Source organism: Lethenteron reissneri, chromosome 15 (assembly GCF_015708825.2).
Source record: "Lethenteron reissneri isolate LAM-NWPU_2019-01 chromosome 15, ASM1570882v1, whole genome shotgun sequence".
NCBI lineage: Eukaryota > Metazoa > Chordata > Hyperoartia > Petromyzontiformes > Petromyzontidae > Lethenteron > Lethenteron reissneri.
Genome location: NC_083793.1, coordinates 667,612 through 810,186, shown reverse-complemented (window position 1 = coordinate 810,186; position 142,575 = coordinate 667,612). Strand labels below are relative to the sequence as shown.

The 142,575-nt window shown below is 52.5% G+C and overlaps 5 protein-coding genes and 1 long non-coding RNA gene across 13 annotated transcripts; 3 read left to right on the top strand and 3 right to left on the bottom strand.

Annotated features, from left to right (window-relative positions):
• The first annotated feature begins 26,927 nt into the window (after positions 1–26,927).
• Positions 26,928–59,902, top strand: LOC133342567 (protein FAM107B-like). Of its 2 annotated transcripts, none has more exons than XM_061551750.1 (4): positions 26,928–27,075; positions 49,825–50,019; positions 52,607–52,757; positions 54,979–59,902. In XM_061551750.1, the coding sequence occupies exons 2-4, from the start codon at positions 49,832–49,834 to the stop codon at positions 55,099–55,101; spliced, it is 462 nt and encodes a 153-aa protein (XP_061407734.1). In that variant the 5' UTR covers positions 26,928–27,075; positions 49,825–49,831; the 3' UTR covers positions 55,102–59,902. The 2 variants fall into 2 exon arrangements, with proteins under 2 accessions (XP_061407734.1, XP_061407735.1); XM_061551751.1 differs by having other exon boundaries at positions 26,930–27,079.
• Positions 59,903–62,678: 2,776 nt separating this feature from the next.
• On the bottom strand, positions 62,679–69,669 carry MANF (mesencephalic astrocyte derived neurotrophic factor). The gene is made up of 4 exons (XM_061551749.1): positions 69,353–69,669; positions 65,849–65,976; positions 64,788–64,929; positions 62,679–64,107 (listed from the first exon to the last, which is right to left on the bottom strand). The coding sequence occupies exons 1-4, from the start codon at positions 69,444–69,446 to the stop codon at positions 63,929–63,931; spliced, it is 543 nt and encodes a 180-aa protein (XP_061407733.1). The 5' UTR covers positions 69,447–69,669; the 3' UTR covers positions 62,679–63,928.
• Positions 69,670–71,142: 1,473 nt separating this feature from the next.
• On the bottom strand, positions 71,143–90,462 carry DMTF1 (cyclin D binding myb like transcription factor 1). 5 transcript variants are annotated; one of them, XM_061551746.1, is made up of 18 exons: positions 89,923–90,356; positions 87,730–87,824; positions 87,528–87,632; positions 86,956–87,054; positions 82,150–82,280; positions 81,049–81,121; positions 80,532–80,608; positions 79,588–79,745; positions 79,187–79,219; positions 78,509–78,618; positions 77,434–77,662; positions 76,607–76,758; positions 75,391–75,594; positions 75,079–75,146; positions 73,746–73,985; positions 72,683–73,090; positions 72,057–72,204; positions 71,143–71,648 (listed from the first exon to the last, which is right to left on the bottom strand). In XM_061551746.1, the coding sequence occupies exons 2-18, from the start codon at positions 87,812–87,814 to the stop codon at positions 71,548–71,550; spliced, it is 2,421 nt and encodes an 806-aa protein (XP_061407730.1). In that variant the 5' UTR covers positions 87,815–87,824; positions 89,923–90,356; the 3' UTR covers positions 71,143–71,547. The 5 variants fall into 5 exon arrangements, with proteins under 5 accessions (XP_061407730.1, XP_061407731.1, XP_061407732.1 ...); XM_061551747.1 differs by lacking the exons at positions 87,730–87,824; positions 89,923–90,356 and adding an exon at positions 90,409–90,462; XM_061551748.1 differs by lacking the exon at positions 87,730–87,824.
• Positions 71,832–72,799, top strand: LOC133342565 (uncharacterized). Its single transcript, XR_009755164.1, has 3 exons — positions 71,832–72,210; positions 72,345–72,453; positions 72,557–72,799. It is a non-coding gene; the product is annotated as an uncharacterized LOC133342565 (long non-coding RNA).
• A 1,794-nt stretch (positions 90,463–92,256) lies between the features above and the next one.
• Positions 92,257–101,693, bottom strand: SLC25A26 (solute carrier family 25 member 26). Of its 3 annotated transcripts, XM_061551742.1 has the most exons (11): positions 101,637–101,686; positions 100,977–101,077; positions 99,772–99,928; positions 98,933–99,024; positions 98,294–98,395; positions 97,460–97,507; positions 96,685–96,729; positions 96,003–96,072; positions 94,626–94,690; positions 93,988–94,061; positions 92,257–93,297 (listed from the first exon to the last, which is right to left on the bottom strand). In XM_061551742.1, the coding sequence occupies exons 2-11, from the start codon at positions 101,007–101,009 to the stop codon at positions 93,189–93,191; spliced, it is 795 nt and encodes a 264-aa protein (XP_061407726.1). In that variant the 5' UTR covers positions 101,010–101,077; positions 101,637–101,686; the 3' UTR covers positions 92,257–93,188. The 3 variants fall into 3 exon arrangements, with proteins under 3 accessions (XP_061407726.1, XP_061407725.1, XP_061407727.1); XM_061551741.1 differs by having other exon boundaries at positions 100,977–101,693; XM_061551743.1 differs by lacking the exon at positions 98,933–99,024 and having other exon boundaries at positions 96,003–96,067; positions 100,977–101,693.
• Positions 101,694–102,150: 457 nt separating this feature from the next.
• Positions 102,151–131,120, top strand: CRBN (cereblon). Its single transcript, XM_061551740.1, has 11 exons — positions 102,151–102,360; positions 104,081–104,220; positions 106,023–106,225; positions 113,112–113,273; positions 114,935–115,085; positions 115,633–115,695; positions 116,212–116,296; positions 116,879–116,994; positions 117,206–117,267; positions 122,149–122,280; positions 129,924–131,120. Exons 1-11 carry the CDS (start codon positions 102,300–102,302, stop codon positions 130,165–130,167), a joined length of 1,419 nt encoding a protein of 472 aa, XP_061407724.1. The 5' UTR covers positions 102,151–102,299; the 3' UTR covers positions 130,168–131,120.
• Positions 131,121–142,575: the final 11,455 nt, after the last annotated feature.

The following is a 142,575-nucleotide window of genomic DNA, read 5'->3' as shown; positions in this document are numbered from 1 at the left end:
TTGTCAGAAACACACTACACCCAGAAGCCGGACAATCATAAAGGGTTTGTACATTGTATAGGATGGCTACAAAAACGACACCTCCTTGAAGAATATCGGTCACACGCAAGAGCAGCAAGACAAATATAAATTCAATTTTTTTTTTAAAAATACGTTTCATGAAACGGTACTAGAAAAGAACAGGTTTTATTTCTAACCGACATGTGGTGATCTTCACCAACCCGTACTGACCAGCATGGTGAAGTATGGTCAATCTCGCCTCCACAACTAACACGGCACGGGGGGGGGGGGGGGGGGGGGGGGGGACACACCTTCACCCCCCAGCGCACCGACAAAGAGGCCTCGACAACTTCACGCACCGAGTGACTTCTCCAATCCCATGCAGTGATGGTGGCGTCGAGTGAGCGGCCAGCCCCGTGCCGAGAGCAGATCAGGGGCGCTGTGCACACCGCGCGACGACTTCTCGGGCCGGCACCACCACCGCCACCGCCACCACCGCCACCACCGCCACCGCCACCACCGCCACCACCGCCACCGCCACCACCGCCACCGCCGCCACCGCCACCACCGCCACCGCCGCCACCGCCACCACCGCCACCGCCGCCACCGCCACCACCGCCACCACCGCCACCGCCACCACCGCCACCACCGCCACCGCCACCACCGCCACCACCGCCACCGCCACCACCGCCACCGCCGCCACCGCCACCACCGCCACCGCCGCCACCGCCACCACCGCCACCACCGCCACCGCCACCACCGCCACCACCGCCACCGCCACCACCGCCACCACCGCCACCGCCACCACCGCCACCGCCGCCGCACCAACGCCGAGACCGCTCGCGCGCTCGGCACCACCGAGTGGGGCGGCAGGCGGAGCGAGCGGCTTCTGCCGCTATTGTCTCACCTGGCTGCAGCCAGCCAGACTGGTCCGTGCACCTGCGACTGGCAGGACTGTACGCACGAGGTGGTGGAGGGGGTGGAGGGGGGGGGGTTGGAGGAGGGGCATTGTTGCCACCGCTGCTCATTGAGGTGCACGGCCCCGCAGCCAGGCGAGGTAACGTTTTCAAGGGTGAGACGATCGGGGCTGAAACAATGCCCGGCGTGCCCATGAAGGTTGCTGCTTCGTCGCCGTCTGCCCGCCCAGTTGTGTCCCCAGTGCGCTCCCGGCGTCATCCCCTCGAGACGGGAGACGTTCCCCACGAGACGTTCCCCTCGAGAAATCTCGCAGCGAGCAGTGGGGACATTCCAACCTCGCGCCAGAGAGCCGCTCCCGCGTGGTGACGTCACAGGGGGACTTGTCAAGAGGCCACGTGGCCCGAGTCACGGGGAGCGTGCGGGCAGCACGCGGCGGTCGCCAGCGATTGTGTCAACAAGCTCAAGACGGTCGCAAGTAGCGCTGCCGAACATGAATCTGTGATGAGGATGTTGGCTAATGATCCTCCTGCAAAGCGCATAAAACGCACGGTGTTTATTTAGTCCTCCTAGCGGGTGTGATGAGCAAATTGTTCCCCCCCCCCCACCACCAATTTTGCCCCGATTGTGCTGTCTGCAACGTGTCACAAACCCGCAATCCTCTCGAACGCTCGCTTCACAGAGCGGTGCGCCACTTTGTGTTAGAGAACAGCCCACAGAAGTTGATATCACAGAGCCACCCCTGAGAAGTGAATTCTGGCCCACGCAGTTACAGGGCAGCACTTTCCCACCCGCGCTCTACATTTGAGAGTCATCATGTTCGTCGCGTGACAGTGAACTGGAATTTCGCCAAATTTGGCGCAAAACCAAATTTAGAGTGATGTCATTGCCGATTCGGTTCAGAACATCAACTGACTGCACTTCAGAACCCGGTTTAATCCACAGGATTCGAACCCAGCATCCAAGGTGTGCCAGCTTAGTGCCCTGACCCGGCCACCTAACCCAACAAGCGCGTTGATGATGTATTCGCCGTGCGGCCACGAGTAACAGTGTTGAGACCAACAACAACTGAGTTGAACCCTGGATCTCAGCAGCACTGGCTCAAGACGTCTGTGCCATTTACGAGGAAATATCCGCAGCGTCTTCCGTGCGGCGGCGTCGTCTCCGTGGTTGTCGCAGCGCGGCCGGGAGCGGTCCCCACTGTCGTGGGGCAGGAGAGAGAAGCCAGGGCTGCTCCTTCGACGGATTTTCAAATCGGCAGGACCCCTCCTGTCTGGCACTCAGCGAGGCTCTACTTGGGCAAAGAAACAGCGGAGATTTTAATCCCCAAATATCATCACCACGGGCGGGAGTGGCGATCGCCCCGAGCGCCGGGTGCGGTCCAACTTCCAGCTGTTGGGAGCCGACTCCCTGCCCAGAATAACCCAGCACGGCCCCCCACCCCACCATCGGGTGCAGCCCCCCCCCCCCCCCCGCCCAGCCCAGCATAGACGCCGCAACCAAAACAACCGCCCTGGGCCCCGCGAAGCTCTCGTTCCCAGGCTGCCTGTGGCGGCTACGGCGGCACGCGCCTCCGGGGAAAACGCTCCCAACTCTGTTCATCATCGGCAGTTTGCAGGCCACTTCCGGCGGTCAAATCGTTTTGTCTTGCTCTTATCGACCGTATCCAGCGAGTGGGGCGGGGTGGGAGCGCAGCCGCTGGCGCACTGCGCTACAAACCCGGCGACGTGAGTTCGATCGCTGACCGAGGCTGACACCGGTGGCAGCGAACCTCGATTCCAGAGGCTTTGGAAGTGCAGTTGGTGGATCGGGCAGGGTGGCACAAGCTGTCAACTGGGCTCTGAGGTCACCGTGAGATGGCAGTGTAGCAAGTGGCTCCCTGCACCACCTGTGCTTCCTATTGAGCGTCATCTCCACTTTTGTGTTGGTTTCTCCAGGAACTGAAAAACCAGCGATACAAAACCTGTTCACGGCCAAATATCCCAAAGCAAAAATCTCCTTATAAAGCGTTTTCAGACTCACCGAGTCTTTACATAAATCAAGGAAAACCTACGTGGTATTTATTGACTTCGCTGTGCTATTCTCGAAGTCGTGTCATGGAACGTTCTGCTGGCGCTGCCTCAGTCGGGCAGGGCCTCACGGCACGTTGGGAGACGGTCCAAAGTCGATGACGCAACACGGCAGCATCTGGAGTCACTTCCATCGGCCCCTCTCGACAAAACCGAGACAAAGCTCCTCGATGCTCCTTGCCCAGCGGTCCGCGACGTACCCTCAACTCACGACGGATGCTTGGCCAGGTTTCAATCCTGGCCATTGCCTCTTTCGTTGGTGTCTCTCCACTGGCACCCAGATTCCACCCTCGGATGGCAAGGGGCAGTTTCGTCATCGGATAACTATTGTTGACTTCCCACAAAGGGTGCTATTTTGTCGACCCCGACCCACAGAGCCAGCCGGCCGCTGCATCCTCACTGTGTTCCGAAATTCTCGCATAATCAACTGCAACGGGTGGAATGGTCACGCTATTCAGTGATTCTAGGAACGGTGATTTACTAATTTCTCAGTATTCTGTAAAAAAAAATATTCTCCGGACTAATATTAGTGTTTGAATTCTTTAGCATATGTCGCTACTAAAGTAAGTTAGTTGTTCTTTTTTTACAGAAGCTCACTACTGAGTGAGTTTGCACATCACGAGTCCCACCCGTGATTTTGGCAGAGAATTACTAAAGCATGCCGACTGCTGTCAAATGCACCTCAAAGACCGTGTACACCACAGTGCACAAGAGTTATCAACTGCGCTCCAGTGAATAGCCCAAGTTAAAAGGTTTTAAATATTAATTTTAAATCGCACAACACCAGTGGAAATTGGTGGCTCAATGTGGCCCGAGGTTGACTCAGCCTGAGATGAGTAGCCGGCACGAGTTGGTCGATACCCACGACGGGGAAACAGGCGGCGGTGCGATGACCGCACTGGTTCGTGTGCGAGGCTGGCGACAATAAGAGATGCTCGCTAACATCACTGTCCCACCCGCTGTACGGCTTCGGAGGGAATCGTGGTCTTGGTGTAAGACGGAGCTTTGGTGCAGTGGTCCAATGCGTTTGTGCAGTTTGATGTTTAAATTTGTGCTCATATTAATGTCATCGTTTTGCCGGAATATTCTCTAAATCCTCGCCAATATTAAAACAAAAACTCACAATAACCTATCACGTTGGCATTTTACTGCGTCAAAAAAGCGGATAACTCTTCTTGCTCCGTTTACATGCGGATTGTGAGAAGAGCGTGAAAATGACAGATGTATCTTATTTCCCATTGCAGAGCAACGAGTGCTGTCCTACCACGAGCAATAACAATGATTCATCATCGTAATCATCGTGATCTGACTGACGCAGTTGTCGCTGAGAGGGACTGCAGTGAAACGGCGGCCTGGCGTGCACCACTGCTCCCGTGACAGCTCCCTCTGCAGACAGACATGCGTTCCCACCCACAGCCGTGCGTGTGTGTGCGCGCGTGTGAGCGTGTGTGCGTGCGTGCGCGCGTTTGCGCGTGTGTGTGCGTGTGTGTGCGCGTGTGCGCGCGTGTGCGCGTGTGCGAGTGTGTGCGTGTGTGCGTGTGTGTGCGCGTAGCACATGTGTGGAGCGGTAGTCTAGCGGTTAGCGCGCGGCACTAGTTCGATTAACACTGACGGCCAATACCCGTGACGATTATCTGAACCGGTTCTGGGCCTCCCCTCGATCGACTCAGACTCAATATCAGTACCTGGTACCCTGTGTAAACATCGCAACTAGGGAGACAAAGGCGGCCTGGCGTGGTGCTGCCCATCCACCTCCCTCGCGTGCCGTGCCAGCTTTCATTGGTGGCACTCGCTAACAGCACTTGCCCCGGCGGTCTGGTAAGGCTACACGGAAGACCTTTGTCTCCGTAGCACGTGTGTCATCACTTGAATAACCCGCGATGAGACTCGGGCCTCGTGGCACTGCAGGAGACGACGACTCTCCCCACCGAGAGTCCTTCCGACTCTTCCTCGGAGTGGAAGACGGCAGAAGCCTCCGCGTGGCCCCGCTCCGTTGTCGCATGAGACGTCACGACGAATCCCTCCGACGCGGCGACCGAACATCGATTGTCGATCTCCCGGTGTCTGGAGCAACAACAGCAACACGAACCGACCACCGCGACGGACTCACAGCGCCGCTGCTGAGCAGTCGGCACGGCGAGGCGTGGACCGCTAACGCACTCGCAAAGTCCTCCGTGGGACTTCGTTTGGCTCCACCAGTAGTCGACTTTATGAATGAATCATAAGAATCCTAAAAAATTAGAATGATGATGAAAGTATAATTGTATATTGACTAGCCATTATTTCAACAGAATATTTAAAACAGCGTTGGTGGCACCATGAATGTGCAATGGAAATCCACATTACCATGGCTCGAACCAGTTTGCTATTAGGACAACTGTATTTTAAATATATTTTTCCCAAAAAATTTCCGATTATCCTATCGGTGTCATGTCAAGAGAAAAAGTCACCGTTCGGATCTCTCTCAGAGCAGAGCGATCCCTCGTGTTCGAGAAGAGCCCACGGAAGTGGACATCGCATAACGACCTCTGAGATCCTTCGAAGTTTGTTCAACACAGTAGAGGGCAGCACCTTCCCACCCACTCTGCCATTTGAGAGAAATGATCGATGCATGACAGTCACACTGATATTTCATTCTCAGAGACGGGATTCAGCCACATTAGGTGCAGGACTACATTGAACGTGATTTCTTTTGTGCAAACTTTTGATGAGCAGCCTGAGACCATGAACTCACCGCCTTGAGAACCCGATTTGATCACAGTCAGTGGCTGCAAACCGGATTTGAACCCCGCTCCTCAGCGCTGCCGAGTCAGCGCTCTGTCGGCCGGGTCTCCCTGGCCACCCCGAACCCGACCGGTGTTGAGGTTCCACAGAGTGGTGCTGATTTTATCGATCCCAGCACGAGAATGGACCGAGTTGATTTAAACTCGCGACGATCTGACTGAACGCCGCGCCACAGAGCCGGCTTCCTGGCGTAGCGCACCGGTGAGCCACGGTGCACCCATTCACCGATTCCAATCGACCCTTACGCTCACCATGCCGCACACGCACCGTGTACGTAATCATCCCATTCGTATCCATGTCAACGCCCCATAAGCAATGGGTTCGCATGAGCCTCGAGCTGCCACTAGAGGCCGCTGGGTTCACACCAAGAGAACAAAAAGGAATTGCAGCCCCGAATCAAGGCCATTCATCGAATTGCAAGAAGGGGCGAATCGTTCCCTATCGTTTATAGCCCTGAACCAGCGGTGTTGGAAGTCAATCACATCAATATTTTTTAACAAAACTGCTATGGCTATTGATCGTCATCGCTGTCGTCATCGTCACATTCTAAAACAACGACAGGCCAGTGTATACACGGCGAGGTTGATGTTAACAATGATGATCGTTCAGTGACCATTTGCCATCATGAATAACAACGATGATGAACTTGAACTTCTTCCACACCAGTACGTAGCCAACCGTGCTAATCAGAGGATAAAGATAATGACATTGATGACGTTGATTTTGATGTTCATGATGATCATGAAAATTCTTGCATTCCATAGGAATGTTTAGGGGCTAAAAGGCCAATGTTGAGGTTTGACTATCATGACAAGAGAGGGTTTCAGGAGAGAGTTTATGCCGTTTTGATATTCGTCCTTTGAAGGAGCGCAGACTCCAGTGGTTTACCATGAGGTCCAAGGAGAAAATGACAACATTGAGGGTGATAATGATGACAGTGATCATGGTGACATTCATGAACAATTATGATGACAGTGACGGGCATGATGATGATGATGATGACAAGGACGATGATGTTTGAATGAGTCAACCGTGAGCTGGGTCTGAAGTCATGAGCTCACAGTCATGAGCTCACAGTCATGAGCTCACAGTCATGAGCTCACAGTCATGAGCTCACAGTCATGAGCTCACAGTCATGAGCTCACAGTCATGAGCTCACAGTCATGAGCTCACAGTCATGAGCTCACAGTCATGAGCTCACAGTCATGAGCTCACAGTCATGAGCTCACAGTCATGAGCTCACAGCCATGAGCTCACAGCCATGAGCTCACTGTCATGAGCTCACAGTCATGAGCTCACAGTCATGAGCTCACAGCCATGAGCTCACAGCCATGAGCTCACAGCCATGAGCTCACAGTCATGAGCTCACAGTCATGAGCTCACAGTCATGAGCTCACAGCCATGAGCTCACAGCCATGAGCTCACAGCCATGAGCTCACAGCCATGAGCTCACAGCCATGAGCTCACAGCCATGAGCTCACAGCCATGAGCTCACAGCCATGAGCTCACAGCCATGAGCTCACAGCCATGAGCTCACAGCCATGAGCTCACAGCCATGAGCTCACAGCCATGAGCTCACAGCCATGAGCTCACAGCCATGAGCTCACAGCCATGAGCTCACAGCCATGAGCTCACAGCATGAGCTCACAGCCATGAGCTCACAGTCCATGAGCTCACAGTCCATGAGCTCACAGTCATGAGCTCACAGCCATGAGCTCACAGCCATGAGCTCACAGCCATGAGCTCACAGCCATGAGCTCACAGCCATGAGCTCACAGCCATGAGCTCACAGCCATGAGCTCACAGCCATGAGCTCACAGCCATGAGCTCACAGCCATGAGCTCACAGCCATGAGCTCACAGCCATGAGCTCACAGCCATGAGCTCACAGCCATGAGCTCACAGCCATGAGCTCACAGCCATGAGCTCACAGCCATGAGCTCACAAGTCCATGAGCTCACAGCCATGAGCTCACAGCCATGAGCTCACAGCCATGAGCTCACAGCCATGAGCTCACAGCATGAGCTCACAGCCATGAGCTCACAGCCATGAGCTCACAGCCATGAGCTCACAGCCATGAGCTCACAGCCATGAGCTCACAGCCATGAGCTCACAGCCATGAGCTCACAGCCATGAGCTCACAGCCATGAGCTCACAGCCATGAGCTCACAGCCATGAGCTCACAGCCATGAGCTCACAGCCATGAGCTCACAGCCATGAGCTCACAGCCATGAGCTCACAGCCATGAGCTCACAGCCATGAGCTCACAGCCATGAGCTCACAGCCATGAGCTCACAGCCATGAGCTCACAGCCATGAGCTCACAGCCATGAGCTCACAGCCATGAGCTCACAGCCATGAGCTCACAGCCATGAGCTCACAGCCATGAGCTCACAGCCATGAGCTCACAGCCATGAGCTCACAGCCATGAGCTCACAGCCATGAGCTCACAGCCATGAGCTCACAGCCATGAGCTCACAGCCATGAGCTCACAGCCATGAGCTCACAGCCATGAGCTCACAGCCATGAGCTCACAGCCATGAGCTCACAGCCATGAGCTCACAGCCATGAGCTCACAGCCATGAGCTCACAGCCATGAGCTCACAGCCATGAGCTCACAGCCATGAGCTCACAGCCATGAGCTCACAGCCATGAGCTCACAGCCATGAGCTCACAGCCATGAGCTCACAGCCATGAGCTCACAGCCATGAGCTCACAGCCATGAGCTCACAGCCATGAGCTCACAGCCATGAGCTCACAGCCATGAGCTCACAGCCATGAGCTCACAGCCATGAGCTCACAGCCATGAGCTCACAGCCATGAGCTCACAGTCATGAGCTCACAGCATGAGCTCACAGTCATGAGCTCACAGTCATGAGCTCACAGTCATGAGCTCACAGTCATGAGCTCACAGCCATGAGCTCACAGCCATGAGCTCACAGCCATGAGCTCACAGTCATGAGCTCACAGTCATGAGCTCACAGTCATGAGCTCACAGTCATGAGCTCACAGTCATGAGCTCACAGTCATGAGCTCACAGCCATGAGCTCACAGCCATGAGCTCACAGTCATGAGCTCACAGTCATGAGCTCACAGTCATGAGCTCACAGTCATGAGCTCACAGCATGAGCTCACAGCCATGAGCTCACAGCCATGAGCTCACAGTCATGAGCTCACAGTCATGAGCTCACAGCCATGAGCTCACAGCCATGAGCTCACAGCCATGAGCTCACAGTCATGAGCTCACAGTCATGAGCTCACAGCCATGAGCTCACAGCCATGAGCTCACAGCCATGAGCTCACAGTCATGAGCTCACAGTCATGAGCTCACAGCCATGAGCTCACAGCCATGAGCTCACAGTCATGAGCTCACAGTCATGAGCTCACAGTCATGAGCTCACAGCCATGAGCTCACAGCCATGAGCTCACAGCCATGAGCTCACAGCCATGAGCTCACAGCCATGAGCTCACAGCCATGAGCTCACAGCCATGAGCTCACAGCCATGAGCTCACAGCCATGAGCTCACAGCCATGAGCTCACTCAAGCTCACAGCCATGAGCTCACAGCCATGAGCTCACAGTCATGAGCTCACAGCCATGAGCTCACAGCCATGAGCTCACAGTCATGAGCTCACAGCCATGAGCTCACAGCCATGAGCTCACAGCCATGAGCTCACAGTCATGAGCTCACAGCCATGAGCTCACAGCCATGAGCTCACAGCCATGAGCTCACAGCCATGAGCTCACAGTCATGAGCTCACAGCCATGAGCTCACAGTCATGAGCTCACAGTCATGAGCTCACAGCCATGAGCTCACAGTCATGAGCTCACAGCCATGAGCTCACAGCCATGAGCTCACAGCCATGAGCTCACAGCCATGAGCTCACAGCCATGAGCTCACAGTCATGAGCTCACAGCCATGAGCTCACAGCCATGAGCTCACAGCCATGAGCTCACAGTCATGAGCTCACAGTCATGAGCTCACAGCCATGAGCTCACAGTCATGAGCTCACAGCCATGAGCTCACAGCCATGAGCTCACAGCCATGAGCTCACAGCCATGAGCTCACAGCCATGAGCTCACAGCCATGAGCTCACAGCCATGAGCTCACAGCCATGAGCTCACAGCCATGAGCTCACAGCCATGAGCTCACAGCCATGGGCTCACAGTCATGGGCTCACAGCCATGGGCTCACAGTCATGAGCTCACAGCCATGAGCTCACAGCCATGAGCTCACAGCCATGAGCTCACAGTCATGAGCTCACAGCCATGAGCTCACAGCCATGAGCTCACAGTCATGAGCTCACAGCCATGAGCTCACAGTCATGAGCTCACAGCCATGAGCTCACAGTCATGAGCTCACAGCCATGAGCTCACAGCCATGAGCTCACAGCCATGAGCTCACAGCCATGAGCTCACAGTCATGAGCTCACAGTCATGAGCTCACAGCCATGAGCTCACAGTCATGAGCTCACAGTCATGAGCTCACAGCCATGAGCTCACAGTCATGAGCTCACAGTCATGAGCTCACAGCCATGAGCTCACAGCCATGAGCTCACAGCCATGAGCTCACAGCCATGAGCTCACAGCCATGAGCTCACAGCCATGAGCTCACAGCCATGAGCTCACAGCCATGAGCTCACAGCCATGAGCTCACAGTCATGAGCTCACAGCCATGAGCTCACAGTCATGAGCTCACAGCCATGAGCTCACAGCCATGAGCTCACAGCCATGAGCTCACAGCCATGAGCTCACAGCCATGAGCTCACAGCCATGAGCTCACAGCCATGAGCTCACAGCCATGAGCTCACAGCCATGAGCTCACAGCCATGGGCTCACAGCCATGGGCTCACAGCCATGGGCTCACAGCCATGAGCTCACAGCCATGGGCTCACAGCCATGGGCTCACAGCCATGGGCTCACAGCCATGGGCTCACAGCCATGAGCTCACAGCCATGAGCTCACAGTCATGAGCTCACAGCCATGAGCTCACAGCCATGAGCTCACAGTCATGAGCTCACAGCCATGAGCTCACAGTCATGAGCTCACAGCCATGAGCTCACAGTCATGAGCTCACAGCCATGAGCTCACAGCCATGAGCTCACAGCCATGAGCTCACAGCCATGAGCTCACAGCCATGAGCTCACAGTCATGAGCTCACAGTCATGAGCTCACAGCCATGAGCTCACAGCCATGAGCTCACAGCCATGAGCTCACAGCCATGAGCTCACAGCCATGAGCTCACAGCCATGAGCTCACAGTCATGAGCTCACAGCCATGAGCTCACAGTCATGAGCTCACAGTCATGAGCTCACAGCCATGAGCTCACAGCCATGAGCTCACAGCCATGAGCTCACAGCCATGAGCTCACAGCCATGAGCTCACAGCCATGGGCTCACAGCCATGGGCTCACAGTCATGGGCTCACAGCCATGGGCTCACAGCCATGGGCTCACAGCCATGGGCTCACAGCCATGGGCTCACAGCCATGAGCTCACAGCCATGAGCTCACAGCCATGAGCTCACAGCCATGAGCTCACAGCCATGAGCTCACAGCCATGAGCTCACAGCCATGAGCTCACAGCCATGGGCTCACAGCCATGGGCTCACAGCCATGGGCTCACAGCCATGGGCTCACAGCCATGGGCTCACAGCCATGGGCTCACAGCCATGGGCTCACAGCCATGGGCTCACAGCCATGGGCTCACAGCCATGGGCTCACAGCCATGGGCTCACAGCCATGAGCTCACAGCCATGAGCTCACAGCCATGAGCTCACAGCCATGAGCTCACAGCCATGAGCTCACAGCCATGAGCTCACAGCCATGAGCTCACAGCCATGAGCTCACAGCCATGAGCTCACAGCCATGAGCTCACAGCCATGAGCTCACAGCCATGAGCTCACAGTCATGAGCTCACAGCCATGAGCTCACAGCCATGAGCTCACAGTCATGAGCTCACAGTCATGAGCTCACAGTCATGAGCTCACAGCCATGAGCTCACAGCCATGAGCTCACAGCCATGAGCTCACAGCCATGAGCTCACAGTCATGAGCTCACAGTCATGAGCTCACAGTCATGAGCTCACAGTCATGAGCTCACAGTCATGAGCTCACAGCCATGAGCTCACAGTCATGAGCTCACAGTCATGAGCTCACAGTCATGAGCTCACAGCCATGAGCTCACAGCCATGAGCTCACAGTCATGAGCTCACAGTCATGAGCTCACAGCCATGAGCTCACAGTCATGAGCTCACAGCCATGAGCTCACAGTCATGAGCTCACAGTCATGAGCTCACAGCCATGAGCTCACAGCCATGAGCTCACAGCATGAGCTCACAGTCATGAGCTCACAGTCATGAGCTCACAGCCATGAGCTCACAGCCATGAGCTCACAGTCATGAGCTCACAGTCATGAGCTCACAGCCATGAGCTCACAGCCATGAGCTCACAGCCATGAGCTCACAGCCATGAGCTCACAGCCATGAGCTCACAGCCATGAGCTCACAGCCATGAGCTCACAGCCATGAGCTCACAGCATGAGCTCACAGCCATGAGCTCACAGCAGCATGAGCTCACAGCCATGAGCTCACAGCCATGAGCTCACAGCCATGAGCTCACAGTCATGAGCTCACAGCCATGAGCTCACAGCCATGAGCTCACAGTCATGAGCTCACAGCCATGAGCTCACAGCCATGAGCTCACAGCCATGAGCTCACAGTCATGAGCTCACAGCCATGAGCTCACAGCCATGAGCTCACAGCCATGAGCTCACAGCCATGAGCTCACAGTCATGAGCTCACAGCCATGAGCTCACAGTCATGAGCTCACAGTCATGAGCTCACAGCCATGAGCTCACAGCCATGAGCTCACAGCCATGAGCTCACAGTCATGAGCTCACAGCCATGAGCTCACAGTCATGAGCTCACAGCCATGAGCTCACAGCCATGAGCTCACAGCCATGAGCTCACAGCCATGAGCTCACAGCCATGAGCTCACAGCCATGGGCTCACAGCCATGGGCTCACAGCCATGAGCTCACAGCCATGGGCTCACAGCCATGGGCTCACAGCCATGGGCTCACAGCCATGAGCTCACAGCCATGAGCTCACAGCCATGAGCTCACAGCCATGAGCTCACAGCCATGAGCTCACAGCCATGAGCTCACAGTCATGAGCTCACAGCCATGAGCTCACAGCCATGAGCTCACAGCCATGAGCTCACAGCCATGAGCTCACAGCCATGAGCTCACAGCCATGAGCTCACAGCCATGAGCTCACAGCCATGAGCTCACAGTCATGAGCTCACAGCCATGAGCTCACAGCCATGAGCTCACAGCCATGAGCTCACAGCCATGAGCTCACAGCCATGAGCTCACAGCCATGAGCTCACAGCCATGAGCTCACAGCCATGAGCTCACAGCCATGAGCTCACAGCCATGGGCTCACAGCCATGGGCTCACAGCCATGGGCTCACAGCCATGGGCTCACAGCCATGAGCTCACAGCCATGAGCTCACAGCCATGAGCTCACAGCCATGGGCTCACAGCCATGGGCTCACAGCCATGGGCTCACAGCCATGGGCTCACAGCCATGGGCTCACAGCCATGGGCTCACAGCCATGGGCTCACAGCCATGAGCTCACAGCCATGAGCTCACAGCCATGAGCTCACAGCCATGAGCTCACTGCGCTGCCACGGGAACTTCCCCACGTGTTGTCAAGATCCGTGTCTCTCATTAGACGTGCTTATTCACAGGGAGGGTCCGGGGGAAATCGCATTTAGAGTTAATTGGTCGTTGACATAATTTAGGGCGTTTAAACTGTAACAGGGAAAAATATATATAATAATAGTTTGAAAAGAAAAACATTGTGTCAACATTGTACGTTGTAGAAATGTCTTGAGTAGATGTACAAACAATGAATCTGCTCTAGCAAGTCCTGCGGTCTCATTTGCCTTACTGTACTAAACCGTGATGTAAATTCAGTGGTTATGATGTTTTATTTTGGGCTAGACCAGGGGGGGTCGGCAACCTGCGGCTCTGGAGCCGCATGCAAGCGGCTCTTCAAGGATGCTTCGTGACGTCAATTACTAACGACTGTCTCGTATCCATGCGCATTGCGGCTCTTGGAATATTAGATTTCTTACCGAATTCGAAAAACAACGCTCTTCTTGTTATTTTGGTTTCCGACCCCTGAGTTAGATCGAGAAGGTAATTTTGTTTCTTCATATTTTGCTCGGTTGACATCATTACTCCACTATTGCTGATACACCAAATCAATTGGCGTATTTGACCATGCCATGGCAACTTGATTTGATTGTCTCTGTCGGGCGGTGGAGGGCTACAGTTAAACAAATTGACCTTATACCTACACGGAGATCTAACCCAATAGACACGAATTGTGAATCATAATATCGGTCGTGAGAGCCTGCGTATAAAATGAAATGCCACGTCACCATGACTAGGATCAGACTCTCCTGGGAAATCCACCGCAACAGCCTACAAAGTGGATGGGCTGAGTTGAACCGCAGATGGCATTTGAACTTGTGACCTTCTGACGGTCACGTGTGCTGACCGCAGTGCAAACTGGCCGGATGGATAAATGAAAGGTTTTTAGTAAATTCAATAAATTAGCCGCAGAGATTGTCCTGCGGAGACAAACCCCACCTCCCCCCGTTCCCTACCATAGGAACAGCCACGAGCGGGAAAACACTTTAACATTTCACTTGTTATCGTGCACTGTCGTACTATATGTTTAAAGTTTTGCTGGCTGGCCGGTGCACAGGTGGGGAAGTGTGTGATGGTGACTTCGCCGGCGCACATCTGAGTCGTCACCCGCGTCCCACAGTGCTGGGTGACAGCTAAATGATCAGAATATGTATTCATACTGGAGGAATCCGATGAGCTATAAAGCTCTTTTTTCACAGATGTCCAAAAGAGGGACACGCCTGAGACGATGCGCACCGTGCAGCGATGGAACCAGCTCGTGCGCAGGAGCTTGATGGGTCGTTGCATTGTCAGACGGTGAGAAATGGCGACGGCTACGGGAGGTTTTCATCCAGCAGTGGATGGACCATGGTGACAATGATGGCCTAAACCTGTCTCCACTGTGCCCTCTCGACGGCTGTGACACAGCCATTATGGATTCCTTCACCTACCCAGCCACCTTGTCTTTGATTCATTTCTCAGCCGCAGTGGCTTTATAATTCCATAGCTTCTAGCCATCGTAAAACTAAACAAAATTTTAATTTAAAAGTAACCTAAACGTGAAATGCTCCAACAAAAAGGTCAACTCGTGTTTTAAAATCTACTTTAAAATGTCAGCATTCCTCTATTTCAGCTACCAGGAGAATTTGAGGCAGTTTGTTGACACGCTGCGCTACGAACCCAGTGACCCGAGTTCGATTTCCGCTCACAGTCAACGCCAGTTTCGATTAGCTGAACCGGTCCTGGGCCTCCCCTAAGTGGAGTCAGCCTCAAATGAGTACCTGGTGTGGTGTGTAAACATCGCCACTGGGGAGCCAAGGTCTGCCGGCGTGGTGCTGGCCAGCCCACCCCCTCGTGTGCCGGCCTTGACACGTGCTCGCTAACAGAACTTGCCCCAAGAGTCTGTCAAGGCTACACGGGGGATCTTTGTGTACTACGTGTGTTTGAGCATGCGGGCCAGTGTCACGTTACCAAACAGAGGCTCGCTCGTGTAACCTGCAGATCTTGCCGCTGCCTTTATCTGCCCGAACAGACACAGTTTGCTCCGACTCACGAGGATTTGCTCACAAAGACGTAAAACGAAACTCGACACATTCGTCAATAACGCTGCAAGTGAAACGCACTCTACCTCTCAGGTCTCTCTATGTGCTATGAAGAAGGGCCATTCCCGGAACGACGCTTCATACAATGTGGTATTCATCGCAGGCCACGCAGTGTTATTGTCGAATGTGCCGAGTTTTTTTTTGGGCCACAGAGATTCGGGGGATTTTGCGTATGAACGTTAATTTCGCTTTCTTTGAAATGTCAGCCACAATTGTGCGTTTGCTTTTTTATACTTCCTCTTCGCCGCCGTTGGAAAAAAAATCACAAAGAGACATTGGACAGAAATGTACTCGCACCCTCTAAGCGGAATAAACAAAAACCACAGCGAGTCTGTGCAAGCGGCGATGGGGAAGCTGCGAAGGGAGATGTCAAGCCGAGACGTTTTCTTCTGACGCTGCTTGATGGCGGCCCCGTGGCACCCAGCAGGGCGGGCATGCAGCAGAAGGTCAAGAGTTCAGTACCTGCCACGGGGGCGTGGCGGGTCCCTCGGCCGACTCAATGCCACAGCGTTCTGACTGCTGTTGCAGTGCGGTGTTCGAGCCCATACTCAAAGTGTGTGGCTAAGCGCATCAAATCCAGCGTCAGATGTTGGTATCGTTGAGCAGAGTGATCACATGGTACTGTATTATAATCAATGTGTTACTGCTAAAGGAGAAAAGCTGCAATACCTTTCGTCTATGAGCATACACTATTTTTGTTTTATATCTGACAGCTATTGATACACGATATTGCAATCCTTGTGACCTGATGGACACGGCTCATCATCATCAAATCAAATGTCTGCGTCGGCCCTCACGCCACTGAGCCACTGGTAACATTGCAATCCCATCGCGCTGTTCGTGAGCAGCACTGCTGGAGGATGGGTGGAAGCTATTCATGTATTGCAGTTCCTGTGCGCTGTTTGTATACAGCATGATGATCCCTCTGTGCTATTTGAATATTACAATCTGGGTAAATTATTAGAACTTCACAATCCGTGTCATATTCTGTACCTTCACCATCCCTGTACCTTCACCATCCCTGTACCATCACCATCCCTGCACCATCACCATCCCTGCACCACCACCATCCCTGCACCATCACCATCCCTGTACCATCACCATCCCTGCACCATCACCATCCCTGCACCACCACCATCCCTGTACCATCACCATCCCTGTACCATCACCATCCCTGTACCATCACCATCCCTGTACCATCACCATCCCTGTACCATCACCATCCCTGTACCATCACCATCCCTGCACCATCACCATCCCTGTACCATCACCATCCCTGTACCATCACCATCCCTGTACCATCACCATCCCTGTACCACCACCATCCCTGTACCATCACCATCCCTGTACCATCACCATCCCTGCACCATCACCATCCCTGTACCATCACCATCCCTGTACTATCGCAATCGCTGAACTTGGTCGGCTAAACAAGAACAAAAACCCGCCACTCGCCACGGGGTGCCAGGCTGGGTGCACCGCGAGCGCCGTGGTGGTGGTGGATTCGCGGCGCGGGTTCACGGCGGGGAGACGAGGAACCCCGCGCTCCACCACCTCCACCACCACCACCACCACTACCACCTCCACCACCACCACCACCTGCACCACCACGACCTCCACCACCACCACATCCACCACCACCACCTCCACCACCACCACCTGCACCACCACCACCACCTCCACCACCACCACCTCCACCACCACCACCTGCACCACCACGACCTCCACCACCACCACATCCACCACCACCACCTCCACCACCACCACCTGCACCACCACCACCTCCACCACCACCACCTCCACCACCACCACCACCACCACCTCCACCACCACCACCTCCACCACCACCACCTCCACCACCACGACCTCCACCACCACCACCTCCACCACCACGACCTCCACCACCACCACATCCACCACCACCACCACCTCCACCAACTCCACCACCACCACCTCCACCACCACGACCTCCACCACCACCACATCCACCACCACCTCCACCACCACCACCTGCACCACCACCACCTCCACCACCACCACCACCTCCACCACGACCTCCACCACCACCTCCACCACCACCACCTCCACCACCACCACCTGCACCACCACCACCTACACCACCACCACCTCCACCACCACCACCACCTCCACCACCACCACCTCCACCACCACCACCACCACCTCCACCACCACCACCTCCACCACCACCACCTCCACCACCACCACCACGACCTCCACCACCACCACCTCCACCACCACGACCTCCACCACCACCACATCCACCACCACCACCACCTCCACCAACTCCACCACCACCACCTCCACCACCACGACCTCCACCACCACCACATCCACCACCACCACCACCACCTCCACCACCACCACCTCCACCACCACGACCTCCACCACCACCACCTCCACCACCACCACCTCCACCTCCACCACCACCACAGCGACATCGCGCACGCCACTCACGGCTGACAGCGATGCGAGTCGTGGAGGGGGGGCGGGGTCACGGTGTCTGTGAGCTGACTCCGCTAAACAAAGTTCCAGGCTCTCTGATCAAGTTGCGGGCTGCAGCCACCACCCGTGCGTTGATTTGAGCTTCCTTGACATTTGTGTCGCGGGCGATGTGGTCTCGGCCCCGTCACAGATAGAAACACATTCGGTTTGCCAATTACTCCAAGCCTCGCTCCGCGTCAAGTACTACCGTGTGCACGTACATACCCGGGGCGTGGGGTGTCGCCCTGCTTCTTGACGGGTCGCAGCAGCAAACCGCATCTCGGAGGTGGCCGGTTCGACCTCTCGGCGCGGCAGTCGAGACGAGGGTGCAAGTGTATCACCCCCCCCCCCCACCCCCTGCAGCCCCTCGCTGCCTGTGGCCACCCAGCAGCAGTGTGAAGAGGCTCAGCCACAGTCGCTCTCTGGGCAGGCCACGTGGTGGGGTAAAGTGTGGGTACAGTGCAAACAGCTCTACCAAAATGTCGTGACAGGGCCTCTCCCACTCGAGGCAGAGGAAGGTCGTTCTGAAGCGCCCTCTAGTGGAGGCCCCTTCCATTGCAAGGGCTGCGCCTTTAACCACGTGGTAGTGCTGGTGGTGGTGAACACACGGGGTTGGTGGTGGTGATGAACACACGTGGTGGTGGTGAACACACGTGGTAGTGGTGGTGATGAACACACGTGGCGGTGGTGAACACACGTGGTGGTGGTGGTGAACACGCGTGGTGGTGGTGGTGATGAACACACGTGGTGGTGGTGGTGAACACACGTGGTGGTGGTGATGAGCACTCGTGGTGGTGGTGATGAGCACGCGTGGTGGTGGTGGTGAACACGCGTGGTGGTGGTGAACACGCGTGGTGGTGGTGGTGAACACACGTGGTGGTGGTGGTGGTGAACACACGTGGTAGTGGTGGTGGTGAACACGCGTGGTGGTGGTGGTGAACACGCGTGGTGGTGGTGAACAGATCTTCCCGTGGCACGGACGAGCGCCGTCCGGCGTCCGCCACGGGTTTATTGGCCAGATCATGAACTTCGCATTTAAAGTCGAAGCGTGGAGTTCAAGAGGTCATCAAATCCCGGTGTCGTTGATGCCACCACGCATCTCGTCATCGTTTGTGTCTTCTCCCAGATCTCGCCACTCTTGCACAGCCAAATACCGACTCTTTGCGAGCCACCCTTACTATGATTATCCACCATTTGTCTTTAAATATGCTGGGCAACTGACCCCAGGTGCCAGCACAGTGCTCGTCTCGTTAGCCTGCTCTGACCGCTAACTCTCCGTCTCGTCTTCTTGGGTCTTCCCCTCGGGTCGCTAGAACCTCTGGGCACCACTCCGATGACGGTATCGGTCACCTGCCCGCCTCCATCCTGCCTGCACACGTGTGCGTCCCAACTCATCACAACATCCTCTTGCACGACGTTGTATTCTGAGCCTCCCAAGTTGCTTACCCCGTCCTGCAACGGAATTGCCATCGTTCTCCGCCGTGCATCCACATTCAAAAGCCAGTAGCTTATTTCCCCCCGTTGCTTTTGTAGGATCAACTGACGTTGCTTTATAGTCCGGCCGGTTTCCATTATGCGGTCGTGCGTGCGCTCGACTCCTGCTCGGAAACGAAAGTAAAACGAAGGTCCAAGCGGTTGAAACGCCGCAGGTCACGGCCCGTCTGTGTTCGGTGCCGGTGCGCACTGCCTGATTTGCAATTCAAGCAGCGGCGTTGCGTGAGCAGACGACGACGACGACCCCCGGGTGACAGTGATACACAAAGCACCGCGCCTGCCGCAGTGACCCCGTGACCCTGTAAACGGTGCCATGTGATGTGGATGCTGCTCCGCTAAGTGAACTAACAGCGCTTGGCCCCCGCAGGATCTGGGGGGGGGGTCTACTTACTTAGAAATGTATCACGGATAGCACGTAAAAAAATGACAATTAAATTCGATGTATTGAACATGTAATGAGAAAACAAGAGACTGAATGTCAAGTTTTGACTGCGAAAATTATAGGTAGAAAAAGCCGGGGGAAACAGCGAATTAAATTACATCGGCAATTTAAATAATTGGACACAATTTGTAGGATTATATTTGCAGCAAAGTTGTTGAGTAAATATCATGGGCAGAGCTGAATGGAAGGAGGACCATGATCCCAGATGTCTTTGAGAAAGGACGTGGCACCCCAAGAGGCACACATTTATATTGACACAACAACAAGCGAGGAGTGTTCAGAGAGTCTGTAGTACACATTCCACTGCAGCGGTGTGGTAACTCCACATAATGGATTACCTCTATTACGCACAAACTACCAAGACAGCTTGTAACTATTTTGTATAATGTTGTTGTACTGCACTGAACAGCTCATATGTGTTCTTGCCGATAACACCAGCGGGTAAAACCCAGGCGCGTTTGTGTCACAGGCCATACACTGCCGATGAAACTCACGAAAGTCGAAACTGTTCCAGGTTTTTCTTTGTTGAAGCAAATTCTGTTGGACAACATTGGTCCAAAAGACCCATTGGTCTTAATTTTTTACACTTTTCTGTTTATTTATGAGAAGTTTATCAATGAACTCTGATCGCAATTCATTATTATGATCTATATTTTACGTGTTTTACATTATAACTGCACAACTCGTCAAAGTTGCATTGAAAGTTTCTTAAAATTAATTTAATAAAGATTCTTAATTTCACTTCGAGGTGTAGATGTTATTTTCAATAGACGTTCACATATTTGACCTTTTCACATATCCGCCCATACCTGCCGTCGCCGGCCAATCGGATCGGCAATGTTGTCCGGTTAATACAAATACTCACCTAGTGACTTACGTGATGTTGACTAAACGCACGCCGCCTGCGCTGCCCGCAGCGTGTTAATCCGTGATCCCGCTACTGTACCGCCTCGACGTGGCGCCTGCAGGCGGGGAGCGCAAGGTCGCCGCTCGTTGCAGAGGTTGGCGGTTCGGACTCGGCGGCCCCCCTGGTTATTACTGCGGTGCTGAGTGTGAACCACGACAATGGCAATACGCGCCGTCTGCTGCAGACCCCCCCCACTCACGGCATTCGCTAGAGTAGTTGGCCATTGTGTGCCGGCGTCAAATTTGCCCCACTTGACAACATTACCCGCAAGGTTACTCGATCGCGATCACACACACACCCGGAGCAGCAAGCATCGGACCCCTACTGGCAGACCGATGTCCCAGATTACTCTCGCAATTGAGAATCATCCTGGCCTCCCCACTACCAGGATATCTTTGGAATCCAAAGAGCTTTATAGCTCATTGGATTCCTCCAGTATAAATATATTCTGATTATGATTGTGAGTTCTCGCCCGGTTACACAAAATACAACTTAGAGCGTGAGACGTGTCTGTCTGAGTGCATGCTTACACATTTCTCAGTGTTATGCAGCGAACATTAACATATTCACTAAAGGATCGCATTCCTACAGCGGTATTAACAAAAGGGCTCCCCTGGCATGAGTACAATACACGATGTTCGCTTACAGAGACAAACATCCCCTCTGTGGGTTTAGTCTTGCAGTGGAGCGGCAAAGGTACCAGCACCTACCACCTGGCCACCTTTATCTCCCCAAAACTCTTACATACACGCACACGCAGCACCACCAGGTTCCTATTCAAGGGTGAGCCTACGTGGGGAAGGCCCGCAATGGGGTCAGATGCTATTGATGTTGTGCATGGCCAGGAATCGAACCTCGGCTGCCGGGGTGGATGAACCGCCGTGACACTGCCGCACCACTATACCTGCACACGAAATGGAGAAGCTGCCGCAGTGGTGTCATTGTCGGCACACCACTAGACTTGCAATCCATAAGTCACCGGTTCGATTTCTCAGTGGAGCAGTTGAAACAACGAGCGAGGTTCTTAAATCCCCTGCCCCACCGCCTCTGTCAACTCAAAAGTATCAACAACAACAAAAACCACAGCGAGGATATCGGCAGGCCGCATATGGTGGGACAAAGTGTGGGTATCTCCAACCTATTCCACAACTCTGGCCAGCGTGGAAGAGTAAACCAATACCCTCTAGAGCTCCCTAGAGTGGAAGCCCTTTCACAAGCAGTGGCACCATGCAGCAATTGCAGGGCTTTACCTCGGCTCTGCAAACAAACAGGCGCTGGGTCTTAGCATCCCCCTTGCAAGTGAGATGTGGGCATTGATTGTACAGAGGGGTTGGGTGACCGCATTTTCTATAGGTACATTCTGAAACCCACTTGCTGGACTGCTTCTCAAGCAGGCACACCAGTCAGGAGTCAACTTGGGTTAAGTACTAGATTGCGGGACACCCACTTATCAGTGGTCGTCCCATGGACATGCTGGCCCTCACCATGGGAACGTGTAATTTCCACCACTGGCTTAAGATCGCTTTCGGAGGTAAGCGACACACCAAGTTTATTTGAGCAAGGAGACACTTTGGCCTTTGAGTGATCCAGTTATTCTGCTATCACTGCTCAATGATTTAAAATAGCCATTAAGATTACTTTATTATTAATGTTATGTATTGCTTTGATGAGACAAGCCTTAAGGATGCCTTATTTATGAATCACTTTAAACACCTCCCCGTATGTTCAGTGGTATAGTCCATCCGTATGTGGCTTTTACCACTCAGCCTTACTGTGGCTTCTTTTCCATGCCTTTGTTTCCCATCCTGCGGTGGTGAATTCCATCCATATGACTTAAATTGGCGAGCCTTTAAAAATACCTTCGTGATAACAATCACCCCTCTATAACCCCCATTTACATGTTTTAAGTGCAACATTTAAATCGTTTATACTTCAGAGCTCTTCACGCACAGAATAGCGTGTGAATTAAAACTAGCGACTAACCAACTAAGTGGCCTCGCGTGCCGAAAGGGCGATTTGTAAGAATCGTTCACAAAGTCAAACAGTCTCACCACTCCAGCGAGCGTCAAGGAGCGCGCAGGCTGAATAAGCGGAGAGTGAATGTCACGTTCCCATGGCGGTGACCAGTTTATCCGTAGGACAGCCGCTGTTGACGTCCCGCCAATCTGTACTGCACGTGCATTGAGAACACGAGACGAGGATGATGATGTTGGTTAAGATTAACGTTTACAGTAAGCGTTGTATTTTTTGGGGGTGTTTGGCTCCCAATGATTTTCCAATCGTGTTGCCGGCGTTGCGCCACAAGGGCAAGACATTTCCATTCGGAAATCTCACAGCGAGCAGCGTAGACTCAAAATAAACAAGGACCCCCTTCCATTTTTTGTCTTTCCACATAAAACAAAAGTTAATACATTTTTAGACAACCCACCGCGGCCTTCCGGGAGTGCATCTTTATCAGCGGCATTGGTAGGAGCAAAACGCTGGCCCCGTTTCACCACTCACCACCTCGTTGGCAGAAATGGGTCCTTGCCTCTAGGGAAGGACCGTTTTTGTAAGAAATGGGTCCTAGTTTGAGACTGAGCTAAATTAAACTAAAACATAAACAACCGTGACGCATCACTGTGCGGAGAATGCCGCTGACACGATCGAGGCTGTGGCGCATCTTCTCCGCGGTAGAAACATCCCAGAACGGCTTGGCAAGTGACTGGAGGCGGCCTCTCTGTTCACTTGATGTGGCCCACATTTGTTGGAGGACCTCTGCGGCAACACAAATATAAATACTAATTAAGCGCCAATCTACATTTAATGTCACGTATTTTTTTCGCGTGTTTTTTTCATGTGTTCGGTCATTGGCGACTGGGCTGAGGCCGTCAACTGAGTCGGCCGTGATCGGGTTCAGTCACGGCTGCCTGCAACCCCAGGTGCAAGCCCACGACCTCCAGCGGCGCCCGTCAAGCGACCCTGTCGTGCCAGCATCAGCGCCCAGAGCCAGCCGGTTACCTCCAGACGGAGCTTGGGTCGCCCTAATTGTGTCGCTGGTGGAGGTAGGAGGGTGGTAATGTGTGCGTGGGTAACGCAGCAAGTGGAGCCGTGGCTGGATGCAGCAGGGGTTATCGGTTTCTCTGGTGTACCCGCCGCCGCCGCCGCCACGGTGACATTTTGTGCGAGGACAACCCAGGATGAAGGAGGGATTGGAAGAATATGTGGGAGACCTTTTCCCAGCGGTGGGAGAGTTACCCGCTGGTAGCGACGGAATTGTGTAGATATGTAGTATACACGCCTTTGCCAATCCACTGCTGGATGAAGGCCTCCCCACGGGATCGTTTCACCGTGCTTTATCATGCTGCTCGGTGTGGGTTGGTGAAGAGAATGCCCCAGAACCAGTTCAAATAAACACTCAACACTGATGTTAGCCGTGCACGGGAATTTGTTCTTAAGAGCAATTCGCTAATCGTTGTGCCACCGCTCCGCCCCATTAATTAAGTATACAGGAGGTTAAAAATAACTCGCAGTGGAGACTACGCTGACATCAAACACAAATCGACCGCCACAACCTGCACTCGGATTTCCCAAATCCTATCTTTAATTCTGCCTTCGACATTATCTTACTTCGACGCATTACTTGTTTCTAGACCGGTTATCACCTCCTCTTTCAACGCAGAGGGAGATTCGCTGGGCCAGGTTCATCTCTAAAGCATACAATACATTTAAAACTCATTGAGTAAGAATTTATTTTCGTTTAGTTTGTTGTCCTTCCCACCGCACCTCTGGTTAGCACGGTTGGCTACGTACGGTGCGAAAGAAGTTCAACATACACACGACCCTGTCCCTTTCCTATCCGCGGGGTTTGTTCAGGACCCAACACCTCAACAGGGTAGATGCCCCACGACACCAAAGTTGACTGTACCAGGGAGAAAACAAACAACTCACTTCGTACTACTCTATGGTTCTTCGGGTAAAGTCATGTGGAAATAAAATAAAATAAATAATAATAGAATACGACGTTTCGATTGCAACACAAGCATCCGTCATCAGGTAAGAATGAATGGATGCAATAACAACACAGAGAGTCGGCTAACACAACAGTCAACGCCCTACCTGGTTGATTCCGTTCCTCCAAAGATTGCTAAGTTTGAGAGAGATACAAAACACAGACATGGAGACACACAGACAGACACACAAGCAGAGAGAGACACACACATGTGCCTAACTCTACGTGACTTTACCAAAAGAACCAAACCATATAGTAATCCCTGCAGTCACGAAAGCTTGAAATCTAGTTTGAACTCACTTAGTCTTCCCTCTGAATTTCCCAAACACCTGGGATCCGTGCATTGCTTCAGACGTGCGCACTGGCGTGCCTCCTCCGCCATCGACGTCACAATTTGATGCCGAGCTGTCCCATCCTTTACGATAACTCCAGATTGCATTTGACATCGTACAACTCAGCAGTAGAACTGTTGAGCCTTGTTGTGACAGCCCTCTCGCTGGTTCAGCAGTTCCCCTTCTGGATTATTATTATTATTCGCCAGAGGACGATCGCTTGTGTTGCGATCGAAACGTCGTGATCTTTTATTATTATTATTTTTTCTACCTACGTGACTTTACCAAAAGAACCAAAGAGTATGGATTCCTGCAGTCACGAAAGCTTCAAATCAAGATCGTACCACCCCTTATCTGTTTACACATTCGTACAATAGTCACGCTGTATCTGTTTAATGTTTCAGTAACTTCATGTTGTAATCGTGGCCACGATCACTCTAAAGATATTCTGCCCGTGGCAACCCCCGACCTGGATTGGAACTGACGACAAACGCAGAGATGAGTGCTCCTGATCGTCACCTCACCTCTACGCATCGCCACGCACGCGCACCGCGCCATTACTCATCCCCGTGCAAGATCCCACGGCCATGAGCTTTGCTGACACGACACATTTACATTCCTGCCATCCTCAATACGCCACTGGATGGAGGCCTTTCAACGCCATAGCAGTGGTCCGGGTGGGTATTTTGTTTTGCCATACTTCCCCACGCTGGTCAGTGCGGGTTGGCGAAGGGGGTGGTGGGCTGGACCAGTTCTGAAACCACCGCTCACTCACGTTAGCCGCGCATGGGAATTGAACTCGGGTCACCGGGTTCAGAGCCCAGCGTGATAACCACTCTACCACTACTCCACCCTTCATCATCATTAGCTATGGTCAAGCCACTGCTAGATTAAGGCTGCACCCTGATTGACATATATACTGGTAGGAACATCCTGGTACTGGTAGGAACCCACTGGTTCCACCAGCCCACAGGGGATTATTATGTCCGTCCGGCCGTCGTGCATCCAAAAATGGGAGGGGTGGGGCTGGGTGGAGAGGGGAGGGTGGGGAGGGACTGGGTGGGGAGGGGCTGGGTGGGGAGGGGAGGGTGGGGAAGGGCTGGGTGGGGAGGGGCTGGGTGGGGAGGGTGGGGAGGGTGGGGAGGGGCTGGGTAGGGAGGGTGGGGCTGGGTGGGGGGTGGGAGGGGTGGGGCTGGGTGGGGAAGGGCTGGTCACCCCGTGGTGCCCTTATAAAACTCAACGTTTAACCTACTCACGCCGGCTTGTGCCCACCCTCACAGTCGGGCATATTTGCGGAATACACCACGCCGCCGTTGACCCTGGCCATTGACCGAGCAACCCAACGTTTCTACCAGCTTCCTCCGCAGGAATGTGTTATTTTTTCATAATTTTTTCCAAACGCTGGCTTACAAAAAAAAAATCATGACATAGATTAGGGGCAATGGATTGTTCCTTCCGATTACGAGCGACAAATCCCCCCCCTCCTCCTCCCCATTTCCCAGCAATGATCGAGGCCATCCAATCACCTCCCCCAACACAACAACAATGGTCCAGCCCATATCACATCGCCCCACCCCCATTGGGGGGGAAGCTCAACACGGGGGGAGGAGGTTGAACAACGTCACGTGGAGGAGAGCAGCCAATGGGAGGCGTGAGAAGGCGGCGATATAAAGGGCGGCGCGAGTGAATGAGCGGAGGGATTGAGAGTGGCGAGTGGAGCGAGGAGCTGAGCTGCTGCTGCTGCTACTGCAGCAACCACCACGACCACCGCCACCACGACTGATCCCACAAAGACCACCGCAGTCACCCACCGCCAGCCTGTCAACCTCCTCTACAAGGCGAGTGAGTGCTCGGGGTTGTGGATGTTTAAAAATAATATGAATGAGCTTTGCTGCTGTGCAACCTTTTAGATCGAATACAATATAAACACCTCGCTTCCGAGACGTTTCACAACAACGAATCTCATTTCATTCAAATGCTTTATTCACGCTGATTTTAATCTGATCATTTTTCTTTCATGCGAAACAAGCTACAGGACGCATCGTGGCAACACACTTAGAGGTTTAGCAAACAACATTACATTGTGCTTGTGTTTGGATGTGTTTATTTTTAATATATTATACAAAGCGTCGTCTTCGGTCATGTAATTGTCGGTGAGCGTTGCGTTTCCAAAAGACCCCCCCCCCCCCCGTCTGTCCGTCTGTGTGTGGGGGGGGGGTATCGATTAGCGCCACGCTGCGCTACGAACCCGGCCACCCGAGTTCGATTCCCATCCACGGCCTCTCCTGGCCAACAGCGGTGACGATTATTTGAACCGGTTCCTGGGCCTCCTCCCCTAGGTCGACTCGGCCTCAAATGAGTAGCTGGCGCGGTGCGTTAACACATCGCCACTGGGAAGACAAAGGCGGCCGGGCGTGGTGCTGGCCACCCACCCCCTCGTGCGCCGTGCCGGCCTTCATAGGTGCTCGCTAACAGCACTTGCCCCTCCAGTCTGTTACAGGCTACACGGGCCAGCTTTGTAGTTTGTTGTGCCTCGTACCCAGAGCGGAGAGTGGTAGGTGCGGTGTTAATGGGTAGCGGTGTTAGTGGGTAGCGGTGTTAATGGGTAGCGGTGTCAATGGGTAGCGGTGTTAATGGGTAGCGGTGTCAGTGGGTAGCGGTGTCAGTGGGTAGCGGTGTTAGTGGGTAGCGGTGTTAATGGGTAGCGGTGTTAATGGGTAGCGGTGTCAGTGGGTAGCGGTGTCAGTGGGTAGTGGTGTTAGTGGGTAGCGGTGTTAATGGGTGCGGTGTTAATGGGTGCGGTGTTAGTGGGTAGCGGTGTTAATGGGTGCGGTGTCAGTGGGTAGCGGTGTTAGTGGGTAGCGGTGTTAGTGGGTAGCGGTGTCAATGGGTGGCGGTGTCAGTGGGTGGCGGTGTCAGTGGGTAGCGGTGTTAGTGGGTAGCGGTGTTAGTGGGTAGCGGTGTTAGTGGGTAGCGGTGTTAGTGGGTAGCGGTGTTGTTGCTCTGATGTTGTGACGAGCATGACACAGAACACGACCCGACGTCGCCGCTATTGTCGTGAATGCGACGACTGACGCGATGTCGCGGCAATGTTTTGTTGACAGCGTTTTTGTCGTGGGGGAGCGGGAGAGAGAGAGATGTAGGGGAGGTACCCCCCCCCCACGCCGGTGCGGTGTGGAGCTGTGAAGTTGTCACCCCTCCACGCCTCGCGATGACCGCTCTGTCTGCGCTACACCTGCGGTCTGGATGTTCTACACTTGCAGTGTGGATGTTCTACACTTGCAGTATGGATGTTGTGTGTGTGTCTGTGTCTGCTTTGTCTGGCCGGTGTGTTAAGACGCCCGTCAGGGACATTTAGCCGGTGGCACGGTGGCACGGTGGAGGAGGACGCGGTCGTACAAAGAACCCCCCCAGACACGTGCCTTTGATTTACTCGCTCTGCTGTAGGCGAGCGAGGCTCTCCGTGGCTACTCCAGGTTCCTTCAGTACCAGTGGATGTGAGCGGTGGTTTGCGCGCTGCACCACGAACATGGCCCCACATTGGTTTGGTTCCCGTCCGGCGGCTAACATCAGTGGCGAGTGACATCCACACGGGTCGTGGCCACACAGCGTGGTTCGTGGGACAGCTCCCACCACTTGACATGGCGTGGTGAGGCCTTCATCCAGCAGTGGATTGACGGAGGGCTGTACGCTGTTTTTGTTATCGTCAGATACGTGAGCGAACATGATGAGTCTGCGTGCGTAAAGGTACATTTATGGCCGTTTAATGGGATTTTACTTTTTATTGCAAAAAATCCTTGCAATGATCAATAGGAATTTGCACGCACACTTGCTAAGTATATACAGTATGTGCTTAGCATTCTTTATTTAATCGGGTGAGATTCCTTTAAGATTCATCCCGCGAATATTACTGAGCTGAAGCCAAATCGGTTTCCCACTCGGACGCGCATGCGTTGGGGTCTAATCTCCTGTTTACGCGCCCGAGCCAACAGTGGGAGTTCCACGTGAATACTGGGGCCATGACACTGGAACACCAATAGCGTCATTCCTGTGAGTGACTGTGTCGGTCTTCGTTGTCCACTCAACAGAAGACCGACCGGGCCCTCTGGCAGATTCCGTGTGGGCAGATACGGTGGTGCGTCTGTAGCGGGAATCGAACCGCTGCCAGCTCAATTGGCGTAGCGCTCGGAACCACGCGGTCCGCCACCCGTGCTGCTGCTGCGGCTGTTGTTGTTGTGTCAACCGACGCCTACGTGCGGCTAAAGCGTTGTCGCTGCACAAACAAAAGCCGCGACAGTCGTCTACGGCTAAAAGAGACGAACCCCCACGTGCTCACGTGGGGTTTAGCCCCAGCAAAGCTGAACTATATATATGTGTGTTTAATCTGTGTGACTGCAATACATGCCGGCGACTTGGAAGATGCCGTTGACAGATCACACGCAGATGATGATGATGATGTGCGTTACACATTGACCTGCAGATGTCTGGGGGGCAGGTGGATGAGGTGGTGGCAGTAGGAGGCGGGGAAGTCAAATTCTTGTTGGCGAAAGAGCCCTGCGGTGTAAAATACAAAGAATGTGAAAAATGTCCAGCAAAGGACTTTGGTGCAAAGTATAACAATAACAAATCGATCTGCGGACACCAAATGAAACGAGCAATGTCATGTGAATCTTGGCGTGGAGTGGTGGCGCCGCGGTTAGTGCGCTGGCGTGGGGAAGCCTACATCCAGCAGTGGTGGGTAAAATAGATACCGTATTGGGGAAAGATGCCAGTGGTGAGGATATCCAGTGGAGAAAATGGTTCCCACCACAGGAATGTGGAACTTCCACTGCAGCCTTCGGGTGGCCAACGGAGATGAGCAACCGCCACTGTCACTCGTGCCGAGCTGTTGTGGGTGTTGCTCCTCTATCGGTGGTGGACTTTACACATTACTGTGGCAGTGGACATGCTTACAAGCCTGCTGAGAACGCCTCAATACAGCACAACAGTTCAGTCATCTCTCATCCATTTGCAAGCTGTTCATTTAAGTTCTGCATTCGTGATTGTAAGGTCATCATATTTTACTGCTGAAGTCGGCCTCCCGCGAACATCTTCGCTTGCACAGCATCGCGATGAATGCTGTCGCAAGACCCTGTCTAACCAGCGACAGAGCGAGCTCCACACAGTACTTTGACGCAAAAGCCCGCCTTCAGCAAGAAACGTCCCGTACAAACTTCCTGCCCAAAAGCAATCTTACATGGGTGGAAATAAATATATAAATAGCCGTGCACAAGGAAAGCGGTAAGAAAGAAATGTGAAACCGTCTTAAATTCATTCCACATGTCTTCTGTGGCCATTGGCCAGAAAGATAAATGCTTGCAGCATTCCTTCACTGCAGCATTCTCAATGGATGTGTGCGCGGGTGGCGATAGGGGAGACGGATGGACACGGGCCGGGTCCTCAACGTCCCTGCCCTCGAGCGTCTGCGGAGCGCACGTGTCGGGCGAGAGACGGCACGCTCGCACAGCCCCCCCCCCCCACACGCGTTGTCTTCCGTGAGACGGGCGGCGCGATGGTAGGAGCATTGGACTCGCAATCTCGAAGGTTTGTGAGTTCAAATCGCAGCCAGGGGTCCGCTCGGCTCGTCACCGTCCCTCCAGAGGCTCCATGTGAACGTGCACCGTGGTTTTAAGATGACGGCCCCTACCGTCCGACACCGACTCGGAGTCACGAACGAAGACGTTGATTCAAAACTCGGTGCTTGCTTGTGGCAGATTGGCGTCTCTTGGTAGAAAGGGCTTCCCCCTCCTGCTGCCGGGTACCAGAAGGGCCGTCTTGTGTCGGTGTTGCCATGGCGCGCGGCACATCGCCATGGCGGCAGGAGCAGAACAGCTGCTCCCGGCGCAGTGTGCCACTGTAGTGTCGTGTCGGACAAGCCGCTCGCGATCAGCACTTGTCTCCCTGCAGCCTTTGTCAACAAAGCCCATTGTGCTTGACCCCGGTGATCCGTGAGATTGGGCATCAATCAGGTACCGTGCCACAATTTGAATCTCGCACGCAGCGCTGTGTTCACGTAAATCTATATTGGGAGTCGTGCAAGGAATTTGTTTAATTGGTTAAATAAATGTCTTTTTAATCTGGTGACCAGCCAGCAAGCTTCCAAACCGATGTCTCACGGTCGTTTTGAATTCGACGAGCTAATGACCCTGAACCAGCCTCGACTTCTCATCAGCACGAAATTAATTAAATCGTCATCCTCACAGTCAGCCATGATCAACCCACTGCTTGCTTAAAACCTCTCCAAGTTGTCACAGATTTCCAGGTCCTGCAATGTAGCAATCTAATCCAGTACCCCACCACGAGCTAATCTTCTATCATTGCTCCATCTCCACAGCGTAGTCCTCCTCAAGCACATTCTATCGCTTGGATGCCACTCGGACGTTAACATGCCAGAGTCTGTCAAAATACTGCCGATCCTTCCTGGACCTTCAGGAGCCGGAATCCAACATTCAAGTCGTGCAAAGCGAGCTCGGGAGCATGCGCACGCTCTTGGCCACCAAACTTCCCGCCGCCACCATCTCCATCCATTCATCGATCTGGGCATAATGTAACGGGGCCTTAACATTGATTAGCTGGCTTCAAGAAGCGGCCCCCTTTTATCAAAGCTCTGAAGCTGCCAAACGTCATCCATTATTCACGGGCGAACGGATTGTACTGCGGGCCCGTGAGCGGCACACAGGAGGGGGCAATCTTGATTTGAAGCTTGGCATCGGGTACGTCGAGGAGTTACCGGCAATTTTTTATAGGCCGCTATATTATTCGTCGAGCCGACGGCACCGCAGCTCTGCCATCAAACCACGGCCACCTTGGCAGCAGAGGAGCGTTTAATTACCATGTTGCACACGGTTAAAGTGTCACGTATTTAATTGTGCGGATTTAGTTCTGCAATGACTTCACGTTATTGATTTATTTCGACTGCATTCCCATTTGGTAATTAATCGTTACCCTTGGTGTCCCCTAGGTCTACTCGACCAAAACGCGTTCTTGTCGTTTTGGATGTGGGCCTCGATAATAATAATTGCTGTACTTATCCAGGAATTGGCACACTGAATCCAAGGACTTTTTTTCAGGAAGATACTGCTACATTGGCTTTTTATATGAAGATAACGTTCAGCCAATGTGTGAGTGTTCATTCATCTGTCCTGCGGAGACTGGTTGCAGGGCAAGCATGGTACTGGCTGGCCACACCTGGCCCCCTCGGGTGCCATAACAGTGCTGGGAGACCCTATAACCTACGAGGCTAACTGGGCACCTTTTCTATTTGCGTGTACAGGAGCCCCCACACAGCTATCGTCTGTTGGCCTAAACAGGGACCTTAGTCTTTAACTCCGTAACCGTTGCACGTGGTCCAGTGCGCGTCTTTTTGAGGGCAGCATTGGCACCGTGATTGGCGCAGTGCTACAACAAACCGCGACGCAACTTTGATCCTGGCTTGTGGCCAACACCGGTGACGAATATCCGGACCGGTTCCAGGGCCTCCCCTAGGTCTGCTCGTGTACCTGCAACGGTGTATAAACATCGGAACTGGGGAGACAAAGGTTGGCCGGACTTGGTGTTGACCACCCATCCCCTCGTGTGCAGCGTTTGCCTTCAGAAGTGCTCGTGAATAGCACTTGCCCCACCAATCTCTTCATACCATAGGGGTGATCTTTATTTCTGCGTGCATTTTGGTGCTTAAATCTGTAATGTGAACGTGCGTTGCTCTGTGTTTGTACGAGAGTGTTTGGTTCCGCACATTCATATCAGCGTGAGCGCCTCTGAATGTGTAACTGTGCATGCATCAGTACACGTATCTGTGTGCTCCCGCCCATGAATGTGCCTGTGTGCATTCACTAACTGCACACGTGACCTCGTGTGTGCAGGTGTATGGTTCTGTGTACACGTATATATCGGTGTGACGATCCGAATATATAATTGTACATGTGTGTATCTGTGTACATATGTGTAACCATATGCGTGGGTGTGTATGCGTTGACTACGCGCACGCTGCATGCGTGGGTCTCGAAGCGTATCACGATGTGGATCTGTGCGTATCAGTAGACGAGTGCATGCATCGGCGTATTTCCGGACGCGCGCGCACACTGGCACGTGCGTCTGCCAGCACGCACGCATGCGTGGATAACCGCAGCTCGGCTGCTCGTGTGCGCACGTCTGCCCGCGCGATTCGTGCCGACGACGATTCTGCAACAAAGCGACCCCGGCGAGTCTCCAGCGCACGTGCTTTTCCGCGGTGCCACGGCTGCCGCTGCATTCATCTTATTTCAAATATTTTTCTGCAATAAATTTTCACGTAAGCCACTTTGAGCTATTATTTGTGGCCAGGTCGCTTCTGAAAAATAAGTGAATATGTCATTGGGCTTACCTGGTAAGATAAATATAGTTTTATTTGTATATTTTTTTATGATTTGTTAACCTTTCCTATACTTTCCACTCCTACCATGTATTTTGCACTGTTGTTGTCAAGTTCTTACCCACCGCTACTGGTCCTCTGTACAAGAAGAGCTTTATAGGTCATGGGATTCCTACAGTAGAAATAAATATTGTGATAATCTGATTCTGCTGCTGCCGCCACCGCCGCGCTGCGGGTGGGACGCAGCCTGGGGCCGCTGTAGGCGGTGCGGTGGAGGGAGATGTCAGGGGAAGCGTGGAGGGAAGGGGGGGGGGGGGCTTTGAGCTGTCAGAACCTCGCCTTTGAAAGTCGCACGGGGGACAGCCTGCAACCCTCCCTTTATTTTGGTCGTCACTCGCGTGCTTCGTGTTTCGGTTGCGTCGTCTGCGTCCTGTCACGTAAAATCTGCCCTCGCGCTCGGCTGAACGATGGGGTGGCGCTCCTCTCCATTGGTGGCCGTGAGACGGTGGAGGAAATTCCACGTTCCCATGACGTTTGGCCGGTCTCTCCATAGCACGACCACTGGAGACTCGGCACAACGTGGTATATATTCCTTTTTATTGACCCAAAATGGATGATGGGCCGAGTTGAGCTCTCTGACCTGACCTCTGGCACCCGACCTTGCATGAATCATTCGTAAGAGCTGCCCAAATTAGTGCCACCAGCTCTTGCGCACAACTCGCATGAAAAGCTGCTACGCACAATTCATACACACAGCTCATACATACGGCTCACGCACAAATTATACATACAGCTCATACATACAGCTCTTCCATGCAACTCATATACACAGCTAATACGTACAGTCACACACAGCTCACACGTATAGCTCTCACACCCAGCTCACAAGTACAGCTCATATGCTCAGCCCACACACACGAGATGCGATCGCATTGTTTGGCCACAAAACTGGCTCGGCATGAACATGTGAATGTTTTCTCACGGAACTAACGCCACGAGGCAGCGCTCCACTGAGCCGCCACTGCCGTGTCGAGTCTGAAACGCTTCATGGGGCTGTCATTCTGGGAACACGAGGATATTATCTCTTAAGATAAAATACCCAGTAACTACATCAACACTAAAACTGTTTTTGAGATTACATCCAGATAAGACCATGTGTTTTACCAGGGTAACCCATGCATTTCTGAAGCGGAAATGGCAAAACACCCACACGGGCAGTCCCACCTGCACTCTGGTTCTCCCGGCACACCACGGCCGTAGAACCGCAGAGCAAATTCCGTATGAAGGTGTTGGAAGATACAACACGTTCCAGGTCAAGAGGTCATCACGACCATTGACACACATCACCAGAAGTTGCCATCACTTTGACGCTATTTGACTAAAACATGCAGCACTTGCCGCAAAGTCAACACCTGACCTTTAAGGTTTGCTCGTGCAGCTAGCTCGGCGTCTGGTGTTGGTCTTCTCCTTGGGTCGCTGAATCTGGGCACCACTTCGACGAGAGTATTGGTGACCTGCCCTCCTGTTGTCAACCAATTTGATCCCACAGCCTCGCCCGGGCAAGGCCTCTGCTGAACCAGGACGAAGAGACATGGGGCCACGGGGACATTGGGATATGGGAACACGGGAGCACGAGGATATGGGGAAAAACAGAGACACGGGCATTGAGACGGAGCCACACGTGGACACCACCAAATTGGTTTCGTGGGGGACGTGGTTGATTTGCAGCCAAACGAGGCCAGATGGGGTTTCCGGGACGCCCTGAACTGTCGGTGCAGACGGGCACAGATTTGGGGCGTATTGAGGAGGGGTAGGGGGATTGCCGTCCGAGCAGACTGACGGCACTCAACGACGCTGTGGTTCGTGGAAGAATGCGGCGTTTAATGAAATAAAAGTAGATTTGGAAAATCTAGAGGATGGATGACAGATTCTCACAGACCGCTCGAACGGGGGAACAAATGATAAAAAATCATAACAAGTAGGCGGTGGGAAAATATTAAGTTAATCGGCTTGGAAAAACACACTTTTATTTGAATGAGCTGAATTAGTTGGCAAACCCACCGATTGTCTTTGTTATCTGTCCCGCTCCTCGGACGGGGGAAAGATGGCTCAAGCCACCATGGGGAGATGCTGTCGGCACAGCCCTTGCAGGTCGGCTGTTGACCGCAACAGCTGCAGAATCTGGCATAAGGAAGGAATGAATGGCACAATGCGTTGGCGTTAATGGCTACGACTACCTCGTCGTATATGAAGTTCACCGAGCTGCTCACGAGTTAACGAACGTTAACTTCACACTGCGTCGTAAAGCCTTCCGTACGGGCGTGCCTGCAGCAGCGCCCTGCCCTATGAATAATGGATTACATTTGGTCATGTCACATGTTGCGATAAAAGGCTGCCTCTCAGTTATAGCTAATCAATGCTGAGACTGCACGCGGAGCCCACGGACGGACAGACGGACGGACAGCTGCGAGGCTCGGAGCGCTCGCCTGGGCCAACAGCCCCATGGACTCTGCGGTTAGATTCCCACTCGGGAAAGCCGCTGCTTTGACCAAGCCGCAGTCGGGTGACCAGTCGCCGTACGAGCCATTGCTGGAAATTCCTCGTTCCCCTGGGTTGGCAACTGCATCTCCGTGGGACGACCAAGGCTGACTTGCAGCAGACGCTGTACTTATTTTAAGGACCCCGGAGGGGTGATGGAGGCCGTCTATTAGCCGTTCAATGCCGTTGGCACGCGTGAATTTCCAATTGTGAATGAAGCACTCTATAACCCTACAGTGAGATCTCGTTGATTGGATCCTATAATTAATAATGATGCACCACATTTCACTTCCTGACTACAGTCGCTTGCACGTCCCACGCACAATTGAATCTCAGTGGGGATCTTGCCTCGTTACTTTAAAGAGCGTCAACCTGGAGAACCGTTCATTACTGGACGAGTAGCACTCTGGTGGAAAGACAACTGTGGTAGTCCTGAGGATAGACTGTTCTCTGTCATGGGAATGTGGAATTTTCCCTCCAAAGGCTGAGTGCTGGCGGTGGATACGAGCGCTTGCTCATTCGAGCAAGGGGGACCGTGATGTGCGGCTGTGAATGTCTCCCGGATTGTCTGTGCCTGGGTACTGCCAGCGCCGCTGTAGGACCGGGGGAAGTGTTGCCAACATGACAGGAAGCGCACGCGCTCGAAGCCTTTTACGACCGGGTGGGATTATTATTCATGGCCCTCCGTGTTGTTGACCGGTCGCTACCGTGGCAACGGAGCATTTCAATAGAACCTGAAGGGGGGCTTTGAGTCGAGCCAGAAAACGCTCGCTGGGGGAAGGGGTGGGGGGCTTAATGGTCACATGACGAGTCGCCCCTGTGTCTGGACACGTGTGTTCGTGCACTGTCGTGACCTACGAGTTCCTATCCCCTTTGGAGGTTGACTCGGCCCATCATTCATTACTCCACGGTCAATGAAATAACCGGCGAACGGAGTGAACAAAACAGAATAAACACCTCCTCATTCACGACCCAAACATCGCACCTGCTCCTGGCTTTGACATTCCTCCTCGAAGACGCTGGTGGAACCGTCAGCCACGTCAGAAGATCAACACCAGGCCGATGCACACCTCTCCTTCGTGAATGGATCATTAAAGACAAGCCACAGCAGTGCGACTGTGGCATCGCAGCCAAAACTATGGACCACATAGCAAACCACTGTAGTCTGGGCCCCTTCAAAAGAGGAATTAGCAAAGCTACGCTCTCTCTTGAAGCTCTCGTAGCAAGCAACCTTCGACACTGGCATTGAGCGTCTTAATGTAGAGCTGCCCATCATGTGCAATGTAATGTCATTGGGCTTCGGTCTTCCCGTTGGTCAACAAACTCTGGGTGCCACTCCAGCGCTTGAGACGTTCAGAATAAGCCCTAATTAGCCGTGCCCTCTACTGCCCGTCGCGAAACCTCTCCCCAATTAGGTCCACAATTGCTTTTCTCCCGCATTCCATTCATAATTTCCAGGGTTGGCTTTACCGTATGTATATTGCCAGGAAATTCCTAGCAAAAGATCCAAGAGATAAATCCACGATAAGGGAGGGGGCGGGGGAAACTCCAAACCAATTTAGACCAAAACAAAGACGCAAACAAGGTTCTGGTTAAAAGTCGTAGCGCTTGCTCTGCTGAAGGCAACACAAGCCGGCGTTCCATCCATCTCAACTTAATTCTCAGTTCATGTATTATTCAGTTTGAATCGTCAACCAATGAATAATGTATGTCCTGCATGGTTGTTAGTGAAATTTATAGATGGCCAATTACCGTTTTAAAACGTACATATGTGTAAAGCTTTTGCGCGCACGCACATTTCGCCATGGCTAAAGTAGATTAGTTACCACAGTTGCATAACCGGGCATGACTTTCGCGAATGGCGTGTGGTTTATTTGTCCAGTTCGTGAAGATGCAGCGTATGCTTTTTACTGGGGGGGGGGGGGGGGGGATGGAGAATGTGCAACAAACCCCCAAGCCAAAGTGTATCCCAGCTAGAACAAACAATGGGCAACGCTCAATGGCAGCACCGATTGATAGGTGGAAATTCCACATTCCCACGGCAGGGTACCTAATAAAAGGAACACCTACGTAATTGTTTCTGTGCAGCGCTTTGAGACTTGGCGTATAAACGCACGTTGCGTTACAACCGCTCTCCCCCACCGCTGTGCAGAGTGACGGCGGTTTTTTCTTTGGACGTCGTCGGTACGACACCCAGGATTAGATGGACAAACTAGAGATCATTATTTATTTATTTGTCTCTCGTGTTATTCTCATCGGACCTCTGGAAGTTGCTGAGCGAGCAGCGTGTGCGTGCATGGCGAATGCACGGTGGTTCGCTCGCCACGCAATTTGGGTTTGATTCCCTGCCGTGCACATCGAGTGGGGGGGGGGGGCTGGAAGTGGTCTCCAAAGCGACGCTGAGCCTCCCCTGAGCCGACTCTGCTCTAGGAGAGCCACCGGCGTGCAGTGTCTAAACGTCAGCCCTGGGGGGACGAGGGTGACGGGTGTGCTTCTGGCTGTACCACGCTCCCTCGGGTTTCGTGTGGGTCCGCGTGGGTCGTTCATTAACAGCGATCGAGATGAACAGCAAGGGCCCTTGCCTTGGGGGGGACGTGGGGGGGACTGTGGAGAGTCACGGTTGAGCCGGTCATGTTTGCCCCTTTGGAGGGACTGGGCCCTACCATGAGAATGGTGAATTTCCACCGACGGCTCCGGACCAGCTAAGTGAGCGCCACCCCACGCTCCTCTCGATCACAGTGAAGGTCAAGAGGTCATCGCCCGCCCGTCACGATGACTTCTTTGTGCTTGGTCTCAGAAGTGTAGTGTACCAGCGCCGGCTGTGGTGGACAGACGTTTCGTCATTGCTGTCCTCTCGTCGCCGCCGTCGTCATCGCCACTGTCGTCGCCGCCATCTCCGCTAGACGTTGCGCTACAAAAGATGGCAGTTGTCTCTCTCAGTCAGCGCCGTCAGTGTTAGACAGCCAGCCAGTGTTATGTACAAGCGAGGCTAAGCTAATGCGGAGAGTGTGTGGACGAGACCATGGAAGCTGTTTAAAAGAAGATGCCTCCTATAAACTCTGTCTCCGAATCGTTGACACTTCAGATGTCTTCTCAGTACCCGGCTTTCTAGATCTCCCCCCCCCCCCCCTTCTTATTTCGAGTATAATATTCACATGTTTTACTCTTAACCCAAGCACATGCTAAATTCCACTTCAAATAATTCGGGCAAGGAACGTTGTATAAATTGCCATGTGGAAATGTTGTACTTGCAGCTGGTTAGACGATCGATTGCTAAAAGACTCGTGTTATGGGAGAGTATTGTCCAACTTGCCTTGATTTCATCATCCGCGTGTTCGAGAATTGTCCGCAAACAGAATACAGAACGAAGCAAAGAAAAATATACATAACAGCCAGGATGTCCTGGACTGCCAAACTGTTTGCCTTGCATTTTTCTTTCCCATCGCTAGTCAAATGTGCATGTGTTTATATAAAAATAGACTTTGGTAAAAAAAAAAAAATCCAGCCATTCGCTCATGGGGGGGGGGGGGGGGTTATTTGACCATACTTCACCACGCCACTCAGTAATGGTTGGTGCAGAGAGAGCAGGACGAGACCGGTTCTGATTTCACTCTTAGCTTGATATTAGCTGTGGCCAGGAATGAAACTCTGGGTCGCTGGGTTTGTAGCAAAGTATCCCAACCTTTGTGTAGCGACATGGCGGACGTCACTGTGTAATGCCGGCCCTAGAGAGGCACGGCGTGCGATGTACTCGCATCGCGGACACCGCGTAGGTAGCGACATGGCGGACACCACGTACATGTGGGTGTAGTACCGGCCCTAGAGGGGCTCTGAGCGCCGAGTCCTAGCGCTGAGTGGCACCACGCTCGGCGTGCAGTGCCGACCCCTACAGGATGGGGTGTGAGAGTGTCGGCCATGGAATGGGGTTACTGTAGGCCGTGGCACTCTGGTTGACCCCGGAGGACACGTGACTGGTAAAGTCTACACAGGGCCCCAGGTGGGGGGCTAGGGGTGGTCACGTGCCGGGCCGAGATCCTGCTAGAGGATTCGAAGGTGGTCGTGGTCAAGGGCGGGGCCAGCCACGACCAGTGAGGATATAAGCCGGGTCCCCAGAGGGACCGGGGTTCAGCGTTGCTGTTGTCATCTCTGCGTTCGACGTCCGAAAAGAGTCTCCAACACGTGGACCTGGACCCAAGCTGGGGTCTTGTCCGTTGTAGCCACTCCCAGTGGATTTAGTGTAGTTGGCCTGGTGGTCCACCACCATCGGTTGTTATCTGATGAAGGGGCAGCTACCCATTTTGTGTTGGTATCAATAAATGTGCCTCCAAAGAGTACGTCTGCGACTCAGTTGAACTCACTACATTTGTACCACCACTTGTCCCCCATAAAGAGAATACCTTGTATGTGGACAGAAAACAAAACCTGTTATATGTCGATTTAAATGGAACGGCAATAAAAGTAGGCTAACACGTAGGCTTTTGTGACCAATATTATGATGCGTAATTATTTCTTAGTCTGATCGTGTGAGTAAATGTGTGTTGTACACCCTCTTCCACCCTACACAGCCAATTAGTAAAGTTGTCGCGTGAACAAACATGACTGTTTCGCTGCTCCAGCACACCGATGTATTGTTTCAGAGCAACCCACGCACATTAAACGATTTGGGTACAGACGTGTCGCTGGTAGTTACAGCCAGCATCATCAGGCAGTTGCCAGAATTGTGAAAATGTCGTCCGGTCTTTGGCATTAAATAGGTGGTGCGACGTCCAGAGAATGCGTGGCAGTGTGCGGTGACAGGCCCGTGGTTCGGTCGGCCTGCCTCTCCACCGTGACCACCGGCAGTGACAGCCGCTTGTCTGCGGAGCGTCTCTACCCCGAGGATCAATGCGGGGCTCTTTCCGTTTGCCGAGTCTGCAGAATCTGCCGTGCTTTTGTACCGCGCTTGCCTAGCGTTGCCCTGGGGTCGATACGGAGAGCGCTGCCAACAGTCGGCATCCCGTGGGTCAGTTGGCCCCAGAAAAGCGACGTGGAAATGTCTGCAACTGGCTCGGAGCCAACAATGAACACGAGTGCCAGCCCATTACTCATTCGAGCAGCGATACATTGAATTGGCCTTGGACTTTAGTACGTCACCATGTGCACATCAATCGTGATGCGGCGTTGCTGCCTTGGGCCAATTCGCCTTCGATGCGCGTCAGATCTCGGCAGCTAAGCGGGCGCTGAGCCTGCACAGTGCTTGAATCGGTGACCCCCAGTCCCCCTTGGGCAGCAGAGGGCAATGCAGCAAGATCCGTCGTCGGTCCGCACTCCCCTCCACCAAACCCGCACTGACCAACGTGGTGAAGTACGGTCATTTATCTCTGACGACTCTGTGTGGGCAGGTCCTCGTCCAGCAGTGGAGAGACCAAACGGGGGGCCCTGCGTGCCGCGTTCCACCCTTGCACGTGACCGCCCCCGTGCTGGCGCCGGCTGAGCAGCCCCGGCGTGAGCGCGCGGCGCTGCGACCTTGGTCTGTTCCCCCGAGCTTTAAACTATGCGGAACATTTATTTAATTCGTACACACACACACACACGTTATTCTCCGTTACACATTGCTACCAACAGGGCTGTCCATAGGGGAGTGCGGGGCCCGGGGCAAACCCCCACATTGTGCCCCCCCCCCTCCCAACGCCTTCAAACCAAACCGGACAGGGCCCCCCCCAAAGCGCGGGGCCCGGGCCGGTTACCCCGAATCGCCATCTACCCTCGGGAGGGCTCCGGCTACCGATTTACAGTGCATCGCCAGTTGGTGACGTCGGTGTCTGGGCACAGAACGAAGGGAAAGTGATCCACGCGCCGTGTTGCTGAACAAGTGTTTCGGAGCCTGAATAGCCCGAGAGCTTCACAGGGAACATAGACACAACAATAAAAACCCTGTTCACTGCTGGTTACGCAACGTACGAAATTTATGTTACGTATGCGTCGAGGCTGGTGGGCGGTGGCGTGGCGAATTAGCCCTCGCAGGCTGATCGCCAATGAATGCACGCAACAAACTGTCACGTGTGTATGTTGAATTTCTTTCGCACCGTACGTAGCCAACCCTGCTGATCGGAGGTGCGAGGGAAGGGCAACAAACTAACACGCACAAAAAGCATCGCAAGTGCCGTGCCCTGCGTTGAACCCAGTACGGAGGAGATGGGCCGTTCAGCCTGGTAGACGAGAGTACAGCGCTCGACAGAGTCGCAAAAGCAACCAGTGGTGAATTCACTGTGCTTCTATAAGAGGCGTGTTGCTTACACACGGCTTCTCTTCGGCCTTAGCCACTTGCGTCCGTGATGGCCAAAAGTTTTCCCCACCTTGGGTTCCGCTTCGCACTAACGGAACTAATCAGTGGGGTAAATCCCCCCCCCTCCACCTCTCGCCACGTTGGGAAACCTTTGCAAGTTTCCCCACGCGGGCGGCCCGTGATGCCGCTCGCGGTTCCTGGCGAAGGAAACGTGAGCTTGCGTGCGCGCGCCTTTATCAGCATCGCCACCTTCGGTCGACGGCCTTGCGCCAGCGCCGTTAATTGCGCGCGGCTGGTATTGCCGAACTCGGTAAGCGTGGGTCACGCGCGCGTACGCCCGTGGCCCTTTTGTGCAAATGTTGTAAGAGGTTGAACGGAATTAAAGGACGACCCAATAGCCGAGTTGTCCGCGTTTCTGTCAAATGAGGTATTCGAGCGGAACTGAAGCAACTGCGTTGTCAGTGGCAGCATGCAACCTTGAACCAAACACACCCCATCATTTTGCCCATTACAACGCTCTCGTGTCTTAACAAGGGAACTGTGTACAGTGGAATAGCATTGAGGGTAATGACTTGGCTGCCAAGTAGAGAGCTGAACGAGTGACATGGGAACCATTTTCCTGTGGCAGATATTGGGCCTCAAAGCCTGTAAATGCGCGTGATGTAAAACACTCATTGATTTATTGATTCACCTAAGAATCCATTCACCCCAACAGGAGTGTATCCTCTGTGATTTAGTTAATGAAAACGGCAAAGCCAACCTGCATTCTGAATTCATCGTGATGGCAGAATGTGAATCTGTTTGTGAATTTTAATTGTGACTAAAACGTCGAATCGAAGGAGGAGAAGGAGATGGTGGTGGACGGGGGTTTACCACGATAATCTCACAGCGCCGGGTTTTTCGCGGTTATGCTCTGACGCCTTTGTAGGTTATACAACGGAGTTCTTTTTCAGGAACCGAATTTTTAGGAACTCCCCTTCAGTTCCCCAAATTCGGTTCCTCAAGACGTTCCCAGCACGTGCGGCAAAACGTCGGAACATCGTGCCGCAACGCCACGCAGTGCAGGTCTGATGAGATGTGACCTCGTTGTAGAGAGGCGTTACTCTACTCGCCATTTGAGCGTTAGTTTTAATCTAATCGAGAGCTTTGTCTGTGGATCTCGTATAGCCCTTATCTTAAGTCTCGTTAATTAGAGCAGTCAAACCATCCTCTTTACTGTTCTTGCGAAACTGAGTTGATCACAGACGCGACCAAAACCTGGGTTCAATCTCATGTTGTAGACCTCAGGGCCTCTGGACAGAGGGACCGCCGTTCTCTCTGCTGAGATGGCAGCGATCCGTTTCGGCAGGATGCCGCGGATTGGTGCTGCAACTTTTCCGTGGTGAGCGTCCTTCCCCGAGTCTCTGTAGAGGGCACACTGACCAATTTATAGTTCCATTCGTCTCCATGAAACCCCCGACTTCCTAGCACAAGGCAGGATTTACCGGCGAAGGACGGAGCAACAACATTTTTTATTGTCATTATTTTTCAAAATCCCCGTTGCCGAAATAAGCACGGACACGTTCGCTATATAACCTTGCGGCTCTTGAGACGAGCCGTGAGGATGCGTGCGCCTTGTTACGGCCGTGCGGGCGAAGGGATGAGGTGGGGGCGGGGGGAGCCCACGGCGATGGTGCGTGAAAGATGGTGAGATTTAGTGCACGGTGCACAGTCGCCTCGCTGCTGGCATCGCTGATTGAGCCCTGCTGGAGGGACGGCTTGGGAATGAAAACACCTGAGATGAGAGTTGGCAACGGTGTCCCAGCCAGAGGCTGTGCACAGCGCGCCGCAGCTGCCGTGCGGGCTATAAATAATCCCACGCTATCCAGCACAGCCCGGGCACCGCGTTAATAATGATGACCTTGCGCCCGTACCAAAGATGCACCGAGTCAACAGATTTCACACTTACTCTGCTGTCAACTCGGAGCCCAAATTGATCTGCTTCCTCGTAGTAGTACAGTACCCTTGTTTATATTTTCATTCTTTTACAGATATCATAGTCTAGTGACTGTGGTGCGTTTTAATGCACGTGTCACATTTTGTAGATTTTTAAATCGATATAAATGTTCCTCTTTGAAATATTTGTTATCTAAAAGGCCTGCGAGGTCACGCCTGGGTTTGTTGCTTCATGTGCCGTTCTTGCTGTGCTGTGTTGGCCAGTTGATCTGCAATGGATTCGGAATGCTTTGTTCTGCGTCCAGATAAACACTGGCACCGTTTGGGAGAGAACCGATGGAAAACGTGCAAGATATGTGAGAGGCTGACCAGGTGGGCTGAGGTAGGGACATTCTCTCCCTGCCGAAGTGCAACTTGGCAGCATTTGTCTCCTTGGTGGCCCAGAGGCAGCAGGGTAAATTCCACATTCCCATGATAGGACCCAGTCTCTCCATTCTACAATAATTTTAGATTTCAATTTTATTGAACCTGTTGAGATGATGTGCAGTCACAACCCCCACTTGGGAATTTCAACTCGCAAAGCATAACATCTCTTATCACAGCGCCACACAACCTCGTATTGCTATCAGAAATATTATAAACGTCAGTTAATATCTCACAAATCTGTAGTCCCTTGTTTCCTATCGTATAAACACGAGCACAAGTGGCAAAAGCAATCTTCGCAGTGCTTGGCATGGTTTAGATTTCCGGTATTGGGTACCTAATCCCTCAGGCTAATGGCTGGTGTGCAGGTCTGCACCCACAGGCCAAGCGGATGGAAGTTCTCCTGCGATGTGCAGGGCTTCGCAGCCCACTCCTCTCCCGAGGTAAATCTACCGATGCATTCCCATAAAGCCATTGGCCAAGCCTGGCGTTGTACAGGCGTCTCCATTTAGAATGCAATACACTACAATGTGGATGGATACATTCCAATGCAAGACAGATGCTTAATGCCCTACGGATGGACTGTTCCTCATCATAGCGATGTGGCGCATGGCTGCTAATAGCGATAACCACCACTCCACATGAGCCTAAGGAGGAAGACACTTTGGGTATTTAAATAAATAATCATTCCTCACCCTGATGAATTGCCTTTTGCGGCAAGTGCTGTGCGTGAGGATCTGTTGCTTGAGAGGTGGGGCCAGCACCACCGTGTGTGCCCATCCACCTTTGGCTTCCCCCTCAGTGCTTGGGTTCACACTCCACTTGTGGCCAAATGACCCCGAGCGCGTCGAGCCTGGCGAGTGCCGCAGTCGGTGCTCGTCACGACCTGTGACCGGCGTAATGGGCGGCGCGAGCGCGATGCAGCAACGGCTGTTGTAACCGGCGTGGTGAAGTATGGTCAAATATCCCTCGCTCACCCGCGGGGCGCGCCGGTGCCCTCTGCCAGCGGTGGATCGATAAATTTGGCTGTGCGTGCACACGCACGACTCCGGGAGTGGGGGAGATCCGGGCCAGGTTGTTGAAATCCCGCTTGGCTTATCACCGGTGCTGAGAATTTACAGCCAGGAGCCGATTCCAAGCCCCGGGCATCTGAGCGCCGCGCCACTGCTGCTCCCGTGCGCGTGCGCACGCTTGCCGCCAGGGCTGAGACCCCCGCTGCTTGAAGCGACGTCGAGGATGAGAGGGGTGAGAGATGAAAGACGAAGCCCCCGTGAAGCCGCGAGCGCCCCGCGTGCGCGTGCACGGCGCGCCGGGCCGTTGGAAGAGCCCAGCGTGGGGAAGAGCCCCCGAATTAACCCGACGGTGGCAGCACCGCCGCTCCTCCCCCACCGCCACCGCCGCTGGGAATGCAGCCAAATACCAGACGTGCCCGGCACCAGCTGCCGTGGCTCGCGCAGCTGATGCGTCCAGACGGAGTGGCTGCGGCGTCACGGTTCACGCCCAGGGGAAGGGAGCGAGGGAGGCCTTTGGCTGAGCCTCGGCGCGGAACTACACGAGGGGGTCGCAGAGAGAGAGTTGGGCGGATGACTTGCGCGTGAACGTGTGTGTGTCTTTGTGGGAGGGGAGAGAGATGGGGCGGTAGTGGTAAACACTGCGTGTTATGAACCCGGCGACCCAAGTACGATTACCGCTCGCGGCCAACATCGGTGACCAATTTATAACCATGGCCTGGGCCTGCCTCCAAGTCAAGTTGGGCTTAAATGAGTTCCTGGAGCGGTGCCTAAACATCATCAACATTGGGGAGACTGAGATGACTGGACGTGGTGCCGGTTACCCACCCTCGAGTGCTGTGCCAGCCTTAATAGGTGCTCGCTAACAAATAGATGTGTGCTGTTTCCACCTCTGGATGAGGGCTGCCACGTGGAAATGAGCATGGCCCAATGGTTATATTAAGGAATATCGCCCTGAACACAAGGTTTAGAATCAAGACAAAATCTCCATGTGCACCGTGGTTGAGCCAGGTGAGTGCCTGGATGGGGTGACCACAAAGGCCTCTGCCGGGTGGTGTAGGCATGGAGCTGTGAGGTGGCGAGGAGACGGCGGTGCCGGGCCGAGGTTTTCTCCAGGTACTCAAGTTCCCTCCCGTATGCCAAACACTTCTTCAAGGTATTCGCCAAATATCTCCAAAGTAAAACCCTCCTATAAAGTTCTGGAAACTCGGTGAGGCTTTACCGGGTAACAAAAAAAGACATTGGAAGAATTTCTGGCTTTTCTATTGCACAAGATGTGCACAGAACCTCTATGGGCTCTTGGCCTGACTAAACATAATAATAGAGCACACCAACATGATACACACTCCTTGCCTTTTTAAACGGTGTGCGCGTGAGGCACGGCTGTTGGGGAGCTCGTCGGGCGAAGGCTGGCCGCGGTTGCCGCGTTAGTGCGGCACGGGTCGCCGAGCCGTGGCGGTTAACGGAGCGGTGCCGATGCGACGGAGCGTGAGGCACGGTGAGGGCAGTTGCCCGGGCCAGCACTGCCTCGATGTGACGCGGTCATTCAGAATCCTGTGGCCTCACAGAGAAAGCAGCAAGTGACCTTGCTGAAACAGTGTTATTATCCTACTTGGTTTCCTTGAAAGAGGATGGCGCCTGGTCCATCGATGTTACAAAAGGCTTCAATCCCTACGCAGAAGAACTCTCGTTTTGCTCCTGAAACTACTCGCTCATTGTGTCTCGGGAAAATGCTTACCCACAAACGATTTTGTGGCTGTGAACACGTGACCCGTGCAAGGCAGTAGGAGCCGGGTCTCCTAATTGGCGTGGACCAGCCGTAGGATCACCGAGTCTACAATACGTATCACTTCGTGTGGTCTTTGTCATTACCGGGAATACAAAGGCAACGGGGGCGCATGTGTTGTAGTTATGGCCACACCAACCCCTTGTGTGCTCTTCCGGCCTTACCAGGTGCTCGGCAACAGCACTTGGCCCCTATGTGACTGTAGGCCTAAACATTGACCCTTTCCGTACGTGTGTGTATGCTTACTGACAGAAAACTTTAAACAAGTGCTTGTTATGTTTGCTCCCTTTTGAGAGGAATGTCAGAAATCAATGTTTTGACCAGCTGCCTTTTTCTCAACATAAAAGAAAACTTGCGTCCGTAAGGTCAGCTGGGCAAAATCTCAATGGCTTCTGTAACTCTTGGTGAGAAATAAAGTCGATTACGAAGCCACTCGAGGCATTCCTGCAAACACCATCACTCCACACCAAGCTTTATTTTTATCAGCGCCAAGGCACTGAGAAAATGTGGCCTTGACAGAGAATGCAGAGTGGTAATGTCGGTTCACATCCAGGTCACATGGTCAACTCGACACCTCGCCATCATCCCTCCTGGACAGGCAATCGCCATGCATCAGGACCGCTGTGATAGACTGCGGCGCGATAGTGTGAGCAGAAGAGGGCATTTTTGTAGCAAAATTAATTGTCGTCCTGAACATCAATTGCTTCCCACATTCAAGCCACAATGACCAGCATGGTGAGATGTGATCAATAAACCCTACGATGCACACGCCACGGGGAGGACAGATTTGCTGTGCAGGTTCCTCTCGCTCTATGCTATAGTAAAAGCTTTCCAGAAAAAGGCTCACAAAGCGACACAGCACACATAGGTTAAAATACTTACAGCATGGAGTGGGACACCTTTTGTGCCAGAGATGTGGCCACGAGCCAACTGGTTTGGGTTTATTGTTCATACAAGTGGCTTGGATTAAGGATTTTTATCGTATCGCTATAATTGTATCGAATTCTTATGTTCGGACGCTCCTGGACTTGCAATCCTGAGGTCACTGGCTCGATCTCGCAGCGCACGCCCGTTCCATCAACAGGGTAACTTTCTTAAATCCTTCCTCCACCTCTGTCCACCCAGCAGTAAACGTGGGTACACCGCAGTCGACCGGCAGGTCATGTGCGGTGGGGTAAGTGTGGGTACGCCCACCTTTCCAAGACTTCTGGTCGGAGTGGAAGAAATACCTCCTAGAGGGGCCATCCCACGCTCTAGTGGAGGCATTCTGCGAGCAGAGACGTTGGCAAGCACTTGCAGGGCTGCACCTTCACCTCAACGTCTATGGTTCATTTAAATGCTCGGTAAGCCAGACTTTGGAACCCTTGGGTATAGACCCGAATGTATGATGCACTTATGCCCGAGACTCAAAGCCCCAAACTAAGGCATTCCTCATTAGTCACAGGATTCGTTGTTAATACCCGAGGTTTATACCAAGGCATTGTTAGCATAGTTAGGGTTCAGTGTTAATACCGGAAGCTCAGAGAGCCAGACTAAACCATTTTTTGGAATCTTAGTATTCGGTACTGTATTCATAATGGTGACAGATGTTTGTTGGGTGTCTTTGGCAACGTGGAAGAGCGCTCTGCTAGGTCAAGAGTTCAATTTCCCATCGTGGGTCAACTCGGCTCATCCATCCATAAGGGACTGATAAAACAAGTACCAGTTTCTGAGGAGTCAATAGTCACCCTAATCGGGCCTGTGCATAACCACCGCTACACGGTACGAGTGAGTGGTATGTGAGAGTAAACTTCATGGAAAAGATGCACGTACCAGGGGAAAGGCTGAAGGTGCTTAAAGAGCTACTAAAGTCTGGCTGTGTCCGCCTGATGAAGCTGGTTGTAATTACGGGAGAAACGTCGCACTCGGATTGTAAATGTTGTGGCTTGTTTTGTTTACGTGACAAACCTTACTAGTTGGCTGTGTCGTGTGGTGGCGGGTTTAACAACACATTTATATTCACGCGATCTAACCCAAAAAAAAGCTCGTGGATCTATTCAATTGTTGCAGTCACCGTATCACCAAAGTTGACAAAACCCAGCAAGCTCCTCTCCGAATACTAACCAGGCTATTTTATCAGAGCTCTGATGGAGAGCACACCGGGTGAGTGGACAAAGTTGGCCTTTGTTCAATTGTGTGAGTGCGAGTGCGATGATGCACAAGCTTGGCTAACGCCATCGTCCGCCGCGTGCCGTGCCGCAGGAACGAGATGTCCGGGCAGCGGCCCCAGTGCTGTGACCACCCGGGAGGGATCCTGGATCTGGAACTGCCGCCGCCGCCACCACCGTGCCCCACCGATGACTCGGAGCTCATCAAGCCGCGCCGCCTCGTGAACCCCGTGAAGGAGTCGCGGGACCACCGAGACCTCCACCGCGAGCTCATCTGCAACCACAAAACGTTGAGTGAGCGCGCCCTGCAGCCAGCGCCGGGTGGCGCGATCGAGCGGTCCGCACGGGGGGGGGGAGGGACCCGCCGGGGTCTCTGGGACCTACCGCCAGCCCCGTAGGGTCGTGGAGGCTGGAGGGATCTGGTCCCACTTCCCTCTCCCCCCTCCTACTAAAGGCTTGGCCCCCCAATAAAAATGTAATAGTCGAGTCAAGCGTTGGACATCGGCACCTTTCTGCATGTGCAAAAAGGAGCTTGTAGAGCTAGAGCAGAAAGCATGACAGGCGACAGCAGATCGTATCTTTACTCATTCTGAATTGTTATCGTCGGCAGCCACGACCAATCCACTGCTGGATGATGGCCTTCCCAAGCCACGGTGCAACAATCCGCCCAGCACCTGCGCATGACGGATTTGATCGCTCCATCTCCTCGGCAGACGTCACTCTCGAACGCGATCCGTTCCTTGTGTGGATCTGGGCAGGGACCTGCCACGTGAATAGATTACAGCTGCACCACATGTGTTCCGTGTTAATTAACTTGTACTTTACCATAATTGTGCTTGTACATAGCAGGGTGTGCATATAGGTGCTCTAGGACCACTGCACTGCATGGGCTACTGTGAGATTTGTCTTCCTGGCAGCTGTTCATACGGTGGACGAATAAACGATCGCTGTAAATTTAGCCCGTGCATTGTGACACCCAACTCTAAAATTCCCCAGATTTGAATGAATACGCCGTTGTGTGTGTGCGGTGTTGACATGCACGCACTGCAGGGTAATGTTCTGCATTCGAGTAAAAATTCCACCCTTTGGTTTCCCTGCCCTTCAAACGTTCGCGACTGAAGCACATCTAATCGCCTCTGGTTCCTGCTGTCTTCTTGCAGTGTGCAGCCTCCACGCCTGCTTCCTGTCCGATAAGTTGCCACCATAATCTGATTCCCCATTGGCCCATAACTCAGCCGCTCGATGCCAGAGAGAGGGTCCTTGGCAGTCCTCCCTCACAAACCTTCCATGAAAAAAGTTTGACTTTGGTAACAATTCTCGCGCTTGATCTGGTGCGCAAGGCTCTCGCGACCGGCATTATGTTTGGCACATGGTTCCTTTTGGGTTGGGGTCGTGTGAGGATGTGTGGCGTGAACCCTCCTCCACCCGACGCGGCCAATTCACGTGACGCTTGTGTTTAAATTGTCGGGTGACGGGAGGGGTTTTACGACGCACTTTTACTTGCGCCAATTGTGAATCAATTCTTGTGGAAGCTGTTTCGGCTCCCAATTACAATCACAAACGTTGCTGTCGGTGCTAGGCCGCTCCTCGTGCCCGGCAGACCTCGCCGTCGGCATTTAGCTCCTGACGAACGTTATCACCGTTGTACGCAGGAATCGAAATAGCTTTGCCACAAAATCTCCATTTGGAGCTCTCGTGGCACCCAGTGGTGCATCACCATCTGTCGGAGAATGTCCCGGAGTGTGGTCTCGTTGGTTGTTAAGTTGCCGAAGTGGAGGGGGTGGGGGGGACACGTGGCCTAGCGGTAGCACGCTCGCTGCTTGCTGTTGTAGAGGTTCACAGCTCGAACATGACGGGCCGCCCTGGTTATTCCTGTCTGCTTCACAGTGGACGTTGAAGATCCCGTGACGTCATTTGTAACGAGTGAGCCCTCATGTGCCGGCGTCATGGTCTAAAATTTGAAAAGTGCCTCTGGTATTTTCTGAATTTTGAAAGACAAATACAGCAGCATCGCCCCCCTACTGGCACAGACTAATGTCTACATGCAGGCCAGTACTGTACTGTGTTCAACCTTGTTCCGCACAGGGACAGCTGCCATCAGCGGGGTCCCCCTAGGCTAACTTAAAAACTGCACTGAGAGGATTGTTACGTAATGGGAGCGGCTCTATTTTTGCGTGTGGCAATAAGTTCAGGAGGTAAATGCCAAGGGGCACAGCACAAACACGAGTTAAGGTCAAGCGCCTTGCGTGCCCTGCAAAGATCGTCGCATTACAAATTAAACTGTTGAATGCTCAGAGCGGTAAGGGACCAGTTGATCAACAAAGTTTAACACGAAGGTTTATTTCGTGTAATTATTCATGACATAAATTTGGTACAAACCCAGGTCTCAACAGTACAGTGTAAAACTAAGAAATGGGATGAAACTATCAAGCGTTATGTAACCTAAAAGGAAAACAAGACCACAGAAACCACCAAAAATCCGCGAGTCCGCTCTGGACCGCATAGTCCGGTGCTCCAGGGGTGACCGCACAGCACTGCTCTCTAAAAGAGGGCTTTGCTGCACTAGCGCTGCAATGCCACATGACGTCTCGGTGCAGTGTGCAGACGCAGCTGGCCATGTCGGCATCGCCACCCTCGCTGTCCCTTTTTTAGTTTCGGGAATTAGAGATTTTTTTTCTCCCATTTTCTTTCCTATTTTTAGGGTTTTCTCTAAAGCACCGCATGATATTCTGGCTACGGTATGTCTGCCCACGCTATGCCAAGGACATGCCGCACGTGACATGCCAACCTCTATGCGTGCTCGCGAACAGTGTTTGACCAAAGAGACTGAGGCTAACTTAAGGAAGGGGTCGGCGTTTGTTGTCTGTGCGTTACAGGGGCAACCTGCCGCTGAACAAGCCGGAGCTGCAGAAGGTGATGGAGAAGAGGAAATGGGAGCAAGCCGGGCGGCAGCGGAAGGAGGAAGAGGCCTCGAAAATCAACCCCCTGGAGAAGGAGCTTCAGAAGCGACAGCAGAAACTTGAGCAGGTGACGCTGCGTTTCTTCCCGGGAATCCACTCGCCCGGGCATTCCCACCGAGCCCTCACATTCTCCGGGGTCTTTGTTGTTGCTCAGCGGGCAGGTGGGCGGGCAGGTGGGCAGGCAGGTGGGCAGGCGGGCAGGCGTCGCCCATGGCACCCGCTGCGTCGTCCGGTCCGGCTCTCGCTTCAGCCTTCCCACGCAGGCTTTAGTTTGGCCTCTACCGCGCTACGTGGCGTCGCACCGCCCACGCCGCGGTGCGGGGGCCGTGCCCTCGTGGTGCGTGCGCGTCGCATGGTTTGTGTGTTTTGTTTACGGCTCGACTAGGACACGTGACAACACAAACAAGACGGACAATGCAAACGAGATTGTCAAAATAAATGAGACGGGCAGTACGAATTTGGGACTTCACGCAGCACCATTGGCCCCAGCTGGCAAGATCACTGATGTGAATGTTGAACGATGACGACAACGACGACAGTGGTGGTGGTGGTCCTGGATCCGGCCCTCGTGTTTTAAAAGAGCACGGCGCTGCGATTATCTCTCTTGGGAGCCCTGAGCCAGTTGTGGAACTTTTACATTCCCAAAGCGGTAGCCAATAATTTCTCGAAGATAAGCACTCAATTTTTTTTATTATAAATAATAATAATAATAATTAATAAATAGCTCTGGGTTGTGGTTATAAGGAGCATGTGTTGATTTAAGGTAATGGGCCATGTGCTATTTGTGGCACGGGTGGATTTTTAGAGTTGTATATACATTCTCCCACGCTCTTCACCCTTAGCTTTTTTTTTTTTTTACAGCCGTGGGAGTAAATCATCGAGCGCAGCCAGGCGGCACTTTGCAGATAACCGTCACTCCGGCACGCCACCCAATCGGCTCAATCTGTGCCCTCGTCATGCTAGCGTGTATCCTAAACACTCCTGCACCCACGTGATTTACCGTAGAGAGAACAAACGTGTTCGCTGGAGAACGGAGGCAATGACTTGCGCTTAAGGGCATAGTCGTGGACGCTGATGGACAGAACGGAACGAGGCGGTGAGAGGTGCATTCGTGCAATGGACAGAGGCAGAAAGCGCAACGCGGAGGATCGGTGTGCAAGTGGCAGGCCCAACGTCGAGTGTTGAGAGAGCCAGCCGCCGGCTTGGGAAGGAAATGAGGGATGACGATGGCCGGTGGGCGAGAGTGAGGATGGAGTGGCAGTCGAGGGAGGGACCGTGTCGATGACTGTGTGCGTGGCCGGTTGGCGCTGTGGCAGGGCACCGAACTGAGAGGAGGGTGCGAGTTCAAACCCTGAGCAGGGTTGGACTCGACTTATAATTTGTTTACAGGCGCTAAAATGAGTCTCACTTTGTTTGAAGTCAACAGTGATTGTTTTATAGAGAGTGGCGGCACCACAACACGAATGCGGAATTTCCTGACAACTCGACTGTGGAAGTATTTGTCCCCAATGAGAATGCTGTTGAGTTTTCATTCGTGCTGTGTGATGGTGATGGCATCGTACTCATGTACATGTGCATCCCTTTTGATGGAGGCCCCCCAGGGGTCGTAGGGATTCTTTGACCATACTTCACCTCACTGGTCAGTGCGGGCTGGTGGAGGTAGGAGAGGTTAGACGTCTCAGCTTAGTACAGTACAACAATTACTTTTGCTCTGCTGCCCACAATTAGTCTTAACAATGCTTTGTTTATCAATAAATAGGAGAGTCTCAACAGCCTCTCAAGGAGGGCCCTGCAGTTGCAAGTTTGACAAAATTCCATTTATAAATTAGTTTTTTTTTTTGGTGAGTGGGTGCCTGGACATCACAGTACCCGGAGAAGCCACGCAGGTATGAGGGGACATGGCGCGGACAGACTCGCGGCACTGGAGGGTCGTGAAATGTGTCGCGCTGCCAACTTCTGGCCACGTCTCGGCGCAGTTTCACTGCACACGGCGATCTCTGTGTGATCCACCAACGCCGCCTCCACCGTGCTGGGTTACAGGCATGCGGCGCCTCATAGGTTGTCATTTACTTGACCTCTGCCATCAGTGATCAGGTTGGTGTTTCATGATAAAGGCAACAAAGATGATGATGATGATGATAAAGACCACTGGAGTGTTGACCGGCAATTTTTATGATAAACAATTATGGCAATGACACAAACGGGATGAAAATAATTATAATGATGATGATGAAAGTGGTGATGACAACCATGATGATGATGGCGTTTAAATGTGTTCTCTGTCACAGCTGGAGTTGGAGCAGCAGAGGCAGGAGGAGGCCCAGAAGGAGGCCCCGGAGTTCGTGAAGGTGAAGGGAACGCTACGCAGCGCCGCCAAGACCCCGTCAGAGCAGCCCAGCATGGAGCAGTGATAAACCCACACCCAGCCCAGCATGGAGCAGTGATAAACCCACACCCAGCCCCGTATTGCAGCATAGATAAACCCACACCCAGCCCATGTTGCAGCATAGAGAAACCCACACTCAGCCCATATTGTAGCATTTATAAACCCACACCCAGCCCATATTGTTGCATTTATAAACCCACACCCAGCCCATATTGCAGCATAGATAAACCCACACCCAGCCCATAGTGCAGCATAGATAAACCCACACCCAGCCCATGTTGCAGCATAGATAAACCCACACCCAGCCCATGTTGCAGCATAGATAAACCCACACCCAGCCCATATTGCAGCATAGATAAACCCACACCCAGCCCATATTGCAGCATAGATAAACCCACACCCAGCCCATGGTGCAGCATAGATAAACCCACACCCAGCCCATGTTGCAGCATAGATAAACCCACACCCAGCCCATGTTGCAGCATAGATAAACCCACACCCAGCCCATATTGCAGCATAGATAAACCCACACCCAGCCCATATTGCAGCATAGATAAACCCACACCCAGCCCATGTTGCAGCATAGATAAACCCACACCCAGCCCATATTGCAGCATAGATAAACCCACACCCAGCCCATATTGCAGCATAGAGAAACCCAGCCCAGCATGGAGCAGTGATAAACCCACACCCAGCCCCGTATTGCATCATAGATAAGCCCACACCCAGCCCGTATTGTAGCATTTATAAACCCACACCTAGCCCATATTGCAGGATAAACCCACACCCAGCCCATGTTGCAGCATAGATAAGCCCATACCCAGCCCATATTGCAGCATAGATAAACCCACACCTAGCCCATACACACTCCATTGGTAAAACGCCCAGCCATTGCACAGTGAAACACCGGCTAGACCCATTACACTAACCAGCCAGCCATGAATCACTGCAGTAGCGATGGGCCCAGCCAATCCACCCCACCGACGACGAGGAATCCATTGCCCTCGCGTCCCAGACCACACGCAGTGACCCAGCGGGGTAGACCCATCGCACGGAGCGGGAGAACTTGCCCAGCACGTTTGGACATCAACGCATCTTCCTCAAGGCCTCTCTGAATGTAGGCCTTATATTTAATTGCATTCAGAATCACACAAGATCCATACATTGACAAACAAATGCAATTGTCTGCAAAGTTTGCTTGCACAATATTTAAAAAAAATAAATGATAAAAAAACGATAAAAATATAAGTAGATAGTTACCCATAAAATACTTGTAATAATGTTAAATAGTAATAGCGAAGCGATCTGGGAGTGGCTCGGAGAGCTCAAGATGGCCATGTCACCGAGCTGGCACTGCTGTGGTTCTGGGTTTGAATTCTGGCTCCACTTGCGTGTGATTTAAACCGGGGGCTCGCGTACAGCCAGTCGGTGGTCTCAGCCTTGTCACCAATCACTGCACAAATAACCCTCGTCACATTCAGTGTAGGTTGTCACTTAATTTGGCACGTGGCAGCTAATGAGGGGCTACGATTTTCAGTTTTCTCATCTATATCCTTTGCAGGGCATATACTGTCCATACGTGCTGCTGCCATAGTGTGACTGGATCTGAGGCCTGTTGAAGTGACTTCAGAAGTAGTTCTGTGATCTCATCTTTTGGGGGCCACAGTGACTCGGTAATGTGGCGCTGCTCACCTCGTGAGTTCCCGATCGAAACGCCGCCTTTTCGTGACATGGGCGCCATTAGCAAGAGAGGAGTATAATTTGTTGAAAGAAAAAATCTAAGTAATAGAGCAACAACAATAACGACTTAATTACTTTTATTATAACCCGTGAATATTTTAATGCATGCGCATAACTCTGAATGGTGCCATGAAAGTGAACGTTATTTAAGTAAACATTATTTTCTGGCGGAGGAGGCTACACGGGGTGAAGGTGCGTCGGTTTAAAGTGAAAAACGTGAATCGTGTGATTATTTTTTTTGGGTTTCCTCCCCCCCCCCCCTCTGGTACCGATTCGATCCGTGCCAAACCGACATCGCGCGTGCCGGAGAGCGGCGACGCTTGCTGCGCGCGCTACACTGCTCAGGAATGGGGGGGCGGGGGGGGGGGCGCTGATGCCTGTGTGAGGTGAGGCTCTGAGTTCCTGCACTGACCCCTCGAGGTGGAATAGTGGTGATGGTAGTGATGATGGCGAGGATGGTAGTAGGAGCGACGTTGTGATTTGTGACGGACGCACTTGTTGAGTTGTCCATCGGGGATCGATGTGGGGCTTGTGACAGAAGCATACGGGACCCAGCTTGCGTCTTGTTTATTTACGTACGTTCATAAACATGACGCACGTACGTACGTGCACACGTGACGTGCACACGTACGTACGCGCCGGCATGGGTTTTTGTTTTATTTATCATCGGTGACTCCCAGCTGTCGTTTTTTTGGAGTCGCCTTGGCACGACGTGGGGAGACAGCTCTTCCAGATGTCCTTCAGTCAAGAGAACATCGCTTCACATCGGGGAATTGCCCGAGAAGATGACATGACAGGACTAATTCCGAGTCGATTCACAAGGCCTCTCTCTCCCCCCCCCCCAACTCGCCAGTAAGAGGGAGCCATGAGTCATCACGCAAATTACTCCCGTGGATTTTCACTTTCCGGCTGTAGGGATAACGTTAGTGGGAAAGAAATTGCAAAAACAACATTCGTAGTCATCGCCAAGCTTCTGTTTATTTGGACAAATCTGGCGCGTGTATAAAATGTGAGGTGCGAACCGGTCAGAGCTTTACTTAAAATTAACTTGCAAAAACATTAAAACGCAGAGAACTTTTGGTATCTGTGTTAAAGCTTGTCTTGCTCCAACGCAATATTATGAAGCCGACCGATTGCGTATAGAAACACAAATGCTTTAAAATAAATAGACTTCTCTCGTTGGTTTCAATCGAAGGTGGAATTTAAAAAAGGAATATATTTCCACATTGTCAAAACCACAAGCCGATTGTGTTTTTTTTAATGACAAAAACACTTCACCAACCCCCTGGCTTCGTTGGCGTTCGAAGTCCGGTGACCGTGGGGGCTTCGGCGTAAACGACCGACTGGCGGGGCGTGCGGTGTGCCCCGCGCGCATTTCACGCGGCAGTGCGGTGTTTGTGGTCACCCACGGCGATGTGCCACTGCCGTCTGTGAAGCTTCACTTTGCTCTGTATCTGTCCAGCAAGGCGGCGCTGTGCTCCGAGCATTTGTCTAATCTTTGGAAGGTCTGGGGTTAACGTGACCCAACCATCATCACTTTTCTGGGGGGGGTCGATAAAATAGGAACTGCTTTATGGGAAGCCCGCAGGTGGTTAAATTGTATCTCCCTGCTCTAAGTGTTACCAGGTAGCGTCTTTGAGCCAGTGGTGGTAATTCCACATTTCCATGATGGGGGCCAAATTATTCCTAGGACCACCACTATGAAAGACCCCAGTGGAGACTCATGTATTGACCCTAAAGAGATGATGGACTTGTATGTCCTCTGAACCGTGCGTAAAGCCACCGTCTGCGTTCAGACTGTGGGTCAAAATCCTCTCACGGCTGTCGAGCTGGGCAGAGTGCGCCGCTGCAGGAACAGCACCGCCGCGAGACGGTGGTGCTGTGGGTACAGTAACTTGCCTCTGTCGCCAGTCTTGGCATTACAAAAATATTCCATTTCAGCCGCCCTAAGTTGGCACGGAGTCAATGGGCAGCAATCACACAGCCATACACCGATGTTTTGAAGCCGCGTTCATGAGTAACAAAATCTCCTTTAAAGTTGCCGGTTGGGCACTCTCTGGGACATCGCCGCCGCGTCGCTCCCGTGCCTGTGGACGCGTCGTTGCAATGCCGTCCCGAGTGTCGGACCAGGTGATGTTTAAACGTCTGTCGTTCAGTCAACGCTTCTTCACACTTGCGTTGGGGCGGCCTGGCGCGCCCAGCATTGGGTGGGCATCCATGGAATACCCAGCCGCACTGTTCCGAGTTGGTCGGGCTGGCTGCCTGCCAGCGGGAGGTGGCACGCTGGGACCACCGCCACTGCTGGGAGGGAGGTCGCAAGGGACCAAGAGCAGTGGCGGGGTTGACTATATTGTCAGTGGCGTGGTAACGACATTGTCAGTGGCGTAGTGACGATATTGTCAGTGGCATAGTGACGACATTGTCAGTGGCGTGGTAACGACATTGTCAGTGGCGTAGTAACTGGTGACGATATTGGCTGCTCAGGGGGTGCGGCAATCGGTGAGGTGGGGCCCCCCAATATTTGATTTGTCACGCACGGTCGCCAAACGTTACTGCTGTAATTAAATTAAAATTAAAACGTGGGACGTAAAAATAAATCATTTTCACTTTTAAAAAAGACATTAAAACCGCGTTTTAAATAAGTTTGTTATTTTACACTGTTGAAAACCTATCTCATGATGGTAGTATAGGGGGACCCAAACTCGTAGCTGTGGCCACCGGGGGATGGGGGGGCAAGGCGCCTCCTGGCTGCCCCCCGCGCTCGTTCCGCTGCTGGCCGAGAGGAGCGCGGGTTGCGTGGCGCGGTGGAGCGGCGGTCGTTTGGGACGAAACTAAAACAACTAGAAACCCCGTGAGCTTGTTGAGTGGCGAGCGCCACAGCCGTGCGACTTGATGTCAAAACGAACAAAAATGCATCGCCGTGTCTCGTCTGTAAAGTATTTAAGTGTACGTCGTGTGTTTATATTTTTTTTGTATGTAAAAAAAGAACAACAGAAAGATTACGTTATTTTGATACCTGACTAGTTTTGTCCATTTTGTGTTTCCATCTGTGACTCGCCTAATAAAGGTGCATTTCCATAAACACGTGAGGTTGTTTTGACTTAAACCTCAACAGGCGAGCCAGTCCATGAAGGATTGGTCTGGCCAGAGATGTCTGTGTGTGTCGTCCTCTCAATCTGAGCTCTCAAGCAGCAATGTCCACAACAAATCCATCTGTTCCAGGCTGTACGGGGCGTCTTTATTTTTTTACGTAGTTCTAAAACAAAATTCTTAAATGGGGACTCCTTTCTTCGAACACTTGGGCCGGTTTTAAACATTCCGCCCGACCTACTGAACATCCTGGGTTTAACCAGACTTGATTGTGTTGAGGGGCTCACGGATCCTTGAAAGATCTGGACACAATCCCATCGGTGAGCTCCTCCAGCAGGCTAGACTGCGTTGGCTGGGTCATGTAGCCCACATACCCAGCCACCGCATGCCCAAGCAGCTTCTGTTTGACCAGCTAGAGGGGGATAAACAGGAGCGGCACGGGCTAGATAAACTAATCTTTAGTTTATTTTTCCAGGTTAGGCCCACTCAGCTATATAGCTCTCTTTTCAGAAGGGGGCTGGCCACATGATAGCTCAACGAAGTGGCTTATCACTTGGCCATTATATTAGTCAAACACTTTAAACGAATGTTTCTAAATGTGGAGGACCCCGAGAAAAATCCACGCGACCAAGGGGAGAGAATATATACAGGCGTCAGGGTCGGGATCGAACCCACGATCCTTCTCCACACCAAACGAGTTGCGGGTTGATGTGGTCACGGAAGATTAGAGCCGAGTGGACTTGCCGATGACCGGCACCAGTGGTGTCAAGGTCGGCCTCTGTTAGCTTCGTCAAACCGTAGTGAAGACGATGGCGCATAGCAGGGCCACGGAGGTGTTCACTGACAAGTTGACAGCTGATGCTGGAGGCTCCCACGTTGAGAATGTGTTTACATCAATAAATAAAAGACCCAACGGCTCATTCCTCCACTTTAAAGTGTAACCATCAAGGGACCATGAAAGCGACATCTAAATTAATATAAGCACGTGCGGGATTGCCCCGGGAAGATTCGGCGTCTTCTGACGCGCCGTGCCAGGCGAGACCCATTGGAGGAGCCAGGGGATTGCTATGCCCACTCGAAGTCTCTCCAAGGAACACCTTGAGACATCGCTGGGGCTGGCCGTGTGGAATGTCCCGCTGAGTCCTGCTCTCCGCTTGGGAGGAGAGGCTGCCATTCTTGCGTCGGGAGCTGGACCGCTACTGCTTGGACGGGTTCGTGTTCCACTCGGTCCTCCTCTACTCGGGGTAGAATGGCATCGAACCACGGGGTATATGGACCTTTTCTTCTGAATACAATCATGTGGAAGGGCATGTTTCTACTGTGCTTGGTGAGATGTTCATGGGATGGGGAATATTGAACGTCCATAGGACGGAACGGAACGGAATGGAAATTAAAAAACTCACCGGATGAGACGAGACAAACAATTGTGGCGAGAGAGAAACCCAAATCATCACGGCATGCCTCGTGCCTCCCACTTCATGTGCATCGACTGCCCTCTACTGGTGGAAATGAGCCTTGGCGCTTACAAATCTCAAGATCTTACTGTAATGGGGACTTCACACAACTCCACGAGGTAACCCGTATCGTCCGCTTTGCACAATGTTGCGACATCGTTGCTTGTTTTATACATTAAAACTACATCTCGTTTTTTTTACAAATTTAAATCTGAAATAACCACAATTAACATCCATTCTCGCGGGACTCTTTTATATGCATTTAAGCACCAAATAAATGCAAGCCCTCGTGTATTGCCAGGCCTGCTGGCACTGGTCAGTGCTGGCAGCAGCAGCAGCAGTTTGCACTCTGGATAGTTCGTCATTGCCAAAGCGCTCACAAGCATCGAACCAGTTCAGTCGCAGCGCAGTGGAAGCAGTAACAATCGTGTCAACTCACCTATGCCGATCACACACTACCCTTGGTGGTGATTGAACAGACTCAATCATCGGACAACCATAGTCCCCAAGTGAGAAATGCAGTTTACCCACGGCAGGACTGGTACGCAACTAGAGTCCAGAACTGCAGTCTATAACTGTAGTCCACCCAATTCAGCTGAGTCGCGCTCGCGAGGCCTCCGCTTGATGCGGCCGCACACCATATCTCTCTCTCTGCCACTTTTTTTTTGAATGAACATCGAAACCAGCACTGGCCATTTGTTTCCAATATCGTAAAACACTGCCCTTCAAATCACATCAATTCAATGGCCTTACTCAAACAGTGACTGTTGAGAACCACGAGCACTCGTACACGAGCCAGTTTCCCAGACTGTAGATAAAATCTGTTTTAAAATGTCTTAAAACTGAGTATTAAGGCACGTCTTCTTTGTATGCACCGTCTCCCTTATCAACGGATAATTCAATGGGCTCCTGATTAATTTTGCAAAGTTCCACTACAATATCAATGCGAATGTGACGACTTAATGTTTAGTTGATGAACCAGACCAGTGGAAGGCGCCACGACTGCTGGCGAAGACCTTGTGACAGGGCTATTACCAGCTGAGAGACGCCATGGAGAGGCGGGAATTCACCATTGTCGAAGACATTCAAAGCATGCACTTTATTTCAGCCATTGAAGTGAGAGGCCATCGATTAAGGCGCGTACCATGAGATGTTTGTTGCAGTGTTGGAAACAACAAAAATCTATTTATATCACTACCCTACTCTGGGATTATGTACCACTTTGCTGCTCTGCAGATTGGGAGTTCACACAGCCTTCGGCAATGCCAGTTTCCTCCGAAGTGTTTTAATGGACGATACTGAGGACATGTCACAGTTCAGTGAGTGAAAATAATTTATTTCCATACAAAAGAAACATTTTACTGCTCGGCTTAATGTCAGCATCACCCAAAACAGCAGATTTCCACTCCAAATAAAAACAGAAAGGTAAAAATTATCGAGGGATTTTGTGCAACCCCCAGGTGAGAATGTAACAATTCACCTCCCATAAATTGGACTTTTTAAGATCGGGTATCGGCCAATAAAATGTCCCATGTTGGTGCTTGTAGAATCTACATATCAGTTGGCTGCAGGGTTTTAATGAACCAAATACATCAATCAGAAATAATTGACTTTACAAGCAGATTTTACACATTACTAGACTCGAATCAATGTATGTAGAACGCATTTCGCACCTTACGTCGCCAACCGTGCTAAATCGGAGGCAAATTGATACTTCCCTATACCCAACACCCCTACACCTTTAAATAGATGCCAACTGTTACCAGCAAATCACAAACTTTCCAGAAACTCTGGACAAGAGCCTCACATCTGGGTGGGGGAAAGACCCCAGAATGAGCTCTGATGTCATTTGAAAAAGCCCTGCCTTAACTAAAGCCACAACATTTCCATTTTTCAAGTTCAACACAGAAGCGATTTGCATGTTTTGCCATCCTCCAATATATGTACAACATACATGTACATAGACCCCTCTCTCAAACCTCGAGTATACCGAAGAGAAAACACATTTATACCAGTTTTTTTGTACAGTCGTGGAACCCAGGCTGAGATCAAACAACAGGAGAACAGTTTAAACTTTATCAGCACCTAAAGTTTAACCCAGGATCAACATTTGGTAGTGGTCAGCCCAACTAATGATATTAACATCACCATGGCCTCTACAGTATCGTGAAAAACATCACAATACATCGTGGCTTAAAAGGAAATTTCAAATAAAAGTAAAAATTACCTTTTGCGATTAATCTGGGGTGGAAAAAAAAACGTTACTTGTGGTATAAAGACCCCGACCAGTGTAACGCAACACAGCCTCTCACTTCACAGGCAAACTCGGCAAAAGATTTGCGGTGTAGAAATTCATTTCCACAAGGATGTCCACATTCCTTTACAGAGAAAAGTGCCCAAGAGTCAACACCGCAATAACATGTGCAAGTCAATGTTGAGCGCCGGCCACGATGACACAGAGTGAAGTGTGGTGGGGAGGGTTCTATTTGCGTCACAAGAAGCACCCCTCCCCCCAGCCCTCCCCCACAAGGAGGCCAGGTTCGAGTCCGGGTCTCGAGTAGAGGGCTGCTAGAGGTCGTTCCTGGCGACGTTGGGCGCGTATTTGGGCATGAGCTCGTTGATTTTGCGGATGAAATCGGACTTCTCCGCGCAGCCCTTGCACCCTTCTCCCCAGTCGTCAAGGATTCTCTTCAGATCTTTCACCTTCAGCTTCTTGAGATCAACGGTGCTGAGGTCAATCTGCTTCTCTGTAGGGGACGGGTCAACAGCAGCAACATTGTCAGGCTTTGTCCGAGCAGCAGAAGGGAAGGCGGCTGTTACAAGACACACACGCCGTTTAAATGTCCTTAAAATAATGAGGTTAATTGGGCAGTTTGTAGACTATCACCGATCGACGTCAATGCAAAACATCCATTTATACCAACAGCAAGTAGACCTTCAAAATCGTTATCGTTAAATCAGTCTTTATTTAGACAGGAGGAATCCGATGAGCTAAGAAACTTTATTTCACAGTTGGGGTGACACCACACTCGGTGGCGGCACCACAACGTCTCTAAATGCAACCCTTTCTCGCCTCCAGGTCTCCCAATATCTCGTTTGTCTTGCCTTCAGCTCCCCCCTCACCTCTCATCGACAACTCACGTACATCTCATTTAGCTCTCATCCAACTAATCCGTATGCGAGCCATAAGTCTCAGCAAACCACTCAGACACCCTTCAAGGTGCCAGATGTGGCCTGTGGGCTATGCCCTGCAGATACTTTGACTATTAGAACAAGGTGCTTCAATACAGTGAGTGTTTAGTCACACTATGCAGCTGGTTACAGCCCGTGGCACGGTGTATGCATGTGCTTTCGCACCGTACGAAGCCATCGGAGGTACGGTGGACGCGTGCGGTGCCCTACAGCGGTGCGAGAGTGGCACGCGTACCGTATTTGAGCTCGCAGATTTGGCCATCCTGCTTCTTCAGCTTCTCGCAGATCTTCGTGGCCGGCACGTGGAAACTCAGCGGCTTCGACACCTCGTTGGTGATCTTGGTGGCCGCGTCGCTCGTGGCTCCCAGGTAGTAGCACTGCAATCGACGCACACAAATAGGTTTCAGTTATTCAAGGAGGCTTCTACACCAGGCTCTACAATCGGCTAAAAATCGTAATTATTTTAAGGTATTGTTTGATTTGAAATGAAAGTTACATTGTAATTAAAATATCCAAGTCCTGGAAAGGTGGAACATCCACACAGCACCCTTTTAATCAGCACCGACTCCGGTCTAAGAGAATGGTCCTGGACCATGCCTTGATACCACAGCTTCCATTGTTACTCTTCATCGGTCTCTTGCCCAATACGAGATGATGCCCGTTTAGACCCCGCAGAGTGGTTAGCTGTACGAATCATGTTATTCAATCATGCAATCCAAATTTGAAATTGATATTTGTAGTCAATATTAATGAAGCTAAAGCCATCAAACCCAGTAATCCTGGGTGGCTACATCTGGATGCTTATACTTGGACAACTTAGGCCCTCACTCGTGCTGGTCCGGTACTCCGACCAGCCAACTGGCAACCAGCAAAGCAGGTTTGGGGATTTCACCGTGATCCACAAACCCCTCCCCCCCCCCCACCTTCAAGGCAACGCATTACAACAGCTGGGCACCACTGTGTCCCAATGTCGATCGCTCTTTAAAACAAAGTGAACACTCACGATGCAACTTGCATATTTTTGGTACATTAGCAGCAGGACGATCTTGAACATGAGCAATGAGAAATCAATAAGGCTTGTCCCAGCAAATATTTCAGTGTCACACTGGCCAATTAAAATTATATTTAGCTTGGGCATGACCCACACCCTGTCACACACCCAGGCAAACCCAAGAGGTAAATTCCAAGATTATTTCCGACTACCACATTGTAGCTAAAAGGAATCTAACAGTTGTAACCGGTGGCTTTCCCAACAAAACGCCCACAGCACAGAACCCACTGTGCGGAATCACTCACAAGGCGGTTTTCCTTGCCCTTGGCATCGCTGCAGGTCTTTATCAGCTCCTTTTCCACATTTTCTGCAGTGAAGTCTGCATTCTTTTCCTTTAAGGAGTTGTAGAACTTCTCGAGGAACGTAATGCACACTGTCAAAAACACAGCACAGGAAGACAAAACACAAGTGAACACGTTGCATCAGACCAGCGCTGGTGGGGCCCGGCACGAGAGCGCTGGTGCGGTGCCACCAGGATCCTGGGTGTGCATCGAGGGGCTCGGCCATGACCTGGGTACCCGCGGTCAAAATAGTGGTAACACGAGAGAGGGGACAGGCATCTCGCCTCCAGCCTGTCCATCTGAACTCAAATGGAGCACTTGCCGATTACAGGCTTGCCTTCAGCCACTGAATGGTCCTAGTTCCATATTTCCTTTCAGTTTTTACAGCCAAGAAAACAAAGCACCCATTTGCACAAACACTGTCAATTCGAAGTTGATGGTTATAAAAAAAATCCACGTGCATTTTAAAATTGCCAAAATCACTTGAAGAATACCGGCGCTAACATTCATAATGTGCTCTTGCCGACTCCGTGCAACTCACCAACGCCGTGACAAACACACGATCCATGTTCACACAGCAACGCATTGTGCGACTGTCAGTCTCATTAACCCCACCGAGCGACAGCGACATGATTCACGGCATTTGTTTTGGCAGCGTTTCTATCACAGACGGCCGCGTCAGAGGTCTCCCACGCGTGTCGGGTGACCACGAAGCCAGCCCACTGGCGGGCGAGCTAAATAAACGACCCCTCGGCACGCAGCAGCCTCACGTCGTGGCGAAGACTTCACCCAGCAGGTCACGGACGAAGGCGGTGTACGGAATGTTACTATCGAGTGTTGAGACACAGTCCAAGACGGACCCAGTCTCCTCGGGGTAACAACGCATTTGGCGATACCAAGAGTATGGATACCAATTACTTTACGCACAAACAACAACTCGGCACGTTGGGCAAATAACACCGTGCCCTTTAAAAAAGGAACAAAATTTAAATGGGCGACGCTTCGGGCAACGGCCCTTCTTCATAGCGCAGAACTCGAGCGGCCAAGAGAGGCGCAGGAGACCGGTGGGGGGGGGGGGGGACACGGGGGGGGGTGACACCGGAACAGCTGAGAGCCACGTGAGCTCGCGTCCCGCTGGGGGCAGTGGCGACCAATCACAGCCCTCGCTCGCGCTAGGCTCCTCCCCCTCGTCGACGCGCGCGCTGCACCGTGGCCCCAGCGGTGACGTCATGTGTGCGTGTGCGCACCGAGAGCCGAATGACGTCTGAGCGCTGCACGATCCTAGCAACATTGGCTCTTAAGTTTTACTACTACTGCTGCTGATGCTGCGCGCTTGTGCGTTTGCATCAAGGCCGTAATTATAATATATATTGGGGGGGGGGGGGGAGGGAGACATCCCCCCCAATATTGACTCCATGGCTACGGCCTTGTGTATTTGCATGTTGTATTTATACGGCGCAATCGCATTTCAAGATAGTGGACGGCCCATTGGGCTTCGTGACCATGGGAAGAGTAAAAACGGGAAAACCTTGAACCTGGGGGCCGAACAGGTGCCGAGAGGCCACAGGCCATGTTGGCAGAGTGGAGACGAATCACCTGCGATGGGCGCCACATCTCAGAGTAGGGTCCAAGGTCGAGATCACTCAATGCGCTGAACTTGGGGAGAAGCCACGAGACCTGGGTGGGCCAATTTCCCAACAGTTTGCCGGGTCACCAACATTTGCAAAAAAGTGTCGCACAGCAATGAAGCTAACAGACAGACCACAGGCATCAGCCATACATACAATCTGCACAAACATAAATCAACGTTAATTAAAACACATGTTAAGAGTGTGGATAGTTGTATGTATGGACGACCAGCGTGCACTGTCGGGCGTTCTCCAAGCTGCGGGGCCACGTTGCAGGCAGCAGAGGGGAGCCCGGCACGACCCATTGCTGTACTGCTCTTCTATGTCCCCACGTCGATGATGCCGGCCTCCACCGGCACGGCGAGGCATCGTCAAATAACCAACACAAGCGTCAGGAGGGCCTCGTCCAACATACAATGTTGTGCACTGCGACTGCGTATGTCACGCAGCTGTGTAATCGCTTTATGCAGTGTCCATGTAAACTATTACATGGGAAGGGTAAAGACGGGAACAGTGGTCAATGTCCGGGTGCTGAACTACGTCGGTGGGCCCGGACTTTAACCACCACGTCTGGAGCCCGAGGCGAACGGGGGAAATTCCACATTCCTATGGCACGAGTCGGGATGGCTCCGTGGTGGGAAGCGGGCGGCAGTGCAGCGACAGCCAAGCTCGATCTACCGCTCGATGAAGGCCGTCGAAATCCCAAAATCCTTCTATGCGGTAATCCACCTGGCTCCATGCACACGAGTCCATTCCCCACTGTTGTACTGCACTCGTATGCTCCCACGTACACGCTGCGGGCCTTCTGCGGGAAGTGTGGTCTCATAACCCCCACGACCTGCACGGCGGGCGGAGGCCTTCATCCAGCAGTGGATTATCACACCAGGGGCTCGAGATGATGTCACGAGTCGTACAACGCGGCGTGCTGCACACGCAACAGCAGCATCAGCAGCATCAGCAGTCTCTCCACTCTCATCTCTTCGGGGACAAGCAGCTGTCAACAGCCACGATCAACCCACTGCTGGACGAAGGCCTCTCCGCAATTCGTCGACAACGCACGAGCCGGTGGTGGAAATTACACATTAGTATGGTCGGTCAGGTCCGTCCGTTCATTCATTCATCCACAGGACCACGAACGGTGGCAAAACCCAACATCGTTAATGACGCCGCTGTGGGACGGGAATTCCCGTTAAGGTCGCGTCATCACCGCAGCCACAACGCTCACACTCACCACTCACTCACCCTCACCTCACTCACCACTCACTCACTCACCCTCACTCACCACTCACTCACCCTCACCTCACTCACCACTCACTCACTCACCCTCACTCACCCTCACTCACCACTCACTCACCACTCACCGCTCACTCACCACTCACTCACCCCACCCTCACCGCTCACTCACCCTCACCACTCACTCACCACTCACTCACCCCACCCTCACTCACCGCTTACACTCCCCACTCACTCACCTCACCACTCACTCACCCTCGCCGCTCACTCACCACCACTCACTCACCACTCCCTCACCCACTCACCCTCACCACTCACCCCACCCTCACTCACCTCTCCCTCACCTCACTCACCTCTCCCTCACCGCTCACACTCTCCACTCACTCACCCCACCCTCACCGCTCACTCACCCCACCCTCACCGCTCACTCACCCCTCACCGCTCACTCACCCCTCACCGCTCACTCACCCCTCACCGCTCACTCACCCCTCACCGCTCACTCACCCCTCACCGCTCACTCACCCCACCCTCACTCACCCCACCCTCACTCACCCCACCCTCACTCACCCCACCCTCACCGCTCACCCCACCCACACCGCTCACTCACCGTCGCACTCGCCCTCCTTGAGCGCCACGGCGGGCTCAATCGCCGTCGCCACCACCGCCGCCGCCACCACCAACGCCAGGAGCATCCCGCCCATGACGACCGCTTTGGCGAGAGGCTCGCTAGCGCACAAGTGGCCGCACAACACAACAACCACGGTCTCTAAGTGGTCGCACAACACAACCACCACCACTGTCTCTGTCTCTCTAAGACGTCGCCAACGAGCCCGGGGGGGGGGGGGGGAAGGCCTCTCAAGTCCCGCGGCACGCGAAGCGGCGGCCGCCTTCGACTCAGTGGCGGGGATGTGACGTCACTAGCAGCGCGCGCCCGACTGTGGCCGGGCCCCTCCCCCCACCCTCCCCTTATATAAGTGCCGAGTGACGTCACCGGCGCACGTGGCCGCACAAACAGCTGGCGCGCGCCCATTGGCCCGCGAGCGCCCGTGACGCGCGACGCGCGGGACCAATGGGAGCGAGACGCGTTCGGGGTTTACTCCACCCCCCCCCCCCCGGTGAAATCGATTCGCTTCCGAATGAAATCGATGTATGATGGACTCGACGATTCCTGCACTGGAGCTCGGCGATGTGTAGGAATCGATGCCGCGCGGTGCGCGTCGCAGACGAGGCGCTGCGGTGCCACGGCTCGGTCCAGTATCTCGCGAAGGCAGCAGAATAAGCACACATTTGCCATTTATTGTTGAAAATAAGACATTTTCTCATTCCTTTCTTTAACTTTTTTTTTACTGAAAACAATTCACGAGAATTTTACACTTTGTACAAGATATGTATTGAGTCTTATTCCTGCATAATTTGCAAGTAATGTACAGACGCGAAACATGAATTGCCCTTCGCCAACACTGCCAACTTGAAGAACGCAACATTGAACTCTCCAACACGAATTGCAGAGGCATCCAAGTGGGGACCTCTCAGCGCGCTGTTAGTCCGGCGTGTTGACTCCCTGTGAACACCGTCATGTTTGGAACAAGGCTTAGGAGAGGTCATGATGGCAATGGGGGCATGCGTTGGTTATGAATTGGCCCCTCTCCACGCTTTTCCCCCCACACCGCTTCCGGTAAGCCGGTCAAGCGGCAGGCGGCGAGGCAAAGTGTGGAGCAGTGGCACCTCCATCAGACTGCCCGGCCTGTCAGTCAACCTCCTTCAGACTGCCCGGCCTGTCAGTCAACCTCCATCAAACTGCCCGGCCTGTCAGTCAACGCCCTTCAGACTGCCCGGCCTGTCAGTCAACGCCCTTCAGACTGCCCGGCCTGTCAGTCAACGCCCTTCAGACTGCCCGGCCTGTCAGTCAACCTCCATCAGACTGCCCGGCCTGTCAGTCAGCCTCCTTGTTGCTGTGGATGGGGAATGGCTGACGGTGACGAGAGCAATATCAAACCACGGAAACGATCACCGCACGCGATTGAGCATAGATGTCAACCTTAGTGGTCACCCCGTGGCCCTTATACATCTCAACGTTCATCCTACAAAGTCCCATCACAAGGGAGAAACACGAACAGACAAACACATTTTTGTTGTTGCCCGTATTGAAACGGCTGTACGCCGTATGGACCTGAAAACTCAATTTCCCTGTACAGGAATACGGGTAAACAATCGTATGGGTTGAGAGGTATGCGATCGTGTTAGCAACGTGACGCTCTTTTACCCAGCTGTAAATTTCTGGCAATAATCAATGCATGCTCTGCTTCCTTGACTTGTTCCAAACAGGTTGTTCGTGCGTAGAAGATCTGTCCACGATGGGCACGCTCGTGCGAAAATCGGGTCGGAGTTGAGCGGTCAGTGGTCTGCACGCGTCCTCGCGCTGACCTGGGGAAGACGTTGTGGTGCGTGCGCGGCGAAAACCCGCGACAAAATAACAACTATGCATAAAACGCAAGTGTGGCCATCGACCTGTCACTGGCACCGAGGCCACTGCAATAAGTTACCGAATATAAACGCCGTCCGTCGGCAGCATTCACGTTGTCCTTTAAGCCCATGCCTCCGTTTCGCCGCGAGACTCGACACAAGCAAGGGAACCGCTGGATCCGATTCCACGGCAGTTTTCAACAGGAGCCCCGGGGGCTCGTCAGCATGGCTTGTTTTCCAAAGGGCCTTGAAGTGCGTGGTCTGGAACAAAGCCCTCCTCGTAGAAGGGGCCTTCGCGCGCGCCTGCTGGGCTCAACGCGGGGCCGTGCTCCGTGCGAGTCACTCCTCCTCCTCTGCCTCCCTCTCGCTGCCGTGCTCGGGGCTGTTGAGGGCTGAGCCCGTGATGTTTGAGGCGTCGGACTGTGTTTGCAGGATGGGGTCTGCAGAGAAGACGACGGCTGGGTTAACAATCGGAAATGTTTACTTCAATCAATTAAAACGTTTTATATAGAACAATGGAAGGCAAAGTCTATTTCATCTGGGAATGATGGTACATGGCCGATGGCACACGCGGATGACCAGGACGCAGCATTGGTGGATGCCATAAGACTAAACACATATTCACCACGTGCTAATTTCACTCTAATACGTCTTTGATTGTGCACTCTCATGCCCCCTGTAAAGAGTTTTTTTGCCATCAGGAAATCTAACCGTAATTGTTTTTTCTCGGGATTGGATTAAGTGAAATAACAATGTCTTTTTTCTTGTTATGCAGTCATTAGTGAGTGAACCCAGCGGTGGTTAGTGGGTGCGGTGGTGGTCGGTGTGGATGCAGTGGTGGTGGTCACCGTGCAGCGTGGTGAGTGGCAGCACGGAGACATCGTCGAGGTCGTCCCCGGCAGGAGGGAAGGGTGGCGACCCTCCCGCTATCACCGCCATCATGGCCGTCTCCATGGAGCCGTCGTGCACCGGGTCCCCATCTGGGCAGCTCAACTCCTTAGGGTGACAGGCACACACGCGCACACACAGTCGATATGTATGCATCGCCTCCTGTACAGGCTGTTAGGCCAAGTATTGTTAAAGAAAGCTCTCATCTCCTGTGCCTCGGGTTCGACGGTGACGTTGACAATCGTCAGGTGCTCTGCTGGGTCTTCACGAGGCTCCGCAACCCGACTGGAGAGACGCCGCTTGCCGTGTTGAATGCAGAGAGCAACGCGCCCGGTTGGACCGATTTGGGTGAAACCGGTGTGTTGTTCTTTGGCGCCGCATGTCCGACTATTCACCGTTGATTTTAAAAGTCTATCGAAACCAGAGGTCTCTTCTCTAACTTTGATGACCTTTCTGGCAGAGCATGGGACTGAATGGCCACACGTAGCAGAGAGCGCTGCACCACGGGATCACCGCATGGTCCCTGCCCCGGGCGCTGGGGCTCGCTGCCACTGCTTCCGCCGATGGTGCCCGGAACTCGACGCACCTGACTGACGAACTCGGCCGCGTCTGCGATGAGCGTCGCTCGTTCATCCTCGTCGTCGTGCAGGCCGGCCTCGCGGCCCGCCCCCACCGCCTGCATTGCCGTCTCCACCGCCTCCTTCTCTCCGTCGTCGCTGCCCGTGCCGAGGGCTTCCTCCACCAAGAGTGGGAGCTCGCGGTCGCCGGGGGACGACAGGTGCCCCGGGCAGATGACATCGACTTCATCGGTGACGGCGGCGGCGACGATGCCGGTGGGAGGCGACGCGAGGGGGTGCGGCATGAGGTCTGTGTCGCCGGGAGCCGTTGGGTAGATGGTGCGGACGTCGGTGTGGACACCGTCGGGTGACATCGCGTGGATGATGACGCGAGAGCCGTGCGGCATCTCGACAGCAGAGCTGCGACCATCCTGCAACTGCAGCAGCAGCAGTAACAGGAGGTGGGTAAATAGCAGAATCAGAATATTTAATTATACTGGAGGAATCCGATGAGCTATAAAGCTCTTTTTAACTTCTATTATGGATCTTTTTATATTTTTCACAGAGGTCCAGTAGGGGCAGGTCAAAAAGTTAAAAACAAACAATACCAAACGCGATAGGAGTGCAACGTATAGGAGAGGTAAGCAGTGAGAGCGGCAGCATCGTCACTCTCAACATTTCCCTTCCGCGAAAGTTCTCGAGTCGAACTGCCTCCCTGCTCACACAGGTGCAGAGCGTTGCCCATCTCCTGTTCAGTCGCGAGTGAGTTGTATTTCCATGGCATCTCATGACGCTATTCCAAATGTACTCGGCCATGTCACGGTCAAAATACGAAAGTATGAATATGCACCTGCAAGTTACTCCATTGGGCGAAGCGCAGTGATCGCCGCCACTTGCTGTGAAACCACTGGAGGCCGTGTCTGTGCAAAACTGCAACCTTCTTGCACGAGAGCCTCGCGCTCTAACAACGGCGCGAATATCAAATGCACTCGCAATTAGATTTTTTCTGCCGAACAAAACAACCAGATAGATGTCGTCGTTATAGGCATCTCTTTTTAAACGCAATCGCGTTTACGGGTGCGGCCGACGAACCTGGAGCTGGCGATCGCCGTCCCGCAGCTGCACGGCGTGCATCACGACCTGCCCCTCCTCGGGGATGCCGGCGGCGGCGGCGGAAGACGGCGGCGGCGACACCGCGGGGGCAGGGGGGCCGCCGGTGGGGACGAGCGTCACCGCCGGGCCCCCGCCGCTCAGCGTGACGGGAAGGCCCGGGGCGGAGCCCGCCTGCAGCAGGAACGTGCACAGGGCGCCCGTCGCCTGCAGGTGGAACGACTGCAACACGCGAGGCGGAGGAGATCGATAACGGTTCGCCGGTCGGGCCCCGCGGACTGCAGGGACCCACGCCGTGCAAGATCGAGCCGTCACCGTGGTGACGGGCGTCGACTGCACCACGCCTCGCCAATGCTTGCCACCTCCACGCTCCGCCCTCTAATGGTATCCTACCATCCGGTCTTAGATCTTCCCCTTGGTCGCCACATTTGGCAGTCTATCCTCATCTATGCTGCATAAAATAGCCAGGCAGGTGCTTTGTTTTTGTGCGGCTAATAGTAAGGCCCAACCCTGAGCAGCATGCTCTAGGTTTGGTACTGGCTCCTTCTCAGGGTGGGCAGCAATTAGCAGATCATCTCCATACATAACATGGTTGACCAATACAGAGCCATCCCTTGTACCAGACGGAAATTCCACAGGTACATTAATGCAAAGCTTCTCGAACTACATGGTTAAAGATGTTAAATAGTGATGGGGCCAAAGGACATCCCTTTCGCACCCCAAGATGAACAGAAAATAGCTCCGACTCCCGGCCACGCAGATTTACCCGAGCCTGCCCACCATCATGAAGGTCCGTTCTGATTGTGAGCAGGGGGTCAGGAACTTCACAAGCACGAAGAATAATCCAGAGCCCTGGCCGAGTGATGGTATAGTCGGCTGTGAGCATGTCAATAATGCAGAGATGGAGGTCCATAAAAAAGACCCCCCCCCGCCGTATGGCTTGAACAGACTGTTAGGAAAAGTGCTGTTAGCAAGTACCTATGAAAACCGGCACGGCACACAAGGGGATGGGTGGCCAGCACCATACCCTGCCGCCTTTGTCTCCCTAGCGGCGAGGTTTACACACCTCACCAGGTATTAATTTGAGGCTGAGTCAACCTAGGGGAGGCCCAGGACCGGTTCAGATAACCGTCACTGGTGTTGGCCGTGAGCAGGAATCTAACTCGGGTCGCCAAGTTTGTAGCGCAGCGCACTAACTGCTACACTACCACTCCTCACACACAAGTCCATACACAAGTCCATACACACACACACATGCCAGTCTTTACTGAGTTCCATGTCTGTACAACCAAGACTAAAGCAGCCGAGCACTCACCGGTAAGATTTCAAACGTCTGCAGAGCGGCTGCGTTAATTGTAACAGTTTCTCCATCGCCAGAATCACCTGGACCAAAGCAAGACGGTGAATTGAGAGTGACGGGGGCATTGCGAAAGTTACCCATGATACCACAACTGACCCGGGCTGCATGTGTGTTTAAGGCTGTAAAGATGAGTTTGAATGTTTGTTCGTGACGAAAAACACGTAAAGCAAAATCGTGCACACGCACGGCGTACATGTATAACATGGCCCAACACGTGTGTGTGTTTGTCTTTGGAAGTGGAGGCGAGCCCCGGGGAGCCCCGCGTACCCGTCTGCGTGATCTGCACGGGGATCTGCAGCGTGGCGATGGTGGTCTGGGGCAGCAGGGCGCTGCCCTCTCCGCGGGGCAGGCGCAGGCAGACGGGGGCAGTGGGGGCCCCGGGGGAGCCTGCGGGGGCCCCCGTGGGGTGGACGCGCTGCACCACCTGACGCAGCACGGGGATGTGCGTCTGGCTCAGGTAGTCGAGGAGGTCTGAGGGAGGGAGGGAGGGATTAATGTATTGTTGTTAGGGAGGGATTAATGTATTGTTGTTTCTACAACTATGACGCTTGTTTATACAGGAAATCCTCACCCAGTCTCATGACTCTCTTCAGGAAGTTCCCTGCCAAGTTTTCACAGTAAATCCAAATTGAGTAATTTCTTTCAATATTTCCAAATCTGGACTGTGGGATCATGATACATGCAGCAAATCGTGGGTGTAAAGTTCTAAAACAATTTTTTTTAAGTTCTGTCTTTTAAACCCATCTGTTTTATAATATTTATTTTATATGATCTGGTTAATCCTTTATTTCTATGTTTTAGATGCTTCATTAGAAGTTTTGATTATTTTATTTTAGTCCAAGGCTGACTATGATGCTTGCGATTTCCCCCTGTGCTGCTTGCGATCTTTTTATAAAAGCTCAGCACTGTTTATTTATTCACCCATTTCATAATATGTATATATACACACACACATCTTTAATGTTTAATTACTTTACAATTTGACTTAAACCATTTCATTTTCTGTAGCGCGAGAGAGCCGGCTGCATATGTTGAACCGTGCAAACGCAACGTATATGTGTATGTACGTGTGTGTATGTATGTAGTGTATGTATGTAGTGTATGTATGTAGTAGGTGCTCGCTAACAGCACTTGCCCCTACAGTATGTTAAGGATATACGGGGGATCTTTGTCTTTATCTTTGTATATATGTAGTGTCATGTAGTGTAGCGGTTATCGCGCTGCACTACGAACCCTGGGGAGACAAAAGTGGCCGGGCATGGTGTTGGCCATCCATCTCCTCGTGTGCCGTTCCGGCCTTCATAGGTGCTTGCTTAAAGCGCTTCCCCCAACAGTCTATTAAAGGCTACACGGGGGGGTCTTTGTATATCTGTACGAATGTTGAAATTGTTTCGCACCGTACGTAGCCAACCGTGCTAAACGGAGGTGCAGGAGCCAATCGGACACACAACAACGCGTAATGCGCCCCCGTGCCCCGTCTCACCGAGGAAGGGCACCTCCTTGTGAGTCGTCACCTGCCGCTTGACCGTCCACCACTTGCTGCGCAGCCACTGTGGCGAGCGCACGCTGTTCCAGCCGTCGCACAGCTTCTCCCAGTTGATCTCGCTCTCCTCCCGCGGCTTCAGCTCCACGATGCTGCACGACGCAACGCGGGCGCCCGCCGCACGGAATCAGACTCGTCATTGAGACCGCGGGAGAAATCCCATGAGCTTCTGAAGCTCTTTGTCAGACGTCCGGTCGGCGAGTTACAACAACAAACAATAAAAAAAACCATCAGAGTGCAAAGTATAAGATAGGAAAGAAAATCACTGCGAATAAATACGTTAAATAGATCAAGTATATACGTTCAAATTTCATAAGTACACCAATTCCCAAGCCAGCAAATAACAATAGCAAGAACAGTCGCAGACCACACCAAGACAACATAGTCACTCAATTAAACTATCAATACATGGGTAAGGAGTAAAGTTACAAATCACATTTGCAAATGTGACTGCTGTATCCAGCACTAATCTCCTGCTTCAGGACATTTTTTGAAGGAAGATTTACGATGTTAAGGGAGGACACAGGGTTGTTCCAAAACGTTGGTGCTGCAACGGCAAAGGCTTTGTCACCTAATCCTATTCTCGTTCTTGGAATAGTTAAAAGGAAATTAAATGGATATCTCATTGAGATATCCCTCCCGCTTCCTTCCCGCTTCCCTCCCGCTTCCCTCCCGCTTCCCTCCCGCTTCCCTCCCGCTTCCCTCCCGCTTCCCTCCCGCTTCCCTCCCGCTTCCCTCCGACGTTCCGCCATTCCCCGCGTGCGCACCGCAGGATGAGCTCGATGTCGTCGTCCTTGGTCCACTCGCGCCCGCCACTCTGCTTCCAGTTGAGGTAGTTGAGCCACTTGGAGCGGCACTGCTTCTCGGAGCGAGTGCCCACGCGCTCCGCCACGTCGGCCCAGCAGACGCCCTGCGTCACCGCCTCCCCGGGCGTCGTGCCCGTCAGCTCGTGCACCACGTCCGCCAGACGCTGCTCCTCCTCCACCGTCCACTTCCCTGCGGCGCACGCGCACGGGGGCGAGGCGTGGACGACGGGAACGCCGCGTGCGTACGTTAGTGCCGCACGGCTCTCCCGCGTGGCCGAGTCGTACCGCACGCTGTTCGGCACGACGTCCGACGTTTCGCTCCGCGTGCCGAGAGCTTCTTAATTAATTACGGTCTTTTATCAATCCGCTGCTGGATGAAGGCCTCTCTACGGAGGGTCGTTTCGCCGTACGCCGCGACGCCGGTTGTTGCGGCTTGATAAAGCGGGAGAGCCCAGGACCAGTTCTCCGATGTCCCTCACCACTGATGCTCGCCGTGGCTGGGAAAATGAACTCGGCTCACTGGACTTGCGGTGCAGTGCTCCGACCGCTGCATTGACCACCAAGCCCCCTTCAGTTCCCGACTACATTCTCCGAAGAAGCCGCCAGCACTCGGGAGCGAAGCGTCACACGTCACGCCAAATGACACACGGTACGACACAAGCACACATCATGGAGCTATGGGGATGGAAGCGTTTGGCAATGGGCGGTGCCAACGGCGCGTCTACTTAAGTCCTGGGAAGTACAAATCCTCTACGCGTTGAATCCAGGCCGTGGTCACCACAGGGCGATTAAACATTTGTTGATTAAAATAGATTCTTACTTTTGCAATACATAGTCAACCCTTAATAATCGCAGGCTTTATCATTATGTATTTTGCTGTTTAAGTTCGCGGGTTTGCATTTTAAATATTCGCGGCTGTAGCTCCCTACTACCCAACAAGTCGTCGCATTTCCCGCTCCCCGCGCTAATATTAAGGGTTCACTCTCCGTAAGCTCGTGCGCGTACACTGTGCCCCTGGACGCAGCGAGCTGGTCACCTGTGTTGCAGGTGTCCTTCATGAGCCGGCAGCGATCTTTGACGGAAGACGCACTCCGGCCCAGAGCTGAGCCAATGGCCGCCCAGTCATTCCTATGCTTGGCCCGAAGCCTGGGTTAAGGTTAGGGTTAGAGTTGGAGATTGTGTTAGCTGTAAGAGTGACGTTGAGAGTTTGGGTTAGGTTGAGGGTTAGGTGTTAGGGCTAGGTTTAATTCTAGAGTAGGTGTTTAGCTGATTCTCAGTCATAAAAACAGCACTCGATGAAACCTAAAGCGGGCCGCGAGCCTGAAGCCCAACCCAGCCCCTACCCTCAGCCAGGCGCATCCCCGAGCCTCCGCTAGGCCCTGATGCATAATCCCAGATCCTCTGGACTGGCACTTCTGTTGGTCCCGAGACGTCGTCTCAGGAGCACCCGGGGGTCCGTGCCGTCTCAGCGGATGGCGACGAGACCACGGAGCTGCCTCCCGGCTGGGATGCGGCTCTCTCGAGGAAGCGACGCAAGGGCTCTCTTCTATTCACCCGCGCTCTCGCTTAAAGGGTTTCTTGTCAGAATCCTTGTTTTATCACTGCTGGTCTAACCCCAGATATAGACTCTCAGTCAGTGATTTTGACGTAATGCATAAAAGGTTGTGTATAATACTGCATTTTAAAAGCTTATGAAAAACTAAAATATACTTACTCTTTCAGTTGTTCAATTTCCTCTGTTGTGTATCTGTAAGAGCACATACGAAGTTGAGATTGATCTTAAACATTAGAGGCAATAAACAAGCAGTATTAAAACGTTGCAGTTGTTCAGATTTCTCAGCATCAGGGGCACTGACCACAATTCTTGAATGGCTTACGATATGAAAAGACGCTTCTGAAAGTGCTCAGCAAGCAAACGGACACAGCAAAGTGACCGTGGCCCAGGCGCTGGAGAGGAGTACCCCCCATTGAACCAGAATCATCAGAATATTTATATATACTGGAGGAATCCGATGAGCTATAAAGTTCTTATTCACAGATGTCCAGTAGTTGGAGGGCCCGTGCCCACCGCGCCACGCCGCTGCGTGACTGCGTGCGGACGGGCGAGCCACTCACTTTCCGACGTGGTTGCGGTTGTCGTACATGCGCAGCACGCGGCGGTACACGGCGAACAGCGGGCGGTTGAGCCCTCGCGCGATCGTGCGGTAGAAGTCCTTGCGCTCATCCTTGGGCATCTCGAATATGACCTCCGCCGCGTTGCCGATGCTGTTGGCCTGCACGCGCGGGAGGGGGCACAGAGGCAGCGACTCGGCGGCGTGTAGCGCCGCCATCGGCGCTCCCGCTGCCAGGCTGGCGGACCGCACAGAGACGGAGAAATGCGGCGGCACTTCCAGTCCGTCGGGACGACATGCGGCCAGGAGACGTCGTCCCCTGGTGCGCGTGACTTCACCACGCGCGCCGGTTTGCTTCCTCGCCAAGTAACATTCACTAAAGGAACCGGCCAAAGCCTCCAGTCACACGAAACGATTTTGGAAACTCGGTGACATTTTTTCTGAATGCATAAAGGGATCCTTTGCTTTCAGCATCCAGAGACTAACGGTGCATTCACCACTCCAAGCGATTGTCACGTCCCATACGTTACCGGCAATTTGTACACCGTGGATCGCGTGGCGAGTGGGGATTGCTTCAGGGCCCATGGCTCCGCTCCCTGTGCTCAACCCTAACAATAATTGGCTGAGGCTTCACGTGACATTTACTCAACGTTCTGATCTCCAGCGACATCACTCGAGGCCAAAGTGTCCATTGTGTTACATTGCATGCGTTACATCGGGCTGTAACAAACGCATCGATTCAACAATTAAAGTAAATTCATACATTCTTTAACATAGGCACATGTTGATTGTATTGGATTCACACGATCCCTCGAGCCACACCACCAAATCGTGACCCTTAATTCGTGACGATTCACTGAACGTCTGGGAGGGGGAATCGTTCGACACCGACTGGGGAAGCTGGCGCCGCTGCACTCACGAGACGAACATTGCGGACGGTGGCGTTACCTTCAGGTAGCTCTCGATGTTAATGATTAGGAGATCGGTCTCTTCTTTTGACCACATGCCCTGCTTCCACTTGTGACCTGCATGGCCAAGCAGTGGATAGCAAGTGGACCGCAGGTCAGAGGCGGGTTGACCCCGTGGAACGCGGTCAACCCTCGCACACATTTGGCAGTCCACAACGCGGCACAATCGGAGTTTTGTGACAAAAATCACGCTGCCTCAGTTTCTCGGGATGAAACAGATCTCTGGCCATTAATTGTATTACTACAAATCTGCATAGAGGCTTTACAGCCTTCTCTCGTGCTGTGATGGACGTAATGCTAAGCTTGTATATAACAAGACAATAATTTACTCACTCACAAACACTGGCATGTGAGGCTTAATGCGTTTTTGTAAAGGCTGTCGACCGAAATATAGTGCAATGTTTGATATACAAATAAAACTGAGCAAGTAATGTGTGTGTATATGAATAGAAAGCACACGTGTTCATACATGTGTCGTGTATATGTGTGTGTTGCACCTTTGATGTAGAGTGAGTCCTTGTCCTCCTTGGTTGTGAACCAGGTCTGGCTCACAGGGTCAGCCCCAGTTGGCTGCAACATCAGCGCAGGAGAGGAGACAACGCTTAGGACATGAACCGAGCACGTGTGCGTGTGTGTGCGTGTTTGTGTGCGTGTTTGTGTGTGCGTGTTTGTGTGTGCGTGTGTGCGTGTGTGCGTGCGTGTTTGTGTGCATGTGTGCGTGTTTGTGTGTGCGTGTTTGTGTGTGCGTGTGTGCGTGCGTGTTTGTGTGTGCGTGTGTGCGTGCGTGTGTGTGCTGTGACTGATGAGCCCTGCAGCTGTTACTTTATTTATTTTGCTTAACCAGGTGTGAGCTCAAGAGACCAGGATAGAGTCTCGTTTGCAAGACTGACCTCATTATTTACGAGTGAACTTTTCTTGTGATGGCAGCCAATGATGAATCACATTGAAATGCGTGGCACAGTCTGAACCAGCGCAGGCGCCATTTGGTGAAATTATCAATAAAACTGAACTGGCTTCATTTATTGATTCTATGACTTTTAGAATCGGTAATCAATTCTGAATCAAATTATCAAAACAACCGATGGTCGATGAAAAACTCGACTGCGGGGACGCTACCGTTGCTGGTTTGCGTCTCCCTTTAACGAGATGGGGTGAGGGGCGAGTGGTGAGGGGTGAGGGGCGAGTGTTGTGGGGCGAGTGGTGAGGGGCGAGAGATGAGGGGCGAGTGGTGAGGGGCGAGTGGTGAGGGGCGAGAGGTGAGGGGCGAGTGGTGAGGGGCGAGTGCTGAGGGGCGAGTGTTGAGGGGCGAGTGGTGAGGGGTGAGTGCTGAGGGGCGAGTGGTGAGGGGTGAGTGCTGAGGGGCGAGTGGGAGGGGCGAGTGGTGAGGGGCGAGTGTGAGGGGCGAGTGGTGAGGGGCAAGTGCTGAGGGGCGAGTGCTGAGGGGCGAGTGGGAGGGGCGAGTGTGAGGGGCGAGTGCTGAGGGGCGAGTGGGAGGGGCGAGTGTGAGGGGCGAGTGCTGAGGGGCGAGTGCTGAGGGGCAAGTGGGAGGGGCGAGTGGTGAGGGGCGAGTGGTTAGGGGCGAGTGCGAGGGGTCGTACCTCGATGCTTAGGCCGTCCATGTCCGCGAGGCTGCCCACGCTCGCGGCGTTCCCTGTGGGCGAGTGGGCCGCGCTGCTCGCTGCCAAGTCGGACCCGGGGGGCGCCGCCATGACAAAGTTGCCCGTGCCTCCTGTGGCGCCCACACAAGAGAGAGAGAGAGGCCGAGACGACCTCGCGTGTGAAGCCCACACCCCGTGGTCAGTCGCTTCGTCCCGGGGCTGCTGCCTCGTTGCTCTGATTTTAGCGCCACGTTCAGTCCCACAAGTGCCACCTGGACACCTCGCATGTAGCGTGTTAAGAGCAAGAACTCTACAAATGCATCACTAAAACATTGGTATAACACGTAGGCTTTCGTGACCAATATCATCCATAAGAGGTTTTTTGGGGTTAGATCGCGTAAATATATAAATGTGTCATTAAAATCCGCCACCACCCGACACAGCCAACTAGTAAGGTTTGTCACCTAAAAATGACATGCCGATTCATTGCTAGTGTAGAGATGTACGCAGTGCGCGCAGTTGAGCAGGTGCGATCGAGGACGAGCAGCTGTGCGCGCTGGGGCAAGACGGGAGATGGGGGCGATGATGAGGGATTAGTGAGTGCGAGAGGAGCCGTGGAGGCGACAGCTGAAGTGGGGAGCACGTGAGGACTCGGAATGAGGCGGGGTATATCAGCGGGAGTGTGCGTGAGCAGAGAGAGTTGTTCGGGGACCAAGAGAGAAGACTTCTCGCCGCTCGAGCCGTCAACGGGACCTCGCAGCTCGCGCCGTCGCCGGGCGTGGGGCGTTGGCTGAACCCCCGGCCCGGGACAGACGGGCGAGTGGGTATGGGGCAGCGGAGAGATAGCAGAGAGTAGGTGAGGTGCAGAGTGGGTGAGGTGCAGAGTGGGTGAGGTGCAGAGTGGGTGAGGTGCAGAGTGGGTGAGGTGCAGAGTGGGTGAGGTGCAGAGTGGGTGAGGTGCAGAGTGGGTGAGGTGCAGAGTGGGTGAGGTGCAGAGTGGGTGAGGTGCAGAGTGGGTGAGGTGCAGAGTGGGTGAGGTGAGAGTAGGTGAGGTGCAGAGTGGGTGAGGTGCAGAGTGGTGAGGTGCAGAGTGGGTGAGGTGCAGAGTGGTGAGGTGAGAGTGGGTGAGGTGAGGAGTAGGTGAGGTGCAGAGTGGTGAGGTGAGAGTGGGTGAGGTGCAGAGTGGGTGAGGTGCAGAGTGGTGAGGTGCAGAGTGGGTGAGGTGCAGAGTGGGTGAGGTGCAGAGTGGGTGAGGTACAGAGTGGGTGAGGTGAGAGTGGGTGAGGTGCGGAGTAGGTGAGGTGCAGAGTAGGTGAGGTGCGGAGTGGGTGAGGTGCAGAGTGGGTGAAGTGCAGAGTGGGTGAGGTGCGGAGTGGGTGAGGTGCAGAGTAGGTGAGGTGCAGAGTAGGTGAGGTGCAGAGTAGGTGAGGTGAGGAGTGGGTGAGGTGCAGAGTGGGTGAGGTGCAGAGTGGGTGAGGAGTGGGTGAGGTGCAGAGTGGGTGAGGTGCAGAGTGGGTGAGGTGCGGAGTAGGTGAGGAGTGGGTGAGATGCAGAGTAGGTGAGGTGCAGAGTGGGTGAGGTGAGAGTGGGTGAGGTGCAGAGTGGGTGAGGTGCGGAGTGGGTGAGGTGAGAGTAGGTGAGGTGCAGAGTAGGTGAGGTGAGGAGTGGGTGAGGTGAGAGTAGGTGAGGTGAGGAGTGGTGAGGTGCAGAGTGGGTGAGGTGCAGAGTGGTGAGGTGCAGAGTAGGTGAGGTGCAGAGTGGGTGAGGTGAGAGTAGGTGAGGTGCAGAGTGGGTGAGGTGCAGAGTGGGTGAGGTGCAGAGTGGGTGAGGTGCAGAGTGGGTGAGGTGAGAGTAGGTGAGGTGAGGAGTGGGTGAGGTGCGGAGTGGGTGAGGTGCAGAGTGGGTGAGGTGCAGAGTGGGTGAGGTGAGAGTAGGTGAGGTGAGGAGTGGGTGAGGTGCAGAGTGGGTGAGGTGCAGAGTGGGTGAGGTGAGAGTAGGTGAGGTGAGGAGTGGGTGAGGTGCAGAGTGGGTGAGGTGAGGAGTGGGTGAGGTGCAGAGTGGGTGAGGTGCAGAGTAGGTGAGGTGCGGAGTGGGTGAGGTGCAGAGTGGGTGAGGTGCGGAGTGGGTGAGGTGCGGAGTGGGTGAGGTGCAGAGTGGGTGAGGTGCGGAGTGGGTGAGGTGCGGAGTGGGTGAGGTGCAGAGTAGGTGAGGTGCAGAGTGGGTGAGGTGCAGAGTGGGTGAGGTGCAGAGTAGGTGAGGTGCAGAGTGGGTGAGGTGCAGAGTGGGTGAGGTGCAGAGTGGGTGAGGTGCAGAGTGGGTGAGGTGCGGAGTGGGTGAGGTGCAGAGTGGGTGAGGTGCGGAGTGGGTGAGGTGCAGAGTGGGTGAGGTGCAGAGTAGGTGAGGTGCAGAGTGGGTGAGGTGCAGAGTGGGTGAGGTGCAGAGTAGGTGAGGTGCAGAGTGGGTGAGGTGCGGAGTGGGTGAGGTGCAGAGTGGGTGAGGTGCAGAGTGGGTGAGGTGCAGAGTGATGAGGAGTGGTGAGGTGCGGAGTGGGTGAGGTGAGAGTAGGTGAGGTGCGGAGTGGGTGAGGTGCGGAGTGGTGAGGTGCAGAATGGGTGAGGTGAGAGTAGGTGAGGTGCGGAGTGGGTGAGGTGCGGAGTGGGTGAGGTGCAGAGTGGGTGAGGTGCAGAGTAGGTGAGGTGCAGAGTGGGTGAGGTGCGGAGTGGGTGAGGTGCAGAGTGGTGAGGTGAGAGTGGGTGAGGTGCAGAGTGGGTGAGGTGCGGAGTAGGTGAGGTGCAGAGTGGGTGAGGTGCAGAGTGGGTGAGGTGCAGAGTGGGTGAGGTGCGGAGTGGGTGAGGTGCGGAGTAGGTGAGGAGTGGGTGAGGTGCGGAGTGGGTGAGGTGCGGAGTGGGTGAGGAGTGGGTGAGATGCAGAGTGGGTGAGGTGCAGAGTGGGTGAGGTGCAGAGTGGGTGAGGTGCGGAGTAGGTGAGGAGTGGGTGAGGTGCAGAGTGGGTGAGGTGCAGAGTGGGTGAGATGCAGAGTAGGTGAGGTGCAGAGTGGGTGAGGTGAGAGTAGGTGAGGTGCAGAGTAGGTGAGGTGAGGAGTGGGTGAGGTGAGAGTAGGTGAGGTGAGGAGTGGTGAGGTGCAGAGTGGGTGAGGTGCAGAGTGGTGAGGTGCAGAGTAGGTGAGGTGAGAGTAGGTGAGGTGCAGAGTGGGTGAGGTGAGAGTAGGTGAGGTGCAGAGTGGGTGAGGTGCAGAGTGGGTGAAGTGCAGAGTGGTGAGGTGCGGTGTGGGTGAGATGCAGAGTGGGTGAGGTGAGAGTAGGTGAGGTGAGGAGTGGGTGAGGTGCGGAGTGGGTGAGGTGCAGAGTGGGTGAGGTCAGAGTAGGTGAGGTGAGGAGTGGGTGAGGTGCAGAGTGGGTGAGGTGCAGAGTGGGTGAGGTGCGGAGTGGGTGAGGTGCAGAGTGGGTGAGGTGAGAGTAGGTGAGGTGAGGAGTGGGTGAGGTGCAGAGTGGGTGAGGTGCGGAGTGGGTGAGGTGCAGAGTGGGTGAGGTGCAGAGTGGGTGAGGTGCAGAGTGGGTGAGGTGCAGAGTGGTGAGGTGCAGAGTGGGTGAGGTGCAGAGTGGGTGAGGTGCAGAGTGGGTGAGGTGCAGAGTGGTGAGGTGCAGAGTGGGTGAGGTGCAGAGTGGGTGAGGTGCAGAGTGGTGAGGTGAGAGTGGGTGAGGTGCGGAGTAGGTGAGGTGCAGAGTGGGTGAGGTGCAGAGTGGGTGAGGTGCAGAGTGGTGAGGTGCAGAGTGGGTGAGGTGCAGAGTGGGTGAGGTGCAGAGTGGGTGAGGTGCAGAGTGGGTGAGGTGCAGAGTGGGTGAGGTGCGGAGTGGGTGAGGTGCAGAGTGGTGAGGTGAGAGTAGGTGAGGTGCAGAGTGGGTGAGGTGCAGAGTGGTGAGGTGCGGTGTGGGTGAGGTGCAGAGTGGTGAGGTGCAGGGTGGTGAGGTGAGAGTAGGTGAGGTGCAGAGTGGGTGAGGTGCAGAGTGATGAGGAGTGGTGAGGTGCAGAGTGGGTGAGGTGCAGAGTGGGTGATGTGCGGAGTAGATGAGAGCGGGTAGCAGGAGAAGCAGAGTGTGTGGTGGCAGTGGAAGGCAGTCATAGGAGTGCCTACAACGGGTGCGAGAGTCGCGTTAATAAAGTGTGAGCTGGTGACCTGTTACTCCGTGTCGGTGCGAGTTATTTCGATACACTACACTAGTACAGCACACCGGTGTGTTTGGAAAGCAAAGCCACAACATTTACTATCTGAGTACCACGTTTCGCCACTAATTACAACTAGCTTCATCGGGCGACAGCCAGATTTGTGGAGAAATCCTCCTGTTTCGTTCCTTAAATAGAGGGGTAGATGTGATGACGTCACTTGTGTGCTCTTCTTGCGCGAAGTGGGGGGGGGGGGGGGGGTTAATGAAAGCATATTAATAACTTGTGGGTATCCATTGCCATTTGGGTTATCTATATGGTAAAGAACGTACATTATGCATGCGCATTATGCAAGCCCATTGTTCTGTTGAAAGCTTCGGTAATACATCTTTTGTACCAGATATTAATTTATGTATTTTATGTACTGTGCCAAATCTGACTTGGATGTTTTGTTTTTCCAAACATGTGGCTAATTTTCCAAACATGTGGCTAATAACATTGGCTTCAGCGAAGGTGCAAACTAAACAATACAATTGCTCTCATCTTGTAAACTTCATAAATAAAAGACTTCAAAATTACAAAACCGTACTTCGCATCACGCCCCCCCAACCGCGCGGCCCCCACCTGTAGCGGCGGGTGAGGTTCCGATCGCCGGGTTGGGCTCCGCCACGAGGCAGATCCGTTTGGTGGACGGCTCCGAGCCCTCCCTGACCTGCAGCTCGTCTGCACGGCAACGCGCGCACACACACGGCACGCACACACACGTCACACACGTCACACACGGCACACACACACACACGGCACACACACACACGGCACACACACACACACACGGCACACACACACACACACGGCACACACACACACACGGCACACACACACACGGCACACACACACACGGCACACACACACACGGCACACACACACACGGCACACACACACGGCACACACACACATGGTACACACACACGGCACACACACGTCACACACACACACGGCACACACACACATGGCACGCACACACACGGCACGCACACACACGGCACGCGGCACGCACGGCCCACTTGACAACTTAATTTAATTGGCTCTGTCGGGTGGTAGAGGGTTATAGGTAAACTAACGATTAATCAAAACATTGGTCGTGAAAGCCGACACATAAATTCATTCATCAAATCATTCATCCTCGCGCCCCATACCATTGCAGCTGAGCACCAGGTTCCCATCCTCGTCCTGACACATGGTGACTGTGCCGATCGTCTCCAGCGTCACCCCGGGGGACTCATCCTCCCCACAGTTCATTCCTGCGCCACGCACACAGCACCGTTACACTGCGCTCGTCATCGGAAATCCAAAGCTGAATGGACGACTTCTTTGACAACCGTCCCAGTCGTCACGTGCCTCCTTCCATCCTCTTTGCCCAGGGAGAAGCTCCCATGATCTGCAGCGAGCCCATCACCTTCTCTCCGGGCTCATGGGGCGGCATGAGCTGATGCCTGGTGTGTAGGACAGGGGGAACAAACATTGCCGGACGCGGCGATTACGTTCCAGGGAAATGCCGTGCTGGGCAACACCGCGCTCGACAAATAAGAGAGCTCATGGCAAATATAGAGTTGTGTACCTGCGTTTGAAATTGTCACCCCCGCCCTCTCTGTTCAATGTGTGGACCGCTACATGCATGCGGCAATGTGAGCATTTGGGTTGTGCCGTTGATCGTGTCGAGTGTTGCATTATCATGCAAAAAGCACACGTGGTAAATAGTTGTCACAGTCGATTCATTTACGCCTTCCAAAGGATACAGCACTCTCACGGCCGGACTTTTCGACGCGAAGATGAGAATCATAGCCGCGACAAACCACCTAAAGCCGAAACATCATCCCCGTGTCCCGGAAAACTCGTGAGGCACACCGCCTCGTGCCCAAAAACGTGTTCCATAAAACCGCGCTCGGCAAGGTTTCCCTGTATCTTGCCAGCGCGCACGGACTTCAAAGAGACTTCTCAGACTGGACCTCGTGGCTGTAGTCTCTGGTCTGTCATTGCAATGTAACGCGTGCGTGTGCCCGTGTGTACATGCTGAGACCACAAGGGGGATTACTCATAGCGGCAGCTCTTTGTGGATCGTAATCCATTTTCTAGTGCGGCCCTCACGAGATGTGGAACGATCAGTGGATGCAGCTTCCATTGAATGTGTATTTATTGTAACACCCTGCACAGGAGGAGGTGGTGGTGCACAGGCGATGTGCAGTGTCTACAGGTGGTGGTGGTGGTGCACAGGCGATGTGCAGTGTCTACAGGTGGTGGTGGTGGTGCACAGGCGATGTGCAGTGTCTACAGGTGGTGGTGGTGGTGCACAGGCGATGTGCAGTGTCTACAGGTGGCGGTGGTGCACAGGCGATGTGCAGTGTCTACAGGTGGTGGTGGTGCACAGGCGATGTGCAGTGTCTACAGGTGGTGGTGGTGGTACACAGGCGATGTGCAGTGTCTACAGGTGGTGGTGCACAGGCGATGTGCAGTGTCTACAGGTGGTGGTGCACAGGCGATGTGCAGTGTCTACAGGTGGTGGTGGTGGTGCACAGGCGATGTGCAGTGTCTACAGGAGGTGGTGGTGGTGCACAGGCGATGTGCAGTGTCTACAGGTGGTGGTGGTGGTGCACAGGCGATGTGCAGTGTCTACAGGTGGTGGTGGTGGTACACAGGCGATGTGCAGTGTCTACAGGTGGTGGTGCACAGGCGATGTGCAGTGTCTACAGGTGGTGGTGGTGGTGCACAGGCGATGTGCAGTGTCTACAGGTGGTGGTGGTGGTGCACAGGCGATGTGCAGTGTCTACAGGTGGTGGTGGTGGTGCACAGGCGATGTGCAGTGTCTACAGGTGGTGGTGGTGGTGCACAGGCGATGTGCAGTGTCTACAGGAGGTGGTGGTGGTGCACAGGCGATGTGCAGTGTCTACAGGTGGTGGTGGTGGTGCACAGGCGAAGTGCAGTGTCTACAGGTGGTGGTGGTGGTGCACAGGCGATGTGCAGTGTCTACAGGTGGTGGTGGTGGTGCACAGGCGATGTGCAGTGTCTACAGGTGGTGGTGGTGGTGCACAGGCGATGTGCAGTGTCTACAGGTGGTGGTGGTGGTGCACAGGCGATGTGCAGTGTCTACAGGAGGTGGTGGTGGTGCACAGGCGATGTGCAGTGTCTACAGGTGGTGGTGGTGGTGCACAGGCGAAGTGCAGTGTCTACAGGTGGTGGTGGTGGTGCACAGGCGATGTGCAGTGTCTACAGGTGGTGGTGGTGGTGCACAGGCGATGTGCAGTGTCTACAGGAGGTGGTGCACAGCCACCACTAATTCCCCTGCCTCGATCGCCACCCCAACAACGTTCCGCCTCTTCTCCCCACCCCTCTCGCATCTTTCCCACCGGCTGCCCTCTCCCCGCGTCTTTGACAGAAGCGACGTTCTCCTCTCTCTGCCTTCACAGCTGACAGACTCGAACAGGCCTCGTCCGTCTGTATGCCTCGTGTGCGTCAGAATGCACATCTCATACAAGATGTGTGGATAACGCCCGTGAGTCTGTGTATATAGTACTGTGCTGTGCGTGTGTGCGCTACCTCCGTGTGATGCGTAAACATTGCACCCAGCGCCAGCCACAGGCACCAGCAGCAGCAGCAGCACTCACACGCGCCTCGCACAGCGACAGGCCGGCCACTCACACGGCGACACGGCCACGGGCAGTCTCCGCTGTGGACACGAGAACTCGCTCTGTCTCTCTCTCTGTCTCTCTGTCTGTCTCGCTCTCGCTCGCACACAGCGGCGCCGGCACGACGCGGTCTCAGTCGCCCCCAGCGCTCCAATGCCCAACCACAGCAGCAAGGGCCTAGCCCCAGTCGCCATGTTACACAGCAGCAGCCACAGCAGCCACAGCGGCAGCAGCAGCGGCAGCGGCAGCCGCTCGGCTCCAGCGTGGGGGGAAGCTGCCGTGGCGAGCCGCTCACTCGGCCCTTCCCCTCCACGCCCGCCCGCCCGCTCCCCGCTCCCCGCTCATTCATCCATATTCCCGCTCCGTCTCCCACGCGGCCGCGCCGCTCGCCACTCACTTCCTGGGTCCGGGGACTCGGCCGCGACCAGAGGCCAGGATGTGCGGCCCTTCAAAACCCTACAGCGGATAGGTATGAGGGATTTAAAACCCTACATACGATGCGTATTTGAGCCAAAAACTCTACAGCAGATAGGTATAGGAGATTTTAAACCCTACATCCGATGCGTATTTGAGCCAAAAACTTTACATCGGATAGGTATACGGGATTTAAAACCCTACATCTTATGCGTATTTGAACCTTAAAACTCTACACCAGATAGGTATATATGATTTTAGACCCTACATCCGATGCGTATTGGAGCCAAAAACTCTACATCAGATAAGTATGAGAGATTTAAAACCCTACATCGGATGCGTATTTGAACCTAAAACTCTACACCGGATAGGTATATAGGATTTTAAACCCTACATCCGATGCGTATTTGAGCCAAAACCCTACATCGGATAGGTAAGAGGGATTTAAAACCCTACATCTGATGCGTACTCGAACCTAAAACTCTACAGCGGATAGGTATAGGGGATTTTAAACCCTACATCCGATGCGTATTTGAGCCAAAAACTCTACATCGGATAAGTATTAGAGATTTCAAACCCTACATCTGATGCGCAATTGAACCTAAAACTCTACACCGGATAGGTATATAGGATTTTAAACCCTACATCTGATGCGTATTTGAGCCAAAACCCTACATCGGATAGGTATAATTTTTTTTAAACCCTACATCTGATGCGTATTTGAGCCAAAAGCGCTACATCCGATAGGTAAGAGGGATTTAAAACCCTACATCTGATGCGTACTCGAACTTAAAACTCTACAGCGGATAGGTATAGGGGATTTAAAACCCTACATCGGATAGGTATATGTTATTTAAAACCCTACATCTGATGCGTATTTGAGCCAAAAGCTCTACATCGGATAGGTAAGAGGGATTTAAAACCCTACATCTGATGCGTACTCGAACCTAAAACTCTACAGCGGATAGGTAAATGAGATTTGAAACCCTACATCCGATGCGTATTTGAGCCAAAAACTCTACATCGGATAAGTATTAGAGATTTAAAACCCTACATCTGATGCGTATTTGAAACCAAAACTCTACATCGGATAGGTATATAGGATTTCAAACCATACATCCGATGCGTATTTGAGACAAAACCCTACATCGGATAGGTATGTGATATAAAACCCTACATCTGATGCCCTCATCAGTGCCCCTACCTTGTTGCAGACCAATTCACACCGTATTGCTCACCCCCCGTGCCCTGACAAACATCAACCTTCATCCGACAAAGTCCCATCACCAGAGAGAAACACAAACATGTGTTGCCCGTATTCAAACGGCTCTATGCCGCATGGACCCAAAAACTACATTTCCCTGTACAAGAAAACGGGTAAACCGTATGGGGTTGACATCTATGGGGTTTGCGAAATCGGTGATTGTAGGTAGGGGCATGGATGTGTCTGCTACAACACAAAGCAGCAGCAGCCGCTGGCGACTCGGCACTGCAGAGGACCCCTTAGGGCAAGATGCGCGCCGAGAAATGCAACATTCCTCAGTCAAATCAAGTTGCCAAATGCCCTCAGATACGATGCCATTTCACACAGCGCGTTAAATTCAGCATCCACAATACAGTACATGCTCTTGTGTTAAATCGCCTAAATAGAAATGTCGTTAAACCCGGCACAGCCAATTAGTAAGTGTTGTACTAATTGGCTGTGTCGAGTGGTGGCGGGTTTAACGACACATTTATAGTTACACGATCTAACCCCCTCCCCTGTATTATGGATATTGGTCGCGAAAGCCAACGTGCTATACATTCAGCATCTGTTGCAACTTCAAAGATGTTAAGTATGAATACGTTTATTGTATAAAGTAACACGCCGAGTGCACACATTGTTTCAGTTTTATTGTTAAATACAAATTTCTGAGTTGTATCAACAGATTTGTTTCTGTTTTCTAGATTTAGTTTACATATTTGAAATGACCTCTTTCGCCGTACCAAAGGAAATGCAGTCACCCCTTGAAGAAATCGACTGCTGGGCTCAATGGGCTCTTGCCTGGCGACAAATAAGCGTCGACCACGCGGCGACGGAGCGAGGGACAGCGGGAGACGTCACAACGGCGGCAAAGAAACTCGGTTATAACGCTCCAGCCATGAAATAGCGCCTAGCAAGGCGCTCTGTGGATGAAGGTGAGGCACACCGCCCGTGGGGGAGAGGAGACCGCGACTGCCGCTCAACGCAGAGGGCCTCGGGAGGCGGCGAGCGACTCCTCGCCGCTCCTCTCCTGGCCAGGGGGCTCCACGGCCGTGGCATCCACGCCCGACCCCACTGCCGCCACCGTCGTCGTCACTCGCCATTCTCAATCCACTGCTGGATGAAGGCCTCCCCACGCCATCGCTATCTCTCACAATCCTGAAAAGTAGCGGCTGCTCGGGTGCTGGTGCAAGGTGGATCGTGACATGACCCCCAGTCTGCATTTACATAAACGTGCCAGTAGAGGGCCCTCCTTAGTCACAAGCTCCGCGAAGACGTGCACCAGCTGGTGCCCGTTGTTCACCAGCTGGTGCCCATATTCTTGGGTCTTTCGTGAAAGTCACGTAGATAGGTTCAAAGAAAATAACAAAACATAACCTATCTACGTGACTTTACCGAAAGACCCGAGAATATGAATTCCTGCAGTCACGAAAGCTTTAAGTCAGCTGGTGCCCGTTGTTGACGCGGCACCGGCGTAGCCAGCCGTCGCAACGGCTCCTCGCCGCGGCCACGGGCTCCGGCTATGACGAGGCGAGCAACAGGAGATGGCGAGCCTTGTCATAGGCCCCGAGGAAGATGAAGCCGCCCAGGCTGATCCAGGCCACGCGGGGGAGCAGCCCAGCGAAGAGCCTGCATGGGGGCAAGGAGAGCGTTTGACGACGTGCGCTGCAACGCGGTGGCAGAGCTCCACAAGTGTGCGGGCGGTGCGACTGCTCCGGGGCTCATGGGAGGGACAGGAGGCTGCAATTGTATCGCTTGCTCCAGCGCGAAATGCCAACTACGTTGTGCCACCGGCACGAGTGGGGAATGGTGGAAAACCAACATTGGGCCCAACACATCCAGATCCTGTTCAAATAAACTGTACCCAAATGTCAATGTTTTAAATGATAAATGTGCCACGAGAGACGAGTTCTGTTTTATAACATGAAGTGCCATCATTTGAAATCAATCACACTTAATTTGTGTTTTAAATCAAGGTACAAGATGATGATAGGGTCTTTCTGAAACTTGGCAAAACCTCTCACACCCAGCACCATATACCAAATATCCATTATATCACGTTTTTACACATTAGAGCTTGGAGCACGGTTAGACTGAATGAAAAGGCAAATTGACGCAATGACTTTCCGTGTAGTCACTGGTAACCAAGTTGAAGTAGTCAACTAACTCCACTGAGAGCCTTGGTAAGGCTGCCTTGATGTGAAGCCAGGGTCGTATCCCTGCTGCAGCGCTTTTAGCACCGCCATTATGAGCCCTCCGAGCCACTCGGCCATTTCGCCCCAAAAATGATGTTTACAACAGAGGCAGAAGAACCCATACCCAGACAATCCCTGTATCCTCCAGATGCCCAGGAGCACTGCTGTGATGTTTCCTTCCGCCGTGTTTGTTCCAGCCTGACACAGAAATGCAAAACATCAACGCAAATTAGAGATGAAATGTAGCTGTTCAGCAACAACGTCCACAACTCCCAACATTCACCTAGGGCAGGCTTTCAACAGACATTACAGAATTCGTTACTAGCCTGCATCGTCATGGACCGCATGACCGCATCACCTACCTGGCCCTAGACGGCCACTGACCTGCTGCAGGACCATCTGTCGTTGGTCCTGCTACCGTGACGAGGATCTCGTGTCTTCTTTCTGTAATTGTGCTTGGTAATGCTACACTTTCAGGTGGCTTATATTCATGATGATGGGAGGGGGTAGGATTAATCTAGTGACATCGATCCCTCTACAACACACAGGGTAGAACACCTGGTGGTTAACACCCCAGGCTCTTTGGCTGCACCCGTGACTATACACTGTTAATACCCTCAGCAACAATGCGTCCATTAACCCAGATTCCTGCGCTCATGATCCATGCAAGAATTATATTTTTACATATTTTTTTATCTTCGCATTTGTGGCACGAACGTGGCCGTGAGTATGTGGGTCGAGGGTCGAGGGTCGATCCCGCACCTTGGCCAGCATGATCCTTGTCTTCGCGACGTCCAATGGCGTCGTGACTGCTGCGGCCACCCCCCCTGTGGTAGTAACACACGGGGAACAAACAGACAGTGGTTTTGACACAATCACCATGACACATACACACACAGACCCACCAGAACATCCGGGCAGTGGTGGATATGCTCGTGGCCCGTGATCCAGTGGAGGCAAGGGTTGGTGGATCGCACAGATGTTGCAAAGCTCCCTTCCTGTGTGCGTCGAGCAGGCGCCATAGCCTGGCTCGCCAAGTGACGGCAGTACAGCCAACACGTGGACGCCACCCGTTCTGTCTGGGAGGGACACAGCGTGTCTCCGCCTCGCACGCGTGTGCTTCCTCCGGGTGCTCCGGTTTCCTAGCGGAGCTTTGGCAAATGTTCACTGCGTAGCTGCCTTCCCGCTCGTCTGTGACTCGTCCTCCTCGCGCATCTGAGTCGTTCTCTCTCTATGAGAGTGAGCGAATACTGTTTGGCGGCACGTTACAAGTTGGAATTATTATTAACGAAGCGTTTGACCGAATATCATATTCTTGTTGAATAATCAGCTTGATTTCAGAGGCTACCGTAAAACCTCCCTCCAAGGGCCTGAGGGGCCACAGGCTGTGCAGCCTCTAAGTGCACGAATTTCCACACACAACTGGATTCACCTGCAATGATTCAGGTTATCGCTGTCATCATTTGTAGGCCACTGGATGCAGTGCAAGAGGGTGCACTTCATGCCAAACCTGCGGGCAGCGTTTCCAAACTGTTTGTAGGTATCGCTCATAAAACGTTCTTAAAGCTGCACTTTGCAAAGGAAATATTTTGACTTCAGATATTAACTCAACAGATAAAATTACAGTGAAATAAAATCGCATACATTACTTGAAAACGCCTGATATGTGACCCAGATTGAACAGAGAATGTCCTTGTCCATAAACATTTGGCAGTTCACCACAGCATCGGTGCAAGAAAGCCTGACTGCTGTTGAGACACTGAATGTTAAAACTGGTCCGGTTTGCTTGTGTTGAACCAATGCTGCTGAAATGATTCACTCCCAGAAGGCTATATGGCTGATGTGATGTGTAAACAGATACGTTTATATTTTTTGTGGAAGGACAGATATGTAGATGCATATTGTTGGCTTATTTTGTTACTTATATTCTCTAGAATGATGATAGTTATTATTTAGTGATGTTTGTACAAATCATTATTATCAGAATAATTGTAATGAAATTTGATTGACTTTCTTTTTGAATGAAAGAAAATAATTGAATATGAAATGAGCCACTTCACATGAGTTTATCTTTTCAGAAACTTATCCAAAGAATCGTTTACGCGCAAGTACAGGAAGAAAACGTGTAGACCTACGCACCTGCCACAGCTCCACACGTGGCGGCTTGCCACGAGTCCACCTCATGGCCCTGGTGGATCGCCCATCTATCCTGGCGGGCACAGGGTCACCGGGGACATGAACAATGTAAACCAACCGTGGGGCAGCATGCATGTATGTTGAACTTCTTTCACACCGTACGTAGCCAACCGTGTTAATCGGAGCTCGAGTGCATTAATGGGGAACTGGTGTCAATCACTCGCTCGCTCACTCAGCAGGGAACGTGGGGCTGGTGTGTCCTGTTTCCAGTGGGCTCAAGGCTGCATCGGGCCACACTTTAACGGAGCGCAGGTTTCAAGCTTGCGGGCCTTGTGATGGCACGTTACTACGTGCTCTAGGCTGCCAAGCGTGGCTTGGGCAGCTGGTGAAGAAGACTGTGACCAAATCAGCTGGGATGTGCCCGATCTCCTCAGATCTCGGAAGATAATTAGGGTTGAGCCTGCAGAGTGCTTGGATAGGACAGACAGCAGCATGGAAAAATCCATTGGTCTACTGTGCTTCTATGCTCCCACATCCAGTGTCCCCACCTTCACCAACCCACACTGACCAGCATGAAATACATTAAATAACTCCCATGATCAACAAAACGAAATATACATCCACTCATTCCTTGGTACACAAATTGTTGTTGTTTCGGCTGAATAGCGCATTCACCGCTGCTCACCTTCAATAACTCCCACAGTGGAAACTGGACAAAGGAGAATGGGATCTAAAACGGGACAGAAACACACACACGTTTTGCTCTCTGAAAGCATCAGTAATGCACACTGCTGGACTTCTCAGTAAGTGCAGGTAACACAATTCTTTAATTTGAAAATCTATCTATTGTTCTATTCTACCGCTTTGTTGATCGTCGCGATCCACCGCGCGGTGTTCACGGAGTCCGCCGCGTGATGAACACAACCCAAGAGACACACAGGCTTGCCTTGGGCCTGGGCCATTCCAGGCAATACCCACCACGTAAAGATTCTCAAGACCTGTCGGGACTCTCCCACAAACCATCATCGGCCAAGATCAATTGACTGCTGGATTCAGGCCTTCAAAGCTGAGCTTATTTCATCATTCCATCTCCGAGGTGGACGTACATTTGGATGTGATGCATTCTTTAACTGCCACTCCAATCACTACCGTCCTTGGACATTGGCCATCAAGCCTTCTAGCAACCTGTCTTGCCCAAGTCCGCTTAATTTTCTTTAAATGTGTATGGTGTCCTTCACTTGTGTATGTTCTCTCATCCATTGTTTTCTCCTTCTGTCTCAATATAATTCCAAGCTTGTAGCTCTCCACGCTCCTATGCACATTTATACGTTTTTGTTCCGGTTTTTTTAGTGTTAACGACCATGTTTCTCAACTATATGTCAACGCGTAATGGACGTGAAAGTTAAATTAAGAGCAGGTGTCCTTTCTTCAAACTCGAGGCAGGGGGAGTGTGGCCATACCTCTCTGGCGATGGTGCTTTTGAATCCCCGATATAGACCCCAGATACCCTGCAGACACACACACACAAACATCCTCTATCAAGGCTCAACAGTATGTCTGGCTACGTGCTATTAGCGGCACCTGTTAAGGCCGGAATGGTACATGAAGGGATGGTGGGACCAGCATGCCCACCCACCTTAATCATCATGATCTCCAGTGGTTTTTATATAGCAGCGTCGCTCATGCAAACTGCATCTCAACACTACACAACTCTGCAACACGTTAAGATGTTTTGAGCCAATTAATGACCGTTTCTAAAAGTGGTAGGAAACAAGAGCACCCGGAGAAAAGCCAAGCGTGCAAGGGGCGACACTCTATCCCATATAGATGGAACGGATTGAGATTTGTCCACACTTGCTGTACCGCCTTCTCCTGGCAAACTACGGTAGGGCACTTCGACACCCACGGTAAGGGAGTTTTACAACATTTGTGTGATCCATCAACCCCCGCTGCCTCCACAGTGTAGGATTACAGGCCACGTGAACAGCCACCACCGCCCAGAACCCACAACGCCAGTGGACACAATGACCACACGAGAGCCCGCAATCTCAGCAGGGTTGGTGGATCGCACAGAGATCGCTTGTGTGCAAGATACCCATCTACAGGAATACGAGACGGCCAGTAGTTGACAGTTAAGCAGATCGCTGACCTATCCGTGTGCATATCTGTAATATTCCTCCAAGTGTATGGATTTTCTCAGTGTGACCTATTTTCTTCTCTCGCTCGTAAACACTAAGCGAGTGATGCAGGAGAGGTTTGCCGAGCGGGGGACGTCAGCCCCGCGCCCCCGTTACCTCGCGCTGCAGCGTGGCAGCCAGCACCTGGCGGGTGGCCACTCGCGTCGCCTGCGCCCGCTGCTTCACCACCTCCACGGGCACGCGGATCAGACACGCCACCTGCTCACGCAAAAGACAACGATCCCCTGTGTAGCCTTGAGCAGACTGCTGGGTACAAATGCTGTTAGCGAGGAGCACCTATGAAGGCCGGTCTAGCACATGAAGGGGTGGGGGGCCAACACTATGCCCGGCTGCCTTTGTCTCCCCAGTGGCGATGTTTACACAGCACACCAGGTGCTCATTTGATACCGAGTCGACCTAGGGAAGGCCAAGGACCGGTTCAGATAATACTCACTGGTGTTGCCCACCAGCGGGAATCGAACTCGGATCGCCAGGTTCGTAGCACAATGCGCTAACCGCTGCGCCGCCGCTCCCCACAAGGGACACACAGACGTGGATGAGACACTCCGGCTGGGGACGCGCAGGCTGCACTGTGCGTGCGCCAAACCCTCACCCTAACCACCACGTGTCCCCGCACCCCAGTGACGACCTGCCATGCATGGGAGCTGCCCGGGTTCAACCCTGCGGAGCTTGTGAGATCTGAATATCGGGCGCGTTCTGGGTGTGCGACATGCGGAGTTGTGAAATGCTCCTCACGGCTTCTCCGATGGAGGCAGCTGCCATGTGTGACAGGGGCGAGCTGCCCAGAGCGGCCTTCACAGTCTCGTAGGTCACGAAGAATGCGGCGGCTGCAACAACACGCGGCCACGCGCATTCCGTCAGCTCCCTCCTGTCCGGAGATGCCGTGTGACCCTCCCGCAAAATCCACAATAACTCGAGAGACTCGTGTTAAACGCAACAGTTAAGGAGTAAAACAAACCAGCATAAACACATTACGTTTGGGCAATGATTACAATTTGGTTTAACTCATGCTGCATGGACGACGCAACCCAGGTGGTCAGTCCCGCTGTTTCATTTTGGCAGACCGCACGTATTTGTGAAATTCGACCGGCTGACGAATGAACACACGGCTTCCGTGAGGGACAGCGGGACCTTCTGGAGGTCCCGGCTCTTGAGTTTAAGAAGCACTGCACTTGCCCATGCACTGTGGGATTGTAGTCTGAGTGGAGGCTGATGCCACTTCTCCACTGCACAACCGAGCCACGCCGTGGCCTTACCGAGCCATACCGCTGACGTCACAGGCAATGAACGAGTCCGCAAGCGCATTGACCGACGCAATGTATGAACGAAAATATGAATTGGCTCCGCTTGGCCCTGAGCCAGATTCATTTTTTGTACGAGGCCAGCGTAGCTTGGTTTGGTTCTGGCTTAGCGTGGCTCGCCTGTGGAAAACCATCGGCACCGCGAGGACCACGTGCCGGCTCGGCTCGGGGCCGGGGCAGTGGCATGAGAGCCGCTGCCCCGGCCCCGTGCCCCGTGGGTCGGAGCGGTTGGGGGCGGAGGCCGAGAGGCCGTGACGGGCGAGCGGCCGGCACCGTTGGGGAAGGAGCCGACGGCCGCCGAGGGGACGCCCGCGTAGACGCCACGGAAGCCGCCGGCACGCGCGAAGCCCTGGGCGCTCTGCAGGCGCGTCTTGAGCGTGTCCAGCGGGAAGAGCGTCAGGTCCACGCTCGCACCCGCCAGCCCCCCGGCCTGCCAAACGCGCGCACACACGCACGGGGTAAAGGTGCGGCCCTGCAATGACTTGCTCTTGCCACTGCTAGCAGAAGGGCCCGCCACCAGCCCATCGATCGACTCCCGGCGGCGACGACAGCGACCTGCAGTCCTCGTGACCCGCCACTGGTTCACCTTCCCGCCTTTACCACCCTTTTCCACGCTGGAAGAGGTGAACGTACCCACACTTTGTCCCACCACAACCGGCTGTGCCAAGTGCTGTTCACCATTGCCAGCCATAGTCAACCAATCCACCGCTATCGCTGGCCTTCTAGGGCCTGCGGTGCAACAATCCACCTAGCCCCTGCTGCAAAACAGCTGATTCCATCGCTCCGTCTCCTCCATGGCCGTCCTCTGGGGCGCACTCCCTCCTTTGGTTGCCACTTTGTGCAACGTCAGCTGTGGTTGTCTTGCACGCGGTACGGACAGTGGGGGGTTATTTGACCATACTTCACCACGTCGGTCAGTGCGACTTGGAGAGGAGTGGGGAGCTTGGGAGTGCGGTACAATGCAATGGATGTCGCTGAATTTTACTCGCTCAGCTGCACACCACCTACCAAGCAGCCCCGCGCGCTGCATCCAACGACAATAACCTGTGCCATAATGCCACGGGTGGTTGCCCATTCCAAGCATTGTTTTCTTCATAGGTAAACCATGTTAACATAAAACACGTGTTTGATTGAGACAACGCACCACGTGTTTCTCCATTTAGACAACACACACGTGTGTGACACAACATACACACACGCGTCTCCCTTCACACAACACACACGTGTGTGTGTGTGATTGACACAGCAGGCACAGCAGGCGTGTGTGTGTGTGATTGACACAACACACACACACGCGTCTCCCTTCACACAACACACACGTGTGTGTGTGTGATTGACACAACAAACGTGTGTGTGTGTGATTGACACAACACACACGTGTGTGTGTGTGTATGATTGACACAGCAGGCACAGCAGGCGTGTGTGTGTGTGATTGACACAGCAGGTGTGCTGTGCGTGAGACACGAGGTCGCACTCACCGCCAGACAGGCGAGGAACTCCCTCGTGTTCATTCACGCTGCTGTTGTTGCTGCTGATGATGCTGCCGATGTTGCTGCTGATGCTGCCGATGTTGCTGCTGCTGTTGATGTTGCACACAGCACACAAAGATCCCCCGTATAGCCGTAACAGACTGTTGGGGCAAGTGCTGTTAGCGAGCACCTATGAAGGCCTGAACAGCACACGAGAGGGTTGGGTGGCCTGCACCACGGCCGACCGCCTTTGTCTCCCCAGTGGCAATGTTTACTACACACCGCAACAGTTACTCATTAGAGGCCGCGTCAACCTAGGGGATGCCCGGCACCGGTTCAGATAATCGGTGTTGGTGGCCGTGAGCTGGAATCGAACTCGGTTCGCCAGGTTCGTAGCGCAACGCGCTAACCGCTGCACCACCGCTCGCCCCCAACACGCACGTGGCGGGCACGCGCGCGCCGCTCTCCCCGCAGAGATCGCCAGGGGTCACGCGGACAGGGGTCACGCGGACAGGGGTCACGCGGCCCGGTTCGCTACCGGGGAGCAGGTCCGGGTCGCCGCGGCTACGCGCCGCCTCCTCGCTCTCGCACGCCCCCACTCCCGTCACCGCACGGGGTGGGTGGAGCACACAGTGAAAGGAAACATAACTTAGTTCGACGTTTCGTTACCCAGAACCGTGACCTTGAATCGGGAACCCTTCCTCATGGTGCCCCGCCCCTCTCAGATTCTAGCCCCGCCCACCACTCGCGTAGCCCCGCCCACCACTCGCGTAGCCCCGCCTACTGCCCTTCGACCGCGACCATCTCGTCATCTTTGCCCCGCCCAATCCCGGGTAGCACCGCCCACTTTGCGTATTGACCCCGCCCCTCTCCGAAAGTTGTCCCGCCCACTTCCCATCTTGGCCCCGCCCATTTATGGGTAACCCCGCCCACTTCCCGTCTTGGTCCCGCCCACTTCCCGTCTTGGTCTCGCCCGTTCATGAGTAACCACGCCCACTTTCTGTCTGGGCCCCGCCCATTCATGGGTAACCCCGCCCACTTCCTGTCTTGGCCCCATCCACTTCCTGTCTTGGCCCCGCCCATTCATGAGTAACCCCGCCCACTTCCATCTTGGCCCCGCCCACTTCCCATCTTGGCCCCGCCCATTTATGGGTTACCCCGCCCACTTCCTGTCTTGGCTCCGCCCTTTCCGCGTCTGCTGCAGAGCCGTAAACACGCGGGCGGATATCCAAGTGCGTAGTGGCTGACAGCGGCAGTGGCTACAATCACTCGCGCGTTCGTCTCAATTAACTCGCCAATTAACAAAGCACGCGCTCGCGGGCAGCGCGAGACATGGCCGACGACGAGGACGACGATCGCGAGGGGCTACGCCACTACCTGCAGCAGATGCCGGGTACGCGGCGGCAGGGGCCTGTGTGAGTGAGGGAGCGAGTGGGGTGAGCCGTCTGCTTGCCCCAGACAGCTTGCCCTGTGTGAGGGAGCGAGTGGTGTGAGCCGTCTGCTTGCCCCAGACAGCTTGCCCTGTGTGAGGGAGCGAGTGGGAGCAGACCGCTTGCCCAATCTGCTTCTGTCCGGATAGAGGGGCATGACACACTGGCGCGATTTCGGCCTAGAGAAGAGATGGAGCTGATGTGAACGGGGCTGCAGTGGACCTGCCAGTGATTGGTACCAGCGGTGTCAACATCGACGTCTGTGGAGGAGGAGGCTCCTGGGCAGTCGCCCTCCAGCAACACAGCGTCTCGGCCTTTAGTTACCCTCGTTTGTGATCACCACCAGATGTGGCGATGTCAATCGGTGATTGTTGTGTACATTGAGGATGGACTGGGTCCTGCCATGCATCTGCAGCCACTGCCGGCTCAAGATCGGAATGTGGAAGTGGCCCTGTACACAAACGCGCACGCACATCGAGAAAGAGGAAGTGTGGTGATGTGTTCACAGGTTGAGCTGGCCGCCGAGCACATCCTAAACAAGTCTGGTATTTATATTCTGGTATTTATCTCCACCCAGTGTGGTTAGGTGCATTCACTACGATGGGATTGGATGTTTGGTGAACCCAAGAGTTTTGTTATAACCGCGCAAAGCTACAGGCTGTAGAGTCATTTTATTTCAGTCGAAGTTAATGTTTCTTGGCTTTAGAGACTCCATAGATTTAACCCAGCCAGTGACGTCTCCACGACATCCATACATGTTCGATTTCTCTTAATTTGGCCAACTCGGATGTGTGTGTGTGTAGTGTGTCAATTGTTGATCTCGACGCCACGGGATCTTTACCATCCCCAAGCGAAGCAGACGACGCACACAGATCCGAGGTTAATCACATCCGCTGTGTTTATTTATCAGCGCCGCTGCTGGAATATAATCGCGAACCTCTAACGTGCGGCGAACGTGCAACCGCTCGGCCATATCAGCACCCCGATGGTGATGATGGTGGTGCTGGTGGTTTAATACGGGCACAGAGGAGGAGATCATCATCACGGCCGCCGTCACGCGTGGGGGGCAGCCTTCACGGCTCGTCCATCAATTGGCACCGCGAACATTCCCTGCTGCGACCTGCACCACGTGCCAGGCGGTGAGGGTGACGCAGGGTGAGTGGTGTAGGGTAGCGTGTAGCGCTACCAAACCCATACCCCTCTCAACCCATACGGTTCACCCGCATTCTTGTACATTGAAATGTCGTTTTCAGATCCATACGGCGTACAGACGTTTGAATACGGGCAAACAATGTTGTCTATTTGTGTTTCTCTCTTGTGATGGTGGGACGTTGTAGGGTGAACGTTGATATTTATAGGGGCACGGGGTGACCAATAAGGTCTGAATTGGTCTGTAATAAGGTAGGCACTGATAAGGGGTTGACAGACCATCCGAGTTCGATTCCCGTTCACGGCCAACACCAGCGACGATTATCTGAACCGGTCCTGGGACTCGGCCTCAAATGAGTTCCTGGTGCGATGTGTAAACATTGCGACTGGGGAGACAAAGGCGGCCGGGCGTGGTGCTGGCCACCCACCCCCTCGTGTGCCGTGCCGGTCTTCACAGGTGCTCGCTAACAGCACTTGCCCCAACAGTCTGTGAAGGCTACACGGGGGATCTTTGTTTTGTGGCTCTCTGTGCAGAACTGGAGGATGTGGAGGACGTGGAGGGGGAGGTGGAGGAGGAGGAGAGTGAGTTGGAGGTGGACCCGGGAGACGAGAGCGATGACGGGGAAAGCCCAACCATCATCAACTTCGACTCCACCTTGCCCGCGCTGCACTCGGTACGCGTGCCATGATCCTTCCATCACAGCCGCGGGGAATCCACCCAGGGAGATTATCACAGTCGTGCCCAGGAGCTAAAGCTAACTGGCACGTGGAGCGAAACGTCGGACGGAATGCCGAACAACTCGTGGTGCAATCCGTAAACACGTGGGAGAGCTATAGCCACAGAAATGTTTTCATTTGGCATCTTGGTATTCTGTATTACTGGATGGAGCTGGATGTAAACATATACTAGGCCCCTTCGGGGCAGCCTGTCAACACTAGACATGACTGAGTTTGGAACCCAGTGATTTCTTGCAAGCGTAATGCTGTTGTATGTATGTAATAAATTATAATCGTGTGCCCATGGCCAGATTCCAGATGTATCTCTTTGTGTACAAACTGATCATGTGCTGTCACATTAACTATAACTCACAAAGCCAAACCAGCCAAGAGTTTGCCTGCTTGAATAGCTCCTGTACTCGTGAAGTATTGCTGCTTTGCAACGCCCATGGGCAATGGACAGTCAGTACATGTTGTTTTGCACAGAGAGACGCACTGTTGGGTTCTTAGGGGCAGCATGGTGGCGAGATGTTAACTACCTCGCCTGGTATACAGGAGGTCGTCGGTTCGATTCTGACCCTTACTGCTGTATATTTCGAGTTTGCATGTTCTCTCTCCCTGTGGCTGTTTGGATTTTTCTCCAGGACTTCTGGTTTTTCCCTCCATGTTTATAAACGTGCGTTTTAGAGTATTTGGCTGCTATACATTCCCACGTGACAAATCCACTTCGTTGAACTATCATTTGTGGCCAGGTTGCTTCTGAAAAAGAGCTATTTAACTCAGTGGGCCTTACCTGGTAAAAAAATGTTTAGTTTTTAGTGTTGATACCTTTTAGTGGTTTAAATGTTTATCGGAGCTCTTTGGCAGTGTCCACATGGAAACCGACGAGATGAAATTGACCGACAGCCGCCAGCATCGGTGAGATTCACCATCGTATAGCCGATGCCTATGACATGGAATTGGTCCTATTCCACCACAATTTCTGCGTAACATTCAGGCAAGAAGGGAAGATCTGCAGAGGCCTAGACAGCCAACACAAATCATTTACAGTAATGCAGTGTTTTTTTAACTCAAAACGTCAATAATGCTGTGGCTGTTAAAGGGAAATATACCACAGGCGAAGTTTGGGACAATGTCCCATCATCATTTGTTTTTATGTGCTCTGGGTCATTGCCCAATATGTCGTCTTTTACTCCTTTTAATCCCACGGTGATATTGACGAACCTGCCGAGTCTCTGCTCCTTGTGCTCGTGCACCACTGCCAACTTGGCAGCGTCACCAACTCACTTGTTAATGTGTATGTGTGTTGGGTAATTATTAGGCTTTGAATTAATCCCCAACAAAATAAAGTGATTTTGCTCCCCACCTCCTCCAAGACGTGCGACCAGCATGGAATAGCCACTAGGTGGCCTCGGCATGAAATAGTCTTCCACCAGTAGTGGTCTGGGCAAACCATTTCAGGTTAGGTGAGTGTTACGCTGCGCATGCTTCTGTGCGCGTGCCACGGGAGTGGGTACTGCGTTGCACTACACACCCGACGACCAGAGTTAGATTTCTGCTCACAGCCAACATCGGCAATGAATAATCTGAACCGGTCTTGGCCTCGTCTAGGTTGACTCAACCTTAGAAGAGTAGCTGGCCCGGTGTGTAAACATCCCCCCTCGGTGTGGCACCATGCCGGCCCCGCATAGGTGTTCGCTAACAGTACTTGCACCAAGCGTCTGCGTGGCTATACGGGGGGCTGCTGCTGTGTTTGCAGTACCTGGGCACGGACCTGCAGGAGTACAGCGGACGCACGGTGCACGACGAGGAGAGCTGCCAGTCGGTGCCGCTGCTGTCGGGCGGCCTGACCATGCTCATCCCGGGACAGACGCTGCCGCTGCACCTGTTCCGCCCCCAGGAGGTGTCACTCATCCGCAACCTGGTGCTCAACGACCGCACCTTCGGGGTGCTGGCCTACAGGTGTGTGCACGTGTGTATGTGTTCGCGTGACTCAACCTCAAGTACCTAGTGCGGTGTATGAATATCGCCACTCGGGACACAAAGTTAGCTCAGCGTGGTGTTGGGCACCCACCCCCTCGTGTGCCGTGCCAGCCTTCATAGGTGCCCGTTAACAGCACTTGCCCCAACGGTTTGTTAAGGCTATACGGGAGATCTTTGTCTTTGTGCACGCCGTGCCAGTCGGCCGTATCTCACAAAACGGATACATTTCCCCCCTAGCCGGAGAACAGCTGTAGGAGAACGATGTTGTCACTTGCAGGTAGCCAGGATTGGTTTGGATTTCGCTGCTGATGTTAGCCATGGCAGGGAATTGAATTTCGGTGGCCGGAATTGATTGAACTGCTGTTCCACTGCTCTACGTCTGTGTAGTTTATGACATGATAAAAAAGTCACGTATTTTTTTTAATACGAGGGAAATCAGGACTCCCTTTGTTCCTATTTATATTTTCTTTTATACTTTTTATGCCTCTACAAAAATGATGCATTCACCTGCACAGAGGATAAAATGTTAGTGTTCTGATTCACTCACGTTTGATATGCAAATATGTCAGTGTTGCATATATTAATATGCAACGTGGACCATTCAAAGGGATAATGCTGTTCGAATGGGAATTTATTTGGCAGTAAAACATCGACTTGGCCACTTTAGGGAGCTGCCTGAATGCAAATTGCGGTCATCTGCGAAGCACAGATTGATTGTGTGGTGCTCTCCGAGTGTCTCTTTTGTGCATTGGCGAGCACGGTACTGGGCAGGAGGCACCCAGTTTGTTTTTCCACTGCAGAAGCTGAGCCGTGCTGCTTGCATTGAAATGCACTGATGACGTGGAACGCTATGTCAATCCTCGGTGTACCAAGAGATGTCACACGCAGTTAACTCGTCATTGTGGCTGGGCCTGCTTCACCCAAAGCCAGATTCCGATGTCTCGCTAGGTCAACGTAGCACGCTTTGGTTCTGGAAAACTTGCCAGATATTCCATTTGATGGGATTATCCAGGTAAATTATTTGAATAAAAAAAGAGTTGTATCAATGCGTTGTAGATTCCATGCATGTGTGACCTTTCTACCTCGCATGACGCTGTGGTGAATGTCGCATCTCTTTCAACGGGCGGATTGTGAGAACAATTCTACTTCAATTGACGAATTGATAAGCAGCGATGTCGTAGCACGCTTGAGGAAGTCATCCACCAGCGATATCACAAGGAGGCGCCATGACTGCGCTGTAGAGTCCTCCTCGAAGGCTGAAATCGATGTTTCAATGTTACAGGTTTGTATGTATGGATATACACTGAACTTTCTCGCACTGTACGCAGCCAACCGTGCTAATCGGAGGTGCAAGGAAATTATCGCGACAAAGGTGGGATTTGAACTCACGCGTGCAGAGCGCAACGGATTCGCAATGCGTCGCCTTAACCACCCGGCCTCCTGGTCTTGTGTCCATTGTGCAAGCATCAAATAGCGCTGGATTTGTTTTCACCGAGTATTGCTCAACCCTGAATAGCAATTGAACTTTAAAGGGAAATGTTGTTCATATTGTGTCATCTTAAATGATGATGATGATAATAATAATAATGGTAATGATTCAGTTCTGCTGTCACCCAATAATCCGGGGTGTCTCAGAGCACATCACACAACATCTTAACTCAACTCTTTTGAAGGGCACCCCCAGTGGCAGGTGCCCCTGTGGGCACAAGGCGTCTCAGCTCCTGGCCTGCAAATGGGCATTATTACTATGTATATTCCCAATTGAGTAATTTGCGGTGTAACTTTCGAACATGACAAATCTGGACCCTGATGCCAGCACACAATGGCCTCCTCTTGCGAATGACGTGGGGGAATCTTTAATGTTCATCGTGAAGTGGACGGCTCCTAGCGTGATTGTGGTTATGACACACGGCAGGAGTAACTGGGGCGGCCGCTGCCTTCGCACCGCGAACCTCTGTGACAAGCGGCGAGCGCGCTTCTGCTCGGGCCGTGTCATGTTTACAAGAGCTGTTGTAACCCCTCGTTCTAGACGGACGGATGGAACTAATGCATTCAAGCATTCAACCTTTGTTGAAAAGCGTTAAAAAACGAGCCCTAAATACTGTGTGGAAATTGCAGTGGGCGTTATTAGTTTTTCTTCCAGCAGGACAGTTCGTGTTTCTGTTGTGTACATTGAAATGGAACGCACGCATTCAACAACCTTGCCAACAGCGCATGATGGTAGAGAAGGGGGGTCCGTTTAGTGTTAGCTAAGTCAAGTTGAACTCAGTATTTAACGGGGGTTTATTTTTGTTCTTCCACAGTTTGATACGTGGGGTCAGAACATTGTAAATGTCACTGCCCGCGATGATAACGGCGCTTACGAGGAGGCAATGCGAGGAGCAGCGATCCCCCGCCTGCTTCGCAACGGGAAGATGAATGAGTCAGCGGCGGGTTGCAGAGGGCACGCCTCGCTCATGAATAGCGACCGGAGCTGCATATTATTCATCATGCTAGCTAAATGCACTGGCATGAATGGAAATTTGGTGCAAAACCTCGGCTTATACAGATTTAAGAGGATAACAATTTTCATTGTTAAGATAATTAAATTTCATATTGGAGACTCGTATTAACAACGGGCGGATTATGCACGCTGCCTTCCTCCGTGTGGCTCCCCGTGTCTCGGGCATTAGCAACAAACTATGAATCGTAAAGATACCTGGGTACGCCTCTCCGAGGCCTGGGTAATTATACGTTTCGCTCGGTGGTGAAGTTGCGATTGCACAGCCATTGTGCTTCCGCTTCAACCGATTTGGCCGTACGCTTGAGGGAGGGTGCATTGCCAAGCGAGAGAACAAATACTGCGTAGCTTTAGTAATAAAAGTGAGTATCGCAGTTGTTTATTCAAAACCTCAGTTGGTGATTAAACGATTAAACACAGTTCTCAATATGGGTCTCAGCCCTTCTAATGAACACATTAAGACGATGTGCGTGTAAATCCACTGCTGGCTGAGGGGTTATCCACACTGTGTAGGGTCGCGGGCGTTGTTTGACTCGACGGGCATTCATCGTATACGGAACCGAAACGTTCCTGAAAAGTTGTCCATGAAGCAATATTCCGAATATGGAGCCCTATTTGCCCATTGACTTCCATTAGATCATTGGAGATGCATTCCGACAGGATAAAAATGTGGCCCCAAGACATAATAATATAACACTTAAGAATGCAGAAAACCTCTTTTAAGCACGTGTTTGCGGGAAATCTATTGTTTTATGATGAATAATTTAGAATACTCGAGATAAGTTGTGATATAAATAATACTGTACATTGCTTATATCCAAGATAAATGCTTTAGAAGATATTTCTGCTATCACTTACACTTAATCGCCTCTTTCCAGACATCTTTACTTACTTTGATTTCCAGACCAGATGGAACAAATCTGGATATTATAATCAAAGCAGCGGAACCAGCTATTGGATCAAAAAGATCAGCCTAATTGACCAAATGCTTGCATTAAAAGATGATGCTTCTGTTCAAAAAGGGAGATGTTTAAAGAATTACAGGAACGTTAGCCTCTTGTCACACTTATAAAAATTATTTCAGAAGACCGCACAGCGAAATGGATCGTGGTATCATGGGACCAGCTGCGATGTGAGAATACATTAATCGAGCAGCGAATAGAACATGGGAGATAGCGATGATGAACAGACTGTTCATCAACACTCCAAACCAACGCTGCTGAGATCCTCGGCTGGAATCCCTCGGCTGGAATCCCTCCACTCATCCTGGGGTCAATCCACTCATCTTTGGTTAAATCATGTTCTCAAGTATGGAAAGTTGATGGTCCTTACCACAGTCACCAATGACTGCACAAAAACCCATCGGGTTGAATTTGATCTCCATTTACCCTTTGGCAAATGTGACCTGTGAACCAAACCTGCGATTTGGTTCCTTTGGACGAGCGCTCCTCGGGGGACGTGCCGTGCGAACTTGCATCGCTCGGGGTGGCGGTGACGTGGCCCAGCGGTCACGCGATCGTCGCTCGTTGGCGCGACGTGGGCTAGCGGTCATCGCTCGTTGGGGTGACATCGCCCAGCGGTCGTAGTTCTTTGTGGGGCTCGTGATTCAAGCGTGGCAGGCCGTGGGCGACACTGCAGGTCCTGCTACTCGCTTTGAGAAGCGGAGGCCATTGTGTACCGATGTCATGGTCAAGATTTTCCACATTTGAAAAAAATTCCGCCAAATGCAGTGGCGGCTCCTGCAAAATCTCTCAGGGGGGGCAAATGTCTGGATGATTGATAAGGATAAGGTCCACCCATGCAATGGATAAATTAACAGCTTAAGCATGTAAATGCAAATTCACTTCATTAATATTAATGAAAAATAAAGTAACTCTTACAATACATCTTGTTTGTTTCTATACTCACTATTAATACAATCCACTCAAGTTTCTTTTATTAAAGATTCCACTAGGTGGCGACAAATTATATTGTTGGATGAAACGTGCTTACGTATGATGACGTAAGCACGTTAGTGCGAGCCCTCCCGGAAGCCATAGAGAATGCATTGGAGCGCCCGCCGTTCGAAAAAAAACATCTTTGAATGTAAGTCTATGGGGCCACTCGGGGCGATTCTCAGCCGGAGTGAAATCGCCCAAAAAGAGGCGGTAGTCCAGAACGTGACATGACGCTGATTGGACTATATCCAGAGGCACAGTGACGGCTAGCGTGACTCTGTGGTTGAATGACATTGGTGGTGCGTCGCCCAATTGCCCTAATGAAGAAACCGCCTCTGGCCAAATGTCTCCGTTGGGATGACAGACAGTGACATCGCCTCCCACTATGAAACTGCTGTGGACTGTGTGAACCGTAATGCCCTCCTTCGTCATAGCCTCGCGCTGCCAGAATAGCAAATATAGCATATTTACTCAATTATTGTTAATCACGTGGTGTGGATAAGAACCCTAATTTAAGCGATTTCCGACGTGATTCTGTGACATCGTCTGCCGTAAGCCGTCCTCTTGACAAAATGTGATGCACCCTGCTTGCCGTGAGCGTTGCGCATTGGAATTCGTGGTCCCAAGACACTGATGCCGATAGTTCACTTGGGATTTATAACAAAAATAAAACCTATTAAAATTACGAAAAAAGAATTTATGTCTTCATATATAATAGCTTATGGCCGCTATATCACCTGCAATGCAAAATTATCCACCTACCCAACCAAATTAATACACATCACCTGATATTTATACCATTGAAGCAAACATTGAAAGATAAAAGCTAATTTAATGCATGGGGCTTTCATTGCTTTGTCTAGTAGAATAGGGAAAGTCGATGAGAGATAAAAGCTGGAATTTACAAATTAACTTTGAATAAGGGGCTTGACGGTGCAGCCTTCCACCCCAGAGTGGGTGTTGATGCTGCTATACTTAGAATTTCCAGGTTTTACCTTAGGTTGTCTTTAAGTTTTGGACTAATATACACGATCAAAAATTGCCATTTGTACCAATTACCCACAGCATGCCTGTGTTAAAATAAATTAAATAACCCTGTGTGTCCTGACTTTTGGGCCACTCTGTATGAAAGAAGCCTATTGGCTTCTGATCTATTTCGTTACTTATATTCTCCCCAACGATGCTAATGACTGTTTTGAGATTTTTCTGGATCATTTCAGCCTAAAGTGAGTACCCAGTGGCATGACCACATTGTCTCTGGTGGGACAAAGGGAGGTGTGGTTATGGCCACACCGTTGCTGCCGTACCAGTTTCACTGGGCACTCGTGAACAACACTCTCCCATGTGACCAATTACAGTTTATTCTCACACTCGAGATACAAGCACACAACCATGCATGTAATAACGTATTATCTACAATGTTGTCAATAATGTATTGAAAAGTGACCAATTATTAATGACAACAAGAATTAGAATACTGGAGTGTTACATATGCGGGTCTGTTCCCCTGTATGGATGTGGAATTCGGAAAATAACAACAAAAATGTGCTATTTTATTCAGGATGTTAAAAATTTCATGGACAAACAAGTTGAGTGACGGAAATGCATTATGGATAGCAGGTTCAAAAAATACAGAAAGGCAAGTTCGATTTCTTGGACATGTAATGAGAAAACAAGAGACTGAATGTCAAGTTTTGACTGGGAAAGTTATAGGTACAAGAAGCCGGGGAAGACGGCTAATTAAGTTGCATCGGAAATTTTAAGAATTGGGTGCAATTGGGAGGAGTATCTAAAAGCAAGGTCGTTGAGTAAATATCACGGAGAGAGCTGACGTCTTTGAGAGAGGACGTCGGGCTGTAGAGAGAGAGAGAGAAAGAACGTGTATATTACATGCAAATGGTACAAAGGAGTGCAAACAAGCAGAACAGAATGTAATTGACAAGCAATAAATGAAACGGTACAAATTAGAACAATAAATAATGGATTCCTAAGTGAAACCACAACCCGGGATCATGATGGTTCATCACATCACAGGAGGGGGGGCGACCCCTTACGCGTACGGCGGTGGCTACGCACGTGGCCCGCCGTCCAGCGCCTCGGAGGCAGCGAGCCCCCGTGAGTCGCGCAAATGGGCACCGAGGCGCCGTACCCTCGGCTCGCCGGGAGAAGGCGGCACGGAAAACGATGACTCCACCTGTTCCGTCTTTGTGGGATAGACTGTTGCCCCCCGCAAACGTTGGTTTTCTCCAGATGTTCTGGTTTCCTCCCACACGTAAGCGCTCATTAATCGGCCAATTACACCGTCGCACATACAGGACAGCAGAGCTTGGAGGGGGAATTTGCTGCCGTGAGCGAATATCGTGCGGCGGTGCGTCACGATCACCGCCGATGTGTACGGCTGAGCGTGCGTGCATCTGTGTTTGCGCAGCCTGGAGCCCACGTCGGGGCAGCCTGTGGCATCGGAGCTGGGCACGACGGCGGAGATCGTGCAGTGCAGCGTAGAGTCGGAGCACGGCGTCGAGTCCGTCAAGCTGAAGGCCGTGGGGCGCCAGCGCTTCCGGGTCATCGAGGTCCGCACACAGGTGGACGGGTACGCCCGCACAGCGCTCATTCGATCATCCAGAGTTCGCTCCTCATCAGTCAGCATCCTTTCATCCGTCACTCCTCATCAGTCAGCATCCATCCATCACTCCTCATCAGTCAGCATCCATCATCTGTCACTCCTTATCAGTCAGCTTCCATCCATCCGTCACTCCTCATCAGTCAGCATCCATCCATCCGTCACTCCTTATCAGTCAACATCCATCCATCCATCACTCCTTATCAGTCAGCATCCATGAAGTCATCCACCACACTCACTATCATCCAGCACTCAGTCACTTTCATCCAGCTATCGCCATAACTGTTTAAATCAGTTTTAAGTTTACCTGAACCAAAGCGAAAAATCTATTGGTTTGACTCCCTTCTCAGAGCAATGTTTCCTCATTAAACCCAGTCGGTTGAAATGTCAACATCTTCTTCCTTTACCTTTGGTGACAGTAAAGAAAATATACATCCTATATATAGTTTTACCTACTGTGTAATTCATCATGTCAGTTCCCTAGAGCAGCATTTAGCAATGACACCCGACAATATTATCGTGACAGGATGAAGGGAACTAGAACCCAGCAGCTGCATAATCGGAGGCTAGCTGGTTAAGTGTGCGTGTGATTGTCACAATCGGTACGTGTGTCAATGACACCATCACGCAGCAAACTGCGCTACTCTATGAACGGCAAAACCTGGGTTACAAACCGAGTAACCTCCGAGCTCCAAGGTCCAAGCCCCGTTGTGGCTCCCTGGGTCTTGAACCTGTTCGCGCTTGCCTAGAGTTTGATGGTTTCAGCGCGGTTCACGGATTCGATGCACAACAAAGGCAGAAGTGCAGCCCTGCTCACGCACCTGCTGGCAGAAGGGCCTCCACTCGAGGGAGCTCCTGAGAGCCTGACTTGTCGGTATTTTTTGGCCGACTATTCCAGATATCTCCTCTGGTCAGACATCATAGAAGAGGTAGAAGTACCCCCACTTTACCCCACCACATAACTGCGCCTCCCCCTTTCATACCACTGGGTGGACAGAGGCAGTGGTGGCATCACCGGCTTTGTCCATGATGATGACATCTTGGTTGTTATTCCCTCTGGACATTTCCTGTTTATCTAGAGTCACCAGTATTTCACGGAACCCACCTCATCTTCACTGCATTTCCCCCGGGCGTCCACAGATCAGGTTGAGAAACCCCTGTGTTTTGGAACCCCCTAAGCACGATGGATCCTAACGGAGGCTTGAAAATGTCTTTGAGATCATTTGGCCCTGACCCCCTTGTAGGCGCAGCTTTCTTGTACCAAAAATAAGCTACGCCTTAACCTGTGGGAGCAATAAGTCTGACGAACGATTTCCCAAGTTATATCTCGCCTGTCGACGTACTTTATCACGTTATCACATGGTGGCCAAAGACTGTCCACTCGCTCCTGCCTGGCTCTTCTCCTGGCGTCCCTTTTATACGGTCAGACCGGAAGTGACCTCATGGGTTCAACCAACGGAGCGTCTAACCAAAAGGGGGTTCTAAACAGTTGGAATATTCCAAGTCAAGTATGCCCAATCTGTTAACAAATGTATGACAGATGGACATCAAATGTGTACACAGAAATAATACATTCACTTTCTGTCTCATGGCTCTTACCCCCTTTCCCCCTCCTCCCCTCCCGTGTACAGCAACAAGGTGGCCAAGGTACAGATCCTGGCTGAGAAGACGATGCTCTCGCCACTGGAGGGCGCCCGGTGCGCGTCGCTCTGCCGCCAGCTGCCTCCCTCGCCGCCTGCCGGACCCTCCGCCTCGCCCCAATACTGGCGGCGCTACCACAAGGTGGACCTGCGCACAAAGACAAAGGTCCCCCGTGTAGCCTACACACGCCGCCATCGGAGCAAGTGCTGTTAGCGAGTAGCACCTGGCTGCCACTGTCTCCCCAGTGCTGATGTTTAGACACAGCACCAGGTACTCATTGAAGGCTGAGTGGACCTCGGGGAGGCCTCGGACCGGTTCGAATATTCCTCGCTGAGGTTGGCCGTGAGTTGGAATTGAACTCGGACTTATGGATTCATAGTGCAGTGTGCTAACCACTACGTCACCGTTCCGCCATACATATAAAGACAAAGATCTCCCGTATAGCCTTAACAGACTGTTGGAGCAAGTGCTGTTAGCGAGCACCTTCGAAAGCCGGCACGGTACACGAGTAGGTGAGTGACCAGCACCACGCTCGACCGCCTTTGTTGTTCCATTGGCGATGTTTACACACCACACCCGTACACACACACATGCCTACCACTAATTAAATACTTCCAAGGACAAACGCGTGTTGGACAGCATTGCATAATCCATGCGTATGCGTGATTTTTTCCAACTTGTTTTCCAGAGGAAGTTTCACTGCGCCAGCCTCACGTGGTGGCCGCCCTGGGTCTACTCTCTGTACGACGCCGTGAGTGTTTAACCTCTCCCTGGGTCTACTCTCTGTACGATGCCGTGAGTGTTCAACCTCTCTCTTTGCTCCCAGTCAACGCTGCCCTCCAGCTGCCATCGGCTAAAGGAAACCGCTTCTGGCATCGGCCAAAGTACAGTGTTGAGTCCTCGTCTGTAAAATGGGTGTTAAATACCCTGCAATTCTATTGTTCACAGAAGTAGGGTGTGTTCGCATCGTTGGTCAAAGCACTACATTTGACAATAACACATTAAATTGAATTGCAAACCCCTACGAGCCTGTGGCTAGAATTGGAAGTTTTATGTGGTACACTGACTTGGCAGTCCGATTTGACGCATCCTAGTCTGGCTCAGATTCCTATTTGACTTTTTCACTGTTGACACGACGCACTGAGCCTAACTCTGCGCAGCGAGATTAGGCGGCGCCGCTTGGCCTGAGTGGCGCACACTCGTGCCACCCTGGTTGCTTTTCCCGCCCCGTACCTTGTGCCCCCTCGGTTGTCGTTCCTGTCGACAGGATACTCTGATGGAGAAGATAAAGCGGCATCTGCGCGAGTGGTACGGAAAGCTGAGGGAGAAAGCGCTGCCTGACAACGCCATAGGTATCGTAACGCTCTCTCTCACCTTTCCACCTTTTCGTTTCGCGGCCACAACCGTCCATCCGGGAGCGGTGGGACGTTCCGTGCAAGTGGTCGTGCCATTTTGGGCATGGGTGGAAAAAACCCGATTTTTCCAGCGGCAGGCATCGGCTTTTTTCTTTAATACAATTAAACCCGATTTTGGGGAATTAAAACCTGGTTTAAGGAATATGAAACTCTGATCCAAGGCTTAGGCTGCTTCCTCGTCGGTGCTGGTATCGTACTCGGGGGGGCCGTCGGGCACGGGGTAGTCGTAGAATGCGGCGGGCAGGTTGGTCTTGATGAACACGAGCTTCTCCACAATCGTGGGCGCCAGTGAGTTCCTTAGCTTGGAATGGATGAAGCCCATCGTTGAGAAGTTGGCGAAGTGCGGTTCTGCAATTAGAACCAATTAAACCAGATTTCTCCCAATCTCAGATGATCGGGTTTAATATAAAAAGACAATTAAACCCGATTGTAAAAACCCCGACTGTGCCACCCTTGATTTTGGGAGCGTTGCCCACGTGAACGCGTCGATGGCGTGACACGCCGTGTGTCCCCGCACAGACTTCTCCTACTGGGTGGCCTCGTGTCTACCCATAGACAACGACGTGCGCCTGAGCCTCCTCACCGTGAGCAGCGCCGTGCAGAGGCTGCGCTGCGAGCTCGACATCCTGGAGAAGGTGGGAGTGCGCGGCCCGCGGCGGCGGTGGCATTTGGTCGCTTCATCGCTCAGGCCTTCATGCGCGATGTCAAAATACCCACACACATAGACATATATATACTACGAAGTGAAAATGTGAATGCCATAGCGTCTGTACTTTGTTGAGGCCGTTGGTCCTGTTTGACGTTTGCGATAGTTTTGTAACGAGCGCTTCTCTTCGTGTGTTCCAGTGCACGTCGCTGTGCTGCAGGAACTGTGACATGGAAATCACCATGCGGGGCGAAATATTCAGGTAGTCATCGTCGTCGCGCACAGAACGGCACACAGGGAGACACACAGGGTGAGACACAGAGTGACACACAGGGTGAGACACAGAGTGACACACACAGAGTGACACGCAGAGTGACACGCAGAGTGACACACAGAGTGACACACAGAGTGACACGCAGGGTGACACGCAGAGTGACACACAGGGTGACACACAGGGTGACACACAGGGTGACACACAGGGTGACACACAGGGTGACACACAGAGTGACACACAGAGTGACACGCAGGGTGACACACCCTCCTCATCTCGTTTGCTTCTTGTGTTGCTGAATCGTGACAGTGTGCCCCAAAATGGCACAAATCGGAGCTCCAAAGAAAGCGCTGCAAATTGTGGGGGGGGGGGGGGGGGGGGTTCTTTTGTCAGTGGTTGTTTGACGGAGTCTCCGCTTCGAACTGGCAGTATGCTTGCTGACTGCTTCCTAACGTAATCGTTGTCCTTTTCACCATGCTGCACGGGGTCATTCCGTAATCGCGGAACATTCGAACGCTGCGGTGCCTTTATACGGGTACATTGAGAGCGATGAGGTGTGGTCATCAGAATTAATTGTGTTCAGTAAATTGGTCGCCTCAGGTTATAAAAGCATCTCCAGGAAAGCCTCGCTGAGTCTCAAGGCTCCTCTTTGCAGGGGTCCTGGATTAAGATGTTTGACCAATTACATTCAAGGTCACGTGTTTCTCAATCCTTGCACTCCCCTCTCATCTCATTTAATATTTATATTTAAGCGCCTTCATTCAAGGCGCTTGCCGTTGTTTAGAAAACAGTGACCGAATAGAATGATTCAGATGGCAGAGGCGTGCTACAAAGGTTGAGGAACGAGTGACCATGATAGAGGGAACTTTAGGGATCACGAAAGGGTAGGGGAGGGATGGGAAGGAGTGGAGGGACGAGGGGAGGGAAGAGGAAGAAAATGGGGAATAGAGAGGAGGTGGGGCCTTAAGAGAGGAATGGAAGCAGGTTAAGGAGGGGGACTGCTTCATGTACAGGGGCAGTGCTGAGTCTATGGGCATTGTTGAGTATATGGTGCAGTGTTGAGTATATGGGCAGTGTTGAGTCTATGGGCAGTGTTGAGTCTATGGGCAGTGTTGAGTCTATGGGCAGTGGTGAGTATATGGTGCAGTGGTGAGTCTATGGGAAGTGGTGAGTCTATGGGAAGTGGTGAGTCTATGGGCAGTGGTGAATCTATGGGAAGTGGTGAGTCTATGGGCAGTGGTGAGGCTATGGGCAGTGGTGAGTCTATGGGCAGTGGTGAGTCTGTGAGTCTATGGGCAGTGCTGAGTCTATGGGCAGTGCTGAGTCTATGGGCAGTGCTGAGTCTATGGGCAGTGCTGAGTCTATGGGCAGTGCTGAGTCTATGGGAAGTGTTGAGTCTATGGGCAGTGGTGAGTCTATGGGCAGTGCTGAGTCTATGGACAGTGCTGAGTCTATGAGCAGTGGTGAGTATATGGTGCAGTGTTGAGTCTATGGGAAGTGGTGAGTCTATGGGCAGTGGTGAGTATATGGGAAGTGTTGAGTCTATGGGAAGTGGTGAGTCTATGGGCAGTGGTGAGTACATGGGCAGTGTTGAGTCTATGGTGCAGTGGTGAGTCTATGGTGCAGTGGTGAGTCTATGGGAAGTGTTGAGTCTATGGGCAGTGTTGAATTTATGGTGCAGTGTTGAGTCTATGAACAGTGTTGAGTCTATGGGAAGTGTTGATGAGTCTATGGGAAGTGTTGATGAGTCTATGGGCAGTGTTGAGTCTATGGGCAGTGGTGAGTCTATGGGCAGTGTTGAGTCTATGGGCAGTGTTGAGTCTATGGGCAGTGGTGAGTCTATGGGCAGTGTTGAGTCTATGGGCAGTGTTGAGTCTATGGGCAGTGTTGAGTCTATGGGCAGTGTTGAGTCTATGGGCAGTGGTGAGTCTATGGGCAGTGGTGAGTCTATGGGCAGTGTTGAGTCTATGGGCAGTGTTGAGTCTATGGGCAGTGTTGTGTCTATGGGCAGTGCTGAGTCTATGGGCAGTGTTGAGTCTATGGGCAGTGTTGAGTCTATGGGCAGTGTTGTGTCTATGGGCAGTGTTGTGTCTATGGGCAGTGTTGTGTCTATGGGCAGTGTTGTGTCTATGGGCAGTGTTGTGTCTATGGGCAGTGTTGAGTCTATGGGCAGTGTTGAGTCTATGGGCAGTGTTGAGTCTATGGGCAGTGTTGAGTCTATGGGCAGTGTTGAGTCTATGGGCAGTGCTGCTCAATGCACAGGGGGAGTTTATTCCAGTGGAGGGCTGCAAGGAGGGAGAAGGATCGAAAACAAGATTGGGCACAGAGAGAAGGAAGGACAGAGAGAAGATTGGGAATGAAGAGGTGAGGTGGGGTGGAACGAGGCCCTGGAGAGATTTAAATACGAGCGTCAGGTATTAAACGGGAAGCCAGTGGAGTTATAGAGCATCTTGAGTGAAGATTAGATTCGACTTAAGTGTTAGTGGGGTTCATTTCTTGGCTTGTGAGAGGAAACCGGAGTGCCCACAGAAAACTGTCGGGTGTCTGGGCGCGGTGGCGCATCCTGTAATCCAGCACTTTGGAGATGGACTTGGTGGATCATTCGGACTCTCTTGCACTGTGAGGTGCCGATGGGTGCCAGGACGGCGGATGCGTTCCCCACCGCGCGTGAAGGTTTGAGCGTTATCTGCTCTTTACGTCTTTGCTTGTTGGCGTGCCTCAGGAATGGCGCCAGGTTGTTTTTCAACAGCGAGACCCGAGCCGTGCCGCTGACGTCACGCTCGCCCCCCCCCCCCCCCCCCCCGTGCTAGACTCGGACGCCTGCTGGCGCCTGCCAGGATGTGGCACCTCCCCGGTCACGGGAAAGGAGTTTCACAACATTTGTGTGCGATCCAGCAACCCTCGCAGCCTTCTCCACAGTGCTGCATTACAGGCAGCCACGTGCGTAGCCATCACCGCAGCACGGCTGTAATGCCAAACCATGATATTGGTCACTTCGCATTGTTTCTGAAAAGAAACGGCAGCACTTGCTGTGCAGCTTGCAGTAGCCAACATCCACCCTGAATGGGCGACAGGCATGCACGGCTACCGTGCACGCAGGGATTTAAGAGCGCATGAAGAGACGGTTGGATGTCGTGTAAATGAATAATTTAGGGGGCGGGGGAGGGGAATGGGGGGCTTTTCCTCCGCCGGATCTGGCCAAGAGATTAAAAACGAAAATGAATGCACGAGGCTTTGAAAGCCATTTGCAGTCACGCATGGAATGCGCTTGTAGAGATGAAAGCCTGAGACATGTCTTTAAAATTGCCGTGCATTAATAATTTTTCGTCCTGAATAAATAAATCTATGCTGTGGCCTAATTTGTCAAAGATCAAATATATTTAAGTACAATCGTTCAGTTTTCAATCAATGCCCATAGGTAAGAACTCGCAGCAATCTTAACTTTAAAAAAGCACAGTTTGCACGGAATATGATTCATTGCCTCCTTGAGCCTGAACCACCAATCTCATTACCATCGTTACCTGCGATTGTTGGACGTGCCTATTAGAGGGCGCGCACCGCACAGGGTCCTGTGCGTGACGCATTAATTCGTCGAGCGTGGCTCTTATTCCCGTGGTTGTTGAAGAGTGCTCGGTGCATGTGTGTGCCTCCAAGTCGATAAGCGTGCGTGTACGTGCGCTACGGCCTAAGGCACCCGGGTTCACAGCACGAGCTATCAAATCGGTTTGATCCAGTCCTGGGTGTCCGCTAGGCCTCTCCTGTCCCTTCTGTGCAAAAACTGCCGTGTTCCAAATTCTGCCTCGTGTTGAGATGCAATTTATATGAATGGTGCCGTATAAAAAACAAATAGTGTTATTCTTTGAGTTTTGCTCAGTTAAGTGAAGAATATAGTTTAAATGTTTGTTTTTTGTGTCGTCATTGGTAACTGTCCATTAAACTCGCTACAATTGAAACCCCAGATTTTAATCGCGGGTGGCTACCAAAGCCCGGATCTCAGCAGTGCCGCCTCGGTGCTCCGACGTGGGCACTGCACGGCCACCCAACACCATCTGTCCGCCACCACGTGTGAATGATGCACAGGTCCTTTTCAGAAGCACACGACAAATTGCAATTTAAATGCCGTGAACAAATCGTAACTAAAGGAGAACATTGGGGTGGACGGGAGGTGAGAGTGTGGGATTGGCGTCGCCGACAGTTCTGGGTGTGGATCCAAGCGGCTGCCCATCGTTAAAGGGGGTTCTCAAGCGGAGCGAGTCCACCGTCTCGGTGCCCGTCACCAGTCACTGCAATGTGAACCACCACGTTGAGTTGGTTCGGCACTTGTCTAGTTTCCAGTGCAATTTACACCACGGCCTCAAAGCCAACAACAGAGAAGTGCGCTACAAAATGTGTAACGGAGCGTAGGGGCACCTTGACTGGCGTATCTATGTACAACTAACTTACAAAACTTGCAGTGCTCCAATTGTGTTGAAACAATATAATTTCGTTTAACATGTAGGCTTTCGCGACCAATATTATCGATAGAGGTTTATTGGGTCAGATCGTGTAAATATGTGTCGTTAACCCACCACCACCACCCAACACTGTCCCAGGGGTGTTGCCAAGTCTGGGTTCGGAGTCCCTGCTGAGACTGCTACGGTGTGGCGAGGATGCGGTGCGACCCGCCCTTTGCCTTCTCACTTTAGTCGTCGGTCTCCCGACGACTAAAGTGAGAAGACCACACGCCCAGAGGAGGACCTTCTTGTGAAAGTCGCGAGACCCGGCGAGGCTTTCCTCCGTGGATGACGACGACGGCGTGGTCGTTAAACTGAGAGCGTGCCGCTGCTGCTGCCACCGCGGCTGATGCCACCGCTGCTGCTGTGTGTGTTGCAGCCTCTCGCAGTACGGCCCGATGGCGGCCTACGTGAACCCGCACGGCTACGTGCACGAGACGCTCACCGTGCACAAGGCGTCCAGCCTCAACCTCATCGGCCGCCCCTCCACCGAGTACAGCTGGTTCCCTGGGTACGCCGCTCGCTCACTCACTCACTCACACACATACTCACCCCTCCACCAAGTACAGCTGGTTCTTTGGGTACGCCGCTCGCTCACGCAGAGGAGTGAAGACATCTCGCCGCTGTCGTTCAAGCCGTCAACCCACACGCCGTCGCCGGGCGGGTGTTGACTGAACCCCCCGCCCGGGACAGGCGGGTGAGCGAGTCTGAGGGAGCGTAGGTGAGGGCAGCGGTGGAGATGCAGAGTGGCTGAGTGCAGAGTAGCTGAGTGCAGAGTAGCTGAGTGATTAGCTGAGTGCAGAGTGGCTGAGTGCAGAGTGGCTGAGTGCAGAGTGGCTGAGTGCGGAGCTGCTGAGTGCAGGATAAGTGAGGTGCAGAATAGATAAGAGCGGGGAGAAGTCAAGTGTATGTGACCGTACAGATAGTTGTAGGCGCGAGAACAGGTAAATTATCATTTAAGCAGGTGAATTGTTACAGCGTGTCGGTGCGAGTAATTTTTGAAGACACTACACATGTATCTGTCACGTAAAGCCTCCATTATATCCATGTCTCCGTGGGGTGAATTGCGATGGGGTCAGGAGGTAAGAGGCCTGGTGTGAGTCACGTGGCCACTGCTCCTGATTGTAGGCCTGGGCGGTGGAGAGCACATTCTGAGTGTGAGATCGATGTCTGGGTGATTTCAGCGAGACCGGGATGGAAACGGTGTTGCCCGTTCATCCCCTTATGCAGCAGCAGCAGCAATGGCATGCCAGCCGTGTGGCTGGGCAGCAGAGCGAGTGGCTCACAATCGACGGTTGTGAGTTCAAATCCTGGTTGAGGGTCGACTCGGTCCGTAAATTTTGATAAAAAATATTTCACATAGAAAATCCCTGAGAATAGAACATCTGGTTTGCAAGTGTGTCAATTTATTTCAGTTTTTGAATATGAAATCCAGCTCAAGTACATTTCCAATCGCCTGAGAATAAAAATGGTGACTTTTATTTTTTTTTTAAATCCTTTCTTATTTGCGTGGTCAAGGAACAGGAAATGACAGTGGTGAAAGGGAAGCGGAGAATGCATGAAGTTGGCCCCGATCGCTCGCCAGCATTACCTTCGTGACCACCGACAACACAATCGCAAATGAAACCCTGTGAAGGCAGATCTGGGAAGAAGGGCTCGTACTCTCTCGCACATTTAGCGGCCGATCACCGCTCTGGGACGCTGGATACCGAACCGTTTGCGGGCCACGGTATTCGGTGAATAAAATCAGGTGCCTATTGTGCGCAAAATTACGCAAAGTGCCTCATCCCGCGTGGTGGTGCGATATTGCAGGGAACCTGCTCGGCGGAGCCTCGAGAAAAATGACACTGGGTAGCCACAGGGGGTCCGGGCTTTATGGTTAATCAGGGAGAGTGACATTTGCCAAAAATTGCACGTCCAAGTTAATCTGTCGTGATTGCTGAGTAGGCTGTCGTGCGCATCACACGGGGCGTTGTTACCGAGCGGCCCGCATCCTGTGATTGATGGCGGCGTGGTAGAGATAAACTGCGTACTCCGGTCATATGGAAACGGGATTGGTGGATCACCTAGACATTTAATTAAAACATTCTCAGCAAGCAGCTTTATTCATTCCATTGAAATATGTTCTGTCTGTCAGTAACATATGGCAGTCTTTTAAACCTCCTTGATAATTTCTAGTCGGCATGTGCATGACCTCTCCCATCCGCTACGTACGTTGCTGTTGACATGATACCTCTATTACTTCATGGTAATTGTTCACGGCTTCGACGTGTTTTTAATTCGGGGCACACGGATCATAGTGTTGATGGTGACCATGCTCTGACAACTTGGGTAACATTTCTCCATCCTTTCGTAACACACTTTATCTTGAGCAACCCCTGGTAATTACATTCAGGTAATTGCAGATGAACAAAACTACGTGAACATGAACAGTTCTGGACAATTTTTTAAAAGTCACTTTAAGATGTAATTTTTTTTTTATACGTCACTTGTAAAATAGGGTCGAGGTGATGTTCAGTTAGAACATTGTTTCACCGAGCTTTGAGCTCACACTGCCCTGAGAATTCCGGTTTGAGCATCCCGGCAGCAATCTCAAGCGCGATGAGTTTATGGTCTCAGCCCGGTCACCCACTAAAAAAAGACCCATCACTTTAAGTTTGTCACTTAATTACGCCTACAATTAAAGCTTCCGTAATGAAAATAACATTGGTTTGGCTGTCATGTGAGGGATGATGTGCCGAGTGAGCCCTCACCGGGATTTAAACTTGCAACCTGTCAATCGTGAGCCGAGCCCTCCGCCACAGTCTCACTCGGTTGGGGCTCTTTGTGCGTGAAAACGCCCCCTGGGTGTGGTGGGGATACCAACATCGAGACAGAGTCGGTGGATCGCACAATAATGAGTTTAGCACAGAATTCCCACTTGCGGGGCAAGGAAGGGCCTGTAGAAGGCAGTACAGCAAGTAGGTTTGTGTCAGCTGTTGAGATTTTGACTGCTTCTGGGTACGATGAGCAGGTTTTCATATTCTTGGTTTTTTCGGTAAAGTCACGTAGAAGAGAAATAATAAAATAATAAAAATAAAACTATTAAATTCTCACAACGTTTCGATTGCAACACAAGCAATCATCATCAGGTCTGAAAACCACAGCAAGAAATTTTGAAAAAGTGGCGTTATTTTCTTAACGTTAGCACCACGGACAGCAACTGGCGGTTGTTCAGACGGATGAGTCCATCTATGCACGGAACGGGGGAGAGGGGGAGAGAAAGAGAATGGAATGTGGTCTGAAAGTCACCGTAAGCGTGAACACAATCAATTAAGACCCGAAATGGTTTATCAAATCCTTCCAATGATTGCTCAGCCAGAATCCATCTTCTCGGTTGAAATTGTCTCTGTGTTTGTATATGTGGATAGCCTCATGAACGAATCTCTCATGGTAGCCAGATGGCTTGCAGAGAACCTCTGTCTTGGAGAAGTCAATGTCCTGTGAGCCCACTGAATTGTAACAGTGGTCTGCCACAGCTGAGGAGGCTTTGTGGATGTCCGTGATATTGCCCGCGAATTGGCGGTGCGGGCAGCGTGGAGTTTTATGACCCCCCCACGGTCTGACTGTAGCGACCGCCGTCACACTGCGGACTATTCGCCGTGTGAATGGTGCAATGCTGCAAAAGTCTTTGATACAAAATTATATGAAACTATAATTACGTTTGGTGATGAAATCATTTTTTTAGTTAAAATGTCAGTGACTGAACACAAACGTGAGTAATACTATAATTGTCATAAATTAAGATGTTATTCATGCACATGCTTTTAAGTTAAAAGATGTTCACAATTTAGGAACACGGTTATTTTAATAAGTGCAATAATAAATATATAATCCTTAAGCAAATATAATGTCCATTGTGCTTTGGGTATTACATAATTTAATGAAGCCAGCAAAATAAATCCTTTGCTAAAGCCATTTACCATAGCGGTTTAATATTAATATATGTATTCTCAGTTGCATCAAGAGATGCTCTTAATTGTACTTAAATAGCCACGTGCGTGGGCATATCTGTGTGTTTGTGTGTATCCGCTTGTCTGTGAGCTTTTCTTCCTTGGTCAATTCCACATGATGGTTTCTTTCGCATAGAAAACACAAAGCAGCTGCGACTCATTGGGTGGCTTTGTTTTGGACGTCTCGAGTCCCAGCGATTCCCACCGAATTCTAAACACAGCAGACCCTGCTGCGGTGGCGAGTAACGGAAAGCGCTCTGGACTTGCGATCCAGAGGTCCGCCGGTTCGTTCCCGTGGCGATGGTCAAAACAACGGCGCCTGTACCCTAAATCCCGCCCCGCCTCTGTCCACCCAGAAGTTTAAATGGGTTCACCGCAGTTAGTCGATCGGCAGGTCGCGCGTGATGGGGTAGAGTATGGGTGACTCCCACCTATTCCCAGATGTCTGGCCAGCGTGGAAGAGGAGGCCAAGTTTATCCTGTAGAGGGCCTCTCTAGTGCTTCCGCTAGTGGAGGCCATTCTGCCGGCAGTGCCGTGAGTAAGAAGATGCAGGGCTGCACCTTTATCTTTTTCACTATTACCTTTTGAAACATACTTTTCGTGTAACTTTTTGTTTACGATGCAACAGTTTTCACACGAGGACACGGATTGGTAGTTGTCGCTGTAGAGCAGGGTTGGCCAACCTATAACAGACCCAAAAAGTAGCCGTGACTTCTGCAAAGAGCCTAGTGTATATATAAGCGTATATATACGAGTTCTCAGGCACAGCACGGGAGACATTCATTATGCTTTGCTACTGTGACGGTATGTTCTACATTATGCCCCTTCGATAGAGCCGCGTGTGGTGGATTAAAGAGTTTCACGCGACTCGGGAGATGCCGTTTGACGACCGCCGCGATAGAGGGACGGGAACCGTCTCCTGCATGTAACTAAGAGAGTATTTGGCTGCTATACATTTCCACGCGATAATCCACTTAATTAGGCTATCATTTGTGATAGCCAGGTCGCTTCTGAAACATAACTACGAAGCTCAGCGGGCCTTACCTGGTAGAATTAAACATGGTTGAGTAGAGAGACGTCACTGCGAGCGTGCTGACCGTGAGGCCACCGCCCGCTGCACCGCCATGCACCCGTTGTGACATTTCTCAAACACACAACGCGTGCGGGCGGGAGAAATGTCTCCGCCGTCCCTACTGATCAGCAGAGCATCTCGGGCAAAGTGCACAGTGAGGTATGACGCCCTCGTGTGCGCTCAACAGACTTTCCGGACAAACAAAAGCAAAACCAGGCTGGGTATTTTTAGTTTGACTCAAAAAAAGGTCAAAAGTGATTTCCTGCTCAAATTAACATTGCGGTGGTGTTCGTCTCCTGCGTACAGCCCCGAGCCACTGGTGTAAATTCCACATTCCTATGGCGGGGGTGACTATCCTTAGGCCAACCACTGTTGACTTCCCCATGGACTACTGATACTTATTTTATCGATCTTGGTGGGACGATGTACTTACTCAACCCCCACCAACCACGATTTGAACTCTCAACCACTGAGCCACCCGACCAGGCGTATTCACGTCAACCCCCCCTCTCGCACACTTTGCTTTTCCAGAAAATCTTCATTGAGTCTCCAGACTGTTTTCGTGGGAGGTCACGCATTAGGATGTTAAACACATTCCTGTTTCTCGTGAGTGTCTTGTACATGGATACAACCCGAGCACTTGGAGACAAAGCCTGGATTTGAGAAATAATGTAAAAACATATTAACAGGTCAGTCGGTGACCATTTTGCTGTACTTCCATCCACGAGCCGATTTAGAAATCTCACGGCACAGAATGACATCTGTGAGATTGACCAACCCTCTCTAACATCATCATCAACCATTGTCTATCCACTGCTGAATGAAGCCCACCCCATATACTGCCAGCATCTCTCACGGTTCTGCAATGCCGCAAATCCATCTCAACCGACACGTGATTGCATCTTGCTGCTCCTGCTCTGCACTGGGCCTCCTCTTGAGTGCTCTCTCTCATTTTCTGTCAACATCAAATTTGAATTGGCTCATGCTGTTTGTGTATATCATTATTTTTCCATTGCAGCTTTTTAAAATTATTTTCTAACCTTACGCCTTGCCTGACTCCCCGTTGCGTTTTGCTGCTTTCTTCATGCAGTCTAAATTTATTGGTTCATTTTTACATATTTATAAGTGCATCTAGGCACGAGCAGTACTTGTGCGAACAGCCTGTAAAGCTAAAAAAGGGATGATGTACAAGATAATAATGGATGTTTTTGGGATAACAAAAATGTGTTTTTTGAATGACAAATTAAATTAATTCACTTCAATGTTTATTTGTTACACGGATAATCCCGTGTAGCCAGTTACCCAGCTATAGTTAGCAAGGGAGATCCATGAGGCACCGGCACAGACCGAATTCACGTTCACCATCATAATAACTCTACACAAGGGCGTCCGACTTGTTTAGATGTAGAAGATGAGCCTTGGTCGGTGATGTCACAGACCAGAGGCAGTTGCGGGGTTACCACGTGAGTGGTGAGCGCCTCCCCGCCCCGCGTGACGGCGGTGAGCGTGCGTCACAGTGCCTGGCGTCTCTCCCGGAGGGAGCTGCGGTACAGATCGGTCGTACAAAACTCGGAGGACTCAAGAAGTCACAAATGTGACGCACGTGAGAACCCAGGAATGTTTTATGCAGCTCTGCACTCTTTAAGGGAAAGCAATTTGTACAAAAAATTGGTTTTCATTGCACAATTTGTGAAAATTGTGTTACCACCACTGAACAGCAATCTCAGGGGTCCTTTAGAATAATGGCCAAAAGATGGGGAGTGCTTTGGGATGGAGGATTTTAATTCTTTGCATGACCAATCATCCATGACATTCACCCGCTCTCGGTTAAGTACGCATTGAAAGCCCTGACGTTCATTACACGTTGTGGAGGATTCGGTGAATTTAAAAGCGGGGTATGTTTTGTTGAGTGCAGCTGCTAATTTTGTGATTGTTCCGGTTCAAAATGTAGAGTGTAGTGGGTGTCTCCCGATATTACAGAATTATAATTGGTCAACAGTTTGAGCTGCACACTTGAAATGTTGGTGACGTAATTCATTTTTAAAAATGTCGTGCTTAAAGCTCAACTCATCTTTGACAGCACCTAGCATAAGGATTCTGCATCGTCACTACCCAAGATGCGGGAACTTTCCCAAATTGTCATTGTGGACACGTGCTGGTTTAGAGTGATGAGACTTGTGCGATAAACATCTCCCTACGACCACGATCGTGTGCATGTAGTTGTATTGTCCTTTCTCAAACTCTTTTCTACCGTCCGTTCATAGCGGATGATGCATCTGGAGCAGAGTCCGGCAACCTGTGTCTCGAGCCGCATGCGGTGGCTCTTGAAGGACCGCTGCTGCTTCTTGATGTTTATTTATCAAAGGACCATCACATTGCATTATGGCTCCTGGAATTTTTTGTTTTTTACCGAATTTGAAAAATAATTGTCTTGTTATTTTGGTTGCTGACTCCTGATGGTGACGTACCCTGTGTATGTATCACACTGAGCCAGCACCACTGAAAACCTGGGTTCAAATCCAGGTCTAAACCACACGTAGCTAAACTGGTTTCTTCAGTGCACTCATTTAATGGACACAAAAAAAACTATATTATTAAATTAAGTTTTCACTTAATTTAGCTTAAACAGCCTCCCGAGAATATAAACATCTAAGTGTTTATCATGCCAGATGAAGGCCTCAAGCCGTCGCCACTTCTCACAGTTGTGCGATGCTACAATCCACCCACCATGGGCACAGGAGTGAATCTCATCGCTCCAGCTCCCCGGTACGCGTACCCTGACAGGTTCCTTCGCTTGGCTGCAAACTCGGTCAGCACTCTTGACCATGGGCCCCCTTCCCTTGTAGCCACGTGCGTTGTCCCCCCCCTCCCCACACCTTCCTTCACGATGTAACCTGCGAATGTCTTTGTTGCTCGTGTTCCTCGTTCTGCATCTCGATGTAATTCCAAGCGTTTTTATGCTAATATATGTTACTGTTCCTAAGGATTGCGAGTCATGGTTTTGATAAGGATCACAGGTCATACTGCTGCTGGTAGAAATAATGACGCTGCTGCTAATGCTGCTGCTGGTGATGATGGTCCTCTCGGCAGGTATGCCTGGACGATTGCTCAGTGCCGCGACTGCGGTAGCCACATGGGCTGGAAGTTCACGGCGACGCGCAAGGACATGTTGCCCGCAAAGTTCTGGGGGCTGACCCGCTCGGCGCTGAGTCCTCGCCTGCCCACCGTGGGCGGAGACGACGACGACGACGCCGCCGCCGCCGCCGCCAGGAGGGCAGAGGCGCGGCAGGGGACGGGAGACAGAGCCGCGGAGACGTGGAGACCCACGCTGTGAATGGAGCGCCCGGAACATCCGCCCCGCTCGCCACGACTACCACCCCCGCCGCTTTGGGCCTGGGCTGCGCGAGTAAGGCGGCCGTGCAGCCCAGACTCCTCGGCGGTCGGAAAACTCGAGCGATCCTGCCCAGATTCGTAATTGTCCCGTGAGGAGGTTCAACCTCGGGTTGCCGCCTGTGTGGGTGTTTGGGCCGGACAAAACCTGTAGTTGGCATCTGTGTCCGGGTGGCAGGAACCGATTTGTACCACCTCCCAAGTCTCTCTCTCCCTGCACGAGAGCGAGCGAATGCCGTGCGGCACGTTAACTCGCCGAAATTGTTATCGTGGTGAACGTCGAGTTTTCCGCACAGTTGTGACAGCCCTCGGCTGGTGAAGAGAGAGATGTCCCGTTTTGGTGTGTGGTGGAACAAGTGACAGCCCTAGGCTGGTGGAGAGAGAGATGTCCTAGTTTGGTGTGCGGTGGGACAGGTGGCAGCCCGAGGTGAAGCTCAAGGAATGGCTGCCCGCTAACATTAGCGCGCACAAGACGCGTCTTGGTTAGGGACGTGTAGGTCTACGATAGGAACGTCAAAGCCCCTGTTCATAACAGAATATATATTTTTTCACATTAATTTTTGCTGGTTATTTGTATCCGCTTTTGCCAAATTTCAAACCTCGACCAAGTTTGGAATGGCGACGCCCATAGCTCCTCCTCCCATCACCGTGGTGCGAGTCGCGATTGCGGACGCGGAGCTTCAGCGTTCGAATCTCTTGGTTTTTTCTGGGGTCGAACCGTCGACCCCCCCCCCCCCCCCCGTGCATCCCACGCAGACCCCGCGGGGGTTGTGGAGCCACCGTAGACGTTGACGAAATCTGGGTGGGATCGTTCTCGTTCACTGCCATGAATTCAAGACGTAAGCACGGATGCGCATGTGCAGTCAGCACAGCCTCGCTGGTCCTGATTTTGGAGTATCATTGTGTAATAAAGGACTCGACCACGATGTCTGGCTTGGTGTCCTTTATTCGGTTCTTCTCTCTTAACCCGCACGGCTGTCCTTCTATAAGACTCTATACTGACACTGATACTGCTCTCCTGCAGTTTCTCCCCTCGTCGTTCTCTCAGCCTCTCTCTCCTCTCGTCGCTCTCGTAGCCTCTCCCTCACACACAGCCTCGCCGGCTGTGTTCCCCGCAGCTCCTCGTCCGCCTTCTCTCCAGCCGCCCCACCGCTGTCTTCTCTCGCAGCTCCGCTGGCTGCTCCCTTAGCTGGCCACCGCTGGCCGCCGCTGCCACCCCTTGGCTTTGCCCACGTGGCCTTACTCTGGTCCAGTCCCACTCGTTCTCCCTTCCTCTTCCGGTCTCCTCCCTTAAGAACCTTAACCTTTCCTCCCACGTCACCTAACTCCACCTCTCCGTGACGTCACATCCGGGAGGTCGCCCGCGCCCGCATTACACCACCCTCCCCCGTGGAGAAAAACCCAGCCGACCTCGGCTGAACAACACCAACAGTAATGCGGGCGAACCCGAGCGTAACACACCAAAGGACACCAAGCATGCAATATAACAGTAAGAACAATCAACACAACTCAACAATCAATAACGTAGCAGAAGCAGGCAATAAATACACAGTAAGAACAATACAACATAACAATCAACGAAACACAAGGGATTTAGAGCGTGTGCGGGTCGCCGGCCCGTCCCGGACGGTCGGCGGCCCATCCGCGGAACGGGAACGTGATTGAGTTTGAGGAGCGACAGGGTGAAATCCCCCTGTCGCTGTTGGAAGTCCACCAACGTCCCGTGTCCTTGAAGGATCAGTCTTGGGCTTGTCCCGCGGATGCGTCTGCAGCGGGGTCGGAAGGGCTGCAGGGCTCGAAGGACCCGCAGATCTGGCAGGCACCCTCCGAGCAGAGCGCCTCGTCCCCTCCGGTGTCAAGGCCGGCCTGCCTGGAACAGGTACGACAGGCGCTCTAGCAAGATCAATGGACGCAGGCGGGGGAGAGTCGGCAGCAACAGACCCCGGCAAGGCAACATTGGGAGATGATGCATCATGTAGGGGAGCAACATACGGTTTCAAGCGCGACGTGTGAACAAACCAGCGGCGAGAACCAATTTGAACACGCGCCGACTGAGGATTAGGAACCTCAATGAGGCGGACAGGCCCTCGCCAAGGTTTGTGAAATTTGGGAGAGGTACCCGGCCGCACCTGCGGGCAATGGAGCCAGGCCAGGTCCCCAACCTTCCAGGGGCACTCCCCTTTGGAACGCCGTGCGTACCTCTCATTTCGGGCCTGAGCTTTGGCCGTAGCCACACGGGCACTCTCCCGCGCCTCCGAGACCCGGCGAACAGTGTCCCGAATGTAGTCAGGAAGCGGTTTACAAGGTCCCCTCACACCGGTTCCCATCTGCACATCCATTGGCGGCACGTTTTCCCGACCATACATAAGGTAAAATGGCGAATAACCCGTAGCCGCATGAGGAGTCATCCTGTACGCCGAAAGCACCCCCGGGATGTGCAGGTCCCAATCCGATTGTTGCTCACTCACCGTGTGGCACAGCATGGCAGACAATGTCCGGTTTAGCCGCTCAACCATACCATCCGTTTGCGGATGGTATGGGGATGTCCGGACCTTCTTAGTCCCTAGGCCCGCGCATACTTCCGCCAATAATTTCGAAGAAAAATTTCGGCCCTGATCCGTAAGGAGTCTCTCCGGCGCACCCTTGTCCATAACATATCCGAACAAAAAGGCGTCGGTAATGGCCGCGGCCGATTGATCGGGCAACGGCCAGGCCATCGGCCAACGGGAGAGGTACTCAACCCCGACCAGCAAATATTTATTACCCCTCGCCGAAGGTGGGAAAGGTCCCAAAATGTCCAGTGCCACCAATTCATTGACCCGAGACACCCGAATTGACTGTAAGGGTGGCACATAAGGATGTTTAGGAGGCTTACGCCGGGCACAGTCAGGGCACGCGCGGACGTGCCCCACGACATCCGTCGACATGCCGTGCCAAAAATAATCACGTTGCAACGTCAACAAGGTCTTCTGCACACCCAGATGTAATAGCGTGTCACAATGGAGAGTTCTAATCAACTCGTATCGGAGGGACGCAGGCACCACTAGACGCCAGTGTTCCTGGAGACTTTCCCTCCACATAAGCAGACCATCTCGGACCGCGGTTTCCGGCGCACCCTCCGTAACCGGACCCCCAACCTCCACTTTGGATCGCTTCCGCAAGGACACTAACGACTCATCCATCATTTGCTCCCTTATCCAAACAGACCGTGGCAGATTCAAAACCCCATCAGTCGGCCCCGGTTCCACAGTAGCATCCGACTTCTCCACAGCCAATACCACCGGCTGAGGGGGGGGTAGGCTGGGCGCACATCTCTGCGTCCCCGACGCACATTTGCAAGGGGAGCGCTGCGGCAACCTAGAAAGTGCGTCTGCGTTCGCATGGCGCACCCCTTTACGATGGTGAATTTGAAATGAAAATTCTTGCAGCGTGTCCAACCAACGCGACAGCTGGCCGGAAGGTTGATCCATTTTAAGGGCATATTGCAAGGCCGCATGATCCGTACGTACGATAAAGGAACGGCCGTACAGGTACGGTCGAAACTGACGTAGGAAAAAAACAACGGCTAAGAGTTCCCTGCGAGTGACACAGTAGCGTGTTTCCGCGGGCGACAGGACCCGGCTACCATACGCAACGACGCGCTCTACGCCCCCTTTAGACTGAGACAACACCGCGCCAATACCTGTGTCGCTCGCATCCGTATCAAGAATGAACGGTTGATTGAAATCCGGATAATCCAATGTTGGGGCGGTAGCCAACAGATTACGCAGACTCTGAAAGGCCGCCTCTTCCGGCGGTCCCCACGCAAACTTACGTCCCTTACCCGTAAGGAGGTGCAAGGGCCTCGCGATGGTCGCAAAATTCGGTACAAATCTTCGATAATACGAGGCAAATCCCAGAAAGCGACGTACATCCCCCACGGTGACCGGAGTCGGCCAATCTCGGACGCACGCCGTTTTTTCCGGGTCCGTAGACACCCCCTCAGCACTCACGATGTGCCCCAAATAACGGACGGACCGTTGCAGTAGGTGACATTTCTTTGGTTTAAATTTCAAGTTCGCGGAGCGCATCCTCGCGAACACCGTCTCCAGCCGCCTTAAATGTTCATCAAATGTGCGGCTGAAGACGATGATATCGTCCAAATATATGAGACATGTCTCCCACTGCAACCCCGTCAAAACGAGTTCCATGAGCCTTTGAAATGTGGCAGGGGCCGCATTCAGCCCCATCGGAAGGCAGTTAAATTGAAACAACCCCTGCGGCGTACGGAATGCGGTCTTCTCCCGTGAGGGCTCGTCAAGGGGAAGCTGCCAAAATCCCGAAGAGAGGTCCAGTGTAGAGAAATACTTAGCCCCCGACAATGCGTCGAGGGAGTCGTCCATACGCGGCAGGGGATACGCATCTGCCACCGATATCTTATTCAATTTTCGAAAGTCAACACAGAATCGCAATTTGCCATCCTTTTTCTTAACCAAAACCACAGGCGCGCCCCATGGGCTGTTCGACGGCGATATAATATCCGCAGCCAACATATCCTCCACTGCCCCCCGAACGTGTTCCCGCTCGGCCGGACTCATTCGGTGCGAATTCAACCGAATAGGGGCAGCGTCGCCTGTAGCAATGTGATGGTGAAGCAATGAGGTGCGTCCCAAATCCAAATCATTGGAGCTAAACACATCGGAATACGTCAATAACAATTTATGAAGCGCACCCCGTTGATCCACAGACAGGGAAGAATTTCCGTCACATAAGCTAGCAATCCAGCGGTCATCCGAAGCCACAGGCTCGGAAACACCAGCAACCACTCCCTGGCTATGCGAACAATCGTGAGCCGTAAATGCCGTGGTGGCATGTGCCACAACCGTGCCGGCTGGGACACAGACATTTTCCGTACCCGCATTGAGCACCTGCAAAAACGGTAATTGGTCTGGCCGGACGATGGTCTGCGCTCCGACCAGCGCCGATCCGGCCGTTATCGAGGCTGAAGGTGACAACAAGATCCCAACCGCTCCCAGCCGACCAGGCAGGGGCTTCCGATACCGCAGGGGAATAAGCATCTGTGAACCAGGTGGAATATCAACAGATGCCACGGATAGCGCCTGCACTTGTACGGCCGAAGCAGGTCGCCCCCAGGGCGACGGCAGAAACGAAATTTGACGGCCACCCGGCAGTTCAATACAATTCTCATTAATTTTGATCAAAATAGGCATCTTAGCCAGAAAATCAGTGCCCAATAAACAGGGAACTGCCAAGGATCTTGAAATCAACACAACGCCCGAGGCCGACACATCCCCAATAGATATTTTAGCGTCCACCTGGCCCACGATGCCCATACTACCCCCGTTCGCAGCGACGCACGACCCGTAAACCGGACGCACGGCCCCGGGTGGGATGCCTAACAGATGAAAAATGACATCCGAAATAATAGTCGCGGACGCCCCGGAATCGACCAAAATGCGCACGTCCACCCCTTGTATAGACCCCGGCACGGTGGACGAACCCGTAGCGGCCGCAACAACCCTCCGTGCCAATTTGCGCCACTGCGTCACAGAGCGACAAGGCCCCGTCGAAGGTCCCTCTTTAACAACAACACTATGACCGCACAACGAAGGTGATGGGTGAGGTGTAAAGCCTTGCCGGGTGTCTGGTGCGTGCCGACTTGCCTGTTTCGGTGGATCCTTGGGCGGCTTGGCCGGTAATGAGGCCTCCTGTTGTGGCGGACCCGGGATGCGGGCCCAGCAGTCCTTCGCGTAGTGGCCCTTCCGTCCGCAGCGGAAGCAATCGGCGTCGTTGCGCCGAAGCGCAGGCCTTGCATCGCGCCGCCCGCGTATCGGCGGTGCAGCACGAGAGGCCGGTCCACCGCGGCCTGACCATGGCACCGAGGCGGCCGTCAGCTCCTGAGGGCCCCGCTCATCCGGCACGTATACCGACTTCGTAGGGTCCCAACCCAGAGCGCCACCCTCCGCGACGGGCCCCCCTGTCCACGCCGTGACCTGTTTCCATCGTCGTAGGTTGAATTGTGCATCCAGACATTTCGCCGCCGCCCGGGAGGTGAGCTTCTCATGCCCGCACACCGGCATGGGAATCCCAAGATCCCGCGACAGCTCGAGCATCTTGCCCAAGATGAGAGGCTCGAGCAGGTCAGGTGTTGTATCTGGATACGCGGCCATAGCCAAATCAAGCACTGCACCCCTGTACGCCACAGGCGACTCCTCGGGCGCTCGTTGTCGTTGAGCGAATCGCCGATGCGCGTCGTCAGGTGGCTCGTAGGCGTCGGCCATTTCTTGAAAAACTCCATATAATGTCCTCTTCTTCTCGGCCTTAATGGAGCGAAAAAAACGAACAGATTCGTCGTCCAGAAGAGTCGGCAACACTTCCAAGGCCTCAGCATCGGTCCATCTCGCAGAACGGACCGCCGCTAAAAATCTGCAGGCGAAAGCGCTCCAGTCGCCCCCAATGGCGAATTCCTTGACCGTGGTGAGATGGCGACTCCGACTTCGCTTCACTCCGCCCTCCGCCGATGGTTCCTCCGGAGGCAAATTCAAAATGGCGTCGAATCGCGGCGTGGTCAAGATGGCGGATTCCCGCCGCGGCACGCGCAAGATGGCGGCCTCCTGCCGCGTGGCCCATGGCGCCGGGAGTGAAGAACCCGTGGCGGCCTGTGGAGCACTCTCCGCTCTCTCCGTCGCCGTGCTTGGGGTGACGAGATGACACAATTGGCCCAGGGCGTCCTTGAGAGTCTCCAGTTGCTCAGCCACCTGCAGCCATCGCCGATCAGCGTCTGATGGTGTCGGCGGCCCTGACACTGTGGCTACATCTTCCACTCCCGTCCCCGCACTCGTTTCAGCAGGGCTCTCCTCCACCACCCTGGCAGGATCCATGTTTGGAGGGAAGTCTTCGTCTTCGGACGAAGAAGCCGATGCCGGCGCTGGAACATTTTTCTTTCTCACTTGTTTCGACATGCCGTTGCACTTCCGACACCAATGTAATAAAGGACTCGACCACGATGTCTGGCTTGGTGTCCTTTATTCGGTTCTTCTCTCTTAACCCGCACGGCTGTCCTTCTATAAGACTCTATACTGACACTGATACTGCTCTCCTGCAGTTTCTCCCCTCGTCGTTCTCTCAGCCTCTCTCTCCTCTCGTCGCTCTCGTAGCCTCTCCCTCACACACAGCCTCGCCGGCTGTGTTCCCCGCAGCTCCTCGTCCGCCTTCTCTCCAGCCGCCCCACCGCTGTCTTCTCTCGCAGCTCCGCTGGCTGCTCCCTTAGCTGGCCACCGCTGGCCGCCGCTGCCACCCCTTGGCTTTGCCCACGTGGCCTTACTCTGGTCCAGTCCCACTCGTTCTCCCTTCCTCTTCCGGTCTCCTCCCTTAAGAACCTTAACCTTTCCTCCCACGTCACCTAACTCCACCTCTCCGTGACGTCACATCCGGGAGGTCGCCCGCGCCCGCATTACAATTGGATGGGTTTTGTTATCCTCGCTTGGGTTTTACGTCTGTAAAAATTACAGGAAAATGTACACGTTTATTAATGAACTATTTCCCTATTTTAGGGTAGTGAAAGTCATGGTATGCATTTAGTAATGTTTTATTAAACAGAGCACTGAAGTCACAATCACAAGTTCAAATCTATGTCCGGGATAATGTAACCCATGACCCCTCATGGGTGAATAAAACGGGTACCACGTTGTGAGAAGACAACAGTGGCTCTGCGAACAGTCCCTTGCCTGCTGCTGTACGAGAGTGAAACATCTGCAGCAGCGGGTTCACTACGCGGCGCCCATTTGAGCACGTGGACGAACTTGGCTCTTCAATCCCACTTATCTGGTTATATTGTGCAGGGTACAAAGGAAAAGATGGATATATGTTATGAAAAAATATCCTTGATCGCAAATAACCCACTTAAAGGTCCCCCACTTACATAATAGGGAGAAATGATTGCGAAAACAAATTTTTTTTTCAAAGCCTCTACATGTCTCCCTGCCATCTCAACACACATATTACAGATTATACAACTCCCCCCTGTAGACGTGGAGCAATCACTTTTGCCGCCGTTGGTGCGGCCCAGCGGCGGTGGCGGCGTTTGCCGGCTCGTTGCAGAGGTTTGTGGTTCCGCTCCACGGCCACCCCGGTTAATACTGCGGCTGTCGAGCGCACAAAATACGCGCCGTCTGCTTCGCAGCGGACGTTGAATACCCCGTGACGTTGGAATTTTTCCTACATTTTATAATTTTACTAAAATTTTACTCCGAGAACACGTGACAATGTCACCCCCAACCACAAAACTTCGCTGGACCCTCCTGAAGAAAGTCTTGAGACTCAGTGAGGCGTTAATGTTTAAATAATGATTGATTGACTTCGGGTAGTCGCGCGTACTTTAGTATTGTGTGTTCTACTTGAGACCAGGGACGGTAAAGGCGACGGTGAAGCTAGGTCAGCTTGAGCGGGGGACTGAGTTCACCGTGCCACCGAGGCCACCAGCGCCATGATGTTGAACACCGTGCATTGAGGGAGCAGGAAGGGCAGCGTGGTGCTCTTGCCACCTGTCCGGGCTGGACTGGGACACTCTTGAGCATTGACATTTTGCAGGGATGTTTGTTGAGGTCCGGTGTCATGCTTTTTATGTCCGCGCTTGGGCCTTGGAAAAAGTGGCAAACCCGAGCGGTCGGGGAGCTCTGTTTTGACAGGCAGGGCTTTACCTTGCACAGATGCCAGCCGCACTCGTGCACATATCATTGGGGGAAGGCAATAGATTGATTTATTAAATTTCATTCATTGACACAGGCGAGATCCCATTGAGGTCTGTGATTTCCTTTGCAATATTTAATACAATCAAAAGAGTATCACTCTGATGGGTGATGTTCATTCTAGATTTTAAGTTTTCGTGACTGCAAGAATCCATACTCTTTGGTTCTTTTGGTAAAGTCACGTTCATCTTTGTTGATTGTTCAAAAAGCCAGTGGTGGAATTGTTACATTCCCATAAAAATTATATGAAAAATTATACTCATTATATACATTTTATTATACTAATTTTAGTGACCCAGGAGAGATGATTGGCTGGGATCCTCCCCAGGGCTTGAGTCCGAAGGCCACCGATTGTGAATCGTGCACTGCCCCAGCCGCTCCCAGCTGGAATGGGCTGCAATGGAGACCTCGATGTGTGCAGCTGTCATAAATAAATGTTGGGTTTTAACTCTCTCCAACCAAGGTTGAAAGCATTCATGCATTAGCTGCTGTCTGTGTCCACATGTCGATAACATGGGTTCGCAATAACCGTAATACTCCAGTGTAAATTAAATGTTCGTGTAAAGTTATGTCTATTCGGGACTTATTATCGAGAAAAATGGCAAAATATGATAAGACCCACAGATTATGGATAATAAATAATACAATGTATAAAGCGCCTTTACACAAGGGACTCCTGGCGTTGTGCATCACGAATAAAATAAAAATCGATGGCCAAGGGAAGGAAACACCAAGCAGTGTCTGAGCTACTGTCGAGAAGCGAATGCGAGAGAGGATGAGTGCAGTGTGACACGTCCGGGTGCGTCGTGAGGCGGGTTACAAACACGGCCCTGGTCTCCGGATCACGGACGACGCTGGGCACCTGGGGCGCTCCACAGCCGGGGAGGGTGGCAGCAGTGGGGAGGGCGGCAGCAGTGGGGGGGGGGGGGGGGGCAGCAGTGGGGAGGGTGGCAGGAGGCACGCGGCGTTTGGAGCTGCCACCGCGTCCGCGGGATGCACGGGGGCCACCACCACCGGACGTCGGAGCACGAAGCTTTCCGTGATGGCCACGCACACGGGGGCGAGGACATCTGCGAGGATAACTTGGTTTCTCCGTCCACCTTCGAGAGCCATACAGGTGAAAAGGAGAATGTTAAACTCCACTGAACTCTATAGGAAGCCAGTGAAGAGATGCTAAGTCCGGACTGATACGTTCACTCCCGATATGATTCTAGCAGCCGAGTTCTGGATGCATTGCAATTAATCAAGGACGTGGGCAGAGGCCCCAAATAGCAAACATTGATCCTTGGACGCACGAAGGCGTGGATCGGCCTCTCCGCATCAGCGGTGGACGAGCGAAGTCCCTGACGAGCAATTGTTTTGAGGGTGGAAACAAAAAAATCTGCTGCCGTGATGTCTTTTTTTGAACACGAGCCATGAATGACAGAGCGTGCATCGCAAGAACAATCGGTACAGGTTCGTATTTAAATGAACAATCGCAACGCCCACGACAAGCCCGAGACGCGCATGCATCCGGATAAGACAGCGTCAGAAGGTGAGCACCCATATTATTAAACATTTCACGGCACTCTAAGTCTCAGACGAATCGCCAGTGGCAACAGATTCCAACAAATTAACAATTCCAGGGTTAATACAATAAAACATTGCAATTAAAATGAATGGCCTCGTGGAGTAAGTGCTATGATTTTTCAGCCTCGATGCATTTTCACTTAGTTCTACATTTGCAGGAGAAAATACTTGAAAAGTTCCTGTCTGATTGGAATAGAGAGCATTTTGCACTTCTCCATGCAGTTGAGTAACTAAGTAAAGGTGCAGCCCGGCAATTGCTTGTACACTCCAGTGCCGGCAGAAGGACTTCCACTCGAAAGAGCTTTGTGGGCTATGTTGGCCGACTCCCCCGCGGTGGGCCGGCATCTCGGGAGCGACGGGGGTTGCCAAACTTCACCCCTCCACATGCGACCGACCAACTGACGTGCTGGGTGAACCTGGGTGTACTTCCGCGTGGACAGAAGCCGGCAGAGTTGAGGAAGCGTGCCCGCACCCTCCACTCGGGCAGCGTGGTGGGGAATACCACGATTACACTGGTCAACACACTTTTTCTGGCATAAGGTATTCCAACGGTTTTAAATTAATTTTGGGGTGCTCATTCCAAATCTGGCATCAGTTTTTGTCTATCACATCAGGTTTTTGAGATATCAAATATTGCATTTTCAATAAATACTGCAGAAGAAAAATATTAAATAAATGTGGATATCTACATAAAATTCTATTATAAACACTATCCAAAAAATACAGCACCATATTTTAACACTAAAGCAGTCACTGACTCGCAACAACTTGCAATCATAAGTGACAGAGTTAATTTCGGGTAAAATCAATGAAAATGGGGTTTGCCGATAGCATAAAAATGAAATGTGATAGCGCAAATCTGAGATCAGATTTGGAATCAGCACCCTGAAATTAGTCTAAAACAGCTGCAAAAGTCCAGGCCAGAAAAAAAAGTTTTTTTGTTGACCAGTGTAATTAGCATTCGCATGCTCTGCTCGTTTGGCGGCACGTGGGAACGTACGTTCCTATGAAGATGCTGGTAACGTTGAATATCCAAGTCGATAAAGTGTCTCCGTGCTCAAGCAGTGCGCAGTGATAATTTTAGAAGCTGCCTTGAGCCGCGTATTCCACATTCCTATGGCAGACGATAATCAAATCGTCGGCCATCTATTGTTTATTGTCTATAAAGTGGTTATTTTACGATCCCTGAAGCGATGAACGACTGAGACAAGACCTTGAATTCCCAGCCTTCCGACTGCCCACACCGCTGCAGCTCCGCAACGCTTACGATGTGAACGTGACGCGCCGACTTCCTCGCGCCGTGGAGATGGAGCGAGGAATTCAGCTCGTGTGCAAGCACCCGGTGGATCGTGACACTGCAGAACCGCGAGATGGCCATGACTTGGAGAGGCCTTCATCCCGCAGTGGATTGATCATGGCGGGTGATGTAAAATACATATGGAGGTAAAATATCCAATACAATTTGCAAACACCTTATTTTGGATCAGAGTTCTGTTGAAATTAGTAAAACCTAAGACATTTTTGAAGATCAAATGCAGTTATACTCGCTAATATGGGTGTCACAATGTGATGCACGTGCAAAGTTCCAAATAATTCGCCAAAAATAATCCACTTTCACACATCCAGAGAGCGACATTACCATTTGAATGTAGGATGTGTTTGGCCCTTGGTGGGCCAGTAAATGAATGAACGTCGGCCAGGGTCACACAAACACGCTGGAGACTAAAAGCCTGGGGCTGGGTCTCGTGCCGACGGCGCCGTGTGGCGCCGCGCTCAGCTCAAGCGCCCCGCGCGCCCCATCCCAGCGGCGTGCGGCGCCAATTCGTCGCAACGGCGGCGAGGAGCCTCGCCCCCAGCTGCAGCACAGAGCAGAGGCCGCCCAGAGCAGCTCGCGATGCCGGTTCCCCGTGTGGATCTCCGCCTCTTGTCGGATATTTGTTTCGAATTGCCTTTGCGGGCATCGTTTCACGCGGGGTACCCAGTCGTGCGATTCAGCTTGTAAATGGAATGGTGTGGGTTTGAGGGTAATCGTGTGA

Coding starts and splice junctions, on each gene's coding strand:
- DMTF1 (XM_061551744.1), bottom strand. CDS start 87,853: ATGTTTGTTCCCCCTGTCCTACACACCAGGCATCAGCTCATGCCGCCC. Junction 76,759..77,433: donor GACATCGAGCTCATCCTGCG/GTGCGCACGCGG, acceptor TGCGTCGTGCAG/CATCGTGGAGCTGAAGCCGC. Junction 73,986..75,078: donor AGACGTTTGAAATCTTACCG/GTGAGTGCTCGG, acceptor CGCGTGTTGCAG/TCGTTCCACCTGCAGGCGAC.
- SLC25A26 (XM_061551741.1), bottom strand. CDS start 101,009: ATGAACACGAGGGAGTTCCTCGCCTGTCTGGCG. Junction 98,396..98,932: donor CTGCCTCCATCGGAGAAGCC/GTGAGGAGCATT, acceptor TTGCGTGAGCAG/GTGGCGTGTCTGATCCGCGT. Junction 97,508..98,293: donor CTGCCACGCTGCAGCGCGAG/GTAACGGGGGCG, acceptor GTGTGTCTGCAG/GGTATCTGGGGTCTATATCG.
- LOC133342567 (XM_061551750.1), top strand. CDS start 49,832: ATGTCCGGGCAGCGGCCCCAGTGCTGTGACCACCCGGGAGGGATCCTG. Junction 50,020..52,606: donor CTCATCTGCAACCACAAAAC/GTTGAGTGAGCG, acceptor TGTGCGTTACAG/GGGCAACCTGCCGCTGAACA. Junction 52,758..54,978: donor GACAGCAGAAACTTGAGCAG/GTGACGCTGCGT, acceptor TCTCTGTCACAG/CTGGAGTTGGAGCAGCAGAG.
- MANF (XM_061551749.1), bottom strand. CDS start 69,446: ATGGGCGGGATGCTCCTGGCGTTGGTGGTGGCGGCGGCGGTGGTGGCG. Junction 65,977..69,352: donor CAAGGAGGGCGAGTGCGACG/GTGAGTGAGCGG, acceptor TGTTTTTGACAG/TGTGCATTACGTTCCTCGAG. Junction 64,108..64,787: donor AATCTGCGAGCTCAAATACG/GTACGCGTGCCA, acceptor CGTCCCCTACAG/AGAAGCAGATTGACCTCAGC.
- CRBN (XM_061551740.1), top strand. CDS start 102,300: ATGGCCGACGACGAGGACGACGATCGCGAGGGGCTACGCCACTACCTG. Junction 116,297..116,878: donor GCTGCCTGACAACGCCATAG/GTATCGTAACGC, acceptor GTCCCCGCACAG/ACTTCTCCTACTGGGTGGCC. Junction 122,281..129,923: donor GAGTACAGCTGGTTCCCTGG/GTACGCCGCTCG, acceptor TCCTCTCGGCAG/GTATGCCTGGACGATTGCTC.